Source organism: Pangasianodon hypophthalmus, chromosome 2 (genome assembly GCF_027358585.1).
Source record: "Pangasianodon hypophthalmus isolate fPanHyp1 chromosome 2, fPanHyp1.pri, whole genome shotgun sequence".
Lineage (NCBI taxonomy): Eukaryota > Metazoa > Chordata > Actinopteri > Siluriformes > Pangasiidae > Pangasianodon > Pangasianodon hypophthalmus.
In genome coordinates, this window is record NC_069711.1 from 7,231,191 (window position 1) to 7,375,369 (window position 144,179).

The 144,179-nt window shown below is 38.2% G+C and overlaps 1 protein-coding gene across 8 annotated transcripts; it reads right to left on the bottom strand.

The window, feature by feature from the left end:
• Positions 1–472: 472 nt before the first annotated feature.
• chl1b (cell adhesion molecule L1-like b) lies at positions 473–89,059 on the bottom strand. Of its 8 annotated transcripts, none has more exons than XM_053229327.1 (30): positions 88,831–89,059; positions 45,040–45,230; positions 41,016–41,124; positions 38,390–38,580; positions 37,720–37,842; positions 37,127–37,297; positions 34,452–34,490; positions 34,011–34,122; positions 33,526–33,707; positions 32,549–32,680; positions 31,414–31,554; positions 29,022–29,133; positions 28,033–28,199; positions 27,128–27,287; positions 26,905–27,029; positions 26,499–26,600; positions 25,633–25,830; positions 25,258–25,328; positions 22,910–23,132; positions 21,859–21,974; positions 19,444–19,648; positions 18,637–18,759; positions 14,043–14,222; positions 13,081–13,110; positions 12,497–12,571; positions 10,781–10,894; positions 9,310–9,471; positions 8,866–8,997; positions 8,169–8,241; positions 473–1,937 (listed from the first exon to the last, which is right to left on the bottom strand). In XM_053229327.1, exons 2-30 carry the CDS (start codon positions 45,131–45,133, stop codon positions 1,736–1,738), a joined length of 3,864 nt encoding a protein of 1,287 aa, XP_053085302.1. In that variant the 5' UTR covers positions 45,134–45,230; positions 88,831–89,059; the 3' UTR covers positions 473–1,735. The 8 variants fall into 8 exon arrangements, with proteins under 8 accessions (XP_053085302.1, XP_053085304.1, XP_053085296.1 ...); XM_053229329.1 differs by lacking the exon at positions 88,831–89,059 and adding an exon at positions 80,309–80,501; XM_053229321.1 differs by lacking the exon at positions 88,831–89,059 and adding an exon at positions 57,869–58,067.
• Between the last annotated feature and the right edge of the window lie 55,120 nt (positions 89,060–144,179).

Sequence of the window (144,179 nt, forward strand, 5' to 3'; positions counted from 1 at the left end):
CTTGTGCAAGACTGCAAAGAACTGTCCCTTTTGTTTTGAAAGCTCTTTGGATTTTATCATGGTGATAGATTACAGAGAGATTTTTTAAAATGTGCAATCTCATATTTATACCAGGGAAAGTGAATGGAGTCAAAGACAACATCAGAGTTCCTAGAGACTGGGAGCAATTGAAAATGCACAGACTTTTTTCAATATTCAGTGGGTGCCACTGATACTATCATAGTGAAAAAAGGTTCTTATGAGAATCATTTTTGTTAGAGGAAAGGTTGTTTCTTCAGTTGTTTGAGTGGGAATTTGTAATACTTTTGTATGAGCTTAATAAAAGCAGCTATACGAGTTTGTACCAGGTAAATAAAACAGCACAATTAGCCAGTTTATTTAAGACAGAAGGCCACAGTGATCTGACTTTGCTAGTTTGGAATGAAAGTAAAATGAGGAAGAAAAACAATGGTCATAGCTATGAGTCACCAAATCCGAAAAAGACAAGTAATAAAATTTAATGTCAAATCTGTGCGAAACATCATTCAACATCCATAAACATGCAAACACAAACATGTTTGTACAGAGGAGCTGCCTGATGCCATTCAAATTTAACTTAACATTTCAAATGCCATTCTACTCTGTTATGGTAAGTCAAGTTACGTGTGAATCCAATGGCCTAGTTAAATATCGTGTTTAGAACTGGGAGGTTCACCCTGATGGTATTGCTCAAAACTCGAGAACAAGCCGAATGTCTGTTGGGTCAAATGCTCAGCTGGAATTACATTTTCTCACAGATTAACAACTGGTGAAAGTGAGCCACAGTTGCAACAGTATTTACTAAGAGAGTGCATATATGTGCATTTTTGCTTTTCTGTAAAGCCCTTGTGATATGACAATACTAAATGCAAGGCTGAAAACATTATAAAGGTGATAACACAAGTCTTTTTTTTTACAATATATATTTCACATATCATGATGGTACTGTATATTGCTCAAACTACAATGAGTTAATAGAAGCAAACACAACATAACAATGATTGCACTGTATATGGCTATTGGTTAGTGTAGCTTGAATACTGGATATGTTTACAGACTTAGTGACTAAGAATGACAAGTTGCTTATATAATCCTCATCTTGTCTTTGTCTTCTAGTCTGCATACTTTTAAAACGGGAAATAATTTAATGAACAGCTTTTTGTACACATATTTAATTACATTTAATGAATGCAGATCTGAATATAAAATGTCAATAATATTTGCCTAGAAAATAAAAGAGGGAAAAAAAAACATAGTTTCATACTCTAACAGAAAATTTGCTTGACTACAAGAAGACAATGCAGAGACCCCAGAGACCTCACAGTGCATAACAAATTAAGACTGGAACGTCTCCTTTTTTTTTTCTCTTATTTTACATTAGGATTACCAAGACTCCCTTTACAAAAAACAAAACAACAAAAAAACATAACAACAAAAATGAACATATTCTTGGCAGCTTTGACATCATTTCAAAAATATAAAAAGAATACCTGACATCTATATACAGCTGAAAATGATTGAATGATCTGTTACAATTTGTGTGAAACTAAACCTTATAAAATAACATAAGAATGAGAGCATGATTGACAATAAACACATGAATTACTGTATATTTTTTTTTTAACCAAAAGTCATATTTGAGGGGATTATGTCAATTTTTCCCTTTTTTGTCCCTGTGCCAAATATCTGTAAGCAATATCAAATAGGATTTGTCCTTTCATGCTTTGCTCTGAGATGTTCCTTTGATTTCCATGGATGCCCTTTCCTTCTGTCCAGCATATTCTCCAATAAAGGATCCATCCTCGTTAAACTGTGCATCCTCATCGCCATAGTCCACTATGCTGTCCCCACTGTCCCCTCGCTTCAGGTCTCCAGATAGTGAGTGCTGGCTGCCTTTCAGCGGCTTCTCATCATTATCACTAGGTTGAAAAAAAAAAAAAAAAAAAAGAAACAAACAAAAAACAGAAATGACTGAACAGGACTGCAGTTTCTGGTCGACTTTATCCCCTTAAATGTCAGCTTAAGTCTCAGTTATTAATCTTAAAGCATATTTATTCGGTAAGTACAGATTTAACTAATAGTAAACATATTGTATGGTATCATTCGATACAAGGTTCTCTGTTCGATATGTCTGCATATTGAACAATACATTCAACGGACTGCACAATAAAGTAGTTTTATCCATCATAAAATATCACTTATATTACATGATGTGTAATAAACATTTAAACTTTTTTTTTGCACAGTTTTAGAGAAGTAGGTGCGGTGGAAATTTTGCTGAGACCTGGCAACCCTGCACACCAGTGGAAGCCTGGCCGGAGAGCCATTGTTTACTTAGCCATGTTTCATTTTGTTAATGCACAGCTTTTATTTAATTATATGCTGCTAATAGTCTGGATCACATAAGCACTGTGTCATTATTAAGTTTGAATTACTGTACTATTATAATGTTGAATGTTTTAATCAATTGCAAATAGAAACCTAAGACACATATTCAAGCAGTCAGTGCTTATTTTTGCTGTATGAAAAGTGTATCGTATCATATCCAATTTAAATTTTGTGTATGGTTACAACCCTATTATGTAGTTATGAGAGGGAGGATTGAAGTCCAGATCCACTGATGGATCCTGAGGGTTTTAGTGGTTAAATGAATTATGTGCCCCTAAACAATAAGGTTAACAAGAATGAATGAAAACAGCTAGGGAACACTTGGCATAGTGCAATTAAGATGATGCCTACTGGCAACAGATTGCAATGTTAACCACATTATCATGTTTGGCTCAAATTTCCCTTTACAGTCGTAGGTTGGGTTCTGCATAAAGAATACCTTTAAATAGGATGTTCTTGCAATTTTTAAGCTGGACCAGCTAGAATCATGATCCATAGCTGCTTATCCGTTTGTTTCAATGTCATACTCATCCATCCTTTTCAGACGTAGGGGCAAAATAGTCTAAGTGAAAAGGAATATATGACTTTTGAATGTGATACATAAGGAAAACTTGAGAAGGAAAAAAGAAGGCTGTACATGAGTAATTTAATGTACAAGAAATTGCTATTTATGTCCTATTTATGAGGACCTGCAGGTGTGTGAGAGGTTACAGCAACACCTGCTTAAGACTGTTGGTGGATTCATTTAGTCTGATTTGTGGAGGAAGAAATTTAAAGTGTATGAATTTGTGGTAGTATTTTGTACTGGGCACTCACGGTAGTATGATGAGCTGAATGAACTATTTTCTGTTCCTCTTCCTTCACCCCCTTCTACTACTACTATTACTACTAATAATACTAACTAATACTATTCCCACTAGTACTCCTACTAGTAAGTACTACTATTTCTACTATTCCACCACTACTACAGCTACTACTACTACAACCACTACTTTTCTTACTATTTCATACCCTTACCCCTACTACTATTTATACCTCTAACTCTAAGTTTTAAATAAATAAATAAATAAATCCACACTCGTGTCCTTGGTATTGGATGATCTAGATTTTGGGATGGTGGGGCTATACACACTGAGCTCTCAGAGAGACTGTTATGAAATGGATCACTAAAAGATTAATGAAATGAACACAGATATCGCTGCCCTGGAGATAAGTGCCTTTCAATTATACCAGATTGTCCCCCACATTATCTCCTGCTGAGGACTGGGCATACTCCATTTCGTTTCATTCCAAAAAACAAACACGTTTCAATTTAACAGGGATGCAATTACACCTAATTTCTGTCACAACACTTGAGCTACATAGCAAGCACTCGGAAATAAAAGCATTGATTTAACATGAGCAATGTGGAGTTTTTTTTTTTTTTTTCTCCCCAGATTTTGTTTAGCACACATGGGCAACCTGAACTGGACAGGGCCTGCTCTCACACACACACACACACACACACACACACGTATACATATATATACACAATGGATTTGAAATAAAACAATCAAGATGTGATCGAAGTGTAGACTTTCAGCTTTATTTTAATAGGCTCCACAAAAATATGGCATTTACCATTTTGGAATTACAGCCGTTTTCTACAAAGTACCTCCATATTCAGGGGCTCAAAGGTATTTGGACAAAGTTACATACAACCCGAATTCTGGAAATGTTGGGACGTTTTTTTAAATTTGAATAAAATGAAAACTAAAAGAATTTCAAATCAAATGAGCCAATCTTTTATTTAGAATATAACATAGATAACATAACAAATGTTTAAACTGAGAAATTTTACAATTTTATGCACAAAATGAGCTCATTTCAAATTTGATGCCTGCTACAGGTCTCAAAATAGTTGGGATGGGGGCATGTTTACCATGGTGTAGCATCTCCTCCTCTTTTCAAAACAGTTTGAAGATGCCTAGGCATCGAGGTTATGAAGTTTTGGAGGTTTGAGGTTTCTGGAGTTTTGATGATGGAATTTGGTCCCATTCTTGCCTGACATAGGTTTCCGGCTGCTGAAGAGTTCGTGGTCGTCTTTGACGTATTTTTGGTTTAATGATGCCAAATGTTCTCTATAGGTGAAAGATCTGGACTGCAGGCAGGCCAATTCAGCACCCGGACTCTTCTACTACGAAGCCATGCTGTTGTAATAGCTGCAGTATGTGGTTTTGCATTGTCCTGCTGAAATACACAAGGCCTTCCCTGAAATAGACGTCGTCTGGAGGGGAGCATATGTTGCTCTAAAACCTTTATATACCTTTCAGCATTCATAGTACCTTCCAAAACATGCAAGCTGCCCATACCCTATGCACTTATGCACCCCCATACCATCAGAGATGCTGGCTTTTGAACTGAATGCCGATATCACTCTGGAAGGTCTCCCTCCTCCGTGATTTCCAACAAGAATGTCAAATTTGGACTCGTTTGACCACAGAACACTTTTCCACTTTGAAACAGTCCATTTTAAATGAGCTTTGGCCCACAGGACACGACGGCGCTTCTGGACCATGTTCACATATGGCTTCCTTTTTGCCTGACAGAGCTTTAGTTGGCATCTGCAGATGGCACCGCGGATTGTGTTTACCGACAGTGGTTTCCGGAAGTATTCCTTGGCCCATTTAGTAATGTCAATGACAGAATCATGCCGATGAGTGATGCAGTGTCGTCTGAGGGCCTGAAGACCACGAGCATCCAACAAAGGTCTTCGGCCTCGTCCCTTAGGCACAGAGATTTCTCCAGTTTCTCTGAATCTTTTGATGATGTTATGCACTGTAGATGATGAGATTTGCAAAGCCTTTGCAATTTGACGTTGAGGAACGTTGTTTTTCAAGTATTCCACAAAGAGTTTTACGCACTCTTTCACAGATTGGAGATCCTCTGCCCATCTTTACTTCTGAGAGACTCTGCTTCTCTAAGACATCCTTTTATAGCTAATCATGTTACAGACCTGATGTCAATTAACTTAATTAGTTGCTAGATGTTCTCCCAGCTGAATCTTTTCCAAATTTCTTGCCTTTTCAGCCCTTTGCCCCCATGCCAACTTTTTTGAGACCTGTAGCAGGCATCAAATTTGAAATGAGCTCATTTTGTGGATAAAAGTGTAAAATTTCTCCGTTTAAACATTTGTTATGTTATCTATGTTCTACTGTGAATAAAATATTGGCTCATGTGATTTGAAAGTCTTTTAGTTTTCATTTTATTCAAATGTAAAAAATGTCCCAACATTTCCAGAATTCGGGTTGTAATTGTAAATATAACCATAATTTTAATACTTGGATGAAAATCCTTTGCAGTCAATGACTGCCTGAAGTCTGGAGCCCATGTTCTCAAAACTCAAATTCTGAGTTTCCTCCCTGGAGATGCTTTGCCAGGCCTTCACTGCAGCCACCTTCAGTTGCTGCTTGTTTGTGGGTCTTTCTGCCTTCAGTCTTGTCTTCAGTAAGTGAAAAGCATGCTCTATTGGGATGAGATCAGGCGACTGACTTGGCCATTGAAGAATATTCCATTTCTTTGCCTTCAAAAAGGCTTGAGTTGCTTTCACAGTATGTTTAGGGTCATTATCGACCTGCACTGTGAAGCGGCGTCCTATCAGTTTTGTAGCGTTTGGCTGAGTGTAAGCAGAGAGTATAGCCCAATACACCTCAGAATTCATCTTGCTACTTCTGTCAGCAATCACATCATCAATAAACAACAGTGAGCCCGTTCCATTGGCAGCCATACATGCCCATGCCATAACACTGCCTCCACCATGTTATGTGGTATACGTTGGATCATGAGCTGTTCCTTTCTTTCGCCATATTTTTCTCTTCCCATCATTCTGGTACAAGTTAATCTTGGTTTAATCAGTCCAAAGAAACTTATTCCAGAACATGGGAGACTTTTTTAGATGTTTTCTGGCAAAGTCTAATCTGGCTTTCCTGTTCTTGAATGTTACCAGTGGTTTGCACCTTGTTGTAACCCTCTGTATTTACATTCATGAAGGCATCTCTTGATTGTAGATTTTGACAATGATACGCCTACCTTCTCCAGAGTATTCTTGACTTCTGTTGATGTTGTGAAGGGGTTTTTCTTCACCAAGGAAAGGATTCTGTGATCATACACTTTAGTTGTCTTCCGTGGTCTTCAAGGTCTTTCGATGTTGTTGAGCTCACCAGTGCATTCTTTCTTTTTAAGAATGTACCCAACTGTTGATTTGGCCACACCTAAGGTTTTTGCTATCTCTCTTATAGATTTTGTTGTTTTTTCAGCCTAATGATGGCCTCCTTTACTTGCATTGAGATCTCCTTGGACTTCATGTTGGTAGCTCCAGTCGAACAGCTGCCAAATGCCAACTCAATACCTGATATCAACACCAGACCTTTTACCTGCTTCATTTGTCTTGAAGCAATGAGGAAATGGACCAGACCTGGTCAATTAACTTCTTGTCAGTCAATTGTCCAAATACCTTTGAGCCCCTGAAAATGGAAGGACTTTGCTTAAAATGTCTGTAATTCCTAAATGGTAAATACAATATTTTTGTGGAACCTCTTAAAATAAAGCTGAAAGTCTACACTTCGATCACATCTTGATTGTTTTATTTCAGATCCATGTATACAGATGGTGTAAAGGCAAAATCACAAAAACTCTGTCATTGTCCAAATACTTCCGGACATGACTATATATATATATATATATATATATATATATATATATATATATATATATATATATATATATATATATATATATATATATATACTGATCAGCAATAACATTAAAACCACTGAAAGGTGAAGTGAATAACATTGATTATCTCATTACATTGGCACCTGTCAAGGGGTAGGATATATTAGGCAGAAAGTGAACAGTCAGTTCTTGAAGTTGATGTGCTGGAAGCAGGAAAAGTGGGCAATGGTTATGCAGTGGATAGTACCTACCAAAAGTGGTCCAAGGAAGGACAACCGGTTAACCAGCAACAGGGTCATTGATGCCCAAGGCTCAGTAATGCCAGTGGGGAGCGAAGGCTAGCCCATCTTGTCCGATCCCACAGAAGAGCTACTGTAGCATAAATTGCTGAAAAAGGTAATGCTGGCTATGATAGAAAGGTGTCAGAAGACTCAGTGCATGGCATGGTCCTGTGTAGCCGCAGACTGGTCAGAGTGCCCATGCTGACCCCTGTCCACCGCCGAAAGTGCCTACAATGGGCACGTAAGCATCAGTACTGGACCATGGAGCAATGGAAGAAGGTGGCCTGGTCTGATGAATCACATTTTCTTTTACATCATGTGGATGGCCAGATGCGTGTGCATCGCATACCTGGGGAAGAGATGGCACCAGGATGCACTATGGGAAGAATGCAAGCCGGTGGAGGCGGTGTGATGCTTTGGGCAATGTTCTTCTGGGAAACTTTGGGTCCTGTCATTCATGTAGATGTTACTCTTACACGTACCACCTACCTAAACATTGTTGCAGACCCAGTACACCCCTTCATGGCAACAATATTCCCTAATAGCAGTGGCCTCTTTCAGCAGGATAATGCACCCTTGTTTGAGGAATATGACAAAGAGTTCAAGGTGTTGACTTGGCCTCCAAATTCCCCAGATTTGTGTGGGATGTGCTGGACAACAAGTCCAATCCATGGAGGCCCCACCTCTCAAGGATTTTTTTAAGCCACAAGAAAAGAAGTTGACAGGGTTACATCATTTCTATATGTAGTGACTTTCAACTTGGCCTACCTGTATTCACAGAAAGTGTCATCATTTATGCCTTGAGACTCCAAGTCTGGATGGAGATCTTCCTTCTCTTTCACTACAGAAAGGGGGATAAATTTAGTTCTTTTAATTTCATTAACACAACTATTAAGGTAAATGAACCAATAAATTAAAGCGTAAATGCTTTTATGTGGATAGATCCATCCTGTGTAGTCAATTACTGTTGCCAAGATGTAAAAGCTATACTGGTAACAATAAGTTCGGGCTAATACCTAGTACAACTTGGTATATAATAAATAATAGCAGTGACTGATTACTGTGAGCCTGGCTCTTCTTATAGGAAATATTTAGAACAGTATGATTTATAAAGGCAGGGTTTTTTTTATAGCTTTTTACTAGTAAGTTATGGTAAATTTCATTTTTAGCATTTAAAATCGATTTTTGCCTAATTTGAAAGATTTTTTTTTGGAAAGACTTATTTTATGCTGTTAAATTTCCTGAATGCTGTTTCTTGTCAAGCCCCCAACCCCCTGCCGTGATTCTCTCTTTCAGACATCAGTAATTCTTTTTTGTAGCTCTGTTCAGAGGTTCTTTCTTTGCGATCTATCATCTGTCCATCTATCTATCTCTCTCCTAAGCTGCTATGCCCATGGGTAATTGGCTCCTGGTTGTAAATGAACACAAAAAGGTTGACGGAGGTGCATTTGATGCAGGTCCTTACCCGAGTACTTCCCTCCTTTGTTCCTGTTTACAAAGCAGGCGATGAGCACGATGAGCGTAAGTAAAGCCACAGCACACATCAGTCCAATAAACCAGCCCTGATTTGAAATTCCACTGTGAATGCTGGCCAAACCTGAGGAACACAACAATTTGTTCACAAAATTTTGCTGGACCTTCTTGTGCTATTGACTGTTTATATTGACAAAGCCATTTTTACACCAACTTATCAATGTGCAGACTAGCAGAATGGAAATATAACAGTTAATTAATAATTAACAGCCAACCTGCTTGTACAATTAATCAATTTAAGATGTTGAAAAAAATTCCTTTTCACTGAGCTGGTAACATTTAGAGATTAACATGTAATAGGTCACAGATGAGAAGTTTGTTCAAGGACAATGACATGGTGATGGGACGCTTGTTGGCAGAGAACCCCTCCCCTCACCTTTGGCCCTGGTCCTGATAACATCTTCAAAAATGCTAGAACTATCATGCCAGCTTTTAGCCATAACGCGTACTGTATATTCTGTCCCAGGCTCCAGCTCCTTAATGACCAGGAAAGTCTTAGAGGAGTTAACGGCCTCAGATATCTTCCAGTTACCTTCACCTACAGAAGGTGCATAACCAGGGAAGGGTTAGGAAGGGGTTAGTAAGCCAGAAACATGAAGTTAGTATTAATTAAATAAAGGGGTTAGTAAGGTGTTACTAAGCCAGAAACAATAATTTAGGATTTAAAAATGTGAATGTTAGCAGTAAGAATGTCAAAAGCAAAATAATATCTAAATAATCAATTTTATGAGGATGCTTTATAATCAGTGGGTACTTTATATTTACTTTGACTTTGTGACTTGTATAAACCTAAAAATTAAAGTATAGTATCAGCTAGGGCTGGGCGATATTGCAAAAAAAAAATCTTAATTGTTTATCAACTTAATGGATAAATCATAATTCTCGATTATGATGTTGATTTTTTTTCCTTACATAATGCAATTGAAAAAAAAAAGTTTTTTAATTGACTTTGGAAAAATAGTAACATCACCATCTATAGCAAATAGTGCAAACAATGGTTCTTTTACATATTTTAAATATGTAAAAGATATTAAAAGAAAGGATACTTTTTTAAAAAAAAATTGCACTATTTGCTATAGATAGCGCTATTACTATTTTTGCCCAACTTAGTGAACCCTTGTTTCTCAACAGAGTAAATGGATACCATGTCTTTCATGACATGAAATGTCACCGCAACTGAGAAATCAACTTCTCAGGGGTATTCTTCTCAAATCCGAGTTCCTTCCCCGTTTATGGAGGGACGTCAAATCAACATGGCTGCGCACAGCATCAGAAATACACAAAGTAAAACTTCTTAAATGATTTATATTGTACATACAAATATTAGCCATAGATTAATCAACATACAGATATATTCATTAAATCTAAAACACTGACTATACTGTTTGCTGTTTGAGAAAGAAAATATACATCACTCATCTGAGTTACCTGCCTAGCTTGTCACTAACAAAACATGTTGATTTGACGTTGAACGTGCCAAGGTCGAAAATGACGTCATTCCAACTGGCGAATTACCGCTTAGGATGTAATGCAGCATTATATTGTACGTAAACTTGTTCATCTGACTTTTCAAACCAATTCCATATCTCTGAAGTGATATTTGAACCTTTGTTTGCTAAGAGCTCAGTCCTTGGCTGCCAAGGCTGTGTTTTTCCTTTGTATTGTTTTAAACTTTTAAATAGCATTTATGGATATTTTAATTAAAATTTTAATTATGTATATATCTCCATTAGAACATTTTGCAAATCGTGTTAAAATACTGATTCGAATTAACCGAATTAATCGAGAAAATCGCCCAGCACTAGTATCAGCCTTGTAAGCTATGAAGAATGGTAAGATGGGCTTACGGTTTTTCATATATGCAACATATAACTCTGAATCCATTTGATCCTTCCCCAGAATCCAGCTGATATTTGCAAAGTTGTCGCTAACTGAGGCACTAATGTTCAACACAGTGGGTGCTGACAGGAAAAAGAGGGAAAGAAAAATAGCATGGCAAGACAAAGAACAAAATGTGGTTAGTGTATGTCAAGAGAGATCTGTGTTCAAGAAAAAAAGTTGTGATCGTTTGTTTCAGGAGGGGAGAGGGATAGTTTTCTGTATGTGGACCTCTTAAAGAAAGGACATGAATAAAATGTAGCATATTAGCATAAAAGCAGCATCTGTGCTATTGATGCTAGGGAACATTGCTGAGTGCATTAATACAGCAAAATATGAAGAACAGACAGGATGGACTACTTTTAAAGTAACATCACTAAAAGAAAAATGGCTGTAAAACACTGAAGCAAAATTATAAACCCTGTTCCTAAGGCATGTTTTTTTGAGCATCTTTTAGTTTCTCTATTGTGCTGAAAGTTTTAAGCCTCTTGTAACTAAATGAATAATTTATTTGGCTATATATAATTTATTTTTATAACTTATTTGGCTCAGAGATGTAGGTTACTGATTGGGCATTTTAATTAACAACCAGCTTGAGCTAAGTTTCAGGAATCTACACCAACCATACATACTAAATAATAAGGAAGCCATATTACACAAAATAAGGAAAAAAGAACCCAATCTATACGGTAAGCACTTCATGTTTTTTTTTTTTTTTTTTTTTTTTTTATGGTAGGCACTACAACACACAGTACATGGTCTAACATCAGCACACCGGCTAATTGTTTTCACCATTTTTGGGTGTCCCAATTAGGCAAAGTGTCTTGAGCTGTCAGCACCATTTAATCTACATCTCACTCATGGAAACGTCTTCCCTCATGACCAGACATGATAATCACATCCATCACACTCTTCCCTCAGGCCTAGTGTTTCTGCGTTACATAGCTTCTGGCACACATTCTCTCCCAACGCACCATTCGAAAATGTCACCCACTAATTTCAGACGTGTTTCTTTTCTCCCTGTCACAGCAGCAATTCGCGTAAATCGCAGTTCACTCTGATGCTTTCATGTCACAAGTAAAAAAAAAATGGAGTGGGGGGCTATAAATATCGAGTGCTGCTGGCTGGGTCTTTGTCATTTGCTGCTGGAGAGTGGGATTAAATGAGACAGGAAGCATCTGCCAGCACAGCAGTATAGGAGAAGCCCTCACGCCGGGCCAAAAAACACCAAAAGCCATGGGAGCAAAGAAAACGTTCTGATCCACAGCTTTCAACTGCTTCCATTTATCCACTTAAGTAGTGGCAGCTGACTCTCTATGTAGCTCTGTCTTTCACCTCTCTAGCTGATATCCCCAACTGTCACACATGAGAAGTCCTTACCCTTCAGATGCTGGCTGTTTGCTTGGGATTGTGCCACTAAAGCTTTTCCACCAGCTTAACAAAGCATGGCCTATCTGTGCTTCACATTTGATCAGTTACGGGCAGTGGAAATGTAACAATCTCTTGACTCTGAGGGTTCAGCTTTTAACAGTAGACAAGGAGGAAAATACTATGTCTACATCCCACTAAAAAAATATTAGCATTTTTTTAAAATGCATTTTTTTTAATAAGCTAATTAGTCATGTATTGCCCATCTATTTTGGACAATATGTGACTAACTTTAAATATGGACTCATGTTTAATACCTATAGAAGAAAGTGTGGCTTTAGCCACAGGGGAGACAGAAGGTTTTCTTGGAGTCAAATGAGTTCTGGACTGTCCTGAAAAGAAAAATAAGATCTTGAGTTTGTCCACTATAGTTTATTTTAGTAAAGTTTCTACTAGGCTTTAAGTTAATTAATCCATGCATGCTACCAAAATGGACTCTAGTGAACTGAAGAACTATTAAAGACAAGAACAATCTAAGAGTTATTTGATGGAAACAAGGACTCTGCCGAGTTCATTATTAGATTTACTAGAGTGTTAGTTGATAAAGTTGTGATTGGAGGATATTTCTAAATTTAATGGCCTTTCTCATCTATGAAAGAAGAGTTGTATCTGATAATTAGATTTGTTGCCCCTTTTTAACACAATAGTGTTCTGAGTGACAGTGTCTTTTTTTCAAGACAAGCATTACAAGCAAACACACAAAAAACTACTTTATTTAACTGTTATTAAAAGGCAAAACTTCCATTTTATTTAGCATTGCTAATTTAGTAATCTAAAGTACCACTAATGCTACCACTACTATCACTAAATCTACATCTATGGAATAAAGAAGACTTCATACTGATGGTGAAAGAGGGCACATCTGTTGAAGCTGGCAAATAAAAAAAAAAAAAAAAAAAACATAAAAACAACAAAAAAGCATGAAAGAGACAGCTTGTTAAAGACAGCATACATTGAAAGTAAATAGCATCTACTTTCTTTTGAAAGCAATGCAAATTACCAGGGCCTTGTAAAGAAACGCACCCTAGCAGCAGGCATGGAGGAATGCTGAGCTCTTACAAATTGGGATGTACAAATTGTTCCCTGTAATACTGCTGAACACTGAGTTTACATTACAGCACATAAGACTTATATTCCTGCTTTCCTCTCCTCCTGACAATCCTACAGTCCGTCTAATGGTCTGTTGCTGATAAAGGAAATAAGATATCAAACTGCATATGAAATAGGCAATTCAATTTCCTGTCTGTTCTTTAATATTATGCCATATATAAATGCAAAGCTATAAGCTTATGGCTCTCATGATATCTTTGCTGCGACTATGTGAATCCCCAGTCAAGTAAAAATAATGAATAGCTTTTTATCGATCTTTTTTTTTTGTTAATATGTAAAAACAGTGAATTCCACACAGCACATGTTCTGGCACATTTAGTTGATCACTACATCATTACCAATATGAAATGATAACTACATATTATTTCCCTTCCTGGAGGTGACATATTATTTCTTTTCCCTTTCTAAAGCTTTCACCCTTCCCCTAAATCAATAAGCACTTGGTCTTCCTTGACAGTGATGAATGTTCCTGCTCCCACACTGCTATGATATTGTTTAGCAATAAAGAAGTGCATAGATGGGCATATGAAAAGCATGGTGGAGCGAGAGGGTAAAATGAACATCCTCTGGCATGGATGGATGACCAGAAACAAGTGGCTCGGCCATCCATATCAGAGGACCAAGATCTCTGCCGTGTAAGCCGGGATCCATGCGGGAGGCTCATTCTCATAACGGCTACGCCCTGGTACTCACGTGCTTCTGGGATGGTGATGTACTCCTCACTAGTCGCTGGGCCACAGCCTGTTTGTGTGCAGTAATACAGGTAGAACCTGTAGCGGCTAACAGGCTCCAGGTCCCTGAGGTGCCATTTATTTGTATCTGGGTTGGTGATGTTCACAGTTTGGAGGGGTCCCACTTCCTCTGTGTTGTTAACTAAACAGAAAGATGGAATACAACTCAGAAATGCAAGATACATGAGTAGTGGATTTAGTCTACTGTAGTTGTTTTACTCCCAGTCCTTGAAGGCCACTTCACTACACATTTAGCTTTTTTTTTCCTCTGAAGTGACTTATAATTTAGACGGGATACAACTGAGCAGATGAGAATTAATGGCCTTTTTCATGGACCCAACTGTGGCAGCTTGGTGATGCTAAGATTTTAACACACAACGTACTGATCAGTAGCCCAAAGCTTTAACCACTGAGCCACAACCTACTGGTTTCTTCCCTCATAATAAGATGGCCAGATGTAAAATCCCTCTGTGGGATGGGCGGTTGAAAAATGATCTCACTGCATTCACTGGGATTGATTACCACACACAACAAATAACTCAGCCTTCCATGTCACAAGACAAAGACCTCTGACCTCTAGACAAGCTCAGATAATGCATCTCATGCCCATACCATGCTAGACCCTGTAGACCCATGGAGTGACCTCTCACATTCATTCTCACAATGACTGATTGATTAAGCTCTTAAAGGGTTTGATGATTACTTGAGAGGAATATAGTGCAGAGGAAACCACTGAGCTGTGCAGAGCTCTGATCTGATCTCCCAATAAAGTGAGTGGTCTGGAATATTCCAAAATGATAAAGAACTTCATTCATTAAATTAATTAAAATAATGTGTGATATGCTAATAATTACACCACGCAATCAGATAAATCACTACCCCATTATAACTTATGAAATGATAACTGCATATTATTTGCCTTCCTGAAGGTGACACATTATTTCTTTTCCCTTTCTAAGGCTTTCACCCTTCCTCAAATCAATAAGCACTCGGTCTTCCTTGACAAAGACATATGTGTGTGTGTGTGTGTGTGTGTGTGTGTGTGTGCGCAAAATCCGCGAGTGGAATACGTTGGCTAAGAAGTGCTTTGTATAAGGTTTTAATTAATTGTGAGTCTGGACCACTAATAAACCAAATTAACTCTGAAATTCATTACTGCTTTTTGATTAAATGTAGTAACTGTTTAATGCATACACGTTTATGGTTAGGTTCAGATCCCATAAACGTTTAACAGTATCAGCACATTAAAGAATACGGCCATTCTCACTTCTTTGGAGGATGTTAAGAGTTGTGTCTTTTGAAGAAAGCGTGTTTTAGCAACCAGACCTATTTCTTAGCTGTAAGCTCTGAGTGGTTCATTGGCAGATTATCTGACCCACTCCTGAAAGCTATACAAATAAATTTCTGCTGTAAGTTGGGAGCTCGACCCAGCTGGACATGGCACCCAGAAGCATAAATGCATTTCCAATTTACTAATCAAAATTCTTTTTCCACCTAAGAAAAGGTCTTTTTCTTTTTTTTTTTTTTTTTTTTTTTTGCATTTCCCCGTGTGCCCTGCGATGGACTGGCATCCCGTCTCCCGTGAATTCTCCCACCTTGCGCCCTGCAATCCACAACTACCCTGACCAGGATAAAAAGTGGTTACTAAAGATGAATGCATGAATGAATTTCCCTGTATCACTAAGAAAAGGATTTCTTTTTTTTCTGTGTTGAAGTGCCACATACACACTGTACTATACGTGGTTTATTGGGGGTGTATTTGTATTTAAATACAAATATAAATGTATTTTACTTACACCAGTTGTGTGTACAATTAGGCATATTTGTTGAACCTCAATTTAGTGTGTATACAAGTACATTTATCAAGCTGGTTATGAACAGATTCATTCATAAATCATTCATAGGAGTATTTACAAAAGAAACTTGGCATTCACGAAAATTCCATAATTTCCGAAAAGCCTTTATATACTACTTGTGCTCCTGAGTATGTCTAAATTCATACACAAGAAGACTAACTAATATAAACCTCGACTGATCTACTTCAAATCATATCAATCACAATAACTTACAGCACTTTTATATAAGGATTACACTGTCAAGTTTAAATAGCTTATTTCAATTACACACACAAATGAAAAAGTGAAACACAGGGATTCATATTAAAGGCATTAACTAAAGAAATATTAAATATGAAAAAATAATAAAGCTGTGGCAGTAGGGGTGTGGTCGAGCATCAGCTGTGGATGGAGAGAAGGCGGGGTGAACCAGCAGGTAACGCGTGATGATTCTCACTTGTGTCTTATTAGCACCAGTCTACTTATTTGTGTCTCTTTGTGCTTTCAGTGATGGCTATAACCAGAGAGAGAGTGAGTGCTCGAACTGACAGAGTGTGCAAGACAGACACATACACACACCCACATGCCAAGGAGCATGAAGTTGAACGGAGCGAAAGCCGCAAGTTCATGATGGAGACTATTCAGTTGGCTTGTTTTTTTGATTGAGTTCTTGAAAGTGTTCGGTGTGAATAAACGCAAGCCGGGAGGACTGCTAGAATTCCGCTGCCTCCCGAGTCTTCCTCCGCACCCTCACACACTGGGTTCTACACCAACATATATCCATAAATTAAGACAAATAAGACCAGTCATTAAATTAAGAATGCCACAGGATTGTACAGAATGTACAAGGAGGACAGGCTCAGGTGGTATATAAGTCGGGTCTGTTTGCCACAGCAGAATCTTTTAATGCTGCGCGACACTTTGTTAAAACCAGCACTAAGTAAGCGATAAGTGACCGATCTAGTATATCTCAAGCTGCGTGCTGTGTTGTATACTCCATAATGTGCATTCCTGCAGAAGCAATGCCCTTCTGCTGTTCTAATTTGGCACTGGGGAGGACATGAGGGATTTCTGGTGCCAAAACACTTCTCTTTGAACATAAAAATACAATACAATTAAAATACAGTTAAAAACAGCAGTTTCCCTGTGTGATGTGATTGGTGTCAGCGATCGCCTGGGTATAGTAGATATATATATATATATATATATATATATATATATATATATATATATATATATATATATGTTCTTTTCTCTGTTTTCATGTCAAACCATTGTCTTTTCACCTCATTTAATTCACATCTAATTCACTTTTCTGTAATTCGGCTCCAGATTTTAAAGATGTTAAATAAAGTATTTTCTTGCTGGCATAGACGTGAGTCAAAATAACTTTCACGTCTTCCTCTGGGAAAGTCTAATTTTGCCTTTGGCTTGTCATTTCGGCTGTATGAGCTTTGCTTTTTATCGAGTTTTGCGGGCATCACCAAATGCAAATCAGCTATGCCGTGCACACGTCTGATAATTTGCGGTGATTAATCAACATGCGCAGATGAGGATGAAAAAAAAAAAATCTGTGTTTCCGAAGGTTTTGTAAATCTGGCAGAAATTTTAATTAAGGTTTGGTTTACACTAACATTTACACACAAGATTGGTAAATGATGCCCAAGGATTCTGAAGGTTTTCTTCATAAGGACCAATTTAAAAACTTTTTCTATATATTGAATCTCTGGATTCTAAGCCAGGATCCATGGATGTAGCCCACTCTCATGACAGCTACAGAGTAGACTTGTGCAGCATTTACTCATTAAATGCATCATCAGTCTGTCAGAGCACGACGTGAAAGCATCAGACAAGTTCTCTCAGTGAGACTGGTTAATTTGTCTCACAATGAGACATCCCACGTCTATTCTCCGAACGTATAAAGCACTATCTCTAAATATTTTCATGAAACACGCAATGAGCGTGAAATATTGACTGTGTAAACGCTCGGGGCAGCCAGGCTTAGCCATGGGATGTGTGTGCACTAGCATTTTAAATTCCAGGCTGCTGTGTGCCACATGGACAGCTGGATGCATTATCCCAAACATTTCACACACCGCTTCCTGTGCAGGGACTTCAAAGGGCACACTGAGGCTCTTGCACACTCTTCTGATTAAAATGTCCCTCCTTTTAATATGGAGCATGGCACTTAGCCACAGTGATCAGCTGCACTGTCAAATACATGAACTAACAAACCCTTCCAGGCTGTGTGTGTTTTATTGCCTGCTTGGAGACCAGAGATTTATCGAGTATTATGTGTCCTAGCTGATGATCTGTAGCGAGAACAGGTCATGAAATGAGGAAAAACGTTCGCCTGACCCCCAAAAAACCTAACGTGATCAACAGTGAATGAAAGCTATGCAGGGAAATAAGCATGAGAATCAAATTTAGAATCAAATGCATTTGTCTTTTTGCCTGTATGCTTTTCTTTAGATTCACATGTCCTCTGTCTAAGACGTCACAGTCATCACTGTTCACCCACTGGTGTACTATCATATAAGCACTAATATTACATAGATTACAAATATATGTAACAAGTTCCTATAATAACCATCACCAGGTCTAATGCTGGATCCAATGTGGATGGCACAACAGTGCCTCCTAGTGGTGAAAATCTGAAGAAGCGAGGTAGAAGTGAGGCATTGCAGGATATTCCGACAGGCTGCATTAATATTGACATACTTAGCTGGTATTGCAGGACACAGCTGGTAAGAACTCCATTAGCCTCCACTGGAGGAGACCAGCTAAGTGTGAGAGCATGCTTCTGAACATCTGTAGCCCTGAAAAACGCAGCCTGATCTGGAACTATCAGAGAGAGAAAAGAGATTAGTTGAAAAAAAAATGTTCCACTTAGGATGATATATATATATATATATATATATATATATATATATATATATTTATATATATATATATCAAGAATATATTGGTATAAATAAAGGCATCATGCACAATCATTATTTTCAGCTGTTTTTTTTTAAATAATGATACAAAATGTATATCTACATACTACTGCAATAGATTTGATAAATGACCTAAGGTTAACACAATCCTCATAACAAGTACATAAAAATTCTAACAAGTTTCTAAAAATATAATTGAATCCTTCCTCTGGCTCTGTCATTTAAGGTCAAAATTTCTTTAGAAAATGTTAGCTATAAGACATATTTGATTTATATGATTATCATATAAAAAATTTCATGTACCCTTCCACTATTAGTTTTGAGAATATATATATATATATATATATATATATATATATATATATATATATATATATATATATATATATATATATAAAATAATTAACATTTTATTTATATATTTTTTTTCTATATAAATAATATATATATATATATATATATATATATTATTTATATAGAAAAAAATATATAAATAAAATGTTAATTATTTTATATACATCAATAATAATACAATAATACAATAATACAGCTTGATAAACATCAAGCTCTTTTCATCAACTCCTACCTCCCTCTGGAGTTTTAAAAGTGACCGGGTGGCTTCCTGGTCCATTGCCTCGTCCATTGTAGGCCATGACAATGAGACTGTATTCGGAGAAAGGTTGGAGCCCTGGGATTAGAGCATGATTTCTGTCTCCGGGAAACATGAGTGTGTGTTTATCACCATGCATTTTCCTCAAGTTCAAGAGACTTCGCAGACGCCACCACTGAACCTGAAATACAAACTGTGATGTTACAATGCTTTTCTCTTCTCTCTCACTACAGCGTGCTAATAAGTCCACTGCCAAAACATTTGGTGATGCTGCTCCAGCACTTTATCTCTCTCACTCTGTTAATTAGATAATACTCATGTACTATTCTAGACTGTTACTGAGTATTAACACTAATTAGTTTTCCTATTACAGTTAGTGTTTGAATTTTTAAAAGCAGCACTTGTTGCCTTCAAACCTGTGAAACCTCTGAAACCTAAGATTAGAGTTTTTGATTTGAGATACAGCTCATGACAACTATCCTGATAATAGCTGAACATTTGCTGTGCATAGAATCATAGAATCACTGTGTGACAATAGAATTGCTAAACATTCTACAGTTCAACTTGGAAACTTGATGGACAGGGATGTTTTGGCTCTGTCATGCCATCGAGTGAATTTTGCTTTTAAATCTTCAGAATGTACATAGGATATGGAGCAAGTGTGTGAACAATGCTGGTAGTGTTGCCGCTGCTTCTGCATGCACACACAAAATCATGCATTACGTATAAACCAGGCTCCTCTGCCTTATGTAAGGCCATGTCAAACAACCCCAGCGTGGATTTTCCTATAACAACACAACACTTCCCACTAGACTGGTAAGTCTGTGCCAGCAAAATTTCTGTGGGTTTTTAGTCACTTACACTAAACATACATATATTACTGACTTAATAAAATATTCAAATGTTACAGGAGTCCTATATTATAAATGTGGATTAAAAAATATACGGTGGTCAAGGCTTGGGGTTACAGAAAATTCAAAATGTCCTTTTGGGGATTCAATTCAATTCAGTTCAATTTTATTTGTATAGCAAACAACGGACACTGTCACAAAGCAGCTTTACAGAAATAAATGGATTCAAAAAATATATTGTAAATATGTGAATTTATTCCTAATGAGCAAGCCAGAGGTGACGGTGGCAAGGCAAAACTCCCTGAGATGATATGAGGAAGAAACCTTGAGAGGAACCAGACTCAATAGTGAACCCATCCTCATCTGGGTGCAACGGATAGTGAAATTATAAATAAATTCCTTCTATTATTGTGTCCTATATGGACAAATGTGCAACCAGTAAATGCATGACAGTTTTCCAAGAAGTCTGGTTGGTTAAAATCTACCCACTGTCCACTGATGGAGTCCTGAGTACGAAGCCGCTCGTGGCAACTGCAGCCCCAAAGCCACTACAGCAATCGCAGTCCCAAGCCATCACAGTACAGCTCCCCATATGAGATCCCCAAGCCATCTCCACAGCCCCCAAGATGTTTGCCCAAAATGTTTGGGAACCCCTGACTTAGACTAAACTCATACCCTCAGTCAGGATACTTTGCAGCTGCTAGCAATAAGACCAAGTGACATGTTTCCAATCATCGACTGTCCATTCTCAGTGAACCTCTGCCCACTGTAGCCTCAGATTCTGGTTCTTTGTTGACAAGAGTGGAACCTGATTTGGGCTTCTGCTGTTGTAGCCCATCCATCTTTGGCATGTTTTGCATTCTGAGCTGCTTTTCTGCTCACCACGGTTGTAAAGAGTGGTTATATGATTTACTCTAGTCTTCCAGTCAGCTCAAACCAGTCTCTGACCTTTCTCATCAACAAGGTGTTCTGCTCGCAGAATCACACCGGATGGTTTTGTGGTTTTTTTGTACCATTCTATGTACACTTTAGACACTCAATCATGTTGAGTACAATCACAAGATGGCTGCTTGGATAATTGCATAAATGACCAGGTTTACTGGTCTTCCTATTGAAGTGGCCAGTAGCAGTATTTGGGTATTATGTGTAATGTACTGCAAGCATCTTTGATTTAACGAAAAGCACCATATATAATAAAATTTTAACCTTTTTAATCTTTAAAATGCTTTATGAAAATCCATATTTATGGCCTTTCATAAGTGTCTTACAAGAACTCTGAAAACAGCCCTCATACTGCACTGAGTGAAACAGTCCTTCAGCACAGTATGATGGAAAAACCCATGAGAAATAAAGAGTAAAAAATAAGCTACAAGGCTATTTATTTGAGTTTTAGGAGTGAGCCCGTGGCTGTAACTATACCACTAGAGAAGGTTTTGGAAGAGTCAGATGTCATGATAGAAGATGCAACCCAGGGTCACAGGAGGGATAGTGGGCCTTTAAGTGAGGACTACAATCAGAAAGGGCATGGGTGAGAGATTACCCTGTAGCCTCCCAGATGTCCGTGCAATTTGTCCTTGTGAAGGCGGTTCCAGCTGACCTTCACCACTGTGTTGTTCATCACCTCCACTGCTACATCCTCTGGTGCTGCTGATGGGACTGTAGATGCACACACACACACACACACACACACACACCAAATAACAATAAAAGCCCTATATAAGTATCCCAGGGCTACATTAGCTCCTTCAGTGTCAGGATAATGACTGAAAAAGCTCCAGCTGCAGATATACTATACAGACGGTCATAAAAGTGTGGCGTAATTCCCAAAATGGGATAGGTGGCAGTGCCATTAATAGATATTTGTATTTGTATCATGAATCATTTTTTTTTTCCACCGGGCATAAACACACTCCATTTTCTAAACACTGAAAATGGGTTTCTCTACACAATAAAACTCTATTTACTATTTAAAGCCTAAGGAGTCCATTTCACTATTTTAACACAGCCTATTGCTGCTAATAAGAGGACTTTCAATGCAACAACAAAACAGATTTAGTGAACACACACTAAGGGAGAGAGTGATAGCAAGGCAGATAGTGACAAGAGAAAGGAACAGAGTGACAACACAAACTTAAACAACACATGAGCTGAGATAGCATTAGGGGGTAAACGCCAGAAGAAAGCTGAAAGCATGATGATTAATTTGAGTCTGAAAATTCAGATAGCTCACAGCCACTATTGCATTTCATTTGTCAGTCTGTTGAAGACTACAAAGCCTCGACGTGGGAAATCATCCCCCTGTGTACTATTTAATATCCACAATAAGGCCAAGCAGGCGAATAATTATGTAAAGTGGAGACTGTATTTTATCAGCAGGTTACTCTTCCCTAGGCTTGTTGATATTCCTCTGACACATACTTTGGTAGGAGTATTTTCTATTAGAATAAAGAAAAGAGATAGAAATGGACACTCTTTCCCAAACCTTTCCTATTTTGTAAAACATACAAAATGGTATTACAGGCAAAATGTTAACAGCTTGTTTGAGTTTATGCCCATGTGTTTAAAAAAGAGAAAGAGTGCCATGTACTTACAGTCTTCTCCTGAATAGGCGACTATGGTTTCAGGTTCAGGAGCCCAGCCAGCATGGTTCTTGGCTTGGATCTTAACCTCGTAAGGGACAAATGTTGGCGTGTTCTTCACCACGAATGAGTGCCTCTTTACCATGTTCTCCTGCCACTCCTCATCCACATCCTGTCGCCGGTAGCTCACTTTATACTCCAAACCAGGCCCGTTGTGTTCCATAGGGGACAAGGGCTAGAAAATGATAAAAAAGGCTGTAGGTTATTATTGGTTCCATTACGCGAACCAGGTTTAATTTGTTTCCAGATAAAGCAATCAGTCTTGCTACAACGTCTGTCAGTGTGAGCAGATGACAAATCAAATTCCGTGGAAGTGATAAACCTGGCAAATAAAACTAAATATGATTCTTTTTTTTTTTTTTTTTTTCCTTCAAAGTTTAAGGTTTTCAAAGTGGGGTTTGTAACAGGGATCCACAATTTGTGTTGTGTTACCTTTTTCTTTTTAATCGCATTACAGCAGTAGAGATCACTGTTAGCTGCTATCAATTACAACTAATAGGGTATAATTATTACTGATATAAGCCTGATTGACTGGTCATTTGAATCTAAAGCTTAATAATTCAAAACATTTTTAAAAAATGCTGAATGTAACTGAAGGTTGAATAAAACTATGAAAAGTGACACAAAAAAGTGTTTTTTTAATGCAGTCTAAATGAATGTTTATTAATTGGAATTTTAATGTATGGAAAATTAAGCTGAACTGCAAATTGTAGAAAAAAAATTGTGGTCTTTTTTTTAAATAATAATTTTGTGTTATGATTTTGCCTTGATATTTATTATTTAATATTTATTAGTTATTTCAAGATAGTATGTCAATATTTTGACTTAATGTCTCCTTATATCCATTATCATGACATGCTGACTAACTAAATCATTATTGAAAGTTATTGTCTTGTTATTTTGACATTTTGACATAATATTTAAAACCCCACAATCTATCAATAAGGCTAATTTATTGAATATTCACTTATGATTCTTATTCTGTACAGTGTTTCCCAGATAATAAGTAATTCAGATGTTGCTTTAGTAGAATTCAACTGATACAATCTAATGATTAAGATGCGTTCAAGTATGTTAAAAGTTTAAACTCATAAAATTTGATGTAATTCAGTAAACTGGCATATTTCTATAATGGTCATATTGGTCATTTTGACTGTTTGAATGTGACGTACTTCTTTATGCAATATGGAATAAATATAAACACGGAATAAATATAAAAATTAAAAAAAAAAACATTTTGAAAATTAGGTTGTAAGAAATGTCAACATAAATGTAAATTCAGGTAACAAATGTAAATGTAAGTTTTGATGATCATAGTATCTGTAGTCGAAGTTAGTATCAGGAAAGATAAGCTGCAAAGAAACTGTCTAGGCATTACATTTAGAAATGATGTTCGTTCACGCTAATCATTTGTCTGCTTGCTCTTGTGTAAGCCTCACCTAGCAGAACATGTACACAAACAGCAACAATCAATAGGTTAGAAACCTTTGAAGACAAGTTTGTATAAGGGAGCATCTAGAGGAATCTCGCTGCGTGTTTATGGAAGAAAAAAAACATAGACTGAACACAAATAGTTGTCATGAAGGTCACTAAGTTCGTTCTTTCTCTATACAGGCCCAAGGGCACATCAAAGCAGTGCTATCATTGAAAACTTCTAGAAAACAATGGGCTATAAAGGCAACGAGATGTTCAAATGCTGTAGCAAGTTCACTGCTATAGAGCCACAGTCTAGCTTTTAAATGTATTCTAGATATAAAATAACTTCACTGTTGGCGTTCTGTTAAAATATGAAGGGAACCTTTAACACCCCTAACAATAGCGTGGCAGCAGAAGACTGAATGAGATAGAATTATCTATAAAAGCATGCTATTAATAATAAGAGGAGCACATAATTCCAAGAAGCACAGTTCTATTACCATAGCCAGGAAGCCAAGTAATAACCCAGTGAATGGGAGAGAATCACCTTTTCAAATAAAAAAGTAGAATATACTACTCAATCCTGCCAACTCCTTTCACTTTTTAATGAAAGACTCGGGCTGCCTACTTGGATGAGAATCCTATACATTTGGATCTGTTTCACAAAGGCCTCTGTTCGCTACTGTAAAATGATGGTGATAACATTTTTCTGTGCAACCTTTTTTTTTTGCGGGGGAAAATTCAAATGGATAATAGCAGAGCCAAAAAACTGATAACATTTGTTTGTTCTCTCCTTCTATTCCGAGGGAACAGAACTGTGCTTCAGCACTTTGAAATTTAGTCACTCTTGAAAGAATTTCATAACAGAACACATGGCCTCCTACCTTCCAGTTGATATCCATTTCGTGTGGCAAATGAGCTTCTATTTTGATGTTTTCAGGGTTCTTGTCAGGTGCTTTTGAGAGAGCAGAAATATGGATTATATTGGCAGTGAAATTTGTAGTGCAGAAGAGAGACAGAGAGGGAGAGATGGAAAAACTGGGAGAGAAGGAACAGAAAGAGAACGATGGCCTGTGAAATTCATGTAGAAGAGAGCAGAGGTTTAACAAATAGGGGATATCAATTATCTCACCGGTCTGAATACTTGAAAGTTCCATGCATTTGAAAGCAATGTGTTTGAATGTGTGAGAGCAATGCATTGGGCCTTGTGGTTCTAGACGGATTAATTATTGATGGAGAAAAAGGGAGATCATGCAGACCTGAGGCTGGGGTTTTGTATCTGTCGCTGGCTCTACTAGGTCGTCCTTTTCCCACTTCATTTACTGCTGAGATGCGGAAGCTGTAGTCTACGTGCCCGTGGAGCTTCAGCAGCGCCGAGTGGTGATTTCCAGGCACTCGCACCAGCTCCTTCCACCTGCCTGGCTCCCACTGGCTCTCCTCATATTCGATGATGAACTCTGGATTGGAAGGTAGAAATGGATCACCAATCAGATGGTCATCAAAATGCTGACAGGAGCTACAGAAATTAAATAATATTGAACATTATGCAAGATTTAAGAATTTCTGTAGTAACATTATATTAAAGAAAATGTAATATACTGATATTTGTTATAGTCTTAGTATTACCTGTCAGCTACAAGTGATTTGTTTCCAATAAAGTAAAAAATTTCCAAATATTTCTTGGTTCATTGTTACCTATTTAATACAGCAGTTTTCTAATTCCATTGTATTTATGCTGAACTGATTTCTTGAAGTTTTACCAAAGATTTCAAGCTGATGGTGGTAATACAGTGCATTTTGAGTTACATTTTGAGGTTAAAACATATAGTGTTGGGGTATCATTTTATTTCTTGATTTTCAGTAAGTGCTTTATCCTTGTGAGGGTTGTGGTGAATCCAGAGCCTGTCCTAGGACCTGGGAAAATCATCTTAAACTGTTTAGAAATATACATCATGAACTTATCCATCAACAAAATCAGTTTGGTATTGGGTATTTACAAATTCAGTCCTTATTTCCAGAGCTGTAGTCCACACATCTGTTCACACTCAGTATACATTCATGTCGTGTGTTCTGTTTATGTGTGGTGATATATAAACTACAGCAGGTTGAGGGGGGACCATATTACCTGTGATAGTGCTGTTATGGTCATCTCCTGGGATCCATTTAAGTTTCACAGTCCTGTTTCTGCGTTCAGCGAGCACCACACCTTGCGGGGCGTCTGGTACATCTGACACAACAGCACAAAAACATTGTTTTGACTGATGGCGGAGAGCTTCCTGGTCTGTTTGCTAGCTAGCATTGAATGTCCTTTAGATTTACAGCTTTCTATTGTGATTTTATAGAAATAGAATTTAATTTTAATTGTTTAATATATCATTTATTCACCTCAGTCATTAGAACTATAAACTATATTGACATACACACACACAGACACAAACACAAACACAAAAAAAAACGCTTTACATATTTCTGAGGCCTGCTGATGGTGTGTGCGCATGCAGAGCTGCTCTCTTTTGACTCTTCTCACTCACCCAGTACTGTAAGCAGTGCCGTGGCTCTATCCTGATCCACTGGACTTCTGGCCACACACACGTACACACCCTGGTCACTGAAGCTCACATTGACAATCTGCAGCATCTCTCCATCTACAAAATAGCTGTCAAAAACCAGAGAAGAGCAATGCATTGAACAGGAAGTCTTCCAGGGCATTCAATCACCACACTGATCAAGAAGTGCAGGTCTCAAGCCTTTTACCCAGTGCTTTCACTGTCGTTGAGAGGGATGCCATCTTTTTCCCAGATTATTTCATAATCCTCACTGAAGGACGGATCTACTTCAGCCCGACATGAGAACTGAACTGTGGTGCCTACCAAAACACGCTGGTCCCGAGGAGCATTCACTATCTTAGTGGGAGCTGAAAGAGTGAAAACATATCACGAGAATTTAACATGTTTCGGATCATTTAACGTCAGTTTATTTATTGTCTAAACTTTAAACCACTGCATTACTACTTTATCTTTATTTATCCACATAACGTGATTCAATTTAATCAGTGGATGCAGTTGAATGAATTAAATGAAACCCCTTAAGCCAGCCATTATGACATTGATCCTTGTGTCAGTTGCGGACAGACTATATTATCACACAACAAACCAAAGTTTCTCCTGCCAGTCAGGCAAGAATGGACTGAATGGTCTGAATAAGACCATATGACTTGCTGTAATCAGAACCACCCGGCTCAGAAATGTATCTAAATCATAATTCTATACAACACTAACATGGTGGACAAACATAAATCTGCCTTCCAAACAGCAAGCAATACACCAGGCAGCATAATAGGCTATCTATTTTCTCTCCAGATTTACACAGCAGTTCGTTGACAGCCTACGTTAAGGTGGAAAATGAACCATTTCTTTCTTGATCCAATCATGAAGTTCCTATCATGATTCCTAATCTGAGTTTAATTTCCTGTGCTAGAAAATACTTCCTCTAACCCTTTCCGTAATGAAAGAAACTCGACGCAACTAATTATCCTTACGCAAGTGAGACTCTAACATGTTACTCATAGTTTGCATTCCCTGTTATGCATTAATTATTTGTTCCAAAATTACGTCCGAAATCAAATCAGCAGAGACTTAGGAAAAGACCTGAGATCTCACCTTTAACCTCCAGCAAGGCAGTGATGGCCAGTTTGCCCTCAGTGTTTTCAGTGACACATGTGTACTCGCCATCATCCTCCCCCTTCACGCTGTGGATCTCCAGTGACCCATTTGCATGTATGGAGAACCTCGCTCCCTCTATAGCATCAGCACTGTCATCCTTGCTCCTGAAAACAAACAAACAAACAAATCAATAACCTCTATGCATATACCTATGACCCTATTCATTGTTTGAACATTTGTGTGTGATTCTACAAATCTACTTGAATTTCTCCCTAATGCCAATTTGTTCATTAATTAGGAAAATTACCTCTTTCAGTTATATCGATTGTAATTGATTGCTAATTACCTATGCTCATTTATTACTAACCACAGTTCCCTTTTTATTGAATTATTCCTACATTTCTAATTAGGTACTTGTAGCCTTACAGTTAATAGTAACTAAAAACTGCAAACTGCAATTTTTGTTAATGTTAGGAATTCTCTCACAGGAGAAGCTATTTAATTCATAACAATTGCTTTCAATTTTCTTAACCATTAGTGAATTATTTGGATCCTGTTTCACTGAATAAATTGGAAAATAACATATATTCACATTTACACAAAATGGCTGTATTATCTTTTGCCTATTCCTGCGTGTGTCTAATGACTTATAACACACACACACACACACACACCCATAACCCAAAAACATAATTCTTGACAGACTGCCATTACAATCATCATAACTAGTGCCTAAAGACTGATTACCTCAGAATATGTTCCCCTGTTGCACCTATGCAACAGAAAATGTGTTATCTTGGTTGATATATTTGAACCTTGCTGTATTCTCCACTGATAAAATACATGCACTGTATAAAAATGAATAAACCATGTGACCCCATCTTGAGGCACCAAATAAACTGGCATGTAATACCTACTGTAGCTACTGCAGTCTTCTTTTTTGACTGCTTGACTGTGCTGATTTTCAGATCGTGAACTTTGCTCACCAGATGATAGCTGAGGGTGGTGAGCTGAACACCCTGCAGTGCATGATCACTCGCCATCCCTCCACTGCTGAATACTGAAGATTATTTTCTGTCAGGATCAGCGGTTGCAGGTCTGTAAAAGGAAGAACCAACATTGCATGTTTAATTCCAGCAATGGGTCATAAAACCATATCACTTAACTACCAGATAACTAGTTACCATTTGTTAAACCAGTTCCCATGAACGTTAAAGAAAACACCTTTTCCTTGCACTCAAAACCGATGGAAGATGGTATTAACTCTCAGCTCAGAATAAACATGTCATATCAGTAGGATTCTTTAATTTTTTATGTTCATTAGAGAAATTCAGAAAAGCACTAGTTAAATCCATTATGATCAATTAGCATTCATATTGTTCTACTTTTACTAAAAAGATTAAGTGAAATATTTTGGTCCAAGCACAACATAAGAATTAAACATGCAAAGAGAAAAGAATTTAGTTTTATATTAATTATAGTAATTGCATCAATGTCCTTTTACGTTAATGTGGAACATCAAAATAAAAAGTTAGTTCCTGTTATCACTTATGTTATAGCAGCTATAAACAGTTGATCCCTCACATTCTCTTGAAGATAGTAGGACAGAAACAATGCAGCTTGTTACTGAGAAATCAAAAATCCTCAATCCTGAAGACTTTCTCAGGGCAGAAAAAAACTTTACCTCTGACTGTTACAAAGAGCTGCTACTGGAGACTCCTTCAATAAATGTTAAATTAGATGCTTTTCTTTGTTGTTGTTGTGGAGTTGTTTACTACAGAAACCATAATGTTGTAGAAGATGTGCATTGGTATACACCTGTGATTTGAATTATAGCTGGTACTATTGTGGGAGCTGGTGTTATAATAAATTAATCAACAGTTTCTTGAACAAGCATATTAAAGAATTCAACAGCACTGTGATATAATATAATGGTAAAAAGCATACACTAGAAATTTGCTTTTATCCTAAACTTGAGTCATATTGATCACATAATTGCAAACCAAGGCTAGATTTCACAAAACCTTTCTTTATGAACCAGTTTGTACTACTTTTCACCTATCTAAACATACAACAATAGCGTACAGGGTTCAGCAGCGCAGGGAGAAATGGAGTCATACCACTGTGTCTATGTTTATGCAATGTTTATGTTGTGCTTGGGCCACTTTAACATTCAACTGGTGAAACAAACGGTAACTAGGTATCTGGTAGTTATGTGATATGGTTTTATGACCCATCGCTGGAGTCTATGTCACACAAAAGAAAACACTAGGACTCTGTTGTCCTGCACTCAAATTGACTTTCTGTTGCTCAGTATTATCAGTCAGTCATCAATATCTGACCCCTTGACCCTGAAATCCTACCATGCCTCTCTGCCAAGCGGGTGATCTACTGTATCTCTCATGTGCAACGAACGTTCTGGCCATTTCCTATATCCTTCTTGCTTGCCTTTTATAAAAATGAGATACAGTTCTGTTTTTTATTTTGTCAGATGAAAGATGCGCCGCTTATCACTTGTGAATGGGAGTGGGAGGGGGGACATGTTAGCATATAAAAGGAGCTCATTTCCACAGGAGGAAGCAAAGAGAAATGAGTCTGTATGTGGCCCCACCCTTAAGGATACAAGCCATGTGTGTGTGAGTGTGGGTGTGTGTGTGTGGGTGGGTGGGTGTGTTCCTTCTCCTCACACACAATACAACATTGCTGGCCTCAGAGATCTACCTTTGCTCTGATCTACACCAACAAAGAAGCAGATGTTTATTATTTGTCCAGCATCATTGTTACCCTTTTATGTGTTTCTATGCATATGAAGTGAAGGTAATCCTTCAAACATATATTAATTAATAAGGGCACTGCAGTGTTACTATTGATTAATTTTGCAGTGCTCCAATTGTATTGCTTTATGCCTGTTTTTTCAGAATAAACTGTTGTGTGTGTTAACATATTGGATTGTGTTTATGAAGTGGTGAGTCTAGGGTGAATTAAACAGTTTAAGTATGATCATTTTGATTATGACTGCCTCGTTTGCTGGAGCCTGTGATGGTAATGAAGAGCCCTTTTTTAAATTGTTCCGCTTTGTTTAATATGTATTTAACCACCACGCTGATCATAATCAGGACAACAAACGGTTACCATAGCAGCGCAATCTCTTTTTACTACATTGAAGGGAAAAATCTTAGTAATAGATCATTCCATCTTTAATATACTGCAAGATCTTTTTTTATTTAACATATGTTGGGTTAGCCTCATATATATATTAGCTTCGCTTATCTATAGCGTGCTGTGCACTGAATTTTAAAATTCAAATTCATTTTAAAGACAAATAAAGACTAACAAAAAGGGTTTCGTCTTCAGCAGTATTATTGAGGCTTTACTCACTCATGATCATGATGTTAGCATTGGCCAGTAGCGTTCCGTGTCTGTTGGAGGCTTCACACTGATAAACTGCGCTGTCACTGGGGCTGGCGTTGTGGATCATGATGGTGTCATCAACCACTTTTCTGTTGGTTGCTGGAACCTCTGAAACAGATGCTAAATCAGCACTGGCTTACAGCAATCCTATTTTTTTTAATTTATTGTACTATGTGAGAAATTTTTTTATGTAAAATGTTCTTTTATCCAAAGAATTTTGAGATTTTGATTGGAAATGAAATACACTATAAAAAAATCAAACATATTATGTATGTGAAGAATAAAACATGCTTATTTTATATGTAAATAATCAACATCAAGGTGGTAACAGTAACTCCACTTCACATCACCCCAAAATTGATTATTTTCCAATAACGACACTTCCCAAGGTGCTTCATTCCTCTTATACCACAACAATTTGCTAATGCTAAGAATTTAGTTTTATATTAAGTCAAGAATGACACATTGCATCATCAATGTCCGTTTACGTTAATGTGGAACATCAAAATAAAAAGTTAGTTCCTGTTATCACTTATGCTACAGCAGCTATAAACAGTTGATCCCTCACATTCTCTTGAAGATAGTAAGACAGAAACAATGCAGCTTGTTACTGAGAAATCAAAAATCCTCAATCCTGAAGACTTTCTCATGGCAGAAAAAACTTGACCTCTGACTGTTACAAAGAGCTGCTACTGGAGACTCCTCCAATAAATGTTAAATTAGATGTTTTTCTTTGTTGTTGTGGAGTTGTTTACTACAGAAACCATAATGTTGTAGAAGATGTGCATTGGTATACACCTGTGATTTGAATTATAGCTGGTACTATAGTGGAAGCTGGTGTTATAATAAATTAATCAACACTTTCTTGAACAATCGTATTGAGGAATTCAACAGCACTGTGGTTTAATATATTGGTTAAAACATACACTAGAAATTTGAGTCATATTGATCACATAATTGCAAGGCTTGATTTCACAAAACCTTTCTTTAGACATGGTATGAACCAGGGAAATGTGTGTACCTATGTGTACCACTTCTCACATATCTAAACATACAACGATAGTGTACAGGGTTCAGTACGCTGGGAGAAATGGAGTCATACCACTAATAGAACGCCCGTTCACCATCCATTTCACAGAGGGTACTGGCTTGCCATATGCAGCACAGCTGATGATGACATCAGCTCCGATAACATTCAGCTGTCCCTTGGGTTCGATATCCCACTTAGGAGGCTCTGTTACAAAAAGAATGACATAAATGTACACACAATTTAATAGCAAGCCTGACATCTCCAATGTAATAATTAAGCTACATTTTTAATCTTTTCACTTTTTGCATTGTTTTGTGGTCAGACATGAAACAGTATGCACTGATGTGGGTGGAGTGGGAAAAAAAGGTGGTTCAAAACACGCCCTTCATTCTAAAACTGTTAAGTGCAACTCTTAACTCCATCTCCAGAGACCAAATATGATTTTTTTTGTGGTTGTACACCATTTATTGCTACCTAAAAAGAACAGACTGAACAATTTTATCCTTAGCAAAAAAGAATTCAGTCACAAAATGTAAATTAGACAGTTAATGTGTCATTACACAGGGAACATCTTATAAGTAATAGATTTAATAAAATATCTGATAAAATTAATTAAATACCAGACTTGCAAAATGTTTACGCATCATAGAGATGAAGAATTACCTGACATAAACACCGTCATAGAGCCAGTATTTGTTAGATAGATATATCAGCATGTCATTGTTAAAATACCACCAGCCTGAGATTTTTTTTTTAAAGGCGAAAGAAGGTGATTGAATATATCCAATATTTGATATACAGTGTATGATTTGATATATTTGATTGAATCTATTCAGTTACATGTTTTGATAATGTATTAAATATACCTTTTTACAATTGCACACACACGGCAATACCCTGATCTTGTGCTTTACGTTGGAGCTCATGCTACATCATATAAATGATGTCACTTAATTCGCATTTAGCTAATAATGAAAACACAATAATTTAACATATCCTTAACACACACTGTTTTTAAAACCTCAAATGAAAAAGAAAGACTATCTCACCCTCCACTGCTACGTGGAAGTAATGCACAGCTTCTCCATGTGCGTTATAGGCCTTGCACATGTATTTCCCTTCATCATCTTCTATCACTTCTTCTATGGTGAGATGCTTCCCATGATTCTTCAACACAGCTCGGTCAGGAAGTTTCTCTCCTATCTTTTTCCACTCGACCTCCGGAGTTGGGCTGGAGGAAGAAAAGACCACAAGAACAATATTCATAAATAAATCAAATGACAAATAGTATTGTTTTTTAAGTGACACTTAGAGATGGGAAAGTAATTTTATGGAACTGGATTGGACTGGTACTCGAAGGTAAACACATTATCTCAGAATAATATTTAATGTCATATTAATGTGCTAACATATTTACTGATCGTCAAAGTGCTCTTGGTTATCATTACACTAATGTCTGTAAATGACACACAATGCAAGAAATCTCATATTAGTAAATAACCTGAATTCAGTTAAATGAGAGAATGTTACTTACAAGCCTTCAGCAATGCATTCTAATAGCAGTTCCTCCCCTTTCAAAATATGAGTGTATGTTTGGCCACCAGAGGGCGACAGAAGACTGGGCTTCCTCTCCAGAATGGCGTTGGCTAGGATGAGGGACCATATGATCCATATGTGAGGCCATATGATACATATGATTACATGAAAAGCCACTTCTTTGCACATGAGCATGACAGTGTAATTAATTAATCGTATAATTCATTTTTATACACATGCCACCGAAGCCATTTTAAAAATATATAAATATATATTTCTGGTTATATCCAACAGATGCCGCAGAACGCAGCATGAGTACACATCCTGAAGTAATATGTCTAGGTTTAAATGTAAGCATAAAATAGGTGTGATATCTTTGCTTCATGCTGCTCAGCAGGTGTGCTATTCTAGAGAAGCAGGCGTAGTGAACAGCGCTCACCTGTTCCCCTTCCACTACCAGATTGACTCATTGACTTGGCTGAAATGCAGAAATGGAAAACAGATGGAAAATACATGGAGATACAAATAATAAATCCAAATAATGAATGCAATAAACCATAAATGAGATATCAACATCTGGCAGCGGTGATTAAAGTGATGATCAGGGATTTGCAATGCCATTTTGGAAAAAAAAAAATATTGTGTTTATGAATTATCCCAAAGATTGAATGCTTTAAATATTGCTTTTTCACATGCAGTACCGCCAGAAAGTATTTACCCCCCCTGTGATTATTTCTCTTTTTCCTGTATTGCAGCATCAAATTTAAGCATATTCGAGGGCGATTTTTTCTGCTCAATTTAAAGTTAAATATAACAGAAGTTGAGCCATTTAGTCTAAAGCCAATGCATAATGTTTGGCATAAACCAAATACACCCCAACACCCAGGTAACACCATTCCTGTGATCAAGAACAATGGTGGTAGCATTATGCATTAGGGTTGCTTTTTTTAGCAGGAGGAAATGCAAAGCCTGTCGCCATCATCGGTAACATGGATGGAGCCAATTAAAAGCGAATTGTTGAGGAGAACCTGTTCCAGTCAGTGAGACATCTGCGTTTAGGGTGAAAATATACATTCCTATGTGCTTTTTGAAAATCCCATTCCAGATTTAGTCCACCCTTTGCTGTTATTATATCCTCCACTCTTCGGAGAAGGTTTTGGAGCATGGCTGAGGTGATTTGTGCTCATTCAGCCACTTTATTTAATTTAATTTATAATTTTGTAGAAAGTCACTTCAAAGGAGGGCAGGAAATTTGATGTTGCAATACAGTAAAAAAGATAAATAATCATTAGGGGTGATTATTTTCTGGCGGTAATGTATGTAAATGGCTGTACATTTCTGTGAGTCTACCCAACAGAAGTTTCATTTCCAAGGTTTCCAAATGATGACATTATAACCAAATCACAATTTATCTTTTAAATAAGTTCCTCTATGTCCTGGTCCATTGTTTCTTTTACATGCTTCAAATATCCCCCTTTACCAGTTTAGAAAATGTAATCAGGTGGCTTCTATTACAATATGCTGCTCTTAAATCCCTGACCATGACTTTAATGTAGGCCAGTGCAAAACCATGAGCTTTATGAACAATGCTGATGTCTAAACGGCTCTCCTTCACAGAATGGATGACATGTCCCAGATGTCTGAACCACAAATGACCATGAATCAAACCTGTCTGATCCATTACTATACTCTAGACCTCAGATGAAACCTAGTGCTTGCTATGGCTGAGTTGATGCTATGTCACTGATCAAACCCCATACTGTCTCTCTGACACATAGACTGTGAAGTTTTATGTTCTGTTCAGGTCAAAATGACAGATTTGATGTTTAAAGGTGGAACAAGATAAAAAAAACCCTTTAAAGTTTCTGCTGAATATTGCATTTTCTTATACTAAAGCATTTTTCAGCAACTACAATGAATTATTCAGTAGCTACAGTAAGGATAACATGAAAAGCTATCGAGTTATAAGGATCATTCATCCATCTTCTGTAAAAACTATCCTGGTCAAGGTTGAGTTTGATCTGGAGCCTATCCTGGGAACACAGAGCATGAGGCGGGAATACACACTGGATGGTATGTCAGTCACTAAGGCATGTGCCACGAGTCCCAGGGCAACGCGCACACACACATTCACACATATGGGCAATTTAGCATAGCCGATCCACCTACTGACATGTTTTTTGGAAGGTAAGAGGAAACCAGAGAACCCAGAGGAAGCCCAAGTGGACACGGTGAGAACGTGAAACTCCACACAGAGAGTAATCCAAACTCACTGGAGGCTCTGGAACTGTAAGCTACCTGCTGCACCTACTGTGTCACTCTAGCTATGAGGGTGAAGAATATGAACATAAATAGAAACTTATTGATAGAGCCAGAAAGATGTTAATAATTTTATGGGAAGTGGTGACCCTGCTGTCAGTGTGGGACACTTCAGCAAGAACCTTCACCCTCTCTGCTCCCAGGATGCCCTGTTATGGCTAACCCTGCTAGCTTCCTAATATGCTAGGTTATGCAAAGAAAAGAATTTCACTTTTTTTTCTTATATTGCACTGTCTATTTCATTTTTTTCACTTGCGATTTAAGGAAATTGTACACCCCAACTTTCTGTGCTTTGAGAACTACTGTATATTTAAAACCATAATCTACAATGTGCAGCCTGTATTTAAAAGCATTAGTTTTCTTAATAAAATTGAAGCACACTCTTGAGTTATTGTCCCTGACAGCACTTAGGGAAATCAAGTGGGTGGAATGGATGAAAACTCTACTCTGTTGCATCTGTAAACTCTAGGTTTCTCCTCCTCACTCGTATATTACAGCATTAGCTTAATCAGGTTGCTTTGTTTTTCCATGCCAGTACTGGATAAAAAGCCTCACGATTTTAAGTTCAAGTCCAATTAATATTTTAAAAACAACTAGCCTTTGTAAACATGACAGAAAATAAGTGATTTTCTATTGTATTATTTTCTCCATCTCTTACGCACATGCCAGCCCACACACACCTGAATCATAACCTTAAATCAATTCAAGTTTTTCATACTGTTTATATTACAAAAGTAATGACCTGGGTCAAAAGAGAATACATCAGCTAACAGATTGTTTGAGGGTTATACATACAGTTGCTGACAATAACGGACATGGCGGTTTTCTGGACGATGGTACGTATTCTTGGGAAGGATGCATAGCAGCAGTAATCTCTCCGGCTGTCTGTCTGAATGGCGTTGGAGAAGTAGAGGTTCCCATTCAGCCCCACAGTCACTCTCTCATCCTGCTCTATTTGCTTCATGCCTACATGAGTAAAAGAGAGAGGGGGCAGAAAATAGGTTCAGTGCTGTCTTGCCTGCGTATGCATAGCAAGTACAGCTATATACACCCAGTATTTGCTCTTTTTATTTTTATTTTACGTTAAGTGGTTGAGAGCAACATTAAAACGTAATTGGATGATCATTAAAAGAATGCCTCTGTGTAAGTGCTTTTTACTTACTCAATATAAGTGCCATGCCTTAGATGCTAAACCAGGGCACTTAAATAAATGTTATAAATAATTTTTGAATAATAACTCAGATTGTGTGGTAACAAAAATAATTCTGTATGAACAATAAGTGTGCCCTAAAAGTAAGAAATTATGAAACAGTCTTTTTATAGAAGCAATATATAAGCAATAGTTGTGACCCAATAAATTTACATGCATGTCATGTTTGGTTACTCACTGATAGTCATCCAGTAGATTTCCAGTGGAGGAATTCCTTTAGGCGGATTGCATTCCAGAACAAATGGCTGTCCCTCTTCAACCTCGATTGGATCAATTTTCTCTTTTGGGAACTTCGGAACATCTGGTCAGCACAATAAAAACAAGGCAAATGCTGAAATCGGCACGTTCAGTAATATACCGTGGCAGCAGGAGGGCAGTAAGAGGCCTGATTCTCTATAGATCCCTTAAGAATGTGCCAACATAAAACAGAGAAGATTTATAGCACCCTACAACCTTGGTCCCAAAGCACAGTAATAACACACCATTACTACATCACCACCTCATGTCAAACTTCAATGAGTGACTAAGAAGTGCTCATGCTTTGTCATTGCTGCCCCTTTGGCCTGGTTCCATCGTCCAGAGATTTATATAGTGGGTTTTAGAGCGCTGCAAGGAATGTATCTAGGAGTATGATAAAGAGAGCGCTGGGTCTATTTTTCACCCACTCCATCGCCAAGGTTCACATACACACAATTATACAGCAGAGAGAGAGAGGGCAAAGGTCAGGGGGCTTGTAGCAGGCAAATACAGTGGACACCCCCGCCGAGAGCAAGAGTGGCCGTTTCAGCAGACTCCGGCCTCTAAATCTAACTGAAAGAACCATAATAGTACACTTATATTTTACTCACTGGGAATGATGAATTCAATTTCCTCTGACATGGCAGTTCCGAACTTGTTGGAAGCGTAACAGCGATAGGTGCCTTGGTATTCAGTGAGGTTCCCATTGTTCGGGATGATAAAAGTTCCAGAGGCTTCATTAGTGACCAACATGGGGTCCTGATAGGGATCAAAATCTTGCCCGTTCTTTGTCCATTTGAATCTAGGGGATAAAAATTTTGGATAAACAATCTGAATCCTTAAATAATTTACAGCACTCTGATAATTATCTAATTATCTGTGTTAACTTTGTTATGGTGGAATAATACAGTGCACAGCATCAAGAGAAAGAGAGAGAGAGACAGAGAAGACTTGAGGGTAATTCAGTTTTTACAATGTTTTATATACGATATTGATATCATTTATATTTTAGCAATTGCAGAACTAATATAATTCATTCATTCATCTTCAGGAACCTTTATCCTGATCAGGGTCATGGTGAATATCCCGGGAATACTGGGCATGATGCAGGAATACACCCTGTATAATACACCAGTCCACACACATTCCCATACTGATTCACACCTAGCGGCAGTTTATCATAGCCAATTCACCTACATGTATGTTTTTAGGAGTTGGGAGGAAACCAGAGAACCCCGAGGAAACCCACATGGACGTGGGGGAATTGTGAAAGTAACCTGAGTGTTGTGTTGTCATGTGTGTATTAGGAGCATTAAGTAAATTTAGATACAGCCTAATAATATGACTAATTGGAATAAAAATGTTTGTGTATACCCCTGAATCAGAATAGTATAAACAGATTGAGGAGAAGCAGAAAAACTTTACAACATAACCTTTTTTATAACCTTAATAGTTTTTGTGCAGTTATTCCTAGACAATGTCTTGAATAAAGTCAATCAATCTGTTTTTGTTGTTTGTTCGTTTTTTAAGTCTACATGGCCTGACAAGATGTAGATTTTCTGTTATTAAAAGAGCATCTATGTTGAACATTGAGCTGATATCAAAAAGTATTTTCTGTTTTTCAGTTAACTCTAACTTACAGTGTGTGGTTAGTTCATAATAAAGGGGCTTTTCTATCCTGTAAATGCTATTGTGATAAAAATATAACTGCTGATGGGAGAGTAATACAGACCAGAACCTCTACATCAAACATATCTAACTCAAAGATCTGTTGATCTCATTTCCTACATGTCCTCTGAACAACTGCCTTCCTGTCTGCCTGACGAGACGCTTTAAGTGTTGCCATGGAAACTGCACAAGAAAGGAGGGTGTCATAAATACTCAGCCAACTAGTAACCCCCTGTGTTTGATCGGTCATTTTTTTTTAAAGATGTACTTGATGTTGCATGTAGTGTCATTTAAATAAATAAATACCATTTTTGTGCAATATTTCATTATTCATAATTAATTTCTGTCTTATTATGTATCCATTTATTGCTACATGACACACATTATTTACACATATACACATATACATATACTCACTTTATTAGGAACAGGACAATTGTTTGAATGAGCTTCCTAATAAAGTGGCCAGTGAGTATATATAGACATAATGTGCTGTAAACAGATACAAGTACAAATACAAATACAAGTTGCATAATTTATTTGTCTATTGTCAGAGGTTTGCTCCAGTAGACTGACCTAAACACTGCCTTACAGAGCTCCGCAATATTTCTACTATATTTCTATACAAACTGGAGCAAAATTTACAAAAAGATTATGCTTTTACTTAAAGACACGCCGCTCCTTATAGCCCACATACACCACACGCTGTGCACAGGGCACTGCTGGGGTTTACAAAAAAAGCAATAATTTTATTCATTTAAAAAATATTGACTTGTCCGTTCATTGCGTGTGTTTTTCGTCGTTCTCAAAAATGAATTCAGTATTGTTTTCAAAGGAAAATCTTTCAGGCATTATAATAAAAAAGGCTTAAAGGACTCCATTTAGACTCCCAGCAGCACTGCATCCCAGGATTTTTATGTAGATTCTAATATTGTGTCCAGTGAATTATGCTTTCTGGAATGTCACAAACCCAAAAACTGAAATAAATCTGATAATATATTATTAGGTGACTATTGTGGTCAACTATAAACAACAGTTCCCTGATCTGGGAAAGACAGTTCCCTAGTTTCCTTAGTCACATTACATAGAACTGTAATAGCTTAAGTATGTTTGGCAAATTGCTATTTGTTTTTTACATTTTGTGAATAAAAATTTACTTCTTTTTCCGTAGTTCCTGGGTTTTTCAGTTTTCCAGTGTTTCTGGATGCATAATGGTAGGGTTCACATTTAATATATCATATGTAAAATACTGTGCATGGATATATAGATAGTATATATTGTGGAAGTATGAAAATTATAGATGGAAAATAGCAAACAGTAAGACCACTGACAACTGGTAGCAATATAACCAATTATGGTGTGTTGCAAAAGCACCCAGTATTTGCTTTGTTTTAAAATGTACCACAGGACTGCAGAATTTCATCTAGTACATGACATCAGGCAACAGTACATGACATCAGGCAACAGTAGCAGTACTTTTCTTTCAGGATACACCTCTTTTGGCACTGCTAATGACCTAGTGTGTGAGTGTAAGCATGAGTGCATGTGTGTACTTGTTTGTGTACTTACTCTGGATCAGGGTTGCCTTTGGCTTCACACTTGACTGCAAAGCTCTCATCAAAGGACAAAGCGATAAGGGTGACGGGTGACTGCTCTGTTATCGTTGGCGGCTGCACAACTGGGTAAAGAGAGCACAGGAGAGGCAGGTACACTACACAGTAATACATGAGAGGCTCAGGCATAGGGGGCGACTCACTCGTGTGCTCACGTTAATCATGGGCACTGATGCATACGTTCCTGTAAGGACCTACTGTGACAGTGTGACCTTAGGCCTTGATTAACAGTCATGTGCAGGTCTAATACAAGAGGCATAAAATAGTAAACATAATAATATGGTGTAGAAAAAAACAATCAGCTGAACCGTAATCATAATCAGCAGCTGAACCATGGCCTGAGGCCAAGGAAACATTAAGCTGATGACTTGTATGACTACACTGAATTGCTGGTTTATTAGGTTCACACTCTGCGTTCACACACATTGTACTTCCCAACAAGTCATGTCTTGTGTCTGGGGTGTGTGGTATAAATAAAACAGACCAACTTTTGTATTATCAGAGAGATCACATCCGACATGGGACATAGTCTATGTGCAGGATGTCATCTCCAATCGCTCCACTTATCAGATTTGTCTCGACTGGTTTACAATAGCCAAAGGCCATGATGGGTTCAGAACAAGACTGTTCCACTCTTCAATCTATCTGTATATAATACATTCCTTGCAATAACATTCCTGCAGAAGACCTCCAGTAACATGTAGAGTCCAGGTGAGATCTTGCTCTTCCAGCAGGCCAAAAGAGGCACAATATGCTACTAGATACCTAATAAATTGGCAAACTCAGTTTCTCTACTAAGGTGCACAGAAGGGTGACAGTTCTCATAAAATTGTTCATGCAAACATTTTTAAAGATAGATTAATCAACTTATTGTGGAACTACTTTGAAGAGAGATTTCATGTGCCTAATTTTGTCATGCATTAAATATATGGTTTGTATATACATAGAGTATACACATATGTTAACTACACACAGTGCAGGTACAAATTCTCAAACAATGAAACACACTATCAATATCAGCTAGACAACACACAACACATGATGTATCAATCTCTAGATCACAGGTGCCAAACTCAAGGCCTATGGTGCAAACATCGCCTGCTGTCTTGTTTCATTGTTTCATAGTCTGCACAAACTTGCAAAAAATAATACTGAAACAACCTTTGTTGTAAGTCTGACCCACTTCTTTTCAGAAACATGCCAGGTGTTGGCCTTTTACTGTGATTTATTAAATGACACCAAATACCAAAATGTAGAGACCTACATTTTGATGTCAGAAAAAGAAAAGTTGGCAAAAGAAAAATATCTTCAAGGCAGAGATAAGCCCATGTGAGTTAAATGCTTAAATGCCTTCCTTAATGCTATGTTTTTGTGGAGGTTTCAGTTGCCCTTCTTTTTCCTAGAAGCACTGTATTCTACTTTCAGAATCAGAATCGGGTATTAATGGATGGAATAGATGAGTTAAAAACAAATAGCCTTAGATTATGGCCCTTCAAGCGCTCACAAAAATGCTGTGGCCCAGGCAGAATTTGAGATTGATACCCATGCTCTAGGGCAGGAGTGTCTAAACTCCAGCCCCAGGGCCAAATGCAGCCCGTGAACAGACATTAATTGTCCCCCGGCTTCATCTCCATCTCTGTCTTAGAATGTATGGCCAACACGCTGCAATTTTTCCTTTTACCTGACAGTATGTGTGTTAACACAGTTAGCTAAACACAGTTAGTGTGTTAACACAGTTAGCTAAACTGCAAGGGCCTTTTTTTCTCTGACTACACCTGCAAATTAATTTACTGAATGATATTTAGTCATGGCTACAGACAAAAAGCACAAAGTTAACAGTGAGAAGAGGTGATTTCAAAAGAGCTGGAAACCAATCAAAAACCTTTTGTGAATTCTTGAAAGTCCTTAATTAATGTGTATTTGCAAAAGTATTAAAAATGGCAATTTAATTTATGATTGTGTTAGTTTGTCCAATATAAAAAATAATTAAACCATGAAAAGTTAAACAATGTCAGAACCATTTTCACCTTTATTGCGAATTTGCATCATATAAAAATCAAGTGACGAACAACCTGAAACGTTTTAGGGGAGGAAAAAAAAAACCTTCCAATATCCTGCTTCCATAAGTGTGCACTCCCTTTTATAATTGGGAATGTGGCAGTGTTCAGAATCAACCAATCACATTAAAACTCATGTTAAATACCAATTAGTATACACCTGCCATCAGTTAAAGTGACTGATTAACCCCATATAAAGTACAGCTGTTCCTGTAGGATTTTCCTGACATCTTGGTAACATCCAACCGGAAAAGCCATGGGCCACAAAGAGCTTACAAAGCAGGTACGGGATCTCATTGTTGAAAAATATCCATCAGGAGAGGCTTACAAAAAACTTTTCAAGGCATTGGATATACCATGGAGCACTGTAAAGACAATAATCAACAAGTGGAGAAAATATGGCACAACAGTGACATTACAAAGAATGGGACGTCCCTCTAAAATTGATGAGAAGATCAGGAGAAAACTGGTCAGGGAGGCTGCCAAGAGGCCTACAGCAATATTAAAAGAATGGCAGCAATTTCTGGCAAGTACTGGTTGGTCCCTACATGTGACAGCAATCGCCCAAATTCTTCACATGTCTGGGCTACGCGGCAGAGTGGCGATATGGAAGCCTTAACTGAAAAAAGCATAATGCATTGAGGCTGCTTTTCTTCAGCTGGAACTGGAGCTTTAATCAGTGTGAAGAGCTCTAAATACCAGTCAATTTTGGTGCAAAACCTTAAGGCTTCTGCTAAAACACTTAAGAATAAGAGGAATTTCACATTCAGCATGACAACAGCCAAAAGCACACCTCGAAATCAGCAGAGGAATGGCTTTACCCAAACAAGATCAAGGTTTCGGAATGGCCCAGCCAGAGTCCAGATCTAAATCCAATCAAAAATCTGTGGGTGACGTGAAAAGGGTTGTGCACAGGAGATGCCCAGCCAATCTGTCAGCGTTGGAATGCTTTTGCAAGGTAGAATGGCAAAGTATTTAAAAGTAAAGATGTGCCAAACTGATTGACTCTTACCCAGAAAGATTGAATGCTGTGATTAAATCTAAAGATGCTTCAAATAAGAATTAGTTTAGGGGTGTGTATACTTATGCAACCAGGTTATTATTTATTTGTATTGTTTTTCACTTTAATTTACAGGTTGCGATTTCACAATAAAGGTAGAAAAGTTCTGACATGATTTATCTTGCCACTATTTTAACAAGGGTGTGTTGACTTTTTGTCTCCACTGTATGTGACCTGTCTTTGGGTATTTTGATGAGGTCTAATCTGGCACCCTTTAAAAAAGTTTGGACATCCCTGCTCTAGAGCAAGGAGTGCGTCAGCAACAGAATAAGTAAATCTCTGAATTTGATGTTATTTTATATAAGTAAGCTAAAAGGTGATGCTTACAATGCTTTATGGCTGCTATATTTCAACCACTAAAAGTGTAAAAGAATGAGAGACAGAGTGGCATCAGGTAAACAGATAAACACAAATCATAGCTGTTTGTTAAGAAGAAAAAGACATAAAATAGCCTTGTCCTCTACAAACTATTATCCAGACCATATACAACATATACACAGTGATATTTATTAAATATATAGTTTTTTTTGTTATATCAATAATTTAATAGAAGAAAAAAAATGTGTCTGGTTTCTAAGGCAACAGCAAGATAAAAAGGTATGATAAATGACACCTGTTTAAAATATGAGAAAATCTGCATATAAATATGTCCATTAAATCAGACTGCCACGAAGAGTATAATTGGAAGAATAATTTTCTCTCATTAGTGTGCTCAAGAGTTTGGAAAAAATGTTCGCTTGTACACTTTGCAGCATATTAAGGAATACATCCATAATTTATCATCCATGAATGAGAAAGAATATGAATATAAAGTCTTATTATCAGTGCTGGGAAATTATGATATGACATTAATCATAACTTACTCTCCAACGGAATGTCTAGAGCGTGGGTGAGATGCCTGGTATTGAAGAATGCCCCCAGTAGCAGGGCGACGCCCAGTCTCCACGGTAATCGCATCACTGGCCACACCCTCAGAGTTGAGCAGAGGAAGAAGAAAAGACTGGTGTGGGCCAGATCTCAGTACATCTCACTCCAGTAGGTACAGGAACGTGACCTGCGCAAGACACACACAATTATCACTCACACATGAACTGCTCAGAATGACCCATTGCTAGACATTACCAAATGTCAAGGTGTGAGCACACCCACACACACACACACAGCATCTTACTGTTAGACAGAACCTCCCAACGGTTCACACCCACTCGTACACACCATATGTTCACAGAGTGCACAGGACCATGCACGCTCAATAACACACACTTAGACATCTCCATGCACACACACACACACACACACACACACACATCACTTAAAGAGCACACCTGCATCGATGCTTCCTACCCACGCATCTCTTTACACAAAATGAGCAGAATCTCCATATTAAAGGTTTCTGCTGCACACTCCCAGGAACCAGCCATTGTATCCCTGTTTATTATTTGTTGGAATGAGTGGCAGACACATTTCCTTCCATCCTCTGATTCATAATGCAATACACAAAAAAGCATGAATGTAAATAAGTGGGTCTGGGCCTCCTGTGGCTATGATAATGCACAGCAGATGTTACAGAAAATATGCTGAATTATGAATTCATGGCACAATAACAGAGACAGATTCTGATTAACTGGTTTTAAGAGTGAGAGTGCTGCCATAAGACGGATGCCACTCACTTCCAGAGAGCAGCTGCCGTGAATATTCAAGTAGGTACCCAGAGGTAGGCGTATAATGGTGCTTGAAATACTGTGAGACCACCGGTTTTTAAATATTCGGTAATAATAGCATTACCACAAATGATTTTTTTAAGTCTGGTATCACAGTCTGTTAGAATGATAGTGAACCTCACTTGCAACGAGAAACTAGAGACTACAATATAATGAAGACTCGGTGGGGGGTCAGGTACAAGAGGCTCAGACTATAGCAAACGAGACAGTGCTTCAAACGTGAGCACGAACAGCCCCGCCCCCACACATTTCACTGCTCAAGGCAAAATACAGCTTTGCTGGATGCTGTTTTATTGCAGTGCATCTCTTACACAGACAGAACAAATGATCGGAATCACAATTACATTATGTATGGCCTATTTATTACATTAAACACTTCTGTTACATGCTTAGTTTCAGTTTAGACCGGGAAACAGGACTACATCATTATTACTGCATTTTATATACAACAGATTCTTTCATTCTCATGTTACATATTTTTGAACGAGGGTAGCCGAAATAAATAACTCAAGTATTTGTTCATTATGTTGGTATTAGTTTCTCTATTTAGTATTTGGAAGCTTTGTCTTTACCTATAGAAGTGCACCACTTAGGCAATGAAATAATGGTTTCTCCATCTAGTGCACTATACTGTATGTTCAAACTGCAAGTGATTTGGGATTCACCTGAAAACACCAACTTAAAGAAAGACAGTCATGTGACTGAAATCGGATTCTACTTTATAACTAATGATTAAAGATGACGTCAGACGTGAGTGTTGATATGTATCCCTGAATCATACACAATCTAATACAAAAAATATGCTGTATAAAATATGTTATATATGACTTTTTTTAAGCATTATTGCTTAAAAAAAGTCAGTAATGGGTGGAAAAGACAAAGCTATAATACTGAGTTATAATTATAATAATTATTATAATAAAAAGCAAAGTAAATGGGTAATTAATAAAGTAAATGGATAATTAATATATTAGTAAATGGGTAATTAATATATTAGTAAATGAGTAATTAATATATTTGGATTTCTGGAAACTGCATTGTGACTGCAAGTGCTATACACTACAGTCTCAGGCAGTTTTTTTGCACAAATTGTATTACAGATGTTTCTTTTATGACTTCTGCATTATTGAGTCAGTACAAAACATTTTATATTTCAAAAAAATAGAAGAAGCAGGTGTGATAGTCCCAGATGCTCAGTAAAACGTACAGCTAATTTCCTCACAAAACTGCACAAGTTGTACTTGAGACTACTGATTTCTTTTTAAAGCAAAGGGTTGTCACACCACATATTGACTATGTACTATCTTTTATGTAGAAATGTTTAATTTCATTATTTTTGAAGGCATCTTTGCTTTACAGCATTTCTTTGCATGTGTCTCAGACATGAGCACAGTACTGTATATATAAAACTGAATTGAACTGAAGTGAAATTTAAGTATTAACATTCCTTTTAGTCTAGTTCTACACTTGATGAAAAAATGTTTCCAACATATTTACAGCATAAAAATGTATTAATTTGAAAGTTTGGTTTGAGCCAGATATCCAGGTATTCTCAGATTGGCATCACTGTTTTAGATGTTTTCATTTAAAGCCTGACATCGCCAAATACGGGCCATCTGCCATAGTCGAATTTTTTTGTTAACAATTTTAATAGATGAGGCAATTTTTTTTACATTACAATGTATCCCATTCCTTTTAACGTAATTTTATTGTTATATACAGTATGGTGTATATTAGTTCTATATCATTATATGTGTAGTGTCCTGCGGGAAAAAAAAATCACATTATTGATATTCACTGATTATTTCAGTGAGATTGGTTCTGTTGGCTAAATTTTTTCTTTTTTTTATTAGCATTAAAATCTTGTCTGCAGCCATTTCTACAGTGTAAGCAACGGTGCATGTGCGCTGCAGATAAGTTGATAGCTGGTGTTTAGACAGCTTACAAAATGTATCTATTACGTTTGCGTTCATTTCATTATGGCTTGTACCAACAACCTGTTCAAAACATGGAATTCAGTGCTTGAGGAAAGCACACTTAGAAAGCAAGCTAGCAACTGAAACATCTTTTAGCAGATTGACCATTTTACAGTGGTGTTTGTATCAACCTCACATATCCACGTAATGTGATCTTTGCAGAAAGCCTAGGCAAGTATAGAAAGTTAATTTAAAAAAAAGCATTACCATGTATTTATGGTGATATTTTTGAATGACTTCAATATACACACAAAGAACATGATACAGACATAAAATATTGCATGACAGGCTTACAGTTAAATGTATTATACTAACTGGAAATGATCCATGAAAATCAATCTTTTAAAACATCAAGGGCTTTTCTTTCGAATAACAATTACTAATGTGATCTTACAGTACCAATTACCATGGGATTACATTAATTTGTTATATTAATTTTCATAGTTAACAACAGATAAACATTTGTCATGACAGTTCGTGGCTGATCCTGAAGTCACTGCCACTAATTAACTCGCATTCATGTTCGTGCTTTAGCTCTGACTTTGCAGTGGAGTCACTTGAGTATCTGCTGATGAGCCCTTCTCATTCAGGCTGTGACCCAGCTCATTAGATTACTTCCTTTTGGCTCCAATTAGTCAAATATCCAACAGCAAAAAGAACTACTAATTATAACATAATAATCTTTTGTGGAAGAAAGCGGAAGAGAGAAGTAGTCTCAGAGTCCCAGCCAAGCTCAGATAAGTGACCCCACAAAACTTCATCGTTTCATAATGTTCAGCAACATGATACACAACATGCACAAATGACTTCTTTGAAGCAGTAAAAAGTCAAGCAGAAAGAATTGACCCAGCCTCTCTCATTGCCTCTCTACTCATTTCCTCTCCACTACTTAATCTGCTGCACAATTTAACAAACCCAACAGGAAAACATAGATCAAACACCAGTGCATGAAGACTTTATTGAACAATTGACATTTGTGCAAGAAGGAGTCGATTCCCTTTGTTTCTCTGTAGGGGGTTCTTGTTTTCCAGATGGGCATGAACACTGCTCTACAAGTCTGCGTATTGTGATAATGGGATTAACTCTGTCTCGCTCCTTTTGTCAAGTCGATGCTGGTTGCTCTGACCCCCTATACGACCTATGTGATGTCACTGGAAAAGTCATCAGAAGCGAAGAAAATTGGTTTCTGCACCACTGACCCATTTAGCTCATATTTTTACAATCTTAAGACAATGTGCTCTAGTTTTAACATACTGTGCCTTCATCAGCCAAAGGCCTCTCAGATGGATATATTATATCTCCACTCCAATCGAACTGGAGCCCTCTCCATCAAATTGAATTTGGCTGCTCTTCATTATTGTTGAGTGTCTAGCAGGATGCAGTATGGCCATCTGGCTGGAGACAGCTTGGAAACCATGGGACCGGACATGAAAGACGTTCAATTTAGAACTACTTCATCCATATGGTATATAGCAGAAGAGGCTATTCACAAAGCATCTCCGCAAACACACAGTTCATCATAGATCAGTACCTTTATACTAAGACCACCTTTTGAGATTAGCACCCTATTGGTAATTAAATGTCTTCATTAACGTATGCTGAGCATGCTAGAGCAGAAAAGGCCAACCTGCCAGGCAATTGCTCATGTTCATAGAACTAAGACCTGTTTAAGGACCTCAGGCTGTTTCCTAATCCCCTCACTCGCTGCCGGAGGCTCACACCCGAGACTGCCGAAGTTGGCAGGAGGCTAAAAGCTGCCAGCGTGGGAAGCCCAGCGTGACCTCTGACCCACACTAGTTCTGGCACTGCCTAAGCACATCAGTATACGGCAGGTGCCAGAAGAGGTGGAGAGGAAGATAGAAATTGGGGCAAGGAAAATCTGGAGCAGGCTTTTCAGATGGATGGCATTTCTCTCCCTTTCCTACACTTCCCTTGCTCACAGCAAGGACTCCTTTAGCACCACGGATAAGCATAAATCAAGAGACTGGGAAGGTGGGAAATTAAAGTGACAGAGTGGGGCACCTTGTGAAGATCATTTGGCGGCAGAGCTCAGGGGCATACCATGCCACCCACCCACTCTCAGCACACCAAACTGTCTTCTTAGCACCTATTCTCCCAAATTGTATGCACTTAGGGCATTTTCCCTATAGAATTTTATTATGGATTTTGTTGTAATACCTCGAGTTAGAATGCACTGCCCCATATATTATTTCCAAGAGTAGACATATTGCTTAGGAACAATCTACAGTTTGTACAGTATGTCACCAAATACAGGTTCTTTTTACTTTAAGAAGTCGCATCTGTTACTCTCGGTGCTAGCTCGGTGTTAAACTGCCTATTGCGTGGGAGTTTTTCATGCTGGCCGGTAATAGGATTAGCTCATGCTAGTTGGATAAAAGTGCATTAGAATATCTCTAATAGCGGAAAATCTGATTCTGATCTCTTCCACATAATTCAGGCATGGCTGTGACTAACATCACTAAATAGTTATTTCCCTGCAGTTTTGTTTTCAGACGGATTATAGCATTTTCATTTAGTTTTATTTAATCACTTGTTCATTTATGTTCAAATGAGCTATGTTTCTATAGCAGAAGTTTCCTAAATAAGGAATAAAACATGATGGGGACTGCTGTTATAGAAAAAATAACCAATGAAGAGTTGAACTCTTGCCTCAAATGACTATACTCTATATATCAACTGAATAGACCCAGTTTAGCATCCAATGAAGTTCCTCAATATAGAAAAACTATTAAGAATTGTGCCAATTCATCATCTGCTTTGACCTTCTCATGCTACACAATGTAGTTAATATTATAGCTATCCAGTGTGAAGATGGCTAAGCCACAAGACTGTAGTGTCAACGTTGAGGATACATCATTGTTTCAGTATGCTGAAGTAAGCAGAGACTCATATAATGTGTCTCCTTTGCTTCTCTAGAAGGCATGAACTCCATCTAATTTGGAAAAGCATGTTGAGGTAAGTTTCACTATTTGTTAAGACTAACTGCCTATATTCTCGCTAATGGTAGATATTGATTATCTGCATGATATTTTATTTCTAATGAATTGATTAGCAAACTACATAGCATTAGTCATGCATATGACCAGCAAACTTACTGAGACCAAATGATGTTTTTAGGCAAAATGGTGTAGTTGCTTTAAATCAAAAATCATCTTGAAACAGTTTTAGATAAGTGATAAAAGTTACTTTTCACATGCAAACATGATATTATCTTCATTTCATCAGTAATACTGTACATTTAAAAATAGCAACTTGTTCACTTTCACTTCAGTACATTTTTGCTGGATACTTCCACTTTTAACCTAGTATGATTTTGAATCATTGTCTATATTTTAGTTTCAGTATTATTTCTCAGTACTTTTCCCACACCTGCACAAAAGTGTCCCAAAGTTTTATTCTTCTTATATCAGGTTACTATTTTACAATTTATGAAAGAATAACACATCATCAATTTTATGTTTTTATCCCTCTCAAAATTAATGAGACACAAAATGCAGTTTGTCATGTAACTGAGAAACCTGCAGCCAAAATCCTTCCCAGCAATGACTGGAAGCAGTGCTAATGAATTAACAGATAATGCTTAATTAGCAGCATAACTAGTTAGCTAACTTATCTAGCGTAATAAGTTATCTAGTGTAATCAGATTTGGAAAAAGCAAGCTCTTCCTGGATAGCCAGGCTAATGGTGATAGTAATGGTAAGAGAGCATAGAAATTATAGAAAATAATCATTGTCTGTATTAGCTGTCATATAGAGACATCATGCCTAGCTAGCTTTAGCAGCAGTTAGCTAACAGCTAGCTTTTTCCAGTTATGATAGAAACCCCTTATTGTACAAACAACACCGGTATTTACACCAGTTCTAAGTTAAAATGAGTAACCTAAAAATCAAGCCACAGCTTCAAAACACATTAAAAATACATCAGTTATTAAACTAGTTTAGGCCAAAGAATTGCAACGGTCTTTAGAACAGGCTCGTGTGGGAAGCGGAATAAGAGGATGATGAAGTTGATGGATACAGCCTGAGCCACAATAAATGAACAGTGGAGTTCCTGACCTAAGCTCCCCTGTGACAGGATGACGAATAACCCCATGACCGCAGTGAAACGCACTGCAGGCGACAGAGATGGACAGGTCCCCTGACTCTAGCAAAAACACAATTTAAAAGCCCCATCAAATCCAGCACCTTCCCAAAATCAGTAAACTGCAACCTGCTTTTCTTGATTTTATTGATTAGGCTTTCCTGGGGTCTAAGTCAAGCTTTCACTCCACAAAGACTCACTACAGGCAAAAGCAAACAGGAAGGATAGTAGTTCTGCTGTTCCTAATGGATGCCTAAACTAAGAAAACACCATTTTTGTTTTGTAACAAGCTAACAATTATTCATGAGTTCTTCCATTCGATGGAAAACATTAACACATTCACAGGCTTTTTTCACACAAAAATATTCCGTAATAACTGAGAAGAAAATTTGGACTACTTTATCTTGTGCCAAAGTAACCAGATTTAAACATTATCTCTGCTGGAAAAATAGGATTGTAATAAATACTGTACAAAACTAAAATCCAAGGCAACCACAGTAAATATATGTACAGGACTCAGTCTTCCTGATAGTCTGATTGCAGCTACTGAATTCATCTATAATTGTGTTAAACCTAAGCTAAATGCTTCATCAACTGCTGGCTTTGAAACCAAAATATGGTAGCTGAGTACACATTGTACATTGTGAACATTTATGAGTATGGTTTAAATTAGCTCTTGTTACCTAGCTGACTGACGTTATTAGTGAGGATCATGAACATTTATGGATGTGTAATAATGATCTGCAATAGCCAAGACTTCATCTTTGTTATTTAGGAAGCTTGCTAGCCTTCCATTTGGCAGCTAACTTAACTCAACAGTCAGCTCCACCTGTCGTTATCACGGGGGTTCCCAAACCCCAAATGGAGTTGCTTGATTTACAAGAGATTGTGAGAGAACCTCGCACACTTCTCTTTGGTTTCATTCATTTATTTTGCAAATTATTATTAGAAAATTATTAATATAGAACCTAGCACTGCCTTTCAAATCACATATGCGTGTACTATTCTAGTTATTGAGTACTAATACTAAAAGGTTTACCTATTACAGTTAGTGTTTGAATTTTAAAAACCTCTCATGCCTTCAAGCTTACCAAAAGGTCTGTTTTGCATACCAGTCTTCTGGATTTTCTAGATTAGTAATTCTTTTAAAAGTAAGGTCAGAGATTTCGATTTGAGACGCAGCTCATGACAGTAATCACAATGATGGTGGAACGTTTTAAAGAGAACAGATCTCTTCAGTGTGTTTAAAATCTCTAAATGATTAACAGATCAACTTGGAAACCTGGCAGACAGGGGTGTTTTGCCTCTGACGTGCCATCTACTGAGTGTACATAAGATACGCGGACAGGTGTGTGAGCAATGCCGCTCGTGTGTAACCGCTCGTGTGTAACCGCGAAGTCATGTGTCAAGCATAAACCAGGCCCAGATGCATTGCCTCAGCCATATCATAACACCCTGGTGTGGATTACTCTCCTACAGCATGCCCCATCATGTTTTATTACTTATGTATCTTTCGAAGCTCAATGTGACAGTGGAAGGAGACGCGCCCTTTCAAACGCTCCTCCTGACTTTTTGAAAAGGTTTGCCAGTAATTGCAAGTTCACACTTCACACTAGAATGTCCCAAAAATTTTAAAGCTCTTGTTAGCACAACTTTCTTAGCATCAAGCCTATTTTGTTAGTATGAAGGCCATTTTTTTAATAATACAGCCTTCTTTAGCTTTATTACCACAGATAACTAACTAATCTAACTACATAGCTTATATGCATTATAAAGCCCACTTTCTACCAGTGGTAATGCATGTTTACATTAATCTGACAGTCAATACTGACGTGTGTATGTTTACCCATGCCTTCTGGTGTAAAATGGGCTCCAGTTAATTAATAAGCTAGCTGACAACAAATTGGATGAATAAACCTGCATAGAAATAGGCTAAATAGTCTTATATTTTCCAATTTTAACAAATGGGAACTACTAGCTAAATTTAACTATACTCAAGATATTTGCTAAGATGTTGTTCTTTTGGCTGCTCCCATTAGGGGTCAATACAGCAGATCATTGGCCTGCATGTTTGATTTTGCACAGTTTTTATGCCAGATGCCCTTCCTGACACAACCCTTCCCATTTTTTTTTTTTTTGGCACCAGCACTGGGACTGGGACTTCACTGTCATGTGGATGGCTCCCTGGCTGGGAATCGAACCCAGACCACAGGGGTGAGAGCGCCTTGGCCTAACCACTAGCCCTCAAGGGACCCACACTTGCTAAGATGTAATCTTTTGCAAATCCACAACAAGTCACAAATACAAGCTACATTAGAAACATAAGTCGAGTTAAAGAGAAGAGAAACAGTAATAAGCAGTAACTAACTGGAAACCTGTCTGTCCTCCTGCATAAACCCCTTATAAAAGGAAGACACATATTGTCAGAGTGTTCACCTGTGAAAAGTAATTTCTTGCTCTTTTGAGGTGTTCGCGACTCATGCACCCAAATGCTGGAAAATGCTCTGGCATTTCTGGAGAAAATCTCAGCTTATGCTATAAATACCATTGAGCTCAATGGAGTGAATCTGGAAAGCCCCCCAGCATGATGTTGATGCCATTGATTTGACTGTTTTAGTCCGGTGAGGCATGTTGCTTTTCATAATGTAAAGGTGGACTTCTGCTCGGAAGATCATAAGTTCAAATCCCAGCACCACCAAGCTGCCACTGCTGTGCCCTAGGGCAAAGCCTTTAACCCTCAACTGCTCAGTTGTATAAATGAGATAAATGTAAGTCACTCTGGATAAGGATGTCTGCCATATGCCATAAATGTAAATATGGAAATCTCCAATGTTCTCAGTGGGTTTTTCCATCTTGTAAAATTAATTCCAGGAGTTACTGAAGATTTACAGTATTATGAAGATTTACAGGTTTTTTGCATTAAATTGTGTTGTTTTCCCTTACAGCAAAAGTATATGCCACTGAATTACCCCATTTTTGCCTTTCTGAGACTTTGGAGATGGAGATGGAGAAATGGAGATGGACTGCAGGACGTTCAAAGGAGTGCCTATAACTAGACTGACAGTAGGGACATGTAAACACAACAAGAAAGTGTAAATGAAAGAAGTCTGTAAAACATTTCCCATGTTATTTGTTACAAAAGACAAAAAAACCAAGAACTTAATATGTACCAAATTTCAATACTTGTAGTATTATAAATCAAACACAGACAATATTGTGGAAAGTCAGAAATGTCCTCATTCTTCAAATCATTAAAGGCCATTGAATAGAATCCTTAAGACTGTCATTACGGCACTTTCTTTCTTCCTTCCTTTCTTTCTTTCTTTCTTTATGTGTTTGTTCATTTATTTTACAAAACCATATCTGTCATAATTATTGACCCACCTAGAAATTATAACCTTATGAACAAAATACAACTGAAGCATGTTCCCATTTACAGTTTACTTTTTTCTTTTTTCACCTGAAGGTTTAGGAAACTTAAGTGGTCATCCATGACTTCCTGTTTCACTGTTCATTTCACAGGTATAAATATGAGATGACCCAAAGGGGCAAATTCCATGTCATTCATCAACACTGGGAAGATTAGAGAATTCAAGATTCAAAGCGGTTATTGTCATGTGCACAGTGAGGAAACCAAGCTTCCCTGAACAATGAAATTCTTTTCTGGAAGCTAATACACAAATGAAAGATAATACACAAATGAAATGAGACAAAAGTGTGTTGACCTTCATGACTCAGGCAATGGCTATAATTACTAGCTGAAAATGCTCATATCCACTGATAGAGCAATAATTAAGAAGACTCAGACTTGTAATGAACCTTCCGGAAGAAGGTGCAAGTGTATTTTTCCTCCACACAAAGTGAGAAGGTTGGTTAGAGAGGCAAAAATTACACCAAGGATCATGGTTAGAGAAGTATAGCTTTTACCATTATACTGAAAATAACTGCTGTTAAATATTACATGGAGTGGATGTTCTGCATCATGGACTCCATGAAGCACCAGGAGATTTTGAATGAAAATCTGGCTGCCTCTGGCAAGAAGCTACAGCTGGGTTGTGGTTGGAACATTCAGCACAACAGTTAATCCAAATTGTCCAAATCCATACAAAGGTGGTTCAATGAACACAGAATCAAGATTTTGACATAAACTCATTAAAAACCCGTTGGCTGTGCTGAAGAGTAAAATCCACAAGAGAGGCTGCAGGACCCTGGAGGATGTTCGAGAGATTCTCTACTGAGGAGTGCTCTGAGATTCCTTACTCTTGCCTCAGTTCAATCAGTGTCAGATTAACCTAATTTTTCACAGACATTCTAATAACCATTTTATCCATCTTTCCTAAGGGTACCAATAATTCTGGAGCAGATCAAATTTGTCAGGGTGTTTAAAACTTTTTCAGTTTAGCACAGTTACTGCAGTTTGCCTTCGTGCAGCTCAGGAAACAGAACCTATCTGAGTGCCACATGTCGGAGTGTAAATTACAAGGATGTGCTCTTCGAGTCAACTTGAGGAAAAACAGTGCCACTACAGACTACACTACAGGAAAAATAATAAATTGTCTGTACAGCTGAGGTCACACGCGAGGCAGTAAAGAATGAAAGAGAGCGTATTATAGGGGCTCTGTGATCACAGATGTGCTGTCAAGTTGAAAGTGAGAGAGGAAGAGAGAATGAAAGAGAGGTGAGAGAGATGGATTGGGGTTTGTAGATAGAACAAGTGAGGGGAAAATGCTTAATTAAAATTGCACGTAAACGAGAGCTTGTGTTTGTGAACACAAAGGGAATTACTTTCTCTGGTTTTCTTCCTCCTGTTTCTGTCTCTTTGAAGTCTGTGAATCACAGAGGATCCATTCTCAGGACAATAATGATGTTAGCCTGTGATCCGCTCCGAGTGGCATGAAGTGGGTGTGTGGCTGAGAGTAATTTCACAGGAGAGACTGTTGGATTATTTGGTAGGAACAGACAAGGCCCTCACCACATTCACTCACAACATCTGACGGATGTTGGCAATCTCCCAGAAAGCAGCTGGTCACAGTTGGAAAAGATGGATGAAAATTACATTCCAGATTCCCTGCATTAGAACCTGAAGCCAATTTGCTTTCTGTGCCGAGAGGGAGATTTTGATTTCCCAGTGCTGTAGAGACTTGGTGTGGTGAGGTGGAGCAGTGAGTAAAGAATAGCTCTTATTTGCTTTTACCTATTGCTCTGTTTCCACAATTGAACCTATGACCACTGAGTTTCAGGTTCTGGAGGTGTGATTCATAAGTGCTATCCTGAATGATACAAACGTGAACTTCCTGCTGTGATCTGGATAAAGTCTTCACGACAGGCTGTTTAAAGATTTGGTGGTTATAGTAAAAATGTTCTGTGCTTGTTCATCATTCCAGTGCTTACATAAGCCAGTTGTATCTCTTTTATCTCTTCTTTTATGATTGACTATCTGAGAAAGTCCAGCGTCACAGGAAGCTTTCTAACAACTGTCACCATAAAACCAGCAGGATGTAAATGTTTACTCATTTTTGCACAAAAGCACACAATTTAATCTGATGCACTTTTCAAAAAAGAAAATTTCATGCATTCTTACGGAGCAACAGATGAACAAAGTATGAGATACAGCACAATAAATGAGTATACTGTACCCCAGGGGATTGAGAAAGTAACAAGACACCCAAACTCTTTTCCTATTTGTTCCTAAAGACCAAAAGACAAAATAATAAAAAAAAAAATCCTCAAATCTCTTTATCCATTCGCGCTTAAGTCTCACCTTTCTTTCTAACCCGCCACCCATAACACATGTGCAGAGACCCAAAACACTTGCTTTGCTACTGTAATCCCCCACCTGACGCACTTGTAACAAGCTCAGCCAAAGCACACAAAACAGAAGTCTCACTACTCACAAGTCCTCGCTCCATTCTCTTCTTTCCTTCTGCCTCTGGCTAACCCCTTCCTCTGATACACATTACAACAGACTGAAAACAGAATGCAGACAAGAATGCGTGATACGAGGAACTGACAAAGTGCTCTGTAGGCGGCCACGAGATGGGAGGCACAGGGAAACCGTATGCTGCCAGAGCCTCTCCCTTGGCAAAGGAGCTCATTAAGTGAGTGACAATCATGCTGCACAAAGCCTGATCTGAGAGCTATTCACTGCATTGAGCGGGTGGGGGGAGAGAGAGAGAGAGAGAGAGAGAGAGAGGCACCAGTGAAGGAATGTTGAATAGGGACACATAGTATACTCCAGAAATGTAATCTAATGTAAGTTCTTCTGATGCGTATTAGTCTATGTACAGTGTCATGTTTCAACTACTGCAATCATTCAGTGTTCTTGTAGAAAGAATATTATTGTATAACTCATAATCAATAAACTGTCTGCATTTCTGCAACCATAGCTGCATCAATGAGCTTATGTAAACACACACAGAAATGAGCATGTACAATATAACACTCTGCTCTGGTTCTCCAAGACACCTACAAACACCTGCAAGTGGCTGCTTATGTCCAACTAATTGGCACTAATTCAATGGGAACATAATCAAGAACACGACCAGAAACCCAAAGAGCATGTGATTTTTATTTGACTCACAACATAGCCATAGGTGGGCTAGTAACAATCCCCTCACCAGCAAACTGAGGAAAGAACCCAGTCCGCTCCCATTACGTTGGGGAGTAGGGCGGTGAGGGGGAGAATCGAGATGATATATGATGTGGAATGGGGTGTATGACTTACAGTTTAACAGGGAAGAGGCAAGAGGAAAATTGGAACCGGGGGAGGGTAGGGGGTCGTGCTTGAATTATACTGATATGGGTCATTATGGGACAGAAAAAGCTTCAAAGCACAGGAAAAAAAATGTCCTTGAAAAAAAAGAAGAAGAGATTCGCAGAAGAGATTCTACATAAGCCTATATCATGCTTTTATTGCTGTAGGAAGTGTGATCCTAACAGATCAATTAGTTGGAATACCACTAAATTTACAGGAAAACTCTTTATTAGAAATCAATTATAATGAACGTATTTGTGAGCTTGCCTTTTGAAGGTTTCATTAATTTCATTCTTTCTGACTGTAGCTAATTATCTTAACTAACTATATGAAAGACACAACTGGTCTTTCTATATTTCTGTATGCCAATGTTTTCCTTCGTATTACAATAAATGCTTCATCCTCAGATTTTAATCAGAGCAATAAATCATATAAGCCCAGTTCTGAGGAACCAGAATGATCTGTCCTGTGTGAACTTGAGCAACAGATGTTCTGGCAAATGAAAGGCAATAAAGGTACCGCTATCAGTGAAAATAAATCACACAAGGGATTAAGAAAACAGCTGATCTGTTTATATAGATGAAATACTATGATTAGTCTTCATTCATCTTCATTTAACCAATAACACAAACAAGTTTCATCTTGAATCATCCACCGCTCTAAAACGTCAATGTGCTTCAAATGACAGAGAAATGGGATTTAGCAGAAACACTGTGGTGTGTTTAATCGTGAGAGCAGACTGCCAAAAGCAGACACTGAGAACACTCACTGCTGTGTCAGTCCAGGTCCCTTGGCACTCCCTTTAAGTGCCAGCAGGATGGGGCTGCCATTATGGGCTGCACAAACAGAGGGGAGCCTTATGAACTTTGCATAAGCACTTATGGAGGTAAGCAGCGGAGGACAGTGGACAGAGGGAAAGAATAAAGCTGCGGAAAGGATGGACAAAGCTGCCAGCTTTCCGGAGTTCAGCCAGGCCGAACAAACCTGACATTGTTCTTGGTACTGCCTAGAGGACAACTTCCCCTCCCTCCTCGTCTCTCTCACCATCTCTGTGCCTTTGTGTCCCTCTTCTCCATGGTTCACAGTAAGCCACCAGCATTACAGGGTTCTTCCAGGCCCATTTCATCTGGCATTCACAAACCAAAACAACTCTGACACATATTATGTGCATCATTTGTTTTAAGCTCTAATCCCTCGTTAATAGTAATTAACATTTTTTCTATTCAGAGTTGTCTCAAATAATGGCCTATGTTTATAATTCCAACAATTTGACAAACATTATCTACTGACCTCTCGAAACAGAATTTTTCTGACAGTCAGGGTGCTGCAAAAGCAGGCAATCAGACCAGTTGGGGAAAAACTGCACTACCTGCAAAAACTAACAAATCACCTCATTCGCCAAGCCAAATTCAGCGCATGGGGAGCACAGGTGTTCTCCGCTCCAGGAAATAACCTCAGCGTAACCTTCAGGCAACACTGACAACCTGCACCATGTGCTCACCTGGGTCTTGATCAACTCCACCATCCTGTCTTTGGTGATCTATGCTTTAGCATTAGAAAGGAACTCCCAGAGCATCGATATAGGCTGAGGAGTAAAAAGTAGGGTACGGAACTTGATGGGTCAGTGGCATGACAAGCTCAGCAACATCAAACCAACAGAGAATGCCGTCTGCTGGATCCACACCATTTTATCCCTGGAGATCTAAAAACATCTGTAAGATAAGATCATCTTAACCGAGAGATGGATTTTATGCCCTTTTTGCTGCAAAGCTTTTTCGGAAACTCAGTCCTAAGGACTGTTATATTCACTGCCAGAGCTATTAAAGAAGCTTCTGGTGCTCCACTTTCAAATCTGTATCAAATAAACCTAGACACATGTTAAAACCAGCTTCTTACAGAAGCAGATGTTAAGATATCTCTACAGAAATGAGTTAAAGATTTAAAAAATAGAGAAGAACGCTTACAAGCTGTATGGTTAATATGGACATTTCGGACCTAAAAGAAATTACCTGCATGTAGTCACCATAAATGATGACAAACAGGTTTGAGTCAGTTTTTTTTTGGTTGATTCCCACTTGTTTAGGACAAGACTCATTTAGCAGGTGTTTTTATTCAGTTTCAAAGCTGTAACATGTTTATTTCTCAGCAGCTCCTTTGAACCCACACATGCCTAAAATAATTGCCGGATATCTGATGAGCGCTCTTTATGAACTCTACCGCCATATGTCTCTCCAGACGAAGTACCCATGAGTGTTTACATGCAGTTCCCCTTGACACATTAACAACCTCTAAATTGATTCCAGATCTTGGTTTATAGGTGAGTGCAACGTACACCACAACTGACTCACATCAGGTATTCATTTTACACTGTAGTCAAGCATGGAAAGAGATAGATGTTGCATGCTTGGAGCTGCACTTTTCCATTGCAAACGGTCTACTGTGTACACAGGGTAGTGAAATGTTAACCGTTAAATCGCAGGATGACAATTACATGAGACATTTGCACTTGTGTGTGTGTGTGTGATATAGTTTGCAGGACTGTAATCCTATTGAGTGATTTCTCCTGTCTGCTCTGTCTTTTTCAGACTTTCCATTGGCAGACTTGATCACAGATGGCACTCCCTGTGATTATGGCAACAACCATTATGTGATCAGCTTTCCTGATTGGCATCCTCACCAAAGGTCTTGGGCAAACACACATCACTTGTCACGATAAAACTGCTAGCACCAAATGTTAGGTTCACTCACATTGACTGCAATATAACTTTGAGGATAAACATGCTGTCAAGGAAAATATGAAAATAAATAAATAAATAAATAAACAGTAGGAGACAGGCTAACTTGTGTTCGAGCTTCCTTCACCACACTTATGAGACTGTTTGTTGTTGACAGGTTTTTAAATGAAGAGTCCTGATGAACCTATTTTAATCATGTTACCCCAGAAATCAATAAGCTGCTTCCCCCAGTGCTCAGCCTTAACAAAAGTCAAAGATCTAGAGCCCTGGGGTATTTTGCATGTTTATATAAGCCAATTGAGAACGTTGGACAAACATGAAGTCAGGGAGACAAATTCATTAAAACAATCCTTCAGTCATTTAACATGCATAGCAATGCAGCACCTCTAAACCCTGTGTACATATGTGCTCTGAGTGGTTTTAGAGCTTACACTGTGAAGAGCAGGAATGAAAAAACGAGATATGTCCTAGCTCAAAATGAAAGTAGTTCAGTGGTTCGATAGTAATTTAATGCAGCAGTGCTGCAGGCATAGAGCTCTGTGTGGATCATCACCATCATCTTCCCACCTGCCAGCAGAGGAAGTCCATTGCAGAGGGCTGCAGGCGGAAAGTGTGCCGCCAAACAAACGCCTCCTGTGCTGCAAAATCAGATTTCTAACAAGTGAGATTAATGTTTCTTGGAAGCATCCATATCCGAGCCTCTTCTCCTCCTGCCGCTTTAATGAGATAAGCCTGGGCTAATTCTGGTTAGCCGGCCAAGATAAGGCCTCAGCATCGAGCTGATGCCTTTTAAGGAGAGATGAGCCTGAGGACTGGGGTCAGGGTTGGGAGACGGAATGTTATATTACAATACACGGTTAATCCAACAGCGGAAAATTGCACCAAGGATTAACTTTGCTTGTGAGTTCCTCTTAATAAAAGTAAAATCCTATGGACTTGAAGGGGAAAAAAAATCAGGTGTGTTTGAATTGGCATGCAGGTCATGATCACACAAGGCTACAGAATACTGTGAGATATTTCTAGTGAATTGAGGATGCAGATATTTGTGTGTGTGTGTGTGTGTGTGTTTACCCCTGGACGAGAGTGATTGCTCATGAATAAACCAAGATTGTTTAGATGATTTTGAAAATGCAGGAATATTACATGAATGATGAATCATTCCTTGCTTCACGCGCACCAGGTGAATGAAAGCAACCCCAGCTCTTATCTCAGTGCTCTTGAAGTAAAGTGAATAGCATTTTTAAGTGATCACGCACATAAAATACACAAACGAAAATGGGATAAAGCAGTTGGTGGTAAAACTTGACAGAAAAATAACTTAAAAAAAAGGAACAAAACAGTTAATCAGGCCAGGCACTTACGTGTGTAAAAAGATGTTGTTATTCCCAGACACCCTGAAAATAATTAGAGGATACTAGGTCCTGGGGCCTGTAGGCAAAACTGTATAAGGTGTGCTGGGAAATTCTATTATTATGTAAATGTCCCTGCTAGCTTTGCACGATTGATTGCATTGGTTAATTACTTTACCAGCAATCACCTGGAACTTTCACTTTGAAAAGTCTGCATAGGAAATATTATCAGGCACCCATAAGCAGTATGAAGAATATCAATAAAATATCCATTAAATGTTTTAAGGCCAGTTCTGATGTGTGTTGTAGTTTGCTGGGTTCTAAGAGACTTCCCTACTTGTGCAAATCAACTTTACTTCATTTATAGCTATCTGTATTTTAGTCAGTTCCAGGATACCCTATGCTTTCTTACACAGTGTTTATAACTATAAGTGCTCTCATTTTACATTGCACTGACCCCTACGGCCTTGTGATCTATTGTATAGCAGCACCTGCAGTGCACATCTGGTGGCTTTGAACCCACTAGGCCAATAATGTGAGCAATTTCCTTACAGCAGTGTTTCTCAGTCTTCTGAGAACCACCGCCCTGCACATTTTCATGCTTTGCCTTCTCTAACACTCCGAGTTCAATCTGTTTCAGGGATGTTCATTAGCTTATGAGTTGAATCAAGTGAGTTGGGAACAGGGAAAAAACAATAAATTGGGCAGGGCGGAGGCACTCCAGGAGCAGGATTGAGAAACACTGCCTTATAGCCACACTGAAAGCTGATCATCCAACCATGTAGGTGTTCATTTATGTCTCTTAGGCTTATGCTGAACAGTCTTGCAGTTTTATAATCCACATGCTGCTTTACTCCTGACATTACTGTGAAAATCCACTTTTTTTTTGTCTAGCATTGTGGGACTGAATAATTCATACCTCCACATACCTGTTCTGATAATGTGGTTAGCCTGGATAACATGGACACACAATCAGAGCTGGACTGTTTAAGAGGTGTTTTAATGTATTGACTATAGCAGTGTGTTCCTGTTGAAAAGGTTCATGGAGGATACAGAGGGTGAGGTCCAAAAGTCTGAGACCACTAGTGAAAATGCTCTGATTTTACACTCTTTTCTAATTTAATGTGAAAAGTAGAATCTTTACATGAATTTCAGAGTTTCTTGGAATTTCGTACGTCCTCTTTTTGCTTTAATGGCAGTGTGCACTTAAGCTGACATGGACTCCACAAGTTTGTGCAAAATCTTCGGATCTTTTTTAGATCAAATCCATCGGAATATCGTCTGAACACATGCCTTAATAGAAGAGATTAAGAATGAGGAAAATCTGACCTTTGGTACAAAGCAGTTAACATGGTCAGTATCACAAATTTGCTTCCATTTAAATAGGGACCTAGAAATAGTGCAGGATCTTGAATATTAAATATTGAAGATACTGAACATTTGTATTAAATACTACAAAATTCTAAAACCTTCTGTTTATTTCCAATTTTAAATGAAAAAAAAAAAAATTTTCAACATGTTTTCAGACTTTTGGACCTTAATTGCACATCATCATGAAAATTATATTTTTATACTCCTGAAAAGTGAGATAAGACATTACAGAGCCAAATGAAAAGAGGTTCTAAAGCGGTGCCTTTGTCTACAGCTTCTCTCATACTGAAAAATAAGGACATCTGCATCATTCACACTTCCCATGAAATTTCTCTCATACAGGATGTGACATTTAACAAATCATTAAATTTGCTGAAGTGTATGCTTTAAACACTTTAGTTTATCTATCAGCTGTGTCTTACTCATGCCATGTTCTTTGTGATTCGGAGTTGCTCATGAAAGATGCATCCCGTACTGTGCCATTCATCTGACGAAGGATTTTATGCTTGCTTTGACTGACAGAAAGATCTCTCATTTCCAGATCACTCCAATTTTTCTTTGACTCCTGTAGTCAATTCATCCTTGAATGTTTTGCCTCTTTGGGATTGGCAAGTGTGGATCAGTCTTTTTTCCAGTTTATAACTTTTTTTATTAACTGATACAAACATTGTCAGAATTCATAGAGTCTTGGCTTTCTACTTTACCCACATGTAAATGATACGAATATTTTTAAAAATGGTTTATTATATAAAATGCAACTTATCATAGTCCTTTCTGCCTTCAGCCACCTAGCATTCACACTTAAGCCCTTCCTGTTTAATTGCCATTATATTTCCTGATTGGGATCTATTTGAACACATCACGTCTAACAGCAGCCACTCTGCTTAATATTCACATTAAACCAGAATTCTGATTACAGAAATCATAGGCTAACATGTTAATTATTACTCTGGGCAGCGACATAATTCGCCACTACCTTTTTGACCTATGATGTCAGCCAAAGTGGTTGTGAATTGATATAACAAAGAGTCTAGCAGGGCTACTGTTAGCGTGCATACTTAACAGGTGTTTGTGACACTCTCAGAAGCCTTGTGGTGACGCAGATTAAAGAGATCAGCGTCCTTTCTCCTTTATTGTACATTTCTATTCATCCGTTGCTCTACGAGCCGAGCTTGGCTGTCGTACACCTTGATGAATTTCACCGATAGAACGTTGTTGCATTTGCTTAAACATGACTTTCAGTGCTAATCATTAACAGTGGGTTCATATTTGAGGAATTGGGATTTCTCTTTCAAAGAATGATGTGCTGAATGGATTTTTGTGCTGTGTCTTTATCTGAAATACATAAAATCATAACATGAATAAAGCTTTTTTGTACAAAAAACTATATGTTTAATTTCGTATTAATGTTTAAATGATATTTTATGATTAAGCTTTACATTATATGATATGTCCTCAATGATTCAATGATTCATTTTTGCAGGCTCTTTTATGGGAATGCCAAAGAAACAGATGAATCTTATTTTGACGATCCTTTTGTTTGACTCCGCTCTCATCTATTGACTGTGTACAGCTGAGCAATCAGGCTAGTTTGAACAGTAAGCATGCATTGTGTACTCCTGACAAAAACTTCAAAGATGAGAAGAAATAGACAAGCTAAAGAGTGCAGCAGACAACCTCTTATAAGTCATGCAGCAATACATGAGTAATATTCCACTCTATAGAAACCCGTTTTCATACAAAGGAAGTAAAGGAAGTGTGTCATCCAATCATGATGAAAAGGCAGTGTGTGTATGTGTGAGAGAAGAGAGACAGACAGAGAGAGAGAGAGGGAGACAGAGGGGGAGAGAGGGAGGGTGGAGAGAGAGAGAGAGAGAGAGATTGATTGCAAGATGCTCAAATAGTTTGCTGAATCACTATCTATCTTAGAGGTCACCGAAATTTGGAGTGAGCGGCTTTTGCCCAGAGTGTTCTGGAAGCCACACCTCACACTCACTGCCTCTAACTTGAGCTTTGTAAATACGACATCAAATGAAAATATGTCAAAATGCTTTCTCTCACAAGTAACGTGGCACTGCTTGGGAACAAGCGAAAGTAGGAAGAGAATTCAAATGAAAATAGGCTATATCCCAAGATAATGCTCATGAAAATTCATATATGTTAAAAGAATGAGCTTTGAGCACTTTTCTTCATAGAACTAAAAACCTTTCTACTTAAATGACTGTTGAGGCACTTATTTTTTCTGATTTTTTTTTTTTTCAGAATATCATACACGATTTTCCCATATTAATATTTAGCAGTTGGGCCTCCTGTAGCTTAGGTGTCACATTTGAATTTTTGCTATTTCAGGAATAAACAATCAATTTAATTTCAGCCAGCTGTATGAGAGTATAGTAGATAGACAAAAAGAATGAACATTATATTGTATAACAAGTTATCTCAACATCTTGGATATCGATTGAATTGCCTTTATGTTTTTTTTAAGAATCATGAAATGACATTCAAACTGTTTTTAGGAAAGATGATGATCATGCACTTACACTCTTCTATAACCAGGACTTGCCATATGAGTGGCCATCACTTACTAATGCAATCACACAGGGACTTTGATCTATCAATAAATGTGCCAAATCCAATTTAAGAAATAGCTCTCTTTGAAGGTAAAGAAAATTTTGTTAAGCTCACTGGTGTGAATAGCTCGAAGGGCAAGACTGAAATTTAGGCCAACAGAAGTTGAAGCAATCAGTGAATGCATTTTCTCCTCAACTTAGAAGAGCAGAGTGGCTTTGCAAAGCCCAGATAAGGACATAATTGCTTTTGCTTTCCACATTGTGACAGCCTAGCTCTCATTAGTGTGCAAGGCAGTGCATCTACTGACTGCAGAGAGCAGGAAAGCAGGAGACTCTTTGACTACCTGTGTTTCAGTTCCGTCTTCACGAATCGCCTTGAGTCAAAACAAAAGGCCCCGTTTAAGGACCTCTGTTTGGACTGTGACGGAAACTTGGTGACCTTAAAAAACTGTTGACATGCCTTACTTCCACTGGTTCAAAGAAAAGGTGTTGAGGGGAGAAGTCCTCTCTTTTTGTGGTATTGCAGTTGCTTCCTGTACTGTTTATAGCTTTTTTTCTCCCCTCAATGTTTCCAAAGACACAGTGCGAAGACAACAAAACAATTATTACTTTCAATGCCTTTTACTGAATAAGTCTTTTATTCCCAAAGACCAGCCCTGCATCTTTATAGTAAGATATCCGCATAAGAAAACAATTAATGCATGAAATACTGAGGATGTTATCATCAATATCACCTAAGATAGGGAAGCAATCATACAATTCTACATAGCATAATTTCAGTAATTAGACTAGAAGGTTTCTGAAAGATCTAAAATGATTGAGGAACAGTACTTCAGGAAAACCCCACTATCTCGTTTTCTGTCTGGAAAACTTTAATGTGTTCCACTGCTCTGATGCAGCACATGAAAAAGCAGTCACTGATGCACTCTATGCCATATTGTGACATGGGAACCTCAATAAAAAAAGTGTTAAGGGCCAGGGGCATTTGCATTTTGGAAGGCACTGAATGAAAGTGCTTGTTTGTCATCCTGTGCCTCTGTGAAAGGCTCTATTAAGAGCGGTTTTCAAATCCCCCCATTTTGCTCATATTAAACTTTGGAACAGAAAATAGGAAGTCTGACAGTTAATGCAAGTTTTCTTTGGTGACTGTTTTACTGGAAGTGAGAAAGCTATGCATTTCAGGAGTTTCGCTTTTGCGCTTTCAGTTCATTGGTCAGCTGCATTGTTTGGCAGCATTCTGGAGGTGTCTTGGAAACAAGGGCTTTATCTTAAAATTATGAGGGAAAAATCACAAGACTCACGCACAAACACACTGCCTGGAAGTTTATCAGATTGCAAATGTCAGGTCTTTTGGCTAATAAAGACTTTCTTATTGGTGGTGGAGCTCTGAGTTTTATTGATTCCCACTAATCTAAAGTTGACTTAGGTTAACGCAGGATTTAAATAATGCAGGGGGTTGGGGTGGAAGAAAAAAAAAAGAAAAAAGAAAAAAGAAAGGGGGGGGGGGGGGGGTTTGGCGGGTTGGAGGGCTGTTGGGAATGATAAGTAACTGACTATTCTCTTATTGATAACAATATGTTTGTACTTTTAAAATGTTTAAGAGAAATACAAGTAAAATAATCTCTGAAAGCTCATTTCACCTGAGCTGAGTGTGAAAATCTTGCAATACTTCAACAAGGAACAGGCATCGCATGTTTTAAACTAAATAAGGATAGATCTGTCAGCGGTTGTTGGATGATATTAAATTTAACATTACTGAAGTTTGGGGTTTAATAACTGTAACTGATGTTGTGGGATTTCTTTAAAAAAAAAAAAAAAAAAGAACCAGAAGCAAGTGCCACAATCCTCTTTGTTAACAAATTTTGGATTTATTAAAAAGGCAAAAGGAACCCAAAGCTAGCCGCATGAGTGCTAGTCTGAGTGCTAGTCTGAGTGCTAGCAACAGCTGCATTAGCAACACATCACTCCAGCGTGCCACTGCTAATAACAGGCCACTGGAGAACACTGAAAAGCAAGCTGAGGATGGCTAGGCCCAGTTGTGGTATATGGCACTGGTCGCATCAGCAAATGATTTCCCGCACAACTGGACCACTACACCATGGAGAGAATGGTAAGAGAAAAACCCTTACCTACGGGTGCATTGTGCAAACATTACTGCTTTACTAAGTACTGCTCCTGTGTTTCAGGTTCTTTCATTACACTCGCAATGGTTGTATTTTACAACCAGTCTGTATCTGCAAGCACCCCTGAAGATGAATGTCAATGATATTTGTCAGATATAGTATATAAGAAAACTTGCAGGATAAGATAACTTATAAGACATATTAAGAATTAGTAAGAATATATTAATAATCCTTGCAAAGCTCCTTCTAGCAAGCTGAAGAAAGGCTTCAAACTGTACACTTCATCATACATGCACAACTACATAGGTAAGAAAATACCCATTTTATATATAACTCATAGTATATAAATATAGGTATAGAAGTTAGAGAAAACTGAAGGACAAACTGCTGTCTCACTGCACTGATGAACGTAAACAACGCTGGCATGCTATTTCGAAATGAAAATGCATCAGAGCACAGAAAGCAAGTAGGACATTTGTTTGGGATGGAAATATTGGATGCCACATCTGCAAAGAAGTAAATACTCTCTTGCTTTCTCTAATGGCTGCTACTGCTGAGTGAATAAATGGATATTTCCTTAGTATCTAGAGATACTCCTTAGTATGTTGCCTGTTCATTGCCATCTTAAATAAACATAAACATAGTCATTTTCTACACTTCTTTGAAACATTTTGAAACCTTATCATAATCATCCCCCAAGCCTCCACCCCATTTCCATTTCCAAAATTTCCAAATTTCCACTAAAATGAAATAGTTGCATCCAACACTTGCTAATAAAGTACAGAGGATAAAATGAGAACAAACTGACTTAAAGAGAGGAAAACAGTTGAGAGATATGGAGAATAGGGATGGTTACAAAAAAAGATTCTCAACAAACGTGTTGTTTTCAGTGAACTTAAAAGAATTTGCTGTGAGACTTTCTAGGACGATCTGTACTGTTAGAGAGTGCAGAAAGGTTTTCAGAGGGCTGTGAGCTGAGCAAACTTCATAACATTGCAGTGTTGCCAGGTATGCCTGTATATTTAATAAAGCCTTGTTAAAGTGTATTGTATGAGATTAGTTTTAAATATAACACAAGGCAACTCTGTCAACCTGAAGAAATGAACGAAAAACAGCCGGGCCTGTGATGAAAAATGCAGAAATGCAGGTGAGAGAGATATTGGTTTTACTTTTTTTAACTGGTAAAAGATGAGGAGGGGCATGGTGGTGGTCCCTGGGTTAATCCTGACCAAAGTGATCATGGCTGAGTCCGAATATCCCTACTACCCTACTATACAGTAGGCGAAAAGCAGTACGCAGAAGGAGTAGTATGTCCGAATCCCCAATATTCATAAAACAGTAGGTAAGAAATACCCGGATGACCTACTGCTTCCACCGAGATTCTCCAGTATGGAACCAGTGGACACTGCACTATCCCATAAGGCAACGGGACTGGCGTGGGAAGAGCTATCACAATCAAAAATGACAGAAGGCAGCGCACTGGCTCATTTTAAGTGTAAGTGCTATAGGTATTAAACGTTGTTCCTTGGTCCTTGTGGTTAAACCGTACTTGTTTAACAACACCTGAGTAAATTGTTAACTTGTTGAAGGTTTAATCAAGAAAAAAAACAGCTGCTCTAATCTAGCTGGCCCTTTCAATTTTTGCGGTTACTATGACATCGTAGGTCACATGACAATGCCAAGATGGCAGATGTAGTAAGTCCGGATTATATTCATAGTACACACATATACTGATCAGTACGTACTGTATCAATGGCCAATCAGTAGGTACTGAATGGAGTGCTGTATGTGTTGTCACGGTATGTGTTTTCGGACGAAATATGTGATATTTCGACCAATCACAGACACAGGGGGATCTCAGAACAAAAGATACGGTGGTTAGGGGTTCTGTTTGGAAGCTTACAAACTGACACCAGTGCTCAAAGGATATCTTTTTGCATCAAAACAGTTGAAATAACATGCAATAGTTAGAAATGTAACCTATAAGTCATTAAAATCCTAGCTATATAACTATATAACAAACAGCCACCTGAGCCAATTTTTTTATTTTTTGTCTTGGGTGCATGCATTGTTAAGTGAGAAAACATATAAGTATATGCCTTAGAGTCACTCTATCAGATATACAACAGTGTGTTGTTCCCTGATAGCAGTCAGTTTGTAGCGATTATTGGATATGAATCAAATTCCTTTTGAGAGCTTTTTTATAAGCAGGGTAGAAATCCCCTTCTGCTAGCCCAGGCTTCATTGATTCACCCAGACATTTGTTCAGTTATGCACTCCCAGAGCCCCACCCCCTACTCTCACACCAAACTAGTGAACACCCCTCTAGAGTGAAATGTTCATGTCAGCAAATCTGCTTTACTCTTTCTACATTAAAAACATACATGTTTCCAGTCATTCTTGAACACCATGCAATTTATTGGGTGCACTGAGTACACATTTAGTGTATATGTATTTCTGTAAAAACTGTCACAACCATTTTCTCTCTACAGAAGTGATAAGGGTTGTTCAGGGATGTTATCCTCTACTGAGAACACAACATTCGAAATAAGGTTGCTGGGGGAGGGGAAATTGATCCGTGTAAGGATGGGCTTGTTATGTGTTCATTTAACAGCATTTATTTTTGAATATGTTCCATGGTGCCCCTTTTTATTGTGAACTAAACAGATTAATGAGTGATCAAGAGATATAGGAACTATACCTTTAAGGAGAACTAAACCATTTATAGTACAGATGAGGTATTTTGGAAAATTACGTAGTTTCGAGTCAATTAATATAGCCGTATACAACATTTTTGTCAAACTGGGTACATTTAAGCAAACTTTGATCATATATTTCTGCATGTTATGCCTATTAAGGCTCTATGGGGTGGAGATCTGCTGAGAACAAATAACGTGCTGATAGAGAATGAAATGGGAAGAGAAAGGAAACACTGAGAAATGACTCAATGCGTCAAATGAGTCATGCCTCTTCTGTTTGTAAAGATCAGAGGTCCTGGAACAGGAACATCAGAAACAGCCAAGCACTAATAAGATTAAATCTAACCACTGGTTTGGAATCAAAGGGCGAGAACTCAGTGTGACAGTGTCATGAATCTTCAATGAAATTGCACTTTTCCTAACGAACTGATGTTCCTCTCTTTACTTTCTTTATGCTCCTTAAAAGGTAATCCCCTGTAGTTCCTTTTAAATTTTTTTTACTAAGTGCTTTCAAAGACAGAGACTGCAAAATCAGAATGAAAGTGGATCCAATTATATAATTACAAAATGAGAAACTGATTGTTCCTTAATTTATAAACCAAGAGGAAATACTACAACAGTGATTTAAAATCTTTATCAGTATCAGTGGTTCTTGTTTAGCATAATTCATATCACTCCCATTTTCTAAAGAAATGCATAATCTTATTGAAACTCTTCAAATCACAACTGTAGGCAACCTGTTCATGTTTGATCCACTTGAAATCCTAGTGACTGTTCTGAGAGAAGAAACTGATCGCAAAACTCAGCTGATCGTGATATTTTCTGCTCTGAGATAGCATTTCAATGAATAAAAACTCCCGTTGGTGTTTTAATATTCCTCCATGCATGGCTAAGGCTGCTCAAAACCATTGTCCCTGCGATCAAGATTGATTACACTTTTAACTAGGAGATACAGCACAGTTGTGACCATATCTGGAACCGAGAGAGTTAAATCAAATAGTTATTGATTGAATTGGGTCCATTTGAAACAGGCAGAGCAAAGCTGGTGAGCATGGGGACTGCTCAGTTTGGTGCGGAAAAATCCATATCCCCAGCAAGACACCAGAGACTGTGCTCGGCAACATGCAATTGTGAACACTGTTGAGGAGAATCACAGAAACATTTTGGTAGACAGTTGATTAATGGCCATTGTTGTCTTATTGTATTGACTCGTGCCATTTTCAGCACCACCAGCGACAGCTTGATGAATGCAGACTGCAACGTGTTGTATCTTCGAGTTAATGCCATTGGTGGCAGTCGCTCCGCAGTGTTCGTCTTTAATTCTGGACTGTCTTCAGAGGCAGACTGAAAGAGACTGCTTTGTGCGAATGCTTTGGTGTAAATAAAGGTCTGAGACAAAACTGCGCCAGTACCTTGAGAAATGTCCTATCCCCCATCCACAAACACAACCTTTAGTAATTATCGTTTTTCTGTATTTTATACCTAATGTGGCGATTGTTAACTAAAACCTATGTTCGATTCCTTAAATGAGGTTTTGTTATCAAGATAGCTTGCTGCCTTAGATGCAAAAGGAAAAAGCACAAAGATTCCTTGCTTCAAGGCGCTACAAGATTCATGCAAATGTCCCACAGCCCATATTTCACTGGTCTCAAATGATCTGGTAGAAAGTGCAGATATAGCAGAAAGAGGCAGCTATTGTGGTCTCTGGGTCTCGGGTACATAATGGTGGTGTAATGCTGGTCGGGGTGGTGTTGCTACTCTCTGCAGTTAATGAAGTAACATCCCCCCACTCATGGGTTTACAATGTTGCTGATTGTGCTGTCTGTCTTCAGTCATCCCCCAAGGGTGCAGGAAAAGGCAAAAATCAAGAAATATCCCAGCAGCACATGCGTAACATAGCCCATATGTATAACATAGCTTCCCTCTTTCTGTCTCTGAGGAGATCTCAGATTGGTTTTGTGTTTAGTCCGTGTTGATGCTGACCTTGTTTGTGCCACATGAATTGGCACTAAGGTGCTCCCTCTAGTGATTGGTGTACTTTAAACAATAAATTGTCTTCATACCTATTATACATTTACTTAGCTTGTCAGTTAGAGAGATTCTACATTACCCACTTGGCCGATGTACCATGTTTCCTAAATGTAATGAATTTTGGAATAACTCACTAAAGGCAGACATTTGGGACAGCACATCGCAAATTTGGCTCAGTGTGAATGATGATGCTATATCTGTGATTTTGTTAAATGCAAAATTTGTTCTATCTCGCTCTATCACACACACACACACACACACACATACACACAGACACTTTCACCATTCATACCTCCCATAAAGACAGTCTCCCTTACCAGTTGCCAAAAACCACCCTTAACTTCCATTTCCAGCTCAAGCTTGTCATTTAATGCTTGCCAATATGAGGGAGGAACAGATGTATTGTTCATTACTGACAGTGTGAAGTGCAATCATCCATTCCCAGCCACAGTCCTTTATGAATTCCCAGCATATCTCCTCACCCCACCTGTCCGTCATTGAAAGTGGCAGGTAAGGGCTCCTCACCCTTTCCTCTGCACAATGAGAAGTTGAAGGTGCGCTTTGTGTATTCAAGGGGGAGAGACAAAACAGTTTCAAATGTAATCACTTACTGCTTATGGAGAGGTAGGCAAATTCTATTTTTTTGCTACATTTAAGCACTAGTAGTTTTCGCAGTCTTAGCATGAGTGATGGAATGCCTGCATGAGCAATCACTGCTAGCCGTGCTTTGCCATCCGCACTTCAGAGCATGAAAGCAGGCTGACGTGACTCCACTGCTAATGCTAACGTTCCCAGCAGTGTCTGGCGGCAGGGCTGCTACCGATCCATTTTCTATTATTTACACAGCGGTGAGGATGAAAGAAGTTATTATGGCAACAAAAGGCTTCTGTGTGGTAGTAATGAAGCCTTACATCTGCGTTAAGTTTTGGTGATTGGGTTAGTTTGAAGCCCCAGATTATGATGCGCTATTCACTGAGTGTCTTTGTCTGCTGTACATTTGTGTACTTCCGGCATGAGGGTGTAGCAAAAGTAAGGGAATCCTGTGTTGCCTCTTCTGGCTGTAATTTGCTCTATGAACAGCCATGAAGACATATATCATGACTTTACCTTTACCAGCAAGACTACAAGAGTCTAAAGAAGGTTATTTAGGCATGGGAGTGGCTGCTTGGGCATGAATAGAGAAGAGGTTGCGTGAGTACTCGTGGTCCCCTGGCATAAAAACAACCACAGGAATGCGGGGGATAATGGATGAGCTGGCATACTAAAGCTCAAAAGCTTTTTTTTATTAACTAGAGATTCTTTAGGGAGTCTCTGAGCATCTGTAATGATATTAGATGCTTATCAGAAGGAGAGGACCACAAGTGTTTGCCATGACCCCTATTTCTCAGTTCAACACACAAACACAAACTCTGTCTCTCTCTCTCTCTCTCTCTCTCTCTCTCTCTCTCTGTCCTTGTCTCCATTTCTGCATTGTGGGTAACCACAACACAAAGAAAACAAGGACATCTTGACCACAGGAATAGTTATTGTCGGTCAGAGACGTCTGTGTGTGTGTGTGTGTGTGTGTGTGTGTGTGTGTGCGCATGTGTCAGGCGATGTGTACCACAAGTCAGGGCTGAGGTGTCACCAAGGGCCCCATGTGTTACCAGTTACCTATGGTAAGTATGTTAGCTACAGCCAACACTAATACAAAGAACAGCTGCAGCCACCTCAAACACAGCAGATGTGAAAAAAATACACTTACTGTCTGTGATGAATCAAATGTAAGCTGCCTGTCATTCACAGCTGGTGATCTTTGAAATGTGGGCAGACCTTATTTGTCCACTCTGTTAGTATGACTGACAGCCTCGTAGTCCAATTACCAGCATGCGGTGCTCCTCTCTGCGAGGGTCACATTTAACAGACCAGAAACACATGCAATGTGCCATTTAAGTTGACATATTCGAGATCTGTGATATTTTACAGGCCGAAAGAGGATCCAGATATACAATATATACTATCTATGTGTGCAAAGAGCATGTAAAGAAAAGCTGGCTTTAAGCCAGTCATCCACCAGAAAAATAAACAGTGCATTATAGCGAGAGGAAGATGACTAACCCAGTGCACTGCTGCTGTTGTGCAGTCCTGGATGTTTAGTATAAAACAAAGAACATGCTCATATTTGCGCTCACAAATATTTCATGTGCTTCAGATCTGGCACATTTATGCCAAAATGACATTAACAAATAAAAGCTGTGAGAGACTGTTTTGTTTGCATCACTCCTCTGCATGTCAATGTGTACAATAACTGACACCTAACTGAAACCAATTTAACAGCCATGCTCAGCGAGAGTGACGCTCCAGTAAGCTTACAACCTTCACAATGACAGACTTCAATATTCTGAGGTAGACTGGAATAGTAACAACACACCCACAATAAGACACGCAAAAGTCACCAAGCAATGTCCTAGCTGATAAGGAGAAATGCACAACTGACATCAATGCATCCTTAAATAATGCATCTATTGTTGTGAATAAAATATTATTCTTATACATGAGATTTATGCACTTTATTTATCAAAATTTGTCTGAAAACTTAAGGTAACGCAAATTAACTTAAATTTGAGGTGGGGCTAAATGGTCCAGAAGGCAACGTTTTAAAAAATCCATTTACAGATTTGCACAGAACGTAGTATCCTGAGAAACAGCCCTTTTTGAATTTAATCCAAGCCCCTAAGGATGACCAGGCCCCAAGTTTACCCACCTCCTCTGAATCTTGTCCTGAACATCGCTTTCATGTTTCACATGAACCCATGCAAGTAATCATGAGTTACATTTATTTACATAAATTAAGCTAGAACTGATTGGCATATGGCAGCCATATTGTTTACAAATCTCAATGTTTTTGATAATTATAGAGGTTCAGACCTCTAGTATTTTGAAGCCAAGTTTGTGAAAATTAGCCCAGAAGCAGAAGAATAACAAGAAGAAGAAGAAGAAGACTAATTTTGTTCTTGGACCCTTAATAATAATAAGAAAAATCCAAACAAAAATAGGGCTCATAGCACTTTGTACTTGGATCTTGATCATCTGAATATTGAATGTTCAAAAATATGGACTCATCCCTAATCCTGTATGCTTAGATATCACTTACACATCCTTATACACTACAGATTAGGACTCTTAATGGTAATTCGATTGTCACTCTGGGGGAACCCATATAATAGAACAATGTGTTTCTCTATAAGAAAAGGTTCTAAGTAGAGCCCTTTTAGGATCCTGAACTCTTTGAATAACCTTCTTTTCTCAGAATGTAGATTTTATACAGATTGCAGTAATTGGCTGGCCGACTTTGAAGCAAATCTGTTTTCTGTATTTCTGTTGGTTGGTTCCCACTGATGTGTTTTTTTTTCCACTGTAGTAAGTTATTGGTTGGGTAAAGTAGCCTATGTGAGGTTACATACACAGTGTACAAGAAATAGGTTGTAAGAAATGGGACCAGGAAAAGTTGTGCATTCATTTGTGGTAAGCAAGAGTCTAGCCAGGCAGTTTACAGAAGTGGTGATTTATTTATTTATTTATTGACATTTTTTTTGCCAGCCACGAAAATAAGTTATTGAAGTGCACTAGGTATTCGCTAGGCAACCATCCATTGTTAAAGGTTGTTAGTAGTTAAGTACCAGCAATCTTTAACACTGTACTGCAGTCATTATCCAAAGTACCACTCTTTTACACTTTCTGACTGCATTTAATGCGACTAAATCAAATAAGGCAAGATTTATCACACATATATTATTTGGTTTAATCTTGCTGTAATGATCGTACATCTGAGTCTAACTAAAACTACAGAAGGTCCATACATTCACAATTAGGTTGGGAGCAAGAAAAGGAATGCTGTTTACTTGGAAATCTCAGGACCAAACCCGTGTAGCCTTGTGAATTCGGGGAATATATGAAGTGACAGAGAAAATAATGCAGCTGAAAATGCAATCTCCCTTCAAATAAATATATGCCAAACAAATAGCGGTCAACACAAAAAGGCACAGGGAGAAAAATAATAAAGGTTACTGGTTCTCTGCAGGTGCTTCCTGGGTCAAATCTCTAATTATGAACGTAGGGTTTGTGGTCCCCAAGCACAGCACAGATTAATTGTTCGATATCCTGACTAGTTGGCATTGTCTCCTACAACAGTTGCTCTTTCTGCGGGATAAGAACATTAAGATCTGGACTATAACTGTGCTTTTGGCCTCATTGCAGGTTTTTTTCCTCCCCTTTTTTTCCACAGCATGCCAAAGACAGACACAGAGACAGTGTTCTCATTTTCTCATTACACTAACCCTAATAAATATTTTCCAAATGGCCTTCACAGTGAGACATTAAGTCAGAATACTTACAAAATTTATAGGAAAGGTGTATTAGGGTAAGATATTTAATGGTTATTACAATTTTATGTTTTGTAACTCACAAAATGCACTTTGGAACAATGAAGCAAATTACACTTCTGATCTTTTTCTTCGTGCATTCTTATAGCATCGTAAAATGTAATCTCTGAGTGCTGGATATTGCATAAACTGTTTCTGTAGCACAACTACTTAGCATGCTCTCTGCGTTCATTTTGTTGTAGTGAAAGCTCATGATGAGCACACTGATGCTCAATTAGGGGCTAACAGTGTCGGGCTCAAGGCTGTAAACAAGATTTTACAATTCAGAACACATGAGAGCATGTTGCATACATTTTGGTCTCCACCATAAATGTTACTGAAGCATCATGACCTGAAATGTAATGTATTTCCTTATCGTGTCCATTACAGCCCCACTAAATGGAATGAATGCTATTGAGGTAGAGTTTGTGTGGGTCTGCTGCTCTGTGTGACAGATAGGCTTTGTGGTCTGAGCCAAATAGGACTGTTTATTAAGAACATAGCTCATGGTAAACAAAAAGAGAGAAACGCATTAGACAGAGCATGAAACCAAACAGTTTACCCACACAGGCAGTTGCAAGCAAGCATCTGGCATCCATGTTTTTTGTAGGCTCGTTAAACAGAGATATGCACTTTTACACCAAGTCATTTGGTGTCTGCTGACAATATGCAGTGGAAAATAGGACACGTGTAGCATTCAAAGCAGGCAACTGGTAACTGTGCATGATTAAAATAGATGTGTTGCTGATAATAAGGTTTAAAACATCATGTAGAGCAATTGCTAAATGCTGGTGAAGGAGGATATGTTGATTAAAGTTACAGTGAAGCTCAATCACTTCTATAAACATTTCCATGTTTATAGAAGTTTCTAAATGGTGTCTTCCTGTTTCAGAGAGAGACTGAAGGCTGAAAGGAATGGGAAACCTCTCCATGTTTCATATCACGTCCCATAAACACAATAAGCCTTTTCACTGCTATGGTCCCCATGGCTGTCACATCTATCCTGCTTCATCCTTTCTCCCCCCATCCATTCGTCCTTTCCTCGATCGTGGAGTCCCACAACTTTGCGCATACCCCCTAACTGTCTTCTGTGGGGAGTACAGGGGACAAAGGTTGCTATTCCATTGCTAGTCTAGAACATTCATCATTTTAATGGTTCTTGCCTTTACGCATATATTCAGCTTCTTACAGGCTAAGCTCCTTTTTTTGTGGTATGTCCTCCACACGTATTAGGTTTAAGGTACACACCAAGAGAGATTTCTAAAAGTGATCATTTCCAGAAACTCAGATAACGTAATGTGACTCTGGTGACATAGCCAAGGTCATAGATGGTTCACAACAATTTTGGATATAATGGCTGTGATACATTAGACCAATTAAAAAAAAACAATTCTATTACATTTTTATTACAAACAGAATTGTTAAGGCAATTATTAATAATAAACTTTTGCTGTTTAGAATACAACGTATTGCAAGACAATATTATATCTAGATTTTTATGGCTTCTGCAACTGAATATACCACAGTTAATATATGTGTGTGTTCCTTTGCTTGCTTTCTTCAGTACTGAGGAAGTTTTTGCATTCTTTCTACTGACACCAAGGAAAACAGCCAAATAAGAGGAAAGCTAGTTCAACACCATATAAGGGCTTCAGTAATGATGTGCTTAGCTGCAACAGAACAGCAATGGTCATGTCTCCTGTTTCTCTGAAATCACCAACAGGCAGAGGATGTTTTTTCATACCAGGATTTTTATAAACTCAAGTGTCCACCACTCTAAACCACTCATACAGTATAATCTTACAGGAGTGTGAAGTAATATTGCATGATAAGGAAAAATACCTACATTGTGAACATTAGAGTATACTGGTATAGATGTCACACAAAAAAAAAAAAAAAAAAAAAAAAAAAAAGATTTAGTGTATTGATTAAAATTTGATTAAAACCGGGTGTAGTGTATTGATTAAAATTTGCTGCAGGATGTTATCTTAAACCTATAACCTCATTACAAACTGTTATCACCATGTATTCAATTATATGTGATGTCCTGAAAACCAGGACATTGGATTATATGGTTATCATACCATTATTTTTTAATGCTGTTACAGCCCTACTGCTAAAAACAGCCAAATATGCCAAAGGGTTCCGCAACACCTCATTGTTAATAATCTGCTAAGATGTAAAAGAAGACCAATAGCTCTATCTCATGTCTTTCTCAAAAACACCAGCAAACATTTTTCTCACACATCCAACACTCCAGACCACTCTCTGATATAACATTATTTTAAATTGACAGAAATACCTGGAAATTGCCATTGCATTTTTTTGTCATGGGGCAGAAATCATCTTGCAGCCAGACCATACAGCTTTCCTTTCTTCCATTTATCCTTCCAAAGTCTACTGAGCAAAGCAGCCCTGAGCATGTGTGATAACATTGACCTCACACTCAGGTTTGTCCTTCAATGGCCCAAGCAGATTAATTGGCTGTGGCCAGCCACTGGCTCAAGGGTCCTGTTTAATAAGATATGTTCTGTGCTGTACTTGCCCCCACCACTTCTGCCCTCCCCCAGTGCTCAACGCATAGCAAAGGGTGTCATTCACATGCGCTCATGCATGTAAGGCAACCTCTCCCCAAAGTCAGCTTTTTTTGGATGACAAAGAAATTCATGAGTGACGGCAAAGAGTTCAAATTAAGGCTGTACAGTTAATTATGATCATGATTTTTGGCTTTATGCATAAATTGAACCTGATCTATTTGTAACTGGTGATCTTAGCTAAAATTAGCTACTTGGCTAATATTAGAAAGCAGTTTTGATGTATAAAATTACAAACAACACATTTACATCTTTGAATAATCTATTTGATTACATATCTTGGTATTTACTAATTTCATTATCCTAGTCAGGGCACAGTGGGTCCAGTCCAAAGCCTATCCAGGGTACTCTGGGCATGAGGAAGGAATACACCCTTGCCAGTCCAATGTGAAAAACTTGCAGTCTTGTTCTGTTGATACAATTGGGGCCATAAGTATTTGGACAGTGACACAATTTTTGAATTTTTGCCTTTGTACACCACCACAATGGATTTGAAATGAAGCAATCAAGATGGGATTGAAGTGTAGACTTTCAGCTTTAATTCAAGGGGTTTAACAAAAATATTGCATTAACTGTTTAGGAATTACAGCCATTTCTTACAGAGTCCCTAGATTTTCACAGGCACAAATGTAATTAGACAATCTAACATAATTATAAGGAATGTTTTTAGTACTTGGATGCAAATCCTTTGCAGTCAATAACTGCCTGAAGTTTGGAACCCATGGACATTTCCAAATTCTGAGTTTCCTCCCTTGAGATGCTTTGCCAGGCCTTTACTGCAGCTGCCTTCAGTTGTTGCTTGTCTGTGGGTCTTTCTGCCTTCGGGTTTTATCTTTAGTAAGTGAAAAGCATGCTTAATTGGATTGAGGTCAAGTGACTGACTCGGCCATTTAAGAACATTCCATGTCTTTGCCTTAAGAAGCTCTCGCATTGCTTTTGCGGTATGTTTTGGGTCATTATCCATCTGTACTGTGAAGTGCTCTCCTATCAGTTTTGCAGGATTTGACTGAATCAGTTGACAGAAAGTATAGCTCTATGTGCTTCAGAATTCATCCTGCTACTTCTATTAGCTGTCACATCATCAATAAACACCAGTGACCCAGTTCCATTGGCAGCCATACATGCCCATGCCATAACACTTCCTCCACCATGTTTGACAGTTGATGTGGTATGCTTTGGATCATGAGCCATTCCTTTCCTTCTCCATACTCTTCTCTAACCACAAGTTAAACTTGGTTTCATCTGTCCAAAGAATCTTGTTCCAGAACTTGGCAGGCTTTTTTTAGATGCTTTCTAGCAAAGTCTAATCTGGCCTTTCTTTGCATCTTGCATCTTTGCAACCATCTGCATTTACATTTCTGAAGGTATCTCTTGATTGTAGACTGTGACAATGATATGTTCCAGAGTGTTCTTGACTTGGCTAGATGTTGTGAAGGGGGTTTTCTTCACCAAGGAAAGAATTCTGCAATCATCCACTTTAGTTTTCTATGGTCTTCCAGGCCTTTTGGTGTTGCTGAGCTTACCAGTGCATTCCTTCTTTTTAAGAATGTACCAAATTGTTGATTTGGCCACTCATAAAAGATCTCGATACCTCTTTGGACCGCATATTGAGAGTTCCCATGAACAGCTACCAAATGCAAATTCAACAATTGAAATTAACTCCAGAACTTTTATCTCCTTAATTTGTTATGAAATAATGAGGAAACAGGCCACGCCTGGCCATGAATCAGTCAACTGTTCAATTACTTTTGAGCCTGTGAAAAGACTCACCCAAATTGGACAGTTGAAGACCGGAAAAAGATCAGGTGATTTAGGTGAGCCTGTGCTATGAGCTATGATAGACCTCAGTTTCCTGTTCTTGGTTGACAGGAACCCAATGTGATCTTCTGCTGTTCTAGCTCATTCACCTCAAGGTTCTATGTCTTGTGCATGCTGTGATGATTTTCTGCTCACCATGTTTGTAAAGAGTGATTATATGAGTTACTGTATCCTTTCTGGCAGCCCATACCAATCTTTCCTTTTTTCTCTGACCAGTCTTATCAACAAGGTGTTTCCACCAACAGAACTGTCACTCACTCAAGGTTTTTGTTTTTCACACCATTCTGTGTAAACTGTAGAGACTGTTGTGGGTGAAAATCCCAGGAGATCAGCAGCACCAACAACCATGCCACGGTTAAACACTTTTTCCCCATTCTGATGTTTACTCAAAATAAACATGATTATCATTTTAGCCATCATGGATCAAATCAGCATTATGCTTTCAGTGATCTTGTGATTGAATATCAAATTCAAAGATATCAAAGATATTAATTATATCAGCAATCCTGCATTCTCCTAAAGCTGTTATGGTTCAAGTTGGCCATTAAAGTCTTTTTTTGTTTGTTTTTTATAAACTATTCTTCCAATGTAAATCATTTAACATTTAACAGAACCATGTGTGTGTGGCGTTGACTTTTGGCTACTTATTTTACGTTCAAGTTAAGCTGAAATATTAAAATAAATTTTCAAGTTATTAAAGTATCATTGTACTCTAGATTAACAGTAGCGATTTTCAAGAGTTAAACTCAAAAACTGAGAATGGAAAATGGAAAGCAATTTTTTTAGAGAGCCCATTTGACATTACACGACAAGATTTCACCATTATATCTTAAATGTTTTGGTTTCACTCTTACTTTTATATTTACCTTCGACCTAAAACAAGGGATTTCTACCACTGGCCGGAAGTTATCTACCTGGACGTACTGCCAACATATATGTTTACAACCATTCTGACATGGTCTATAGTGCAGAATCAGTGTATATAGTATAGAGTTGTATTATTGTACATACATAAAGACATGCAATATTGTAGCCACACACTTTTCCTATTAGTTTCACTATAGTTACTGAATATTTTAAAGTAGATATGAATAATATGTATTACAGTTCATATATATATATATATATATATATATATATATATATATATATATATATACATATAAAAACAAAACAAAACAAAAGTCACACACATTAATATATCACTGAACCACCTTCAGCTTTGATTATGGTGCACATTCGCTATGCCACTCTTTCAAAAACTTCATACAACGTCACAACATTTATTTCCATTCAGAGTTGAATATTTTTGCCAAGATCTTGTACTGACGATGGGAGAGTCGAACCACTCCATAAAGTCTTTTCCAGCACATCCCAAAGACAGCACATCCCAAATGGGGTTAAGGTCAGGACTCTGTGGTGGCCAATTCATGTGTGAAAATGATTCCTCATGCTTCCTGAACCATTCTTTCACAATCTGAGCCCTGATTTTATGCCCATGCCATCAGGGAAGAAAAAATCCAGTGATGTGATAACCTGGTCATTCAGTACATTTAGGTAGTCAGCTGACTTCATTTTATTCCCCCATAACGTTGCTGAGCCTAGACCTGTCCAACTAAAGCAACCCCAGATCATAACACTGCCTCCAGAGGCTTGTACAGTGGCCACTATGCATGACAGATGCATCACTTCATGTGCTTCCCTTCTTACCCTGACACACCCATCACTAAGGAATAGGGTAAATCTGGACCTATCAAACCACATGACCTTTTTCCATTGCTCCAGAGTCCAATCTTTATGCTCCCTAGCAAATTGAAGCCTTTTCTCCTGATTAGTCTCACTAACAAGTGGGTTTTTTATGGCCACCCACTGTTTAGTACCAATCCTGTGAGTTCTCATCACATTGTGAGTGTGGAAATGCTCTTAATTTCACTATTAAACTCAGCCGTGAGTTCTACTGTCTATTTTTTACGGTTTGACTTCACCAAGCATTTAAGTGATCTCTGATCATGGTCAGTCAGGATCTTTTTCCAACCTAATTTTTTCCATGAAGTTGGTGGTTCACTGCTATCCTTCCAGGTGTTAATAATGCATCGGACACTTCTTAACCCAATTCCAGTTATTTCAGCAATCTCCTTAGTTGTTTTCTTTGCTTGATGCAGGCCACTAATTTGATGCTACTGAAACACAGTAACATCTTTTCCATGAGCATGGGATACGTCTTCCAACGTATGAGAAATGAGAAGCTACTAACTGCATCAGTTAGGGTTACAAGAATTGTTATCAGCTGAAACACATTAATCACTATAGTAATTATCCAATCAACAGCTCTTAAGTATTTGCTGATTTAAATCCAAATGGTGACTTTTTTTGGCCGGGCAGTGTATATATATATATATATATATATATATATATATATATATATATATATATATATATATATATATATATATATAAATGTTATATTATTTAGTATATGCATTATTAACTAATAAGCTAGCAGTTTCATAAACTGGTAAGCTGCTTGGTAGTGAGTTCCTGCTCACTAGTCCCATATTTATATGCTTTACACTCTCAGAAAAAAGTTAGCAAACCCTACCTTTCCTTGTCACTAAGGTGTTACCCTTATTTAATATTTTATTTACCCTTATTTAGTATTAAATATGCATTTGACCCATATTTAACATTTAATGTGCATCTTTCACCTGGAAATATGAATGTATCCATGCACTTTTCTAGGTAAAAGATACATACTGTAGGTATAACAGGTGTACATGTGAGGGTACCACCCAGTCACAAGGAATGGTACAGATTAGTACCCTTCGTACGCGTGCAGCATGCCCCAATTTGTCCTCATACATTACGTTTAATTTACATGAACTGTATGCAGGTGTTGAGATAGCGAGCGAACATAAGCAAAGCGTGCGGACATTTATTCTCAGCCCAGCTGGTGCTCCACGGTGCCTCTTGTACACAAATTCCCTTTTGTCGAAATGCCCTCAATTGAAAGACTTATGAGCTAATAAAGAGTTGTGTGTTCTGATTCACATATACAAATTAAACTAATTTACATTACATACACTTTATTGCCAATTTAATACACAGGAGTTGTTATTTTCTATGTTTATTGTTATCACTTGTAGTACTCTTTAGTACTCTAAGTAAAGTATAGTGTCACTTTACTTGCTATAATTATTCATGATATTGCTTTTGATTATTTAACTACAAATCAAGCATTTTTAGGACTGTTATAATATTGTGCTCAAATTTCCAAGCACTCTCATCTGACATGAGATATGTCAAAGATGACACTGATAAAGAAACTGATAGTGGAAAACACCCTATCTACATCGTTATTTATTACAAAAATCTGTTTTCATCACCCTTTATCACACCCCTTTATCCCTTTATCTGCTCTATATAGATACTATACCAAATTCAGGTCAACCAAACATAAAACCTATTGTGCGGTAGTTAAGTTTTGCTTTGAATTTCTGCCATTTCTATTTAGGTCTTAGTGCAAATTTAGAATTCATACAAACAGGCTGGATGGAAACACCATTTATTGTCCAGTAGGTCTTTAGTGAACTACATGATAAACACTGTAATGATATTTTGCTGATATTTCTTCCCTCGTTCTTTCAAATATTCCCCCACCCTATCTTGGTTGTTCTCCCTGATCCCAACCCTCCTTCTTCTCATCGTAAAATGTCATACTGCCTCAGAAGACTGCCACTTGGCATGAAAAAGAGGACAAAAAGGCATACAGCATATTTTGGCAAGGGCGCAGGTGTTTTTGTAGTGAGTTCATATGACTAACTGAATCGGGAGTCGCATATGGAAATGGAAGCATCGCTGTGGATTTGATCTCTGGCTGTGATAGTTGGATAAAAATAGTGAGCGGCTCAATGAATATCATCAGGGACCACGTGGATTCTCACTCTCAAATCAAAAAATATATAATTGTTTTCCACCATAGAGGTGCACACAAACTGTGTGCTCTTAAACACAGGTAACAGGAGGATGGTTAGGTAGGAATAGCTTATGAACCAGTAGTGTAGCAGCAATGTCTGAAATGAGGATATACAATAATCATATAATAATGAATGTTATGTTATGTTATGTTATACTGGTACAGATGCCATTACAATATACATTAAACATTTTGGTAAACTACTTAAGAAAAGCTTACGAGTGACTCCTCTAACATGTCAGGTTTTTTTGTCCCTAATCAAATCATTAGAAAGGTACGAGAAAGGTTCTCATACCAATATAGCCATATTATGATGTGGAATTAGGGTTATAATTATCAAAATGAATGCAGGATTTCCTACTGTGTTATGTGCTGAATCCACTGCCTGGCATTTGCCATGTGTTTGCAGAGTTGTAGCTCATCCAATCAGTTAATTCCTTTCATTAGTTTGGAGAGGCAGAGAAGAATTTGCCCTAATTTTCTTGGTGGGGAGCTAGTGGCCTCAACAGGCAAGGCTTGGCACGCAAATGTTCATTAGGATGATGAGAGCGTCCTATTACGCTCGTCTAAAGAAAACAACTTTGAGGAATTTTTCCAATGTATATTTTATGGTCGTAGGGTTAGTAATTGAGCATTTGAGAAATCATTATATTAAACACTATAATATACTGTCAATATATTACCAATATCCCTAAAAATCTGCATGTGAAATAAGTCTTCACAGTCCTGTAATCATTGCATATTGAATTGAGATTCAAAGGCACACATCTGACCTGTAGAATATATGCAAAAGTGATCTTTAGCCCTTTTTGCACCCTACAGTGTACTGTGTCAGTGCAGCCTGTTTCATAACTCTCTACTTCCTGAACCAGTAACCCATCATCCACTACCCAATTCAATTACAAAGTCTCAGCCCACTGGAGTCTTCTGACAGCAGCCCGCTGTCTGTCTCTAATGCGAATTTAATTGTTGTCATTAAATCGGTGTAGCTCATCTCACTGTAATGGTGCTTTCTCTCTGAGATATAATTTAATTTGGTATCATTACAACAAAGCCACAGTGATCAGGTTTCTCTACAAATCGGAAATGAGAACACTCATGAAGTGTTGGTGAAAATGGAGTGCAAAGGGTTGCTGTTTTCGTACGTTGATAGGATTTCAATGCTTTACAAATATCCTGTAATAAATAATGCACTCAGGATTCAGATGCTTGTAAATGGGCGAGAATAATGAAATAGCAACCGGAGTGTCAGAGAGAAGCAATCACCTCCTTTACTCCCTAGGTCAGCTCCCTACAATTCTTCGTTTTTTTTTTTTTTTTCTTATCAACATATCTTATCAACATTCACATCGAACAAATAGTACCAAAATAAAGCTCACATTTCACACAATCCAACAAAATAAAAATGCTACAAATACAAAAACAGATAAAAAGATGGTTTTTTTTTGCAATCTTTCTTTTTACTGAAAGTAGTATTATCATATAGACAGCTATAAAAGGCTGATTTTTTTAAATAAAGCTGTTTTAAGGTGTAATTAGATCCCTACTCTTGATTTACCAGGTGTATAGGAGAGAAGCCATCCCCTTATTCAGTCCCTTCTTCAGCTTCATACTCTTATATACAATACAACAACAAAATGAAAATACCACAAACATTAAAAGTATACAGTTGACTAACAGATACAAAAGTAGATGCCATATTATGCAGTTCAATTTCTGAGATTCAGCAAGTGTGCTTTTCAAGATGACTACAGTATTGTGATGGTGTGCTTTTTTTTTTTTGGAGATGCCTATGGTCGCCTGTTTACTGCACCATAGCGAATAATAATAATAATAATAATAATAATAATAAAATCTTAACACAATAAGTTTGATGGATGGATCTTTCTGTTGGATTCATCACATCTGACCATACTGACTGAATGAGGGAAATGGCTGGATGAGAAATCTGGATCATTCAGAAGCTCTTATTTATAGTGTAGTCATATTTTGACTTGTTTTAAGAGAATGTATGTGTGGAAAAATAGCATGAAATAACATATGCAACATCATAAGGTTGAAAACTCTGTCCAGACTTCATAGTGTACAGTACTGAAGCTGCAATGAAAGTGGGTTTTCAGCCTATTTCTGTGCAGGATGCAGTGAAATTACACAAAAATGATGTGGTATTTAGAAATGTAGCCTATTATGGGAACTTTTTACATTTATTTTTTTAAGTAAATCATCACCAGGCATATGGTCATATGGTGCTCTCTGACTTTTCCATCATCACATCACACTGCCAGCATACAGCAAAACAACGTGGATGGATCGCATGTGATGGTTTCAAGTGCTTTAAGCCAGAAAGCTGCGATATCAGAACTCAAAAACGGGCTGGGACAAAAATAATATGTGGAAGATAAATATATATATATATATATATATATATACTCAGCTTACCTTTCGGAGAACTGTGAGTGCGCGTGCGATAGGAAAGCTGGAAAGCTGGAAGAAATCTGGCGTGAAAACGTCTCGCGCGAGATTCTATCTCTCTCTCTCTCTCTCTCTCTCTCTCTCCCTCTCTTTTTTCTTCTCCCCGAAAGGAAATAAAGTAACGCAACAGCTTTGCTCTGCTCTTTGCTCTGCACTGAAACAGATCAGTTGCGGTCAATAGCTTTTTTTTTTTTTTTTTTTTTTTTTTTTTTTTTAGGAATCCATGGCAACCGTGAAAAAACCCTCCGCAACTTCAGCACGCTGTGACCGGGTTAACGCACACGCACGCACGCGCGCACACGCACACACACGCACACCACAGTGACAGCGACATTATTCCAGCGAGCAGAATAACCAGGCGGTCGGTATTGGCGCGTGAGCTGGGGGGGGGGGAAGGAGTCTTCATATTTTTACTATCCAGGGCAATCCATGGACAGCATGGTCGATACTTATGGAAAAAAAAGGAGTTATGGAGTGATGTTTTGAAATGAATTGTTGAATAAGCTTGTCACAGCAGGTCAGTCTGGACATCAGGAACATAGTGTCTGTTATTGTTCAAAGCTTACTAGCTACTTTACAGTAAACAGTGCCAGCTTGGTGTTTCAGCACCTTAGACAGCAGCTTCGTTCAGTCTGTCTGCTTTCACGGCTGGTCCAGATGGTCAAGGAATCAAGCTGAGGATGTGGACAGTTGCAATGGGTTTATTTATTTATTTATTTATTTTTTTCAGGGTCAGAGTGGACGCTCAGCCTATCACGGGAACACTGAGCGCTGGGTGGGAGAAGTCACCCCCAGATGCACACACACACACACACACACACACACACACACACACACTAGTCACTGAACAAAATCATGCTCGAAGGTGGATTGGCTAGTGTGTGTGTGTGTGTGTGTGTGTGTCTGTGCATCTGGATGTGAGTTCTCCCAGATACATACACACACACACAGACACACACACACTATCCACTGACCAAAATTGTGCTCGAAGGTGGACTGGCTAGTGTGTATGTGTGTGTGTGTGTGTGTGTGTATGTATCTGGGAGAACTCACCCCCAGATGCACAGACATACACACACACACGCGCACGCACACTATCCACTGACCAAAATCATGCTCGAAGGTGGATTGGCTAGTGTGTGTGTGTGTGCGTGTGTGTGTATGCATCTGGGAGAACTCACCCCCAGATGCACAGACATACACACACACACACACTATCCACTGACCAAAATCATGCTCGAAGGTGGACTGGCTAGTGTGTGTGTGTGTGTGTGTGCGTGTGTGTGTGTATGCATCTGGAAGAAGCCACCCCCAGATGCACACACACATTAGCCAATCCACCTTCGAGCATGATTTTGGTAAGTGGCTAGTGTGTGTGAGTGTGTATGTGTGTGCGCATCTGGGTGTGACTTCTCTGAGATGCATGCACACACACACACACACACTAGCCAATCCACCTTCGAGCATGATTTTGGTAGGTGGGAGGAAAGTAGAGAACCTGAAAGAAACCCATGTGAACACAGTGAGAACATGTGAAACTCCAAACAGACAGTATCCCAAGCTCAGGATCTGACCAGGCACTGTGTAGCGTTGAGGCAGCAAAGCTTCTCACTGCACCACCGTTTGTCCTGGTCAGGGTTGCAGTGGATCCAGAGCCTATCCTGAAAAAAACTCTGAGACGTGAAGCAGTAGTATACACCAAAGATGGGAGAGCAGCCTATCCCATGAACCATGCATAACTACTCGTGTATTAATATCCATAGCACCAGTCCATCAGAGGGCACTATGCACATGTTTGCAGTGGATCCAGAGCCTATCCTGGAACCACTGAGATGTGAGGCAGGGTTATACACCCTAGATGGGACACCAGTCTCTCTCTCTCTCATACACACACACACACACACACACCACATTCACATACTCATTCACACCTAGGCGCAATTTAGCATAGCCAGTCAACCTACCAGTATGTTTTTGGACAGTGGTAGGAAACCCACACTAACACAGTGTGAACATGTGAAATACTTGATTTGCAAGCAGGGTCCGTCAACTCCATTCCATAAGCACAGTCCGCTGTCCTGTACAGTTTAAGCCTCCCCTACTTCCTTGATCATTAGCAAATGGCAGATCAGAACCATGTTGGGAAGAGGTCCTCAGGACTGAACCTCACTCCACATGTTCTTGCGTTCACTATGAAGTGTCATGGCATGAGCCGTGCAATGTAAGTGAAACCTGCAGAGTGGACTTGACATGGTGGGGTTGTTCCAAGCGAAAGTGTTAAACAACAACTTCTTCAGAGAGTCCCCGAACATTCCTTACTGTTAAGGACCAAATGATTTTCTGCTATCCGGATATTCTTGGTAGTGTTATTGTAGCGGAAAATGGTGCTTACAGATTTGAGTGTTGAATGTATCTCTTATGCCTTCTGACTGAAAAAGGAATATATATCTCCATTTTACAATTTATCTACAAAAACAGAATAACAGGATTTAAAGAAGGCATTGTCTGAAAGTGTACATTCTGAAAATAATGCACGCCAAAGTGGATTATTTTCGTATAACCAGTCTGTTGTGTGTTATTATTATTTTACTGTATTAATGAATGACACATTGTGCTTTTTAACTGTTTATAGTTAACTTTTTCCCTTTGAGAAAAGTTGTTCCTGTTATCACTTATGTCGCGGCAGTTATAAACATTTACTGGGCTCTCTTTTTTTCTCTCTCTTGAGGTTAATAAAGTAATGAGGTTCTCTCTCCGTCTCTCTCCCTCTCTCTCTGTCGAGCTACACATGCTACTCGTGAGATACCGGTGATCCTGAACCCTTCTGTTCTGCCTGATCCATCCTGATGCCCTACTTCTGGTTGGAGTTCTCATTGGTTGTGATCCCTTGCTGCTGCTGGGGGTGGCCCCACATGAACAGCCTGAAGACCATTGCGATTGCTGCAGATGGTGCCACTCGGGGGCCATGGAGATGGCTTGGGGATCTCATATGGGGAGTTGTACTGTGGTGGCTTTGGGGCTGCGGAAGTTTTGTACTAAGGACTCCATCAGTGGACACTGGATAGGTTTAACAAACTGGACTTCTTGTGAAAACTGATGAATTTACTGGTTGCACAATTGCACTATTTGTCCATGTAGTACACAGTTATAGAAGGGATTTATTTATAATTTATAATCTGTTGCACCCAGATGAGGATGGGTTCCCTTTTGAGTCTGGTTCCTCTCAAGGTTTCTTCCTCATATCATCTCAGGGAGTTTTTCCTTGCCACCGTCACCTCTGGCTTGCTCATTAGGTATAAATTCACATATTTACAATTTATTTTGATTTAATTTAATTTGAATCTATTTATTTCTGTAAAGCTGCTTTGTGACAATGTCCATTGTTAAAAGCGCTATACAAATAAAATTGAACTGAATAAAAAAACTGTTAATGAGAAACTGCAAATTACTGACTCCTTCCGTAAATGTTAAATAAACATCTACTAACAGAAAGCTTCACCAAATTAACAATTATATGTTTATCTTTGTTAAACAACCTGTTTTTTTTAATCCATTTATTATTAGGCTTAGATTATGTGGAGTGTCCACCATACAAGTGCCGGTGTATGAGCTGTTACTATAGAAACAATAATATATTAGAAGGAGCGCATTAATAAAAACCAGACAATTATGTTACGGCAGGAACGACCGTCTGAGCTGTGCTGTTATGTAAAATTAATCCACACCTTCTGACCAATCAGATTCAAGGAATTCGAGAAAACTGTGGTATATGTCATGAATTTAAATAATAAATTTCATTTTAATAGCAAATATGACCTATTTGATCATTTTTGTTAAGTATGATAATGAAAAACACTAAGCCTCTTAAAATTGCTATTAATAAAATTTCTTAGTCTTCTTCATTGTGTCCTAAGGGTATGTAAACCTACAAATATAGGTTAAGTTTAACTAGGAACTGTAAGTTAAGTTCAATAATATTAATTTGTAATGTGCATCGTGACCTAATAACACAATGCCACTTCAAAATGGCTTCATTTCATTCCTAATGTCTTTCCTTTAAAATTAAAAACAAATGTCAGCAGAGAGCACGATAATTCACAAATGCAACACTGAGTGTGTATAAAATGAAATGAAAATGAATTTAGATAATTACCCTCAATTTAAGTCTGTTGCATTCTAGAGAGCGCTGTTGTATACATAGAGTTAACTAGCCAATCACTAGCAACCTTGTTATATACTACCTTCAGCAAATTGAAAGTACATACATATACTTAAATAGACATAATTGTGGGTAGAGGAAAATTCACTCTGGTCCATGGCTTGGGAAACAGTCTGTATAGCAGTTTCTAATTCTATTATGTACACACTGTTGTACATATACTGTTTTAGTCAACACAGAAATCCAAGAGTATCATCTAAGCACTAGGTCAAATGAGTCATCCTGTAGCCGAATTCTTTGCTTAGGTCCTTCTCATATGTCTAAGACGGCAAACAAGCTAATCAAAGCTAATCTAATTTGGACCAATTTAATCTCATTGAGAGAGGCTTACACGATGACATTTGCTAGCCACAGAGCATAATTGGATCTTTTTATGAGGCTACCCAGTCCTCAAAGCAAGCTCTCAACCCCAAATTGATTTATTGTCACTCAAAGGACACCTGTCACACACTCTGATCTGCTCCAGAGGCAGAAGGAATTATTTTTACCCCCATGCTCACTGAGAAACTAGCATTCAGATAGACATAAGATAACGCAAAACTGAGGGGGGATGTCCGGCTTTGAATGATGTGTCACAGCTGGCTGAGTGTAGATAAAAGGCTTTAAGGGTGCCCACATAAAGATCTAACACAGGTTGTTTTAAGCTTTAAGAAAGTGGTGTTGCTACACTGAGAAATGTGTAAACAAATTTTTGATGGAAGGCACTATAACTTGTAACTACAATGCATTTTGTACACATCTCAAAAAGGCACATTTTTTAATTGGCTCTGTACTACAGCACATTTGTCAACTTAATTAGAGCTTATGTTGGTGCACTTTGGGTAAAATCTGTTTCTGAACTCTGCAGCAATTTTGAAACAAAATATGGAAATTAGGAAACTAAAATATAAAGGCTAATAAAATGCTCTAGAGTTGATCTTAAATGTGGCATTTGCATCTGGAATCCGTTGTTGCTATCTCAATATGCTGGTACAAAAGCTAGTAAAGCAGAGCATTATTAGCCTGAATCTCACTTTGATATAGTTCATAGTTTGTGTCTTATGAGCATATTGCGTCTGCTTGTGTTGTCACTTGTGTGCATGAATTTTCAAACTTTTAGAAATAGTGGCTGCTGTCATGGGATTGCCTGGCTTTGTTTTTTTTTGTTTGTAAAGGCCACACATAAAAATAACATTCCAAGAATATTGCACACCGACTAAACTGGTAAGAAATTGACAAGAAAAAAAACAGTTAAAAAAAACTATCAGCCAAAATCACAGTAAGAACCATCAAACAATTAAAAAAAATTACAAGTGGAATGCAAATAGAATACATAAGCCAAGCAGCTAGTAAAAATCATTAACATCATTAAAAGCACCTAATTTCTAAAAGAGGCAAAAAGGAAATATCCAGTAAGAGATACAAGTGACAGTGACATGATATACTGGCACACATAGAGGCCTGCATGATTGCCTTCCTCCTTGCATCTGCGGATTAGCTATTAATCAACCCTTCCAGCTTAACCTCCTCCAGCTTCTGTCCCTGTTTCCTTGTAGTGTTCAAGAATTTAAGATGGAGGGCATCATGATCATGGGATTAGTAGATATCAGTGCATATCAGGTACTAATAGTAATACCTAAACATGCAGGTACAACAGGCCAGTTTAGTGAGAAGCAGCATCTGAATTTTGACCATGCTCCAAAAAATATAGCTCTGTCATGAAGAATTTCTTAAATTTGTGAAATGGTTCATAACTCCTCTCCAAATAGCACTACAGGATGAAAGCATGCTGGTCCCTTGGGACAATTCATCAAATCTCACAGGTTATTACAAATCCTGGACCTGGAATCTGGTGGGGGCCAGGGGATACACTGATATGTGGAATATGCCTGAAAATATGTTGGTGAAAACTGACTTGTGTGCATCTCTGCTGGAGTACAAAGAAGGGACTTGAACATAATTTTGTATTTATTGGCTCAGAAATTTTTACTCAAAAAACTTTAAAAGAGCAATGTAATTCGAGTCTCTTTCTTTTTCTTCCTTTTTTTTTTAAATAAGAAAAGAGTGGCTTTTCTTAGTGTGTCCCCTTTTGGCTTTACATTGGATCAAATGGAACATCATTATCTGTGCAGTACAGGCATCACACATCATCTCAGAAGGAACACCATACTGCTTTATCTTTGGCCGTGCCATTCATATTCAGTATCGTAACCCCTGTGTGACAGCCTGTTGCCTGGGAAACTCCCCTGATACCCATGTAATTCAAATATCACGGTTCATAAAGTGCTTTCCAAACGCCCTCCCACCAGGTGAACCATGCTTTAATATTTCACTGGGAAAACCAGCCAAATATCACATAAGGTGGATATGTCAACCTAAATCCCAGTAAAGGATTTCATCACTGAACAGGCAGCGGTGGAAGTAGGAGTGTAAATAGTGGTTGGTCTACAACTAATATCAGTAGATGCCTTTTCCACTTCCTGAGAAGATGAAAAAGTGCATTGTTCCACATAATTATTGATTGTAAAGGTCTCTCTTACTGGTTAAAATAACAACAAGGCATTAGATATATATTTTTAAAACATGCTAATATACTAAAATGTCTCTGGAGAATACGGCATAGATGTTCTGGTCTCGCAGGGACTAATTGTGGATTCACTGTTTCAATTAATCTAATATAATTGTTATGTTTTTCAATGCATGCAATGGTATTCTGATGCAGATGATGCAGATAACTGTTCAATCATGCACAAGTACCCGAGAAGAGACCTGTCTTCTCAATGAAATTTGGTGAAAAACACAAAATAAAACCCAAAATTAATTTTTAACAGCAGGCTGTCTAGATTCATCTTACATATCCTGGATCATTGTTGACACCATGTACTGCTACTTAATATTTATAAAAATATACACGACCAAAACTGGACAGTTGAATATTGGACATTGAATATTGAACTTTGCCTAGTCTTTTTTCCAATCTTCAACTGTCCAGTTTTGGTCAAGCTGTGCCCACAGTGAAGCATGATATGGTCTTCAGTTCCCATTCACCTCAAAGTTCAGCATGTAGTGCATTCTGTGATGCTTTTCTGCTCACCAAGGTTGTAAAGAGTGGTTATTGTAGCTTGTCATCTTGAACCAGTCTGGCTATTCTCCTCTGACGTCTCTTATCAACAAGGCATTTCTGCTGCTCACTGAATGTTTCTGTTGTTGTTGTTGTTGTTGTGCACCATCCTGTGTAAACTCTAGACACAGGACATCAGCAGTTTCTGAAATACTCAAACCAGCCTGTCTGGCACCAACAAACATGTCAGGGTCACATTTTCCCCCATTCTGATGTTTAATGTGAACATTATTTGAAACTCTTGCTCTGTATGTGCATGATTTCATGCAAGGCGCTGCTGCCAATTATCTAATTGGCTGATTAGATAATTGCAGGGGCACGGGTGTTCCTATTAAAGTGGTAGGTGAGTGTACTCTATGCTGTACTCAGTGATATTCAGCTGTGGAGCACTTCTGTTTTCAGTACAACATTTGATTTTGATAAAGCTAGATACAGGACAATAACTGGGCGGTGTTGAGTGCTTGCTGAGATGTGTACCAATAAATTCCAAAATGATACACTATAGTGCCTCCATCAGGCCGACTGGAGTCAGATCATTTGCCTGAGTAGTGGGGTGGATGCTGCATCTTTGCCACCAAATTTCCCTTTATGGTCTCTGCTGTCAATAAATAAGAAGGTTCTAGCATTAAGAATCATAATTCAAAATGGTCTCTTAGGCACTGGTGGACTGTGTTTCTTATTACATCAAAAGATGATGTTTTTCTGTTCTCATAGGTTTCTAAAGACATTGTGATGGAATCACTCTCCCTTAAGAAAACAATGACGGTGATGACCGCATGCGTTCACATTTCAGTCAAAAGCTTGCTTGACATGTCAGACAATTTCTGAGTAATTATTAGCAAGCTGGTGGCCTCAGGGGAAAGAAGGTGCTGTGCATACATAGGATAGACTTGTAAAGATGATCGATACAGCCTATCTAGGGGCCTTGGTTACAATTTAAGCCGCATGCTAATTAAACAAAAAAGAAGCTGAAAATCAATAAGAATGATGTTGAGTATATTTGCTCTGCGTTTTGGCTCCTTAACATGATGTTTAATTGGCAGTCAAAAGTGTGAAGGAGGGAGGCATAACAAAACATCACTTGCACATTACAATTCTGAACTGAGTGACAAGCCATCATTCGACTAGACTTTCACACCACTCCAGTGTCATCAGACATCGTAGACATCAGACTTCTCAGTTTCTGCACTGCTGTGGGTGACAGCCATCAGACATGGCCTCTGGCTCCCACTGCTATGATATTTATAAAGTGACAAGTCAAACTAAAATCATTTTATGTCTTTTTATATAATGTCAGAGTTTCTCACTGAGACCTTGCATCTGGTGTATGGAAATAGCAAACTGACAGTGACATTAGGTGCTGGTTTGGCTATAATTGCATTTACATCTTAATGGAGTATATAATGGTTTCAAACCTTAATTGCTTGTCTTGATCAAGAGCCCATATTTGGTATTTTTAAGTTTTTATGATCAGTGTGTTGATAGGTCACTGCATGACTCAGTGAGCAGCTCATCTTTATGAGCAATTCTGTGAATCATACAGATGATCTCATAATGACACTCATCAGGCTGGATTAGATTGACGAACACTGCTGTCTGGTTCAGACATTCCTGCAAGTTTGCCCACCCTCCATTACTGTCTCTCTCTGTCCTCCATTATTGTATTGTTTCTACACAATAGCATTCAGTGTGCCTCTATTCGGACAGAAGACTTTGAAGACATTTATATTTTTGTGCCTTTCCTTGGAAATTATAAAAAATGTGCATGACACTTTTACTAAGCATGATTAGTGCTAAAACATACTATTTAAGTCTGCCACACATGTTAATAGTGTTATATAATTAATTATAATTGGTTCTTAAATTAATCTGTAATACTATATGCTATTGCTTTTAAATAGAAATATACGAACAATATCAAAACACACCAGGGGCTTCATAGAGGCTTAGTGGCTTATCATAGGTAATACAAAAGGCAAAATGATCATCTGTGGATATCTGGAAGGAGGAACTGAAATGCAAAGGTTTTCTTAATGTTCATTTTGTTTTCCTCCCCCCACCTACTGCTGCAACTGCTTTGCAGCGCCCAGCGGTTGCTATGGCGATAGAAGCTATGGGGCATGCAGGAAGTTCATTAACTATCAAATGGCATATCATTAGATATTGTCCCACATGCAGGAGCAAGAGAATGAATGACAGCTTTTGTTCATTTATGTTTTGGTGCAGAGGCCTGCTTTAAATTAAATCATAGATTTATTTTTATCTTTCTTATCGGTCCGATGAACAATCATACGCAAATGCTCTGTGTATGTAGCCTGACGGTCACAAAGCCGTTTGTAGGATGTTGAGCTCCTTTTACGCACTTAAATAAAGCTATTGTACAAGTTAACTGAATAAACTTGGTGGGCCACATCTATTTGTTACCAGGCTGGACATTGGAGGCAAAGCAGGGTCAGGAAATAGCCTCACAAAAGAGGGTCTGATAAATCTGTCATGCCCGACAAAGTGGCTCTGCTTCTGATGCTCGAAAACGTCTGCTTGTGTGCACAAAGGCGCTCAGTGTTGCGTAAAATCTGCATTGCGCCCTGTCTCAATACTGGCATTGCAAGCATGAGTCTCGCACTGTCTGTGCCTCAACATGGCCTGTCTCTAGATGTTACCACAGCATGTTTTGTAACAAATAGCATCTTTACAGTCATACAGAACTATCATCATAGGATTTTCAAATAGTTAATGTCAGCGAAAGTGCTTCTTAAAGTGGAAAATTGTTCTTGGTGATCAATGCTTCATATTAAAGAAAAACATTGGTAAACAGTGCTAGGCAGTTTTTTTCGTCAGACTGCCGTCTGCTGGTGATGTACCATGAAAATTGCCGGCCAACAGCTAACAGGCAAATATTGATAGCTTGGTTGTTCTGATTCCATCATTTTTCGCTTTGCTGACATATGGCTACACACACACATACACACACTCACAACCACATACACACAAATAGAGACAGAGAGAGAGAGAGAGAGAGAGAGAGAGAGAGAGAAAATTAAACAGTGCAATTATTTTGCATCTGCCAGGCTAATGAAAACAGAAGGTTATGTATGTAACCGTGGTTCTATGACTGCCAGGGCAGTTTCCTTCAGAATTAGTGGCATATTCCTATTTGCTTGTCTCCTTGTTGAATACCAATAGCAAAGTTGCCACGTTGGGACTGCAACCCCATCAGGATGGTTTACTTCTAGTGGAACTAGTTGAGGCCATATATACGAAAGTCATCACAAGGGGTTGTAACACACCTCACCAGACAGTAACGGACAGTGCATATAAATACTGCCAATACCATAACTTATTGAAAATGACAATCACTCAAAATGTTGATAGTACTTCCTATTATGGCTGAAAATCCCTCATCTCCTGAAATTCTGTTCTGTATTGAGGATCTGAATCGAATGTAGATATCAATCTCCACTGAGGATAAGAACTGCTCAGGGTGCAAATATTGTACATTATTCAAGATAATGATGTTGATACAGTTCTTTATTGAGGATATGAATTACTAAAAGTTTTGATATTTATACTCATGAGGATGGGAATTACTCAGTGTTCTCATACTGTCCACTACTGAGTATAAGTTCAACATTCTGATACTGCTCTCTCTCTCTCTCTCTCTCATGGGTGACAGAACATGGGATGTAATGAAGCAAAATCTCTAAAATCTAGAGAAGATAGGCTACCTCACAAATGTCTATAAGTGACACAAGTGGCAGGCACGAGTGCACTTGTACACTTCTTGTGATTGTGAGTCATGTGTCATGGAGGTTCATGGTATTCATTGTGTATGTGGTGTTTTAGTGCAAGAGGCTTTGTGCCGAAATGAAGGGTTTGAGAAGTGAGATGAGGAGTGAGATGCGATATTGATGGCTACTTATAGTATATATGTGACCTTGCTGTGCTGAATACATTTAAAAGGTCTTGTGTATCTGGACATGAGTTTTTAACCTCCTCTGAATAGATGAAAATCCTCGGTTAATAGCTGTATATAGACAATGTCGATCTGCAAATTCTTTGTGCCATGGAATGACCTGATTCAGGTATCTGTTGGCTTCCATACAACCATACCCCCTTGCTATTCTAAGACCAGACATTATCTGCATCACTGAGAGTAGTATGCTAAGGGAGAAGAATGGGTTGGTGTACATGCATGCACTCGAATGGTGTGAGTTCAGTGGCAAATGGAATTTCGAGCAGAAAGGTGTGAATACAATCCCCCTCTTGGTTTACTTTCTCAACTCATTGACTGTGGATGGCAACCTGATGTTACTCGCACCAAAGACTCCCGTGCTTGGTGGTAGTCGACAGCAAAAGTGTAAATGATGGACAGTGCTCTGGACAGTGGACAGTGCATCAGTTAGCAGACTGCACAATTCTAATACACAAATAATATTATATTACATTAAAACAATTTAATGATATGCAATCTATTTATGTATAATATCATTTTATTATATAATATAATACATAAATTGTTTGTGTCGTATTAAAACAATGAAATTCATTTTGATAGGCATATTAGTGCACATAATATACAGAGTATATTGTTTGTGTACTTTTGTAAATTTCAATCTGAAGCTGCTGTAGCCTGTGTCATAATTTTTTAGTCAGTAACTCACTACAATGGAGAATCTGTTTCTGATTCTATTGAGTGGGTTTATACATTAAACATACTCACATACATACACTATACACTATATAGGTCATTTGTCACCTATGATGGCACTGTGCTATATTCACCAGCGCTGTATTCTGTATCCATCAATGTAAAGTGCCAATTGAGATGCATTGTAATGAGCGCTCTGTATAATGTCCGTGTTGCTTCCCAAAATAGTGCACGCTATAGGGGATAGGGTGTGTTTTCAACATACAGATGGGATTTTCTCCTCATTAAAACAAATAAATCGGTGCTTTATATTATCGTGGAGCTTCTTGTCCCTGATACTATCATTTATGAGACAAAGCCACATTTTCAGCTTATCAGGCACCTGTTTGCTTGGTGAGGCTGCGTGTATGAGAGATAGAGGTTGAGGGGGTCTAGACTGTATAAAGAATAACTTGATGCCTTTGCTGGATCATCCATTCTGTGGCGTGATTGCCTCATTAAATGGGCTGTTGTCTATGTGGAACTAGAAGCAGAAATCTTAGTGTGGTTAATACATTCATTTAATCAAACAGCCCAAGCCTAGTAAATGAGGCTCAACATTGTTGTGTTAATAGCACAGATGGAAATTTTCTGAGCTTGCTAAAATGATGTTCATCTACTGAATACTGAGGATGGTAGTCTTCCTCCAAAGTGAAAAGATTTTAAAAGTGGGGTTTGGCTGCCCTCTGCTGGCTGTTATTGGTCTTTCATGATCCCTCATATCATGGGTTCCCAGCTCTGGTCCTGGAGCACTCCCTCTCTTGAACATTTGAGCATTTGCCTGCTCTAACACACCTGATTCAAGTGATTCAGCTAATTAATATCTCTTCCGAAGTTGAAGTGGGTGTGTTAGAGTAGGGAAAACACTCAAATATGCAGGATAGGTAGTATTCCAGGACCAGGGTTGGAAATCATATGGAAATATGTATAGCTTATTAATTATAGATTTATGAACTGGTTTAAGCAAAGAGCAATTGTTGGTAAATAGCAAACACCATGCAGAATATACCATTGCGTATTGCTGTTTTGTATTCTTGAAGTCTGTGGTGCAGCATCTCTTTGCAGTGTCCTACCTCTCTTGTCTCTATTTACTGCCCATGCTTGGGCCTGTTATGGCATCAATAAGCCAACATAGGACCATTCTGGATGCAGGTGCTTTAAATGAATGCTCGCTCAGTGTGTCTTAATATTGTTTTGCAGTTTGTATGTTGCATCTAGAGTCTCTGACCATTTGGTATATTGACTAATGCTTTTTATGTGATTCTAATAATAATTCCTGAGAAGAGGTTATTAGCTACCACTTGAGTTACAGTGTCAAGTTTTCGGAAAAAGGAAGTTGATCAGATATAAAAAGGAGTTTTTGTCACAGTGGGTTAATTGGTGCATTTTATCATGAGAAACAACCCAACTACGATCAAACTCAGTATGTTTTCCAAAAGTCCTCACATTTCAGTAAAATAACTAACAGTTTAGCATTCTATTAACAAAGTTTATCAACATTCAACATTTTTAACAAGGTGAAAAACTTTCAATGTTTGGATTAAACAAATAATACATAAAAATGTGGTATACTAAAAAGCCATTAAATTAAAACTGATTAAAAAGTGGTTGGAGAGCAATTATGCTTATTATCCAAGGAAAGGGTTTTCTTTTAAAACATCACCTTGATCATTCCTGATGATCAAATGCACCAATTAAGCTACATTGTAGTATTCACTGTGTTTATGTACTAAAGCTTAGTGTAGTAGAGCTGGTTTACACTTCATCAGAACCGCTTCTGAGAAGCATCCAGAATGAAGTTTTGAAACCCCTGAGCATTTATGGTATTTCAGAACAATAAGAGGACCTGTCAAACAGTTTTAAACAGTAAACAACAAGGCATATGTGAAAGCATGACCTCTAGACATTTATTTGGAAGCTGTCAAGCAGGCAACAGAGACGGATGCCAATGCGGGTTGATGTTTTATTAAAAATCAGGCAAACAATCCGAGACAAAATCCAAGAATCAAAGTCAAACCTTTCAAACTAGGCGAATCCAGACTACATATCAACAACATGATTCCAAGATGCTTAGAATCACCACTAAAAACTCTATGAGCAAGACTTCGCAAAACGTGAATGAAACGTGAATGATCCACAGGTATGCGTGACTGTAAGTCTGGTGAAGCGCTGAACAGGATCATTTTTTACAGCCTTGTCTGAGAGTCACACCCTCTCCCCTCGTTCATGCCTGGGTGTATCTCCTCTGAGGTGATCTGCAGCATTCTTTTATGTTATGCCACATGCTCAAGACACTGGTGTGTGCACTCCCAGACCTGTTCACTCCTCTGAAACCACTCGTCCATTGTAGGTGAGTCAGTGGGGTTAGCATTCCATGGGAACAGGGGAGGCTGATAACCTAAGGTGCATTCGAAAGGGGTGGACTGAGTGACCGAGCGAGTTCTGTGCATATTCGTCCCAGGGTACGTACCAGGCCTAAGTAATCCTAGTTCTCAGCACAAAAGGTTCTCAGCAGTTCATTTACTGGTTAGCACTCACCACTTATCCATTCGCCTGTGGGTGATACCGAGACCCAAGGCTTATTGTAACTTGTAATTTCTCCATGAATTGATTTGAATTTCCACACATTGACTTGAACCAAGCTGCTCCATCTGACACAATGGCCTGTAAGTATCTAAATAAATGTGTGAATAGAAGGTCTGTTTTGAAAGCAGAGGGAAGTGCAGGTAGGGAAATTGACTTTAAAAATCTGTCTATGATAACCATAGTGACAGTATTTTGCAGATATGATGGGAGATCTGTGATAAATTCCAGAACTAAGTCTGTCCAGGGTCACTGTGTAGTGGATAACAGAGTAATTTTCTGGACTTTAATTTTGGCACAGCTGGAGCATTAGGAAGTGAACTTATGGATATCTATGATCATATTATTCCACCAATGTTTGGTTTGTAACAGCTGATAGGTTTTGTGATCTCCATTTGCGGCCAGGTGATTATTTTCCCACATAGCCCAGGTGGGATATATCACTTACTTTGGGGACTCTGTTTGGACACATGATGACGTTTATTCACTCTGCTGACAAAACATGATTCTGATAGAATGATTTCTGTACCATTCTCTCTCACCTGTTGGATACATTCATGACAAGAGCATCCGCTTTAGTGTCCTTAGAGACAAGATACTACAAGATCGTGAATTGGAATCCGGAAAAGAATGAGGCCCATCGGGCCTGTCTGGGGTTCAGTCAGTTAGCAGTATTTATGTACTCAAGACTCGTATGATCAAATTAGATGACAAAGCGGTGAACCACTCCTTCTACCCTATGATGCCACTCATCTAGCAACAGGTTCACTGCTAATAGCTCTCTGTTCTCAATGTCATTTGTTTGTTCTGCTGATTACAACTTCCTGGATAAGAAAGCCACAGCATGAAGTTTTGGCTTCTCACCCAGTCTTTAAGACAAGACAGCCCATACTCCAGTCTCTGATGCATTCACTTCCACTATAGATGGTTTTATGGATCTGGATGTTTCAGAATAGGGGCCGTTGTGAATACCCCTTTATCATCTAAATTGATGGGAACGAGCTGGCTGTTTCCATGTGAGCTTTCATGAGCCTTTCATAAGCTATGGAGCTAAAACCGTGAATGGACATCTGGTAAAAGTTTGCAAATCTCTGGAGTTCTTTAATTGTGTTGGGCATAGGCGATTCTTACTATGTTCACCTTGACTTGGTCCATCATTACTCCCAAACTGCTAATTATATAACATAGGTATGACATAGGTATGCACAGGTCTAACAATGGAAAACTTAGCAGAGGATGTGACCAGAAATGAGATTTGCTCTGAATGCAAGGCTCTGAATTTCAGTTTGATTCATGAAGTGCAGTGAGTTATAGTTGCTATGACCCCTGTCCAGCGCTTGCACTTGGCCTAAGTAGTGGCCTAGGAAGTGGCTGAACTTTTACTTGAAGCTGGTCGACAAGCTCGCTGTCAATAAAGTTTCCTGAGGCTGTCCAATGTCACTGAAACAACAGAAGAGGTGTCTGAATGTTTGATCACCACACTGGTAGGATCAGAGCAGAATGGGACTCAACTGCAAGACCTGAACAGGACTCACTGTGTCTGAGTGCTGCGTGACAGCAGTTCCCTCACAGGAGCGAGGATGAGCGCTCTTGCTTGGGTGTGTAGGACAATGTGCAATGTGATGTGTTGAGCTTCCACAGTAGAAACACAATCTGTCCCTTCTGCTTTTTACACATTCCTCAGTGGTGGGTTGTAATTGGTTTATTTGCATGGGTTCATGATCATAATCAAATCAAACGATGGCTCCCTCAGCCAGCTTTCATCTCTGGTTCTGTAGCAGGCTATGTAGATGAATAACTAGGTCAATGATGCAGTCCAGAGATGACCGGTCATCACGGCATGCTAGCTCTGTGATCACATCATGCCTTAAACCCTGACAAAAAAAAAAAAAACAAACAAAAAAAAAAAAACGGCAAGCTTGTTTCATCAGCTGCCAGCAACGAGCATTCTGAATTTAAGAGCATATTCAGCCACACAACCACAAGATGGATTGTCTCACCATCTTGTGACCATATGGCATTTGCCCATGTGAGTGATTGTCAGTCAGCAGGTTAAGGAATTGTGCCACCTTATTCCTCTTGGAATTTCCCTCTCATGTAGAGAAATACAATTAGCAGAAGAAAGCCCTTACAGTTTGATGGATCTCTCTAGCCACGCTATTGGAACTGGAGCCTGATCCATGGGTGTGGGATTAGCATTAGACAGCACTGGAAGACTTGTAGCAAGTTGATTTAGTGTTGATCATTGCTGGGTGCTGTTGTTCCCTGACCAAGTGTCCCTGAGCTTCGAGTGCTTGCTGCTGCTCAAGCAGGCCTGTTGCATCCAAGGGTATTAAAGTCTTCTTCCAAGTAGGTGGCAGAGATGGATGCAAGTGCAGGATAATGTTTTATTAAAAATCAGGTAAGCAATCCATAACACAATCCAAGAAAAAAATAAAATAAAAATAATCAGGCAATCAGTAAATGGGCAACACTAGACAAGTCCAGAGAACAACAACACAGCAATACTTTTGACTTTTAGGCAGAGGTGGTCTAATGTATAGTATGACTCTTCTGCAACCTGTCCCACATTATAATATAAGGTAACTTCTTTTAAAAATGTAGTTAGCAATTAGGTTACAAGTTGTTCTAAGTCTCTAAATGCTGATTCCATAAGAAATAGCTCCACTGTGCTGACTTCAAAGAGAAAAGCAGTTCCAAATGACCAATTTGTTAAAGTGTTTAAATGATCAAGTAATAGAGATTACTTCCTTTTGTTTTTTTGTTTATCCATCAGTCCAATAACATGGCACATACTAAGAAAATGAAATGATGTTTTGTTTGTCTCTGCTACTTGTACAAGAAAATAATTATATATACAGTTTCATTACTGTATATATAAGGTACTTGAGTAAAAAGGGACACCACTTCCATTTCGATATGGAAAATGCATTAAAACTGATAATGCTTCATTGGGTTTTTGCAAAGCTCCCACCAGTTTCTACCCCATTCTTTACTGGCCAGTCCCTGACAAAGCGGATGGGCAGCTCGGATGCTTTTTTCAGAGAGTATATATGTACATTCCTGCAGCCAATAGAAATGGTCCTTTAAACAGTGTAGTATTTTTTCTATCTGCAGGTTCCCAGCCATGAGGTTATAATAAGCCATTAGAAGAAGCATTTTGGGACCAAAAATTAAGTAATATATAACTTGTCATTAATAACTGAAAAGTGGAGAAAGGTACAACCCTTGCTTGAACATTTTACTCATCAATCACAGCAACCTGATCAATAGCATTCTTCAAGGTATCTTCTTGCAACTGCTGTAGAAGATCATCCATGAGGGGAAGGAGGACAGATGGAGGGAATATGTCCAAAGAAAATGGAGATCCTGCCACCCCAACACTCATTTCCTCCTCTGTTAAAAATGTGGGGTTTTGTGAAGTAAAAAATGGAACCAAGATAAATTATGTCAGATCTTTTTCCACCTTTAACGTGGTAGTAACCAACAAAATTCAAGTGAAAAACAAATAGAAACATTTTAGAAAAAAAAGAAAAAACCTACAGTAACCTGATTGCATAAGTGTGCAATACATTGTTAAAGTACCATTTGCTTTTAATACAGCACTCAGTCTTTTTTGGTAAGGGTCTACTAACTTAGCACATCAGGAATTGGCAATTTTACCCACATTTCCTTGCAAAAGTGCTCCAGATCTATTAAATTGTTAGGGGATCTCCTGTGCACAGCCCTCTTCAAGTCATTTCACATATTGATTTCATTTTTTATATCATATAAACCTGCAATTTTAACAGGAGTGTGTAGACTTTTGATATCCACTGTATATTGTAATCAATTCTACATGAAGTCTGGCTGCAGGGACCCAGCTAGCTATGACAGCATAACTAAAAGCGAGAGACAGAAGGTAACACAGACATGAGGGCATGCTAGGACATCAGGGTCTCACCACTACACCATCACATGAGTGAGCATTTTTGAGAGGAGAGCTGAATAGGACTACAGGACTTGAGTCTGGTCTTGAGACGTTTTTTATTTTGGCTTGGACTTGTCTCAGACCTATTAGCATGTGTATGTGTCCTTTTTTCAATCTTGGGCATTCATTTAACTAAATATGGTCTTGGTCGTGACCAAGAATTTGTAAAAAATATTTTTTGTGTTGTCTTTTATTTTCACATGTGCAAAGTTTGATAAGAACTTACATCCTTCTAGAAAACAGTCTATTCATTGGTGCAGTGAACAAATTTGAAGCCAACAAGTTGAAGTAAAACCAAGGCCTCAGAAAATTTTTTGGCATGGCCAGAGTTATGCATGGTCTATCCTGGCTATAGGGCTCCAGGTGAAATGGGGCTCCCAAACAACCAAAATATCTACAAAAATATTGCTTTTCACTTTTAAAATTTCTTCAAAATAGGCACTCTGATATGCTAAAAGTGAATAATATGTTAATTATTCAGGCACTCTGATATGTTAAAAGTGAATATTGCTTTTCACTTTTAAAATTTCTTCAAAATAGGCACTCTGATATGCTTAGTTTGTAATATCTTATGTTTTGTCATTGGTTTAAGTTTTTAAATGGAAGGGAATGTGGGTGCAGGATTTTTCAATGACTTTGCTGCAAATAAATCCTGACAACATAACTTATCTTACTTTACCTTACCATACTTTACATTAACTTACCTAAAAAGTAAGGACCTACCATTGTATTTATTACAGGGATTTCATTTGGACTCCTATAGGCCACATTGCTATGTGATAGCAATCCATATTAGAGTGTGTTGTGTGGCTACATAGAGGTTTGATTTGAATAAGGCGGTGGCATCATGTTGCTTGTATTTTTGTATTTCAGTAGAACTCGAATGGCGCGTCAAACTATTGGAAGACTACATGATCTGAATGTGACATCAGAAGGAGAACTAACTACTAGCTCCAAAACTAGCAATTAATAAATGAGTAGTTGCTATTATATCATAAATTGTCTGCTAATTCAGTGTCACCATGATAGTTTCTGCAAGGTTGACAACATTGGTCTAAAACAAGTTGTACATTATTGTGCACCTTGCTTAGATTATACTACACTTGTATGCACCTTCAGACAATTTCACGCTTTCTGAATTTCTTTTATATTGTGAGTACTCGGTCTATATTGCTGCAGTCATAACCCTGGTCTTTTAATTTCTGCTTGCCATGGTAATCTGTCTATTCTTTTTCTCTCTTACACACACACACATACACACACATTCTTCTCTTTCTTGACTCATTCTCTGTCTATTCCTGGTCTTGAACTTGACAGTGGATGTCTTGACTACAGCCCTTTGGCCGACAGTATCAAAACATCCCAGTTGACCATAACTCTTTATGTCCTTAAACCACCAGTTCTGTATCTTTGCTTACAAGAAGAGATACACTATATTGCCAAAAGTATGTGGTCACCTGACCATCACACCGACATCAGTCCCTGACCACACTAATGGCTGGATGGGCAACTTTGGAATGGGATGTTCTACAAGCACTTATGAGTGTGATGGTCATGTGTCCACATACTATGACCATATAGCATATTTAGAGAAATGCCTAACTACACAAATAGGTTTTCAACCTTGAATAAAGATTGAGATTTTGTCTGAGTCTCAAACATATACAGGAAGGCTATTCCATAGCTGGGGGGATTTGCAGGAATTTCAGTAATTCTAGGTACTTGTACTGCACCTTTTTATCAAATTCGGCATGATCATGATAGACCAAAACTTTGTTCAGGTACACTGGAGGTGAGACCTGTCAGGTAATTAGTGGTACTTTACAATCAATGCAAAACTTTTCTGATATTCAGGTAGCCTGGATAATGAATCAATGAAATTAATTCAGTCTGGTGAATTAGGGTAAAGGATTAAAATCACTTCACTAATGCAGGTATATTGGTCACTATATACAGTCCCCTCCGAATGTTTTTTAACAGCAATGCCAATTCTATTGTTTTTGCTATAAATTGAAGACATTCGAGTTTGAGATCAAAAGATAAATATGAGACAATAGATCAGAATTTCAGCTTTCATTTCCTGATGTTTACATCTAGATCTGTTAAACAACTTAGAACATGGCACCTTTGATGGCAGACCACCTAATTTTTATCAATTTTTTATCACCTGTGTCCACTCCCCACCTAATTTGTACCGCTCCCCACCTAATTTTGGTACTCCCACAATTTTACCATCAACCTCACAAATTTTTTGAAACAGAGGTTGTAAAGTAGTATCTGAACTCTGCAATTCCCTAAAATTGTCAGGGACCTGCCAGTGAGATTCGATTAGATCGGACTCAGGACCAGGGAAATTTGATATGTTATCCTGGGCCTTTTCTTTACCCCTATGTTTTTCTTGCCTTCACACTCTTTTGCTCTTCTTAACCTTCCCACCAGAATCAAAACTTCCACTTTTTACCCTGATGAAGTCCTTTATTGTGTTGGCAGTGCTTTTTGGGCCATTGTCTTACTATATGATGAAGTTCCTCCCAATTAGATTGGATGCATTTCTCTGTAAATTGGAAGACAGATTGTTTCTGTAGACTTCTGAATTTATTCTGCTGCTATCACCATGAGTAACATCATCAATAAAGATTAGTGAGCCTGTTCCAGAAGCAGCCATGCAAGCCCAAGCCATGACACTACCTCCACTGTGCTTGACCGATGAGCTTCTATGTTTTGGATCATGAGCAGATCCATTCTTTCTCCACACTTTGGCCTTTCCATCACTTTGGTAGAGATTAATGTTGGTTCCAGAACTTTTGTGGCTCATCTCTGTAGTTCTTTGCAATCTGGCCTTCTGATTCTTACTGCTCATGAGTGGTTTGCATCTAGTGGTAAGGCCTCTATATTTCTGCACCGAAGTCTTCTTCAAATGGTGGATTGTGATACCTTCATCTCTGCTCTGTGAAGGTTGTTGGTGATGACTAAATATGATATGTATGTGATAACTGTTGTTTTTGGGTTTTTCTTCACAGCTCTCACAATGTTTCTGTCAACAACTGCTGTTGTTTTCCTTCCCCAACTTGTTCCATGTCTGGTTGTTAGTACACCAGTAGTTTCTTTCTTTTTCAGACCTCTGTTCTCAGCTTCAAAATGGCTTGCTTTTCTCCCATAGACAGCTCTCTGGTCTTCATATTTTATTTATCCTTTTTAACAACAAACGTAGTCTTCACAGTCGAAACCTAGGGCTGAAACCAAGAGAAGACATTCATAGCTATTAATTCTTTAAACAATCAATTTAACCAGGCACACCTGGGCAGCAAGAAACACCTATCAGTCACATGTTATTTCTTATTTCTTATTTCTTTAGGATAGCTTTTACTTGATGACTTTTTCATTATTATTGTTATTATTATTGAATTGTATTTTATTATTAACTGTCTTTGATACATGCTTATATATATTTTTTTGCTATGTACTTCTGTTTCTATTTTCTGTTTGTATGTAAAGTGCCTTGACAGGCCTTTTTAAAAGCTCTATATACAATAAAGTTATTATTATTATTATTATTATTATTATTATTATTAGGTTCCAATATTTTTGATCACTTGAAAAAATGGGTGGGATAAAACAAAATGTGCCATGATCTAAGTTGTTTAACACATCTAGTTAATAGTTTAGTAGTAGTTTAACACATCTGTAAATATGAGGAAATGAAAGCTGAAATTCTGATCAATCGTCTCATATTCATCTTTTGATCTCAAACCCAATCGTCTTCAAAGTATTGTGAAAACAATAGAATTGGCCTTGCTGTTCCAATACTTTCAGAGAGGACTGTAATTAGGTATCATACTGTCTGATATTAAAATCATTGTCTGAATTTTCTGTCTAATGATTTTCAATTTTGCAGTTTGAGCAGTTCATCAATATGAGGCATCAGATATCTGTCAAAATTAGACACCGCATTGACTTTTCTATAGTCCACACAGAACTGGATCAAAACGTCAGCCTTGGGAACCAAGACCACCGGGCTTGACCAGTCACTTGGGACTCCCTGACTACCCCCACATTGAGCATGGCCATGAGCTCCTCCCGAATCACCTGTATTTTGTGCTTGGGTAAACGATAGAGGCGGCTGTGTACCACCACCCCTTGGGGCGACTCATTGTGGTGTTCTATGAGATTAGTGCAACCGGGTAAGGCCGGGAACATGTCGGAAAATTCTGCCTGTAACTTGGCAAACTCCATGATTTGGGACGGTGACATGCGGTCTCAACAAGGAATTGGGGTGGCTTGAGCCAACGTTTTTAGATTTACCTCCAGTCCTAGCGCCTCCTTCTGTGGAACGACTATCGGCAAAGCCATGGGGACCACTTTTCTACATGGCTTAAGGAGATCGAGGTGGTAAATCTACCGTACCCCGCCTCTATCCATTTGCCTTACATCATAGTCGATGTCCTTGTCTTGCTATGTGACCTCGAAGGGCCCTTGACACTTGCCGAGCAATTTGGAGCTCGATGTGGGTAATAATACAAGCACTTTATCTCCCTGTGAAAATTCCTGTAGCTGAGTACCCCTGTCATACAGCCAGGACTGTTGTTCTTGGGCCTGACGCAAACTATGGAGTTTTGCCCTCAGGCCCTGAATGTATTGAATTTCATTCCCTCCTCCCAGTTTTCCCTAATGATTTCTAGGATGCCACGAAGCTTGCGCCTGTACAATAATTCAAATAGGGAAAACCCATGGAGGACCTCTGAAATTGCATAATCTTCAGCGTTTGATTAAACCATTTGACCAGCCTATCCGGTAAATGGTGGTGCAAATCGGTATAATCCCCAACAATTCATACAGTTTGCAAAGAGTGTGTGACATGAAGGATATGCCCTGATCAGTCAGGATCTGTTTTGGGATCCCGGCTCAGGAAATAACATGGAAGAGCGCCTCTGCAACACTGCGTGCAGAGATGGCACAGCTTCCAGGTACCGCATTGTGTAGTCCACTAAAACTAACACAAAGTGATACCCTCGTGCAATCCGTTCTCATGGCCAGATGGGGTCCATACCAATTCTATGGAAGGAGACCTCGATTAATGGAAGGGGGCGCAACCGCACTTTTGGGGTGGCCACCGGATTCACCAGCTGACATTCGCGACATGCTGCATACCACCTGTAAACATCGCCATGAATGCCTGGCCAATAGAAACGAGCCATTAGATGTTTGAGTGTTTTATCCTGCCGGAAGTGCCCATCATCGGATTATGGTGAACCGCCTGGAATAGCATTTCCTTACGGCTCTTCTGGACCAAAAACTGGGTCAGTTCCTCTTTGGTCTGAGTGTCCTGTGTCACTCGGTATCAATAATAATTGAAAATTAGGGGTGGGTGAGCGAAACATTGGGATGAATTTGCTGACCATCAATTACTAGCAGATGGTCTAAGGGTGCCTCAGGGTCTGGTCGTGGGACTGCTCCAAGGCGAAATCCCTGAGGGGAATCCCTGCCAAGAGTGGAGGGGCAGAGCCCTCCCCACTCTTCATGTCCCCCTCGCCTGTCCCCAGATACGCCACCAAGTGGTCCTCTGCCAGCTGGACCACCTCATCTGTACCAGGGTGTACAGTGGCACAGGATCCATTCTGCCATTCCCTCCAGTACTCAGGCGATGAACTGCTCCAGCACCATGAGGTCGATTTTCTTCTTCTGCTCCAACGCTCCTCTGCCAGCAGCCACTTTGTGACCAGGCGGCTGAGCTCAATGAGCATCAATGACCAGAAGCGCTGATGGTGTGATTGGGGGTGCAGCCAGGTACTACAGCAGGTTCACAACCGGAAGCTGCTGGGCCACAAGCTGGGCTTCCCCTGACAATAGTGGCAGCAAGCAGACTGCCCAATGCGAGTTGGGCCAGCCCCATGCTCCTGCAGCATGCTCAAAAAGTTCCAGGAATGCTTCAATCATCCTGCGGCCCCATCTTGGACAGCGTGATGTGAGGCATAGCTGTGGCTGTCACTGCTGGACTACCCACCTGCCTGGACCAGGCTCCGGAGGACCTGCCGGTCCTCTGTCTGGGCTTGGAGCACTACTAAAAACACTAATAAAAAACACTTTATTTTTTCCAGTTTCCTGTATGCTTGTGAATGATAGCCAAATACTGTGATTCAAATATCCATGACATTTCTGTCTCCAGTGGTTTAAGTGTTGCTTCTGAAAAAACTTAATAACCACTTAGTACATGTATTCTCCCACTTTGATCCCAGAAATGCATCAGGTGACACTATTTCCGCGCATGTTTGGAATAAAGAGGAAGCAATGTTGGATCGCTTGGTGACTCAGACAAGTGTGATGTGAAGCCACGCACCACTGCCAACTCCATCTCATGCCAGGCACCATCTGCTAATGTGCAAAATTTGGCTGCAACCTTGCACAAGGGAGGTGATTCCAATGTGCACGTCTGCTAAGCTACGTCAGTCACCATATTATTTTACTCCCTTGTATTATTAATATGTTAAACCAAGATGAGAGAGTAAATCTATTCATTGGGGAAAAGAACAACCAAAGAGCTACAATAATGAAATATGTTTCATTCACCTAAGAGGTCAGAAGAGTTTACTAAACAAAGAGCACAAGAAAGTTGTCACTTCATGATGCCTATAAAACCAGGATAAAAATGCATGAAGCAAAAGTAATGATAACAGGTTGAAATGAAAATGGATTAAAACTGAAAGAGAAGGTTAAAGGTGGTATTAAAAAATGCTGTATTCAAGGATTCAAGAGGGATTAACAAGTGGATTAATAAGTGGAAAAAGAACCAAGGCTTTTTGATCACATCTTCTGCACACCAGTTAGTATATATATATATAATGGTAAACATGTAGACAATACCTAAACTACAACCTGCCCCAATTTCAATGCTACATGACATTTCTTACATGAAGCTTCTTTGATGCCAGTCTCTTTAGTATTTTCAGCACTACATGCTCTCCCACAAGACACTTACATATAAAAAGAACATGATTTTCTAAAATATTGCATCTAGTCACTACAAATGCAACATTTTCTTAAAAACAAAATTAAGGCAACCATTTAGGTGCCTTTTATTTGTGTTGCTACCTGTTCAAAAGAGTGGCTTTTTTTTTAGCATTGCCTCTCATTTCTAGAAAGTTGTAAAAAAAATACAATTACAGAGAGAATGATGGGGCAGTGAGGTTTGTTTTAAGTTGAGAGAAGACTAGTGTGTCAGAAGGGCCTGTTTGATTAATCTGCACAGTCAGTCAGTGTGAAAGACCCAGGCAGGCCCTTGGGGAAGAACTGTGAGGACCGTGGAGAAAGTGTGTGTGTGTGTGTGTGAGAGAGAGAGAGAGAGAGAGAGAGCGAGAGAGAGATGAGGAAGGCTGCTGTTGACAGTCCCTCTCCTCATTAGAGGGCCAGTGGCAGGGACCCACTGGTGCATTCTGTTGGAATGTGTCTCTTCTGTAGCACTTGAAGCCCTCCAAAACCACAGACCTGCCGTTCCTACACAGTGTTTTGACATTAATTATCTGCACAGTCCGGCACTGCCAAAACTTTCCAGTGCAACTTTGTTATGTCTGTTTTTTTATTAATATCATCTCCTTTTTTCACATCAAGTTTTGTTTATCAGGTGTAGCTAGGTCAAATAGCAAGATGGCAGACACTGAATAACCCATGGCATATGCCCTCCAAAAAATCATACTACAAGTAAGCAAATAATAATTAATTTTTATGCTTGCCAGTTGTGCAAGTTAGTTGCATTAGGTCCACTATACATATATTTTTTCACAATGGCTTTTCCTCTTACTATCAATACCCTAGTAGTTTTCTTTATAACCCTCAGCATTTACATTGCCTTGCATAAGTATTCACTCATCTTTTCCACTTGGAATTGAAATGGACTTAATTGGGAATTTTACTATTTGATTTACAAAATGTGTCTAACAATTGAAGGTAATAAATTGTTTGATAATAAACAAAAAAGCAGACATTTGCTGGATATGTAAATATTCATCCCTTGGTTCAATACTTGTTAGAACCACCTTTGGCTGCGATTATAGCTGCAAGTCTTCTGGGATATATCTATCAGATTTTCACATGTGGATCCTGAGATTTTTGCTGATTTTTCTTGGCAAAATTGCTCAACCTATGTCAGATTGGATGGAGACCATTGGTGAACAGCAATGTTCAAGTCTTGCCACAAATTCTCAGTCAAGTCTTGTCTTTGACTGGGCGATCGTAATACATTCAGGATCTTGGTTTTGAACCACTCTAGTGTTGCTATGTATGCTTGGTGTCATAATCATGTTGGAAGCTGTACTTCTGCCCCAGACTGAAGTCTCTTGCAGACTGGAACAGCTTTTGGACAGCTTCTGGAACAGTCTTGCTGATGAAAAACATCCCCACAACATGATGCTACTGCCACTTTGCTTCACTTTGGGAATGGTGCTCTCAGGTTGATGAGAAATGTTCGGCTTTCCACCAAATATAATGCTTTTTGCTAATGCCAAATAAAGCTATATTTCAGTTTCATCAGACCAGAGACCATTTTTCCACATGTTTTGTGAGTCTCCTCTATGTTATTTTCTTTTTATCACGCTGTGGATTGTCCAGGCTTTGGCTGTCCTCTGAACAGCTGCTACCATCTGAGCTGTGTTGTTATGAGCTAACAGTTACTCTTGGCCTTTTGGTTGCTTCTCTGACTAATTCCCTCCTTAGCCAATCACTGACTTTTGGTGGACAGCCTCCTCTAGGCAGAGTAGCAGTTTGCCAAATTCTTTCCATTTTTAATAATTGCTTTGATACCTTCTAGGCTTTGATGGTCTTCTAGTGAGACATCATGGCCCAGTTTGAGCGCCGGATATTTTTAAGCACTCCTAGTCCAGACAAAATGGATAGCTATAGAAAAGATTATCCAGCCTCCACCTCACTTGCACCTAGCCCTGAGGTTACTGGAGAGTTGCAGCCCACTTTTGCTATTAACAAGCATATTGCTGTTTTACCTCTCTTCATCCTTAAAATGGCCTGAAGTGTTCTGGACACTGCTGCTCCAATGTAAGCTTGGTGGTAAAGCCCAAGAGGTATGCTCTTCTTTATCACTAATTGATAGTGTGAATTATGTTACTGTTAAGACTGCTATTTTGCATGTGTATGAGATTGTTCCTGAGGCTTACCAGGAGATATTTAGAAATTTTTAAAAGGCATCACTGCAGTCATATGTGGAGCTTGCTAGGGAGAAAGTTCTCCTGTTTGATAAGTACTATACTGCTTTATAACAGCCACCTGGTTGTTAGCAAGGAGCCATTAAGGGAGCATGTCTTGTTCAAAGACTTTAAGAATTGTCTATCTGACCTTGTGGCCTCTATCTAAATGAGAGCAAGGCTGTGACTCTCGCAAGCAACCATCTTGGCTGATGAATTTGTGTTTACTCGCAAAACTGTTGTACTTCTAAGCCAAGCCCTAAAGCAGGTTCATCTCAGACTGTTAGTTCAAGTTCCCTTGTCCACGCTAACAGTAGATCTGCTTCGTTAGAGTGTTTTTATGTCCAAAGAAAAACGACAACAGACAACTAGTACACCGACAAAAATTATGGGGTTTGTTAGCACTTTTCTCAAGAGGAAATGGTACTCCCAGAGTTGGAGTTATGTCAGATTTGCCTGTAGAGAGAGTAGATTTTCTACTCAGAAATTACTTGGCTGGTAGGTAGGGTTATGCCTGTGGTGGTAGTATCAGGCCCAGACACCAGTCACAGAAGAGCTTGTGACAGATTTTTCTGTCTGTGCGATAGTAACACTGTTCAAGCAAAGTAAGTAGCTTTCTTTTTAGATGATGGCATGTTAATGTGAAAGTGGGCATCTCATGTAAATGATGGTCAGGACGCTGTCACTCAGATTGTGATTCCTGCTAAGGTTATAAACTTTTGAGACACTTTTGAGTGTGGCTTATGAGCACCCTTTGTTGGGCCACTTAGGAATTGCCAAGACATACACACAAGCTCTAAAATATTTCTTTTGGCCTGTGTTGTGGAAAGATGTCATTTCCTTTCAACACTCATGTGAAACGTGTCATAGTGTTAGATAATTTGACTATTCCTCCCTCTGGCACCCTGTTCCATTAATGAGTGTGCTATTTGAAAGAGTGTTAATTGATTATGTGGGGCCTTTGCCTAAAATGATGACTAACCAATTTCTATTGCATATTATGTGAGCCACAACACATTTTCCAGAAGCCATACCTGTATGCAAAATCAACATACAGACCATTTTAAAACTCTAGTTACTACTTTTGTTCTTCCAAGAGGCTTACAAACTGACCATTGAGATCATTTTTCTTCTAGAGGTTTTGCTGAGGTTATGCAGCTTTTAGGTATAACCCATGAAATGTCTAGCCCTTATCACACAGAGTCACAGGGAGTATTAGACTGGTTCCACCAGTGTTTGAAATCAATATTGAAGAAATACTGTTTAGATAGTAGGAGAGACTGGGATGAAGGTGCACAGGTAGTACTGTTTGCTGCCCATAAAGCTAGACAGGATTCTTTAGGGTTTAGGCCAGCAGGACTTGTTTTTGGACATTCAGTGCATTTACCCTCAAATGTTACAAAGGGTCTTTTCAAATAAATAATTCTGAAGAAATATTTTTTGATTAGAGCAGTTCATTCCATGAGCGTTGGCACCGTGCATGTGATCTGGCAAAGGAAATGCTTTGCAAATCACTAACAAAAAATATTTCTGTAATAAAAAGGCTGTAGTTTTTGATTTTAAGATTGGGGATAAAGTGTTGGTAATTTTACACCTTGCTCTGCAATGTTTTCTAGGTTTAGAGGACTATGTAATAAAGCACAAGCTGAGCAGAATTGACTACATTATTAGCATGCCTGACCACAGATGTAGAACCAGGTATGGCATGTCTATATGTTGAAACCTTTCTGTGAGCGTGTGCAGCCTTCAGTCAAGTCTTATGAGCCCCCAGTTGATATCAGCCAGGCTGCTGTAGCTTTACTCTCCATAGCAGGTTTAGATTCCTATTTAACCCCACCTGTGGGAATAGAAGATTGGTTAGACCTTTATTCTTCTAAGTTTGAAGCCAGACCACCTTACTCAGAGTTACTAGCCCAGTTGGATTTGACTTCGTCGTATTTGATTGGTCATTTAATTACGTTATATCTATCTATTTTTGACATACCCATATAGACTTCTGTCATCCAGCATGATATTAAAGTTATGACTGAAAAAAAACTTAAAGCAGCCTGCTTACTGTAAGTGTAGCAAAGTGTAAAATTATGTGCAAAGACGGTGAGTATCTGCTGCATTAGCTGTGCCCAGTTATAGCCCATGGCGAGATTGTTGGTACCACCTGACCAGACATTCCTGAACAGACAATCAAAAATTGAATCAGATTTGTTTCCACTGCCAAGGATAGATGATTGTGTTGACAACGCTGGTTCTGCTCACTTTTTCCTATAGTACACTGTGATGCCCTTCAGCTCCTGTGACATTTCCCAGACTAGTAAATACTGTTTTTGCTAAAGTAGCCAATTGTACATGTTATTTAGACAATGTAATAGTCTAATCAATGGACTGGGACAACAATTTGGAGTGCTAAGCATTGGTTTTAATCTACTAGCTGAAGCCAACCTGACTTTGAACTTGGAAAAATTTAACTGGTTCAAGCTACCATAACATATTTAAGCAAACAGGTAGGACAAGGGCAAGCTCGCCAACTGGAGGAGAATGTTAGTGCTTTTGTGTTTTTTTCAGTTCCAAAAACAAGACATTATGGTGATTCTTGGATATGTTTGGAGATTACCATAGTTTTTGCAGACGTTTTCCACAGGAACTGAGCCACTTATTGCATTGTTGAATTCTTTGAATCTTTTAACCTCAGAAGTGTCCAGTCTTATCCAGAAAAGGCCGAGGTGGGTGCAGGTTTTCATTCCAACTAAGCAGAAGCCATGAAGTCTATTGAAAGCCGAGGTCAGTTGATTAAACAGGGGGAATCAGGTTTGGCACCTGCTTGACTGAAATGAAAACCTTCACCCAGAACATGCTTTTGGACATCCCTGTTTACCTGGTCACCTGACAAGATTGTTTTAGTAACATTAAAACCTCACTGGCTACGTTTACATGCACATCAAATTCCATTTAAGGTCTATATTAGGGTTGCAGCCATATTCCGAATACGATGTTTATATGCATGTAGGCATCGGAATATTCCTGTATACATGCTTGGTGTAAGTATGCCTTAGTTGCCATTTCTAAATACCTAGCCTAAGGCTAAGCATCTGTTAGCATCCACAACTTCCTTGTGGACTGGAATTGACTACTTTTACATGCAAATCAATATTCCGATATTAATTGGAATTTGGCAATATTCTAATTAGTATTGAGTCATGTAAACGCTGTAATCCGATTGCCAAATTCAGATTAAGACAATATTCTGATAAAAGCATGTGTAGATTGGCATACTTACGGTATATGTATATTTCTATACAGTAATATTCCGATGCCCATATGCATATAAACATTATATTCGGAATATGGCTGCAACCAGAATATAGACCTTAAATGGAATTTGATGTGCACGCAAACATAGTCATTGCTTTCTGCTTCTGTGTTGAAAACCTTTGTTCTTCTACATTTACAGCATTTGCCACACACCCTTATCTAGAGCAAATTACAGAAGTAAATATGTATCCTAGCAGCAGTAGCTTGGCAATGTTGCCATTTGAACTTACAACCTTCCAATCAAAAATTTAATGCCATAACCTTTGAGATATGATGCCCTGGATAGGATGTACAATCAAAATCAGTTACTAATGATTTCTAATTATACAGGATTTCAACATGAAAATCAGACACATATGGAAGCTTCTTTTTTGGGGTTGGCATGTTATGTGCATATGCATAAATCTTTGTGTATTTATTTCTGTTTTAAGGCTTTACCAGACATGCAAATGATTGACATTGACAAGCTACAAATAAGATTACAATGCCATGTGTCTTGGCTCTAACAAGCTCTTCAGCGAAATGCTTTTCATCCTATCAGATCTCCACAGAGGAGGAGCCTCACACTTGCGAGCTGGAGGAGGCACTTCAGGAGAGAGACAAGGCACCCCACCCCAAACAAGCAATGCAGCACACTATCATAAACTGAGCTACAGCAACCACCGGTAGAAAATCATGCAAGTGTTTGTCTGAGGAGGTTGTCTTAAAGATTGGAAGTCTTATATAGTGCATGTTATGTAAAAATAGTCACTACTTGTGTGCATCTTATTCAAAACCAAAGTATCTAACTAGCACCTCTTACTGTGCTTCACAGGCTTCTGAACAGGGGAGGAGGGATGCATCAGTACACCACATGCATGTAGGTAGCATGATGTACAAGGGTTTGCATCAACTCATTGATTTTTGGTTGTATAGGGAAGGAGAGTGTAGTCTAGTTTTTTGTTTCCTTTTTTTTAGAATAAGAAATTGTTCTGTTCTGAAAAAATTGTTCCTTTAGTGCCACCCATGTTCCGTTGCCAAAGCGAGTAAGTGAAATGTGTAAATTGTAAATCTTATAAATACAACAATTTTGGATATGTTTTATTTGTACTCCATGCACCAAAAAAGGAAAATAAAAACAATAAATAGTGGTGTTTTTACCCAAAATCTGTGTGTGTGTCTCTTGTTTGCTGGTCTCATTCTCTTCTCGCCACTTTTTACCGTGTTACTGACTTCCAAACTACCGCAGGCCTGCATCAGGGTCATAACACAGCAAAACATTACTACAGTTATGTCTTCTAAAAAAATCAGCGCCATACGCACAGTGGACCCATAGCAGGAGGTCAACTGTACAGTATAGTGACATATTGGGTATAAATCAAACAGGGTGGAGGAAGCAATTTTTGTTGGATTTTGTTGGATGAGGGAATCTGACAATAGCTCTTGGTCAAATCCAGCATCAAAAAAAAAAAAAAAAAGCAAGCCATGCCTAGTCAATCCAGCCCTCAATATAAGGCACTGTACATGCATCAAATCAAATTTTAAAACCTCATTCTCTCTAAGGAAGTCTACGCACAAATGGATTGCCCCATCCACCTTGGGGACAAGCACGATGCGGCTGTTCCTGTCTCTGTGTGACTCCTCTGTAACTCCCATCTCCATCATTTACCCTCGAATTTATCTTGAATCACTTTTCCTTTGGGTTCAAACAGGCACTATGACTGGCTGTACACAACCACTCAGTGGGAGCCTCAGCGTGGTGTTCCCAGACAGGGGAGAAAACACATCTAAAATTTTGGCTTGCAACATCGCAACCTCTGCTCTCTGGGATGGTGAGGGATGGTCTCTAAGTGGGATCAAAGTGGGATTTGATGTTTTAGAATGCTCCGGTCCCTAGTCTGCTACTGCCATTGCCAGAGCAACAGGGATCATCTCATTCCACTGTTTATGGAGATTGAGATAGTGTTATTGCCATGTGTTATTCCTAGCTGCTCGCAATACCTCAGAGTTGACATGTAACCTTGAAGTGTCCTTGGTATTTGTTAAGATGAGATGGGAAGTAACAAGGACTTTACCTACCAGTACAAACTGTGTCAGGTAAAAGTGCCTATTACAGAGCTGCTCTTGCTTTTCCTGTGCCTGCAGCAAATTCTCCCAACGTCATTGACCCAATGTTTGTGGAGCTTCGCTCCGTCTAGCATGTTCTGAACTTCATATTTACTGAGCATTGGGCCATCCTCACAGTTTTCATTTATCATTTAATAGTCTCTGAGCTATCGCCCACATAATAATTTAAAAGAAGAAAACCCTGTAGAGGTCTTTGGCACCTACTGGTCTGCGCATAACAAGGCTTCCAACCACTGATCCTAATTCTAGCTCTCATCATATACACACTTATGAATCATATTTTAAGAATATTATAAAATTGCTTCACTAACTCAACAGGGTGCTCTCATCTGCACCCTGCTCAGAGAACACAGCAGACCCAGGGCAAGAACAGTACTGACTCCCATTCCCTCTCTCTTTAATTGATCTGTTTTGCTAATGGTAGTATATTCCTAAAAGTGGTAGTGACTTTAAATGACTTTATGATCTTTTTCCCTCTCCAATGTTGAAGGATTGATCATCTGAATGATCATTGCCCAGTAATCAACGATTCCTGCAGATACTTCAGCTTATACCTCACCATCAGGAGGGATACCAAGGGCTCATTTACAGGCTTCCCCCCAAGTATGGGGAGTATCCCATTCTTTTTCCATTTTCACCTATACCTTTGGCATATATGCTGACTCAACATCTACTTCATTTGAGGATAAGAGTCCGCAACATTTTTACTATAATTCTCACACTGAATAGTGCTCATACTACTATTATAATAATATTAAATAATATTATAATGCTTATACTTTCAACACACTTAGTACTGTTGTGGAAGAATTTATAAGATGACTTATAATCTCACTATCCAGTGTCACCCAGAAGAGGATGGGTTCCTGAATTTGGTTCCTCTCTCTAAGGTTTCTTCCTCATTTTGATTTTTGATTTTTCCTTGACACTGTCACCTCTGGCTTGGGATTAGGGATCTACTGTAAATCTGCAATTCTACATGCGGATTTCTTTAAAGGAGCTTTGTGACTTGTTATATTGTTGTTATATTGTGTTAAAATTCAGTTGACTTGAATTAGATTGAATATTATGGATAGTAGTGACCTTCTTATCAGCAAACTTATCAGCATTTATTTTCTGGCCTGATAAATGAAAGTCAAAACTTATATTACTAATGCCCTTGCAGTGGAAGAGCTTGAAAGAAATAACATGACTTCCACAAGAAACATAACATGAATTCATGTGAAAACATATAAGGGGATGTGGTCAGTATCAAACAGGAAGTTGACCCTAAAAATCTTAAAGCAGAAAAAAAGACATGCTTTGGTTAATTTATAGTTTTTCAAAAGGTTACAAAAATTGCCCTGACTAATATATTACACATATTTATTATGAATATACAGCATTTGTGTGATGTACTACTGTAACAAAATAAGAATAAATTTAGTTTATAGCTCATAGTTAACAGTTTATAATTTAATCATTTTTAAAGATTCTCAAGAAACCTGATTTGGTAATTTCTGACTGTGTGGTCACACAAGTGCAAACACTCCAGAACTAAGATTAAATGATGCATTGTTGGATTTTATGTGCAATAAATAAAATAGCAGGGGAATAAGGTAAGCTATAGGAACTATAAAAAATTATTTAAGCCTACTACTTGGTATGAAGAGATTTTTACTTAGTATACTGTGTTCATATAATTTTATAATGTTTATATTTCTAAACCATGTGTTATGTTGTTACTGCAAGTAATACAGTATAAAACAAAGATGTACCCCTGACTTTCAGGATTCCTTTAACTGTAAATGAAGTTGCAATGGCTATAATAATAATAATAATAATAATAATAATGAGGAGGAAGAAGAAGAAGAAGCATAATGTACAGCTAAACAAATAAAGAAATAGACACTTTTTAACTGTTCATATTTGATCTTATTAAATTCATGAGAAAGACAAAAACTAGTTGGTAAGCGAATGACTCTATATATAGCTGCTATAATGTAAGTGATAACAGTAACTAACCTGTTACTGACTCTTACAAGGTGCTGACACTCCTTCTATAAATGTTAAATAAAAATGTAATAGCAGTAAACTTTACCATATCAAAGATTATACACTCATTTAATTAGATTAATCTGTTTATTATTAGATCATGTGGATCATCCGCCATACAAGTCCTTGTGAAAGGGACCTTTGGAAATACTGAAGATTTTGTAAAACCTTGTTGTTGTTGTTGTTGTTGTTGTTGTTGTTGTGAGAAATGAATTATGGAGTGCTATTTAGCCAAGCCTTCTATTTGTTTTTCACTTGAATTTTATTGGCTGTTATATCACATTACAGATAGAAAAAGAGCTGACATGATTTAGGGGATGGAAGAGGATGAAATTTTGATGAAAACATTAGACACTGGAAGAGGAGATGGCTCAGACAAACACCAGCGGTAAGGATGAGTGAGAAGATGTGTTTGTTCTCAATATGTTCGTATATGCCGAAGGTTGAAAAGGAAGAGAGGTGTGGTGAAATGTCTGAGAGGGCAAAGAGAAAGAAGAACCGATGGATGAAGGTTGGATGGGGTGATTAGCAGCATTGCAGTAACTGAGCAGATGCATGTGGATTTCTATGCCAGTTTCTACCCACATGGCAAAATCTGACACATCACTGTCCCATAACCCAGGAAATCAAAGGGCAAATCGTCACAACAATAACATTTTAGCACAGGTGCTGAGACACAGGAGAAATGAGATCCATCCTGTGGAACAGATGGCAGAGGTAGAAGCCTTTGGCCTCAATCTTTCAGCAGATACATCAGTTAATGTCAGAACAAACTGGCTCACTATCAACTGATCCAAAAATAATTAATAATTAAACACAAATTACTTTCATTTTTTTTCTATAGGTGGCACAATGGCACAGCAGGGAGTGTTGCCACCTCGCACATCTAGTGTCCTGGGTTCAATCCTAAGACTTGTTTAATGCCTGTATGAAGTCTCTCATGTTTTCATCATGTCTGCATGGGTTTCTTCTGGGTTCTCTGGTTTCTTCTAATTGTCCAAAACATGCCAGCAGATGAGAAGCAGACTAAGAACAATAATCAGCCTGGGAATTTGGATTAAATGGCTATTTACATTTGTCCAATGTAAAATAAATGAAAGTGCATTGTTTAGTATTACCACATAGGGCTGGCTACAGAAGCTTTGACATGTAACGTAGATAAATAAGAAAAAAGTCAAACCAGAAAGGGCTGTCGTTTGGATTCTTAATCCAGCCTATAAAATGCCTATGCTGGCAAATTGTATTTTGTATTAATTTTATTGCAATGCATTCAATAATTCAGGAATAGTCAAACCTGAACATTTTGCCTTGACAATTTGACATTGGAATTATGCCCTATTTCACTTAAAGTACTCTGTAACTCTGTAACACAGTACTACTGCACAGTTGCTTCTTTGCTGTATTCTGTATAGGCTTTTTCTCCGATAATTCACCTTTTTTAAGTGTCACCTGCTTTTATGTAAACAAAAACAATTGAATAAATAATATGCTAAAGGTAAAACTATTCTATGTTGATTATTTTGTATACTTTAATAATTTCATGCATTAACAGTGTGCTCCCATTTCAGAAAGCTAGCAGTAGCACTAACAAAAAGTCAGAAACATGTACCAAAGTGTTTGGTGCACTAATATATAGTACATATTAAAGGTGAAAAACAGTGACACTCTGTATGTGTATACAGTATGTATCTGTATCTATATTTGTTTAGTGCTCCAAATATTTCTATCTGTTTTTGTATTGCAGATGGTTTTGGGTTTTTTTGTTTGATTGTTTTTTTGTTTTGTTATGATTTTTTATTCGGATCATAGCACTATGCACCAGAAACACTGGTAAATGCTGGGGGAAAAAATTAAATAAATAAATAAATAAATAAGTATACTGTATATAAAAAAATAATAATTAAAAAACAGGGCTGCTGGGAAAGACAATTTTTTTTAAATTCACAAATCATAAAAACTCCAAAAACAGACCCCTTATTCAACTTTCTTTCAAGCTTTCTATCATATATCCAATGTAACTGAGTAAGCGCGCTAATTACATTTTAAACCATTTTAAACCAGTAATGTCTTAGGCCAAATCAGGGAACTGCTGTTTATAGTTGACAACAATAGCAATCTAATAAAAATGTGGTCCTTTAAGCAGTATTTCATTAGAATGCCATTATAATGATCATTTTATTATAATTTTCCAGGAAGATTTTCTTTCAATAAGGATAGAGAACAATCATTTAATAATGATAAAACACACGCAATGAATGTATAAGTTAACATTTTTAAAATTAATTAAATGATTATTTTTTAGAGACACTAGCTGAGATATGCTACCATGTGCACAGCATGGAGTCTGTGTGGGATATATGAAATGGCAGCTTTATAAATAAATCAGTAACGCACACCACTGTTACCTTGTTTCCCAGGCTAAGACTGAGAAAAAGAGGAAAATGTGTCTCCCTTGTCCAATGCATGAACTTTCTGAGCTTTGTGTGCAGTTTTTGAGATGTAGTTGAGATGGGAATTTTGCTGAAACCTGGCAACTCTGTGCCTTTAAAACTGTGTATGAAAAAAAAAACTGATATTTTTAACATTTGCATCTGCCAGCAGACCTTTTCTTTTCCTTCCTTTACTTTTCTTTTCTCATCCTTTCTCTCAAAGGTTTCCACTTTCTTTCCATCATTATCTAGTGTACATGCATCCATAAATATTGGGGAAAAAACAACAACAACAACAACAAAAAAAAAAACAAAACAAAAAAAAACCTTATGTGGTGTCCTGGGTGTCAATAAGGGTGTGTGTGTAAATGCTTCACATGGTCAGTGTTAACATTTTCTAATATATATAGCTCTGACAACTACTGAGTTTCCCAAATCTAAATATATTTCCCTTTTATTTGTATCTAAACCAGAAGTAAAGTTCTAGCATTTTAAATTCTGCTTACTCCCAAAAGTGAAAAGGGAGAAAATCACCTTTAAAGATTCCATTGCAGTCCCACTGACAGACACCCTGCCTACCTCTACATTTCTATCCTAATTTACTTATGGGAAAACATTACTCCAAGTTTTAAAGAATTATAAGTTTACAATGGGAAATGACTAATCACTTTGATTTATCAGCATCATTCACATCAGAGTCAAGAGTTTTATCTGCTGAGGTTGTGAGGTTTAAACAAGAGCATGATCTTCATATACACTGTCATTATTTTAGCTTAGTAAATAGTTTAATTCTGTTTTCAACTGGTGAAAACTCATATGTCACACAATCACCTGAAAATGTGGCTTTTTTCAAGAATTTCTGCTTGTTTTGGGGATGGCCATGTCCAGTGTTTAATTTATTTGTGATGTCACACTGCACAATATTGGTTAATGGCTCATATGAAACTGAACACACAGCGTTAATATCTTGCGATATTTCTTTTTTTACCTAGTCTACTAAATTTCAATATTACAGTTTTACTGCGGCAGTTGTATATGGTGTTACTATCTAAAAGCTTTAGTTGTGCTGACTGGTTTATCTCTGTACCAATGTTATTGCGGAAAGGCGTGAATTGTTTGCCCAGCAGGGGGCTCAGACCCCTCCCCTTTCCCATCACTCTGCCCACTAGCAGCTAAACACAGAGTCACGATACTCTACACACAGAAACCCAACAGTGTCCCGGCTAATCGTATAACAGACTTATGGTGATAGAATTATTCATTTGTTTATACTGATTGAAAATGCCCGATAAGTCAATTTTCATTCCACTCATGGAATGGAATGCTGGTGTACTGCAAGAAAGAGTCCAAACTGGACAGTGCATACTTTTTTGCTTATGTGAATGATGCAGATCTCTTTAGACCTTATTGTGCAATCAGATTGCTTATTTATTTATTTATTTATTTTTTTATTTATTTATGGGTGTTAATGTAGTTTTACACATGCAAACATTTAGTAAATTTAGGCCTTAATAAAACAAGGGTGAATTAAGACCTGATCTTTGGGGAATATAGTGAGGCTGTGAAGTGATGAAGCTGAACCTCTACAGTAACATTATCCACAAAGAGTCTGTGTGCCTGCAGATTTTTTTCCAACCTCACACCAGTTACATTTTATTCCAGTGATTTAATTAGTTCTTCTTGGTTTTCAAATGGCTAGTAGTTGTGGCCCCTCTTTGTTTGGGATTAAAACCTGCAGCCACACTGGCCTTTGTGGATAAAATTGAGGATGATCCTTTCTCTGTAGAAAGAATTGGTCTTCTAAATTTCTAAATATGAGGAGAATCAGCTCTGAGCATAGTTCCTCGTCTTGACAAGTCTATGTGTTGAATCTGTTGAAGGACAGGTTGAGAAGAATGACGACTGAAGACATAGAGGGTTGTTGTGGCTGTTTCTGTAGAATGAATATGTTAAGTAGATGTGTGACTTGAGAAGACTTGATGCTTTGATTCTAGTGATCATAGGTACATGATTGCTCATGGCTTTTAACTTCGTTGATAATATTATGCCTTTCAGCTTTTATTTTTCAACAATTTATATAAAAAAGTATGAAATATGAATTTGTCATTGGATATGCTACATAGATTTTTGTCTTAGAAATCAAACTGACATTTTAGCCCAGCCTAAGAGAAGCCTGGTAGAGGAAAACTGTTCAGAGTATGATATTATGAGAATTCCATTTAAAAAATTTTCCCCAGTGTCCTGATAGACAGAAAAGAGTGAAAACACATTTTCCTCCATCATTCCTCTCTGAATCTGTCTGGGATGAAAGTACGCCTGGGCTCAATACTTTTATCAGTCTGGCACATGGGTTCTCAGCTGGAGTTCTGGCGACCCACGGCTTTGCACAGCTTCATATTTTACCTCCTCCAGCACACCTGATATTAGATATAACTCATAAGCTAATTATAAAGCCCTTAGTGACTTGAATCAGGTGTGTTAGTGCTTGGGAATATATGAAACTGCAGGGCAGTGGGTGCCTTGAACTGAAGTTGAGAACCCCTGCTTAAGATTTAATATAACTGCAATCTTATAATAACACATCATGCTACTTTTACCTTTTAACAACAAACTTGCAATCTTATTATCTTATCATGTTCATATGGCACACTCTTGTCTGTGACTGTGTTTCAGGAAGTTTTGAGTTTTTATCTCCCTCATTTCTCTTTTACCTTCCTAACTTCACAGGAAATAATCTAGCAGCTTTAAGTCTTTCAACACTTCAGCAGAGAATAAAAACAGCTTGCTGTCAGTCACCAAAGAATTATCTCATGTAAACAAATCAAGCTATGTTCCAGAGGTGAGGCATTTCTATGATTTAAAGAGATGGGGTAGTGTATCCTAGGAAGATGGATCGGGAACCAGTATCATTTCTCATTGCTTTTGAAGTGAGAAATCACATTGTCACTTTTCAAAAGCAAGTCATGCGAATACCTGCAATTTAGAATGCCATAAGAGAGAATAGGCACATATCTTGAAGAGACATGAAGAGAAATATATTCATTTATCTAGAAAAGAAGTAGAATATGCATATTCTACTCATGCTGTGCTCTTGTTATAAATGTCACTTTTGGTGTGTCAAGAGAGCAAGGTCTAAATAATCCATCTCCACCTTCACAAGGGCCTCCCATCAGGTCTGTGAGAAATAGCTAGCAACAAGGCACTTCACAAACACACACAACACATTTGTTCCCAGCTGGCTTTCTCCATGATGAATTGGAAGGATATTTTCAGCCTTGGCTTCCAGCAGAAACACATGGATCGGAGCCAGAAGCAGGTCATATTGGCACCTCCAATCAAGCCAGGGAGTGTGAGGCTTGGTCTCACTAGGACAGCAGATGTAGAGCAGAGGATCTTCCTTACTGATTGACTGTTTAGACTCAGAAATTAAGGGGCACACACACTCTGCTCCAAATCTGAATGTACAATAGTACAAGGCATTCACTGTGTACTAGGCAGATGCAATGTGTGTCACTGCCAACTTGTGTGATGGCACACGTTGGATCCACTTATGTGGTGCGAGTATGTGTGTGCATGTGTGTGTCAGTAGTGTGCGTGTGTGTGTGTGTGTGTGTGTGTATGGCTCTGACAGTGGGCCCAGTTTTAACGAGACACACCTGGTCCTCATTTATAATAGAAGCCATATTTCATATTAATTTGGTGGCACTTTGCTGTGTCCTGGGTGATGTTCAACAGCTGCAGGACTCCACTCAGCACTGCATTATGCATGTCTCTTCACTATCATATCAAACAAAAGATGAGATCTTCATTGTTATTCCACTCACCTCATTAAAGGCTGTTGAACTCCCCACCTTGAACCCAGTAGCCCTCCTTTTTGTCAGCATAATAATAGTAATAATAATAATAATAATAATAATAATAATAATAATAATAAGATCAAGAGCCTTTCCCAGGAACACTGGACACAAGGTGGGAATACACCCAGGATGGGATACCAGTCCATCACAGGGCACAATCACACACTCCCGTTCACCTGACGAACCCAAAGGAAACTCACACGGACACAAGGAGAACATGCGAAACCCAGAAACTATCCCAAGACACTATCCTAAGCTCAGGATTGAACAGAGAACCCTGAAGCTGTGAGATGGCAGTGCTACATGCTGCACCATTGTGCCACCCCAATATAAAGCAACTGCATGAAAACATAAGCAATAATACATTATATGTAATTATAATTATATTATACTATATCTAGACCAAGGGTTCTCAAACTTTTTACAGTTAATGACCCTTTAAATTTTACAAACAAGCTTTAAAAAAAAAAACGAGGCATAATATTTAAATGTGTAGAATAATATTGTGGTTATTTATTGGACCCAGAGCCAGAGAGGGTGTTTTTTTATTTTTATTATTATTATTATTATTATTATTATTATTATTTCAGAACTTCATCCTTTGAACCCTTTGAACCTATTTTATTAGAATTGTTATTAGATTCCAGGCAACATTATTTATAGTCAAAATAACTTAGATGACTTTGGTAATTAATAAATAAATAAATAAATAAATAACAGACCCCCTGGCTATGTTTCATGGACCCCATAAGGGCTGAAGGCTTTTCAGCGTAACCCTATTAAAACAAAAAAAAAAGCTACAGTATTTCTGCATAATTATTGCTTTGATTAATATGTGGCTTCATCTATAAATAGAAAATTAATATAAATCCAGTGTCACAATGGTGTGTCATGTCTGCAATTTTGTAAAACATAGATGCAGAAACTAAATGTGAAGGCTTTGCCTCAAATATGGCTTTGGTGAGAAGCAGTGGTGTGATTTGAGCAGACCTGGAGCAACTTGATGTGTTGATTATAGCAGTCACATTCGGTGTAAGATCACTGGAGAGGCAAGCTTGTGACTTTGACTCCAGCTGATAAAATTCTGACACTGAGTTCTGCCAGTGAGCTAGTTTTTTTTTTGTTTGTTTAATTTATTTTTATTTTTTAATTATTATTATTATTATTATTATTTAATAAACGTGCCATTGTAAAGGTTGTATATACAGTATCTGTGCGTTAGGACTCAAACTTTGGTTAGCACAGTCCATTTAAGGTCTTTACAGCTGTCCTGATTATCCTAACCTGTAGTGTACAAATACGATTAAGAATAAACATTTTATCTGAGGATCATAATAATATCAAAGACTTTAGCCGAGCTTCTCCTTTGTTCTTTGGTAACAACACAATTACCTATGCACATACATACTACCTTGAATAAATTATTTTTTTAATTAATGAATTATTCTTATTTAAGCTATTCACTGGTGCAGTAATCGTCCAGCCTGGCAAGGTATATTTAAAGTCTGCCTACACAGCAAATTCTTCAGTGTTGAATTAATTGAATTAACTCTTACATCTGGATACTGTGCATGTTAAAGCAACACTGGGAATTTTGCTGCAAGATATGGTGAAAATGTTCTGATTTAGCACTTTAAGCAACAGTGATCAATAAGCTCTTAACCATAACCATTAATCAAACTAAAGGCCTAATAATCCTCTTATACAAAGCCAGGAACAATACCCACAATGCAATCACTTAACCCTCTGATCAGGCAGGCTAATCTCTGTTACTCTAAACAGCATTTAAAGCATCCCCCAAAACTGCTAGAATCGCTATATCCAATAGCACAGCTAATCAAATACTAAACCATCACATTAAAGCTGACTTATGGTATAAGAGAATGTGATGTTGATAATTATCATAGAGTAATACAAATATTTCTGGACAAAAAATGAAGATGCATTATATCATTATACATTTTGCCTATGAATCCATGCCAAATGGTCATCATTGTGTGATTATGTAAGACAAGCAGGTGCTTGTTTTTCCCCCATGCTGAGTTCAGCTAGTGACTCCTACTCCTGCCAGCAGCAGTGGAATAAACAAGGAGACACTGTATATCATGGTCTTATCAAAAAATCTGCTGTTGCCAGGTAGAGAAAGAGAGGAATTATGGGTGGTGCAGTCTGCAAATGTATAATGTGACCCAATATCACAAGTATAGTACCTTCTTACATTACATTACAACTTACATTTTTAAAAGATGGTGATAATTAATTCCAGCAGCAGTGCTAGTTTTGTATTATGTGATTATAAGGTTGATAGGATATTTTAAAACAAGACTGATCATAGGCTGGCCATCAGTACTATCAAAGCAGATGTACGGATCTCTCTAATTGTCACTTATGGACCCCAAGGCTAGACAAGTATAGTTGTTGCTGTTGAAGTCTGTGTCTTATTTCTCTAGTATTTCCTTCAGGCTCACGTAGAAATCGTACTCTAAATTACAGAGAAAACTTTTTTTCCGAGACTTAATTTCTCCTCCAAATGACTTTGAAATTTCCTCAATCAGACCTGATGCTCAAAATCACAAGCCCACTCTGTTGAGATTACCACTGTGTCCCAGCTTTCAACCTTTTTGGGTGCTAGATACGAACCTGCCATTATGCAAACCCAATCAGGGATATTTCACAGTTCTGTTATTTACCCAGTGGAGCAGAGTAATCCACAGCCCTACTCAGGCCCTGTAATGACAGCAAAATCTCTCGTTCCAAGTGCTTGGCGAAATTTCCCTGTTTTATCCTGAAATTGTACTTACAAGGAGCTTATGGCGAGCCAGCCATCACTGAAGCACTGAATACAACCCCTTTGTGTCTGTACAGGATTACACAAGCCAGTGATCTCAGCCTCTGTACAACTAGAAAGCCTTATTCCTCCTGGAACCAGTGGCTGTATTTTCATGTGATTTACAAACAGAACAGATATTTATTTTCCAAAATGTTCATAGTTTCATTGGGTCTACCTTTTATAATGTGGAATTATGATTTAAGGGTTTATACGGACGCCGTAGATTTCTAAAGGTTTGATTTTTACCCCAAAGAGTTGACACATTGAGAGGATTGTGAAATGAATCATTTGAATCATTTTCCGTGCATTGAAAATTTTATGAATACACCAAGCAATTCCTGCAGGCTGGCTATAAAAATTTATAGCACATTAAACAAAGTCTTTCCACTTCTGTAGTAGTCATTAGGATGAAACACTCATAAATAGAAAGCGCAAGCATCACAGTGGGCATTACTCAATCTCTGTCATTAAAGGGGTTTAGGGCCAGTTGTGTGTGAAGAAGAACAAATGGCACAACTTTTATAAAAGTATTTTACTCTCGCCCTGAGCCAAGTGAAATTCTAATGCTGTCATGAAAACTTCCTAATAACCTTTTTTCCCTCACTTTTCCTCAGTTCCTTTCCAGCTCAACCTCTACTACAGTACCTGATTGTTGTTCTCACCTGTGTTTGAAATTGCTACTGTATTTTCACCCTACTCTATCCATTTCAAAAATGATCATGGATTTGGATATGATTATGAACGCTGGCCGTGATTCATGATTAGAAAACCTATATCTGGCCTCCTCTGCCTCTCAAGTGTTACAGTTGCACCATTCGCACTGACCTGCAGTCTATCTACAGCAAGCGGTGCTGGACCAAGGCTAGGAAGATAGTGAAGGACCTCAGCCATCCGAACAATGGCCTCTTCTCTCTGTGGTGATCAGGGAAGCGCTTCTGCTCCCCGAAGGCCAACACAGAGAGAATGAGGAGGAGCTTTTTCCTACAGCCCATTCGGGTCCTGAACCCTAAGACAACACCTATGACTCGGATTTATTGGATTTATTTGCACAACACCCACACCCCCTACATTCCTGTTAATATACCTGTATTACACTATATTGATACATATTTATTATAAATGTTAGTATTCACTACGACTACCTCAGTCTAATGTTGCACAGCATTGCATTGCACTGCACATACAACTGTACATACCTGCATTTTATTCCACATATAGTCCATACTTTTTCTGCCATCTATCTTTTATATTCTTTATATTATATTTTTATATTTTTCTTTATCTACTTGTATGCAAGTAAATTCTGGTTTATGTAAGTTTTGTTTCTAGGTCACCAGACAGTCATAAAAAAGCATTTCACTGCATGTTGTACTGTGTATGGTTATGTATAAGATCAATAAATTTTGATTTGAATTTGAAAATGATTGGACTATCTGTGAAAGCAGAGGAAATATAACTTTCCTTGGTCCAGGGTAAGAGCAAAGAACCTTTGGCTCTTTTTATATTTATTGAACAACAGGCCAGAATGGTTTACTCTCTTGTAGATGGACCTGACTCTTCTCCACTGGAACGCATAGTTTTAAATTTACACAAAGAAGCATTAGGTACTGAGTAGCACATAAAAAAGCAGCATAGGACTTCATTGGGCATTTCCCATTCTTAATACATAGCAAAAGATTCCAATATAACAGCATTTCAGTGCATGAATGCATTACTCAGGTTTCATTTATGCATCTATCAGCAAATATGTACATATTCTATTTTTGATTTTAAAAAAGTCTATATCCCAAGGGTGATCAATATTGTATACCTTTGTCAAATGCTCCTTGTGTGTTACTGAAGTTGGAACACAAATGCTTTAGCTTTTCTTATTTGCTTTAGTTGCAGGTTTTTCCCAGCTCTGTGTGCGAGTTTTTTCTAAGCAATGTGAGTGGGTGTTTTAGTTACATTTTAGGAGAAAGCTTTAAGTCCTTTGCTGCACCGAGTACCATGCTACACTTTTATGCTTGAGTGAAACACTTAAATTAGACACTCATTAAAGGTTGTTCCTTCCTTGCATGAATTTGTCTCCTAAATTTGTCTTTTAATTTTTATATTATATGCATTATATGACATGAAGTCAGAGAAGACTTCCACTTTAATTCCATTTTTTTTTTTCCCCGTTTCTTCAATATAGTGTTATCCTCCGAGGAGCATTTACTGCTTGCAGTAAGACATTAAGACTTTGAAACAAATATCTCTAAGTTATTCTGATCTAGATCCATATTCACACATTATTATACTCTTGTGTTTTGTAAAAATGATTCTTGCCCTAAAGACTGGCTGAGCCAATCTAGATAGCAACTCACTAGAGAGTGCAGTGTAGGTGGATCTTGTTGAAGGGTATGTGTGTACAGATGAGAGAAATGATATCATTACACACCTTAAGGCCACATGCTGTTCTCATACAACAATGCATCCTACCATACTAAAAAGTAAGCACCATATTTACAGTCCTAAGCAGAATGCAGTCTGTACATTGTCAACTTTTCCATTTTTCACAGGTGCATACTTGGATGCTTGATATGGGCAGTTAACTATTGCCATATGATTATGATAAAATGTACTTAGCAAAGGCCTTGTAACATAGTTTAGGTACAATTTTTCATTTTCGGTGGCAGCAATTTTTATTGAGCTTGCTGTGTCACAGGAGTGCTTGTTTTCTAAAGCTTGTGAGTATATGTGTGCACTTCTCCAAATGAACGTCAGCGTGCTTTGTTGTCATTATCCTCATGTACTTAGTGCACGATAGACGCTGTCTAGTAGAAGATATAGATGAAAAGACGAAGTGGTGTGTGTGTGTGTCTGTTTGAGACAGAGACAGAGAGAGAGAGAGAGAGAGAGAGAGAGACAGAGAGATGGAAAAAGGAGTTACACTTAAGGGACTGAGAGTAAGTGATAAAAGTATATGACTAAACAACTTCTTAGTGATGATCCAAAAGTCTGGATCATAATGAGGTCCCTGTGCTCTGTGCTGTTCTGTGAGGGTCGATTGGAGCTCAATTTTTTGTTCAGTCTTCCCCTCAAAATAAGCTGCTGTCTACATGCTTACAGAATAGGAGAGAGACTCCAGCTTCTTTCCCTTTACAGACGCTTCGCTTAGTGAGAGTATACTACTGCTGAATACTAAGCAAGCAAAATTTGAAAGCCAGAGCATAGGAATGGCACTCTGTGTGCATTTTTCTTAATAAATGCAGCTTTTTCCAAATAAATCCATTTGTAGGATATTGTAGAGAAGATCAGTCACTGGTGAAACTTAATTTAATGACAAATTCAGTTTGGGGTTTATTTCTAATGTATAGAAAAGAACAGGTAATTTTAATGTTTGCCAGTTAAATGTGCTATACTCACTTTTAAAGGTTTAATATGTGTCTGGAACACCAGCTTACAGTGTATATAAACATCTTGTGTATCTTGTTAGGCATGATAAGTCATCTCTTTTTCAGCTATGAGAACCCTTCCCTTGCCTCAGCAGTTAGTAAATTAGGTTGGAATGAAGCTCATCTTCTGCCTGACCGTTGGGATCATGTAGGCGGCATAACAAGCAAAAAATGACGGCTCCATGCCGTTAGCATGCTAGAGGCTATGTAGCTCAACACAAGGTCTCCCATGCATGAACGCTGTGCCAAGGGAAAGACCTTCACATTCTGCTGATTAGCACAGAAGGACCTTACCAGTTAGTGAGCTTAATTAAACTAAAACAGATAGTCCCACAGCTCTATTAAGAGTAAGCACTGGTGGCTTTTACTCAGATGAGAATATTTTACACATGGTGAATGCTGAAATGAGCATCACAACAGAAAAAGGAATGCTCTCTGCAGGGACAGCTGTCTTAGACAACAGGGTTGTACAAGTGAAAATGTGCAGAAACTGGTACAGACCAACTTGAATGAAGTTTGCAGATGGTAAAGGTTAGGGTGCAAGGCGAGGTTATCAGACTTTACAAGACAACCAAATATTCAAGCTTGTCATTTACATTTCAGTGTGCTATCAACTAATGTACCCCTAGCCAACCCCTGGGTCAGAAGTATCTTATAAGACACTGTACTGTGGGTTTCAAACCATCTTCGTTTCTCCACCTCAAGACCCTTGGCATCAACTGAGAGATGGGATTTTTTGCACATCAACACTATGACCTATAAAACACTCTGATACAGTCTTAAAAAGCTTTCCATGGGCCTTGATGAAATACAAATTTACATTCTCTGCAATATTCCACTAAGATGAATAGCTCATGTCTTAACACTCATATGCATTTTCCTCTCCCCACAGTGAGCTAGCGAACATAGAGGAGGTAGGGAGGAGCCGAGGAGTCATGCAGACGCTGAGCCTGATGGGAGCGAGATCTGATTGATTGCATTGTTATTGCTGAGGACTCTCGTTCCACCTGCTTGAAGGACTCTCTCTCTCTCTCTCTCTATTCAACTATCCACTCGTCTGTTCATTTTTCCTCCCATAAACTGTGCAGGCTGTGCTGGGAGTTTAAATTTTCTATTGATGGATGCTTACATGTGAGGAAAATAAGCACCACAGCTGAACATATGGGCTGTATATAGGAATTACTTTAGCACTGATATTAATTTACATATTTGTTCCTATTTGGAAAATAGAAAATCCTTCTGTCACAATAGATTTTATTCCACATATTTTTGGATTTTGTTCTGTCAGTTGTTGTTTAGAACCAGGGGCAGAGATGACCAATTTCCTTTGCATTGAGCTTTCAGTGGAGAATAATATTATGAATTGTGAAGATGGAGATCTTTCTCCTTGCAGATGAAAGACAACAAAGGGCCTAAAATGGTTTATATATATATATATAAATAATATATACTGATTATCCATAACATTAAAACCCACCTTCCTAATATTGTGTAGGACCTTGTGTAGGTCCTTGTGCTGCCAAAACAGCTCTGACCTGTCGAGGCATGGACTCAACAAGACCTCTAAAGGTGTGCTGTAGTATCTGGCACCAAGACGTTAGCAGAAGATCCTTTAAGTCCTGTATGTTGTGAGGTGGAGCCTCTCTCACTTTTCCCATTGCTTTGTACAATCCATAATTAGACCTTTACTATAAAGAATTATTTATTTAAAATTTACCAAATCTGTGGATAAATCACTTAATTCACTTTAATTCTTTAAAAAGTAATATACTCGCAAATACATACTGCATATTCTGCCTCAAAGTAGGCTATTGTAGAGACCCTGGATTAGCCATACATGTGAATATGGGGAATTGTGCTGGAATGATGATACAGTGTATAGACAGAACTTGATAATACCAAAGATGAACAGATAACAAAGCAGATATAATATTTAAACTATTTTTTTGGCAAAGTTCCCAAAACTGTGACATAGATTCACTGGTGTGTACATACTATATCTATGAAATTAACTAATTCTTTGCTAAAAGAAAGCCACATAGAACATTACAGTTCCAAAGTCTTGGTATATGGTTTGGTGAAGCTTCCCTACAGTGGAATTTTGTGATAAATACATGACATTGCAGAGCCATTTTACACAAGCTTCTGCAACTAGCCAGTCCACTGTGGGTGAGTTGATTAGGAACGTTTATAAGCAAGCACCAAGAACATTTGGAAACATATATCTATATATAGAGAGAGAGTAATGGCCTTCATTTTCACCAACCTCATCAACCATTATAGCGTTATAGCATACACTGTTATCTTTGCAAAAGGACAATACATTCAATAGCGTCTGAAAATGTAATTTTTGTGAGACACAGCTCTTTGTGAAATAAGTGAATGTGCACATAATTAGTGAGGGTACTATATCTGCTCTGATACAAAGGAATAAAAGTTTTCATCTAAAAATAGTTTGTTGCTTATTTTGAATCAGTGCAGCTACTCAGTGTGTGCTACGTGCACATGACAAGGATTAATGGGCATACTGTGGTTCCAATCTGTTTTCTCCCTGTTAAAGTAAGTGATTAAGTAAATAAATAAACATGTTTAGGGTCTAAACTTTATCTCGCTCTTCTAAATCAGATTTTAGAGCGAAATATTAAGAGTACTCTTGGATAAACTACTGATAAATAAGTGTAGTAGTAAAAAAAAAAAAAAAAAAAAAAAAAACAAGCACGAATTCTAAATTTATAGCATACACGTTCATATCCTATATCACTTTTCATCAAAAACTATTACACAAGGTTGTGGGAAAGAACAGTAAATATGTCTTTGAACATGATTGTATTGGGTGCTTTTATAGTGTGCACTTGGTACTTGGTTGGTGTTTCAAGAACAGCACCAGTTCTAGGTTTTCATGCTTTTTTTTCATAATGTTTTTGGAATGTTTTGCCTCCCAAAGGCATTTAGCCTTTGGTTTAAAAAGACGAGACGTTGAGACGAGGAAGACCCTGAGAAGGAACCTAGATTCCTTGATAGATTCCTTGTACAATTTTGATATGAAGTTAATGATGAATTTCAGTATAACAGTATTTGGGTCATATAATGCAAAGGGTGAAGAGTACTAACTGCATTAGAAATATATCACAAGTTACATCTTGATGTACACACACACTATAATACAGGTTTAACAACTTACAATCACAACAGCAGTTCTTAGGATCTACACATATTTAGGACAGCACTTTCATGGCAGATAATTTGTACATGCAAGTGGCTCCAAAATCGAGGAACAGCGGAGGAAGTGTATCCGGATCAGGAATGCTATTCATCCCTCCAGACGAGCAATTGTTAGTCACCCTTGAAAGCCTGTAAGAGTAATGCACTAATGTTAACTCACTAGCTAGCCCACAGAGACAGTGAATTCACACTTTAGGCTGTGCATAATCTTAGCGTTCTGAGAGATTATTGCTTAAGCTCTCATTGTTTAAGCTATGTGCTGTGTTCTGTGCTGTGTACACTGCAGCATCGGTGATCAGAACCATGAGGCATTTATAATTACATTAGAAATACTGCTCCTCTTCAGTAGCTGGTGTTTGTTTAAATTTTGACATTTTCTACTATACAGTACGTAGTTCTCAAGACTGCAGTTATCATCTTCTCCCCTTCCCTCTAAGAGAACAAAAATATGCAAACTATGGTTGAAAGTTTTAGTTTTAGTGTGTCTCCTAGGAGTTTTGAGGATTTACACTTACTTTACTGGTTTATTAAATTAGCACATGTTGAGTAGGATACAAAAGATTTTACAAGGCACTGATTCTTACTTCTCAATTTAACTTAAACCTCTTATACTTCTTTTAATGTGGTTACGTGTGTGTGTGTGTGTGTGTGTGTGTGTGTCTGTGCGCGTGTGCGTGTGCATGAGGGAGGGGATGATTAGATAACCTTTATTCATGTGGCCATTTGATAGAAGATGCTTAAAATATTCAACACAATGCTACGCTGCCAGATGAAACATATAGCTTCAAATGAATTCATTTCTGATGTGTTGTACAGGAATAATGCACTCAGTGTATCAAGTATCCAGTAATAAGAAATATCAGTATATATTTATTTCCAGCATAGTATTTATATAGACAATGTTTGAAGTAATAATTTTGGCATATATTACAAAATCACTTATGTTCATCTCATCATTGTAGTACAAGCAGATGTTGAGGGGTCTTTGGTGAGAGAGTGAGAGATTTAGAGCTCAGAAAAATCAATTTCCTGGGATTTTCATGTACATCTTGAGTTTAGAAAGAATGATGCAAAAAAAAAAAAACAATCAAAAAAACAGACAGTGAGGGACAGTTCTGTGGGTGGAAACGCTTTGTTGATGAGAGCAGTCTGAAGAGAATGGCTAGACTGGTTCGAGCGAATGGGGAGGCTGCAGAAAGTCAAATAATCACTCTTTACAACCATGGTGAGCAGAAATGCATCTCAGATTGCACATGTCAAACCTAGAAGTGGATAGGCTACAACAGCAGAGACTACACTGGGAACTGGCTCACTGAAACAGGGCAGCAGAAGACTGGAATAAAACCAGGCAATGTTTTTCCAATCTTCAGCTGTCCAGTTTGGGTGAACTTGGGCAAATCTTTAGTGAACAGATTCAGAAGGCCTGAAGATCCGCTCTCTTTAGTTGAAACATGAGCTAAGCAGGCAATTGGACAGCAGGCTATCATTGATAGTCCTTACCCACTTTTTTTATGAAGAAGCTGCAGCGGTGGATGGAAGGAGTTATTCACAACACAACACACAGCACACTGATACCACCAAAGCACACTTCACCAGAATCTTGGGTAGAAAATACAGTACATGGTCAACAGTGGGACAGGAAGTTAAATGTGTCCAGGTTTGGTAAATAGTGTTGCAAAGCATTAGCAAACTTATCAATCCCCTTACATGTGCAAATAAGAGCAGCCCAAGCCAGACCTCTGTCCAGTGAGGGCTCTCATGCACTACGTGGAAGTGACCACCAACAAAGTACAGCACAAGGGGAAAAAAACATGGAGTAGTGTTGCAAGGTTCAAACTGGCAAATCAGAGAAACAGGAAGGGCAATTAAAATGTTCTATTTCTAAAACTATATCCAAAACTATCAACACTTGGAGGGATTAGGTATATCCGCACATGAGAGTAAATGCATTAATAAGAAGCTTTTATTAATACAACTACTGAAGTATTGGTTATTATCACTCATTCACCTTATGATAAGGATATATTATTCACTGTCTTTCTTGCTAGATATAACAGAAGTTGGAACTATTGTATATTATTAACTATGATAATAAGAATTATTATTATTTCTATCTTGAACCGCAGAGGCACATTAGCAGGAAGCCTTGCTGTCTTACAGCTCCAGGGCCACCAGTTCAATCTTGAGCTCAGGTTACTGTGTGTGGAGCTTCACAAGTTCTTCCTATGTCCATGTGGGAAAAGCAACAGAAAAGCATTCACCCGATTGTTGGGAGATCACAAATTTGAACCCTGATGATGCTATAGTCATCTGTGGCTGAGATTCCAAAAGTTGGCCATGCTTTCTGGGTGGGAGGGATGGCATACTCTCTCTTCTCTGCCAATCACAGCAATACTGGCCAATTGTGTGTGTCTGTGAGCTCATGTGATTTCATTACACCTGTATTCAAGTGCATGACTTCTCCATGTCCATTTGAAGAGAAAAAAAAGGACAGGATTCATCCACTCTTGCTGGACATACTTGTAAAAAGCATTTTTTTGCCAGATAAGAAAAAAAAAGGAACTTGGAAAATGTACTTTGCTTCATAGGTGTATCCGACTGTTAAGAGTAGCAAAAGCTGGCAGCACAGAGACAGAAAAGATGTGCATCCACTATTTTTCATGCTCGTATGGATGAATTCCAGTTGACGCAGAGCTCATTTGTTAAAAATGGAATTGGGAAAAATGAAAACAAAACAAAACACGATTCACAAGCTCTACATCATTAATCTACATAATAATTACAATACATATTAAAATGGGTGATTTTGCATGCTCTTCTACAAAAGAGCATTTTGGACATCCAGAGATCTATGGTAGTTACTTAATATTTTCCATATCACACTGAGCAATGAATGTATGATGGTTTAACATCAATTATTCCTGATCTACATCATTGAAGTGTACAGTGTTTTTGGGGTGGTGGTACAATTGACCCAAGTGATGTTAAACTGGTGAGGCTTTTCAGGTACAGTTGTAACATGGGACATCTTTTGGTTTCAATGACAATGTACATTGAAGATATGGGACAGTGAAGATATGGGAAAATTTGCACTCTAAAAAAGAAGCAAACATATGCATGGCGTTATATGGAAAGTATGTAATTTAAACCATCATAGAACCAACAATATTGATATCAATATTGATGACTCACCCCTGTTAATCAGTATCAATCACATAAAAGACAAAATATCTTCTATTTTTGTCTTAAAGCACCAATCACTCACCAAGTCCTGTATTTTTTGCATATTTCTGATATTTGTATATCTTGTATATATATACAGTCAGGTCCGGAAGTATTTGGACAATGACAGAGGTTTTGTGATTTTGCCTTTATACACCACCACAATGGATTTGAAATAAAACAATCAAGATGTGATCGAAGTGTAGACTTTCAGCTACATTTTAAGAGGTTCCACAAAAATATAGCATTTACTATTTAGGATTTACAGCCATTTCCAACAAAGTACATCCATTTTCAGGGGCTCAAAGGTATTTGGACAATTGACTGACAAGACGTTAATTGACCAGGTGCGGTCCAATCCCTCATTACTTCAAGACAAATGAAGCAGGTAAAAGGTCTGGAGTTGATATCAGGTATTGAGTTGGCATTTGGCAGCTGTTCAAGTGGAGCTACGAATATATATATATATATATATATATATATATATATACAGTTGAGGTCAAAAGTTTACATACCCCTTTCAGAATCAGCAAAATGTTTATTATTTTACCAAAATAAGAGGGATCAAGGTTATTGTTTATTTAGTGCTGACCTGAATAAGATATTTCACATAAAAGATGTTTGTATTTATAAAACTATATATATATATATATATATATATATATATATATATATATATATATATATATATATATATATAAACTATATATAGTTGAATTTATAAAAATGACCCCGTTCAAAAGTTTACACACCCTTGATTCTTAATACTGTGTTGTTACTTGAGTCCCTTGTTTGTCCTGAACAGTTAAACTGCCTGCTGTTCTTCAGAAAAATCCTTCAGGTCCCACAAATTCTTTGGTTTTCCAGCATTTTTTGTGTATTTGAACCTTTTCCAACAATGACTGTATGATTTTGAGATCCATCTTTTCACACTGAGGACAACTGAGGGACTCATATGCAACTATTACAGAAGGTTCAAACGCACACTGATGCTCCAGAAGGAAAAAAACATGAAAGGGGTATGTAAACTTTTGACCTCAACTGTATATATGGTGTGTACGGTGGATATAAAAAGTCTACATCCCTGTTAAAATTAAATCAAGATATATTATGTCAAAACCTTTTCTACCTTTATTGTGAAATTGCA

Bases quoted from the DNA above. Each gene is read 5' to 3' on its own strand.
- chl1b (XM_053229327.1), bottom strand. From the start codon at position 45,133: ATGCGATTACCGTGGAGACTGGGCGTCGCCCTGCTACTGGGGGCATTC. The intron at 32,681-33,525 runs GTGAGATAGTCT...TTTTTGTAACAG, and splicing joins CTTCCACGTAGCAGTGGAGG to AGCCTCCTAAGTGGGATATC. The intron at 25,831-26,498 runs GTAATATGGTCC...CTTCCAATCCAG, and splicing joins CCATAACAGCACTATCACAG to AGTTCATCATCGAATATGAG.